The 141,438-nt window shown below is 37.9% G+C and overlaps 12 protein-coding genes, 1 long non-coding RNA gene, 2 other non-coding genes and 2 pseudogenes across 20 annotated transcripts; 7 read left to right on the top strand and 10 right to left on the bottom strand.

The window, feature by feature from the left end:
- Positions 1–5,167: 5,167 nt before the first annotated feature.
- Positions 5,168–6,292, bottom strand: LOC137934329 (uncharacterized; annotated as a pseudogene).
- A 2,637-nt stretch (positions 6,293–8,929) lies between these two features.
- On the top strand, positions 8,930–10,637 carry LOC137967170 (glycine cleavage system H protein, mitochondrial-like). The gene is made up of 4 exons (XM_068813641.1): positions 8,930–9,337; positions 9,791–9,879; positions 10,023–10,193; positions 10,323–10,637. The coding sequence occupies exons 1-4, from the start codon at positions 9,229–9,231 to the stop codon at positions 10,449–10,451; spliced, it is 498 nt and encodes a 165-aa protein (XP_068669742.1). The 5' UTR covers positions 8,930–9,228; the 3' UTR covers positions 10,452–10,637.
- Positions 10,638–10,807: 170 nt separating this feature from the next.
- Positions 10,808–14,464, bottom strand: LOC137967171 (ent-kaurenoic acid oxidase 1-like). Its single transcript, XM_068813642.1, has 8 exons — positions 14,065–14,464; positions 12,532–13,009; positions 12,158–12,421; positions 11,963–12,052; positions 11,796–11,874; positions 11,597–11,703; positions 11,391–11,512; positions 10,808–11,303 (listed from the first exon to the last, which is right to left on the bottom strand). Exons 1-8 carry the CDS (start codon positions 14,295–14,297, stop codon positions 11,183–11,185), a joined length of 1,494 nt encoding a protein of 497 aa, XP_068669743.1. The 5' UTR covers positions 14,298–14,464; the 3' UTR covers positions 10,808–11,182.
- A 10,219-nt stretch (positions 14,465–24,683) lies between these two features.
- On the bottom strand, positions 24,684–37,255 carry LOC137967173 (serine/threonine-protein kinase BSK2-like). The gene is made up of 11 exons (XM_068813644.1): positions 37,098–37,255; positions 36,606–37,008; positions 36,310–36,533; positions 36,000–36,135; positions 34,420–34,553; positions 33,046–33,151; positions 30,128–30,213; positions 29,356–29,544; positions 26,030–26,188; positions 25,671–25,784; positions 24,684–25,375 (listed from the first exon to the last, which is right to left on the bottom strand). Exons 2-11 carry the CDS (start codon positions 36,682–36,684, stop codon positions 25,124–25,126), a joined length of 1,479 nt encoding a protein of 492 aa, XP_068669745.1. The 5' UTR covers positions 36,685–37,008; positions 37,098–37,255; the 3' UTR covers positions 24,684–25,123.
- Positions 37,256–50,147: 12,892 nt separating this feature from the next.
- LOC137934327 (protein NRT1/ PTR FAMILY 7.3-like) lies at positions 50,148–53,198 on the top strand. Its single transcript, XM_068778608.1, has 4 exons — positions 50,148–50,295; positions 51,146–51,363; positions 51,608–52,173; positions 52,257–53,198. The coding sequence occupies exons 1-4, from the start codon at positions 50,148–50,150 to the stop codon at positions 53,116–53,118; spliced, it is 1,794 nt and encodes a 597-aa protein (XP_068634709.1). The 3' UTR covers positions 53,119–53,198.
- A 16,570-nt stretch (positions 53,199–69,768) lies between these two features.
- On the top strand, positions 69,769–72,919 carry LOC137933912 (protein NRT1/ PTR FAMILY 7.3-like). The gene is made up of 5 exons (XM_068778020.1): positions 69,769–69,887; positions 70,030–70,159; positions 70,696–70,913; positions 71,248–71,810; positions 71,904–72,919. Exons 1-5 carry the CDS (start codon positions 69,855–69,857, stop codon positions 72,769–72,771), a joined length of 1,812 nt encoding a protein of 603 aa, XP_068634121.1. The 5' UTR covers positions 69,769–69,854; the 3' UTR covers positions 72,772–72,919.
- Positions 72,920–73,132: 213 nt separating this feature from the next.
- On the bottom strand, positions 73,133–81,440 carry LOC137933913 (pyruvate kinase isozyme G, chloroplastic-like). Its single transcript, XM_068778021.1, has 12 exons — positions 81,066–81,440; positions 79,844–80,125; positions 79,592–79,757; positions 79,367–79,501; positions 79,140–79,250; positions 78,939–79,027; positions 76,564–76,626; positions 74,751–74,926; positions 74,296–74,398; positions 73,966–74,123; positions 73,499–73,607; positions 73,133–73,417 (listed from the first exon to the last, which is right to left on the bottom strand). Exons 1-12 carry the CDS (start codon positions 81,300–81,302, stop codon positions 73,304–73,306), a joined length of 1,743 nt encoding a protein of 580 aa, XP_068634122.1. The 5' UTR covers positions 81,303–81,440; the 3' UTR covers positions 73,133–73,303.
- Positions 81,441–82,861: 1,421 nt separating this feature from the next.
- On the top strand, positions 82,862–83,830 carry LOC137934323 (uncharacterized). The gene has a single exon (XM_068778604.1). It carries the CDS (start codon positions 82,862–82,864, stop codon positions 83,828–83,830), a length of 969 nt encoding a protein of 322 aa, XP_068634705.1.
- A 2,933-nt stretch (positions 83,831–86,763) lies between these two features.
- On the top strand, positions 86,764–89,953 carry LOC137934717 (uncharacterized). Its single transcript, XM_068779218.1, has 6 exons — positions 86,764–87,037; positions 87,153–87,224; positions 88,160–88,276; positions 88,755–88,789; positions 89,528–89,628; positions 89,729–89,953. The coding sequence occupies exons 1-6, from the start codon at positions 86,934–86,936 to the stop codon at positions 89,810–89,812; spliced, it is 513 nt and encodes a 170-aa protein (XP_068635319.1). The 5' UTR covers positions 86,764–86,933; the 3' UTR covers positions 89,813–89,953.
- Positions 89,954–90,255: 302 nt separating this feature from the next.
- Positions 90,256–94,220, top strand: LOC137934322 (S-norcoclaurine synthase 1-like; annotated as a pseudogene).
- Positions 94,221–94,805: 585 nt separating this feature from the next.
- Positions 94,806–94,886, bottom strand: LOC137935584 (small nucleolar RNA snoR14). The gene has a single exon (XR_011109285.1). It is a non-coding gene; the product is annotated as a small nucleolar RNA snoR14 (small nucleolar RNA).
- A 137-nt stretch (positions 94,887–95,023) lies between these two features.
- On the bottom strand, positions 95,024–95,114 carry LOC137935581 (small nucleolar RNA U61). The gene has a single exon (XR_011109282.1). It is a non-coding gene; the product is annotated as a small nucleolar RNA U61 (small nucleolar RNA).
- A 1,458-nt stretch (positions 95,115–96,572) lies between these two features.
- On the bottom strand, positions 96,573–96,904 carry LOC137935193 (uncharacterized). The gene is made up of 3 exons (XR_011109243.1): positions 96,848–96,904; positions 96,703–96,753; positions 96,573–96,603 (listed from the first exon to the last, which is right to left on the bottom strand). It is a non-coding gene; the product is annotated as an uncharacterized lncRNA (long non-coding RNA).
- A 1,301-nt stretch (positions 96,905–98,205) lies between these two features.
- LOC137934608 (DNA mismatch repair protein MSH4) lies at positions 98,206–112,937 on the bottom strand. The gene is made up of 24 exons (XM_068779048.1): positions 112,807–112,937; positions 111,284–111,487; positions 111,172–111,207; positions 110,986–111,098; positions 110,557–110,602; positions 107,299–107,345; positions 107,055–107,162; positions 106,723–106,798; positions 105,774–105,846; positions 105,517–105,662; positions 103,966–104,051; positions 103,037–103,176; positions 102,829–102,968; positions 102,713–102,763; positions 102,404–102,467; positions 101,448–101,591; positions 101,295–101,362; positions 101,099–101,157; positions 100,748–100,904; positions 100,565–100,617; positions 100,365–100,463; positions 99,154–99,268; positions 98,955–99,077; positions 98,206–98,696 (listed from the first exon to the last, which is right to left on the bottom strand). Exons 1-24 carry the CDS (start codon positions 112,867–112,869, stop codon positions 98,526–98,528), a joined length of 2,382 nt encoding a protein of 793 aa, XP_068635149.1. The 5' UTR covers positions 112,870–112,937; the 3' UTR covers positions 98,206–98,525.
- Positions 112,938–113,245: 308 nt separating this feature from the next.
- LOC137934010 (protein arginine N-methyltransferase 7) lies at positions 113,246–120,321 on the top strand. The gene is made up of 14 exons (XM_068778183.1): positions 113,246–113,628; positions 113,736–113,970; positions 114,127–114,252; positions 114,896–115,060; positions 115,150–115,268; positions 115,338–115,441; positions 116,156–116,418; positions 116,533–116,769; positions 118,345–118,418; positions 118,596–118,689; positions 118,793–118,942; positions 119,041–119,115; positions 119,467–119,563; positions 120,164–120,321. Exons 1-14 carry the CDS (start codon positions 113,297–113,299, stop codon positions 120,319–120,321), a joined length of 2,229 nt encoding a protein of 742 aa, XP_068634284.1. The 5' UTR covers positions 113,246–113,296.
- Positions 120,322–120,598: 277 nt separating this feature from the next.
- On the bottom strand, positions 120,599–125,900 carry LOC137934011 (type I inositol polyphosphate 5-phosphatase 2-like). Of its 6 annotated transcripts, none has more exons than XM_068778186.1 (11): positions 125,331–125,900; positions 125,128–125,233; positions 124,940–125,014; positions 124,266–124,356; positions 124,055–124,159; positions 123,114–123,939; positions 122,841–123,025; positions 122,569–122,677; positions 122,292–122,440; positions 121,918–122,150; positions 120,599–120,768 (listed from the first exon to the last, which is right to left on the bottom strand). In XM_068778186.1, exons 1-10 carry the CDS (start codon positions 125,358–125,360, stop codon positions 121,937–121,939), a joined length of 1,890 nt encoding a protein of 629 aa, XP_068634287.1. In that variant the 5' UTR covers positions 125,361–125,900; the 3' UTR covers positions 120,599–120,768; positions 121,918–121,936. The 6 variants fall into 6 exon arrangements, with proteins under 6 accessions (XP_068634287.1, XP_068634286.1, XP_068634285.1 ...); XM_068778185.1 differs by lacking the exon at positions 120,599–120,768 and adding an exon at positions 121,034–121,441; XM_068778184.1 differs by lacking the exon at positions 120,599–120,768 and having other exon boundaries at positions 121,458–122,150.
- A 1,902-nt stretch (positions 125,901–127,802) lies between these two features.
- On the bottom strand, positions 127,803–136,829 carry LOC137935000 (tobamovirus multiplication protein 2A-like). Its single transcript, XM_068779615.1, has 7 exons — positions 136,709–136,829; positions 136,067–136,412; positions 130,208–130,307; positions 129,685–129,765; positions 129,461–129,565; positions 128,230–128,439; positions 127,803–128,135 (listed from the first exon to the last, which is right to left on the bottom strand). The coding sequence occupies exons 2-7, from the start codon at positions 136,300–136,302 to the stop codon at positions 128,028–128,030; spliced, it is 840 nt and encodes a 279-aa protein (XP_068635716.1). The 5' UTR covers positions 136,303–136,412; positions 136,709–136,829; the 3' UTR covers positions 127,803–128,027.
- Between the last annotated feature and the right edge of the window lie 4,609 nt (positions 136,830–141,438).

The following is a 141,438-nucleotide window of genomic DNA, read 5'->3' as shown; positions in this document are numbered from 1 at the left end:
TCACACAATGTTGTCATTGCCGTCGTCGTGGCCGGAATTGCAGTTGCCATCGCCGCAGATAGGGTTCAAAACTTACCGAACTCAAGGGCGCCAAACCTGAGGTTTCATGGCGCCGAAATCCCGATTTCGGGAGGCATTTCATCTGCATCGAGGTACTTTTCCATTTAGAATTTTTCTATTGTACACCACGCAAACAGCAGACAGACAGATTGTTTTTGAGGTAATTCTAGTTTCATTCTCAATTAGAATTTCTTATAGTTTGGTTCTGCGGTGTTTTGGTGATTTGGTTTAAAATTTATTGATTGGGTGTTGGTGAATCTGAATGGATATGTCGGGTAAATATGATATTGAGAAGTATGATGGGAAGACGAGTTTTGCATTGTGGCAAGTGCGAATGACCGCTATTTTGTCGAGTCAAGGTGTCAAGGAGACCATTTTTGGTTGAGATAAGTTGTTTGATGCGATGACGGATAAGAAGTGGAGAGAAATGGATGACAAGGCGCTCTCCATTATCCAATTGTGTTTAAGCATTTCGACATTGCAAGAGGTCCTATCGGAGAAAACCGCTAAGGGTTTTTGGAAAAAATTCACTAATCGGTTGCGGTTGAAGTTGCACCTCTACACCCTTCGTATGGTTGAGGGTACATCAATTTCTGATCATATTTCGGAGTTTGCATATATTTTGAATGATTTAGATAAAATTAATGTTAAGGTAGAGGATGAGGATCAAACTCTTTTGCTATTGTGCTCATTACCCGCATCTTATAAAGCCTTTAGAGACATGTTGATTTATAGTAGAGATAAAATTTCTCTTGAGGATGTCAAGAACAATTTACAAGCCAAGTTGCACATTGACAGTGAAATAACCATTGTTGAGAAAGGGAGCCAAGGTGTTGGTTTGGTTCTGGATCGGGATAGGCCAAGGGACCAAAACTCGAAGGATACAAGGACCCGTTCAACGTCTAAACACAAAGATATGACGTGTTATTATTGTAAGAAGAAGGGACACATTAAGGCTGATTGTTTCAAGCTTAAAAACAAACAAAAGGCGGATACCAAAGGTACTTCTTCAGAGGAGGCCAATGTGACCGAGTGTGACACGATTGATACTCTTTGTGTAGTAGATATCCATGTTGATGACAAACATTGTTGGGTTATGGATACGGGTGCTTCACAACACATAACTCCTAATAGAGATTGGTTTGAGACTTATGAGACTATGGATGGTAAGGTGCTAATGGGGAATAACAATGTGTGTAAGGTTGTCGGAATTGGTTCGGTGACAATTAGGTTCCATGATGGAAAGGTCCGAAGATTGACGGGTGTGAGGCATAGACCCGATTTGTCGAAGAATTTGATTATTTTGGGGTCTCTTGAGGAAAATGGGTATAAATTCCAAAGTAAAGGTGGAGTTCTTAGAGTTTCTAAAGATGCTCTCACAATCATGAAGACAAAGAGGATTGGAACTCTTTATTTCCTACAATGTTCCACGGTCACGGGCTCGGCCGCCAGTGCACGTTCGGGTACTATCTCGGATGTGGATGCTACAAGGTTGTGGCATATGAGATTGGGGGCATATGAGCGAGAGAGGAATGACCATTTTGAGCAAGAAAGACTTGTTGTGTGGCCAATGCACGGGAAATTTGGAGTTTTGTGAGCATTTTGTTTTTGGCAAGCATAAGAGGTTGAGCTTTCAACCTCTCCATGGCTATTCATTCGACCAAGGGAACATTGGACTACATTCATTCGGATCTTTGGGAATTTTCTCGTGAGTCATCTAAAGGTAATGGTTCTCGTTACATGTTTACTTTAATTTATGATTTTTCAAGGAAGGTTTGGGTCCATTTTTTGAATAAGAAAAGTGAAGTGTTCCACACATTCAAAGAATAGAAATCACTTTTGGAAAACCAATCGGGAAAGAAAGTAAAGAGGTTGAGAACCGATAACGGTTTAGAGTTTTGCAACCGTGAGTTTGATAATTTTTGTAAGGCCGAAGGGATTGTTCGGCACAAGACGGTAGTCAACACTCCACAACAAAATGGTATTGCAAAGAAGATGAATAGAATGCTACTTGAGAGAGCTCGGAGTATGCTTTCTAATGCGGGTTTGGGTAAGGAGTTTTGGGCGGAAATTGTCAACACGGCATGCTATTTGGTGAATCGATCTCCTACCACTTCAATTGAGTGCAAAATGCTCGAGGAGGTGTGGTCGGGTAAGCCAACCGATTATTCCAATTTGAGGGTGTTTGGTTGTCCCGCATATGCTCATGTGAATGATGGAAAGTTGGAGCCTAGATCAAATAAATGTGTTTTTCTTAGGTATCCCAAAAATGTGAAGGGGTATAGATTGTGGTGTCCCGAATCATCCAAGTTTCTCATCTTGAGAGATGTCATTTTTAACGAGTTGGCATTGTTGAAAGCAAAAGATGTTGCACCTGAGCCGACTATTAAGAAAAATGAGATGGTTACAAAGAAGGTGACAATGCGATGTCACATGATGATGCCAATTTGGAGGAAGGCCAAGAAGATGCACAATCATATACATTGGCAAGGGACCCTAGAAGATAAATTCGGCCACCAACTAGGTATGGATACTCCGACTTTGTTTATTGTTTGACAATTACTGAAGATGTGGAGTATAGGAGCTATCTTCCTACAAGGAAGCCATTTCTTCTAAGGATGCGATCGATTGAGTTGCCACGATGAATGAAGAGTTACAATCCTTGCAACAAAATGAGACTTAGTCTCTTGTGAAGCTTCCTAGTGGTAAGATGGTTGTAGGTTGCAAGTGGGTATACAAGAGGAAGATTGATGGCTCAAATCCCAACGGATTTTTTATACAAGACAATAGTTGTTGCTAAAGGCTATACCCTCAATGATATGTTCTCTCCTGTGGTAAGGCATACCTCCATTCGAGTTTTGCTTTTCTTGGTGGCAATGAAGGATTTGGATTTGGAGCAAATGGATGTGAAAACTGCTTTCTTGCATAGTGATTTGGAGGAGCAAATTTACATGAGTCAACCGGAGGGTTTTGAGGTGGTGGGAAAGGAGGACCGTGTGTGTCTTTTGAAGAAGTCCATTTATGACCTTAGGCAATCATCACGACAATGGTACAAGAAGTTTGACTAATTCATGGTGAGTATTGATTTTTACTGTTCCAATTATGATATTTGTGTCTATTTCAAGAAGTTGGATGGTGATGAGTTCATCTACTTGTTGCTCTATGTGGATGACATGTTGATTTCATCCTCAAACTTAAAAGAAGTTAGGAGATTGAAAGAGCAATTGAGTTCGGCATTTGAGATGAAAGACTTGGGGGCTGCCCAAAGGATTCTCGGGATGGAGATCACAAGGGATCGGTCCAATAGAAAATTGTTCTTTTTACAAAAGAGTTTTGCCAAAAAAGTGTTATGCCGGTTTGACTTGGAGAAAGCTAAGGTTGTTTCAACTCCTCTTGCGGCGCATTTCAAGCTTTCGGCCACTTTAAACCCAAAATCTGATGATGATAAGAAATAGATGGAGAAGGTTCCATATTCGAGTGCGATCGGGAGTCTCATGTACTTGATGGTATGTACTCGACCCGACATTGCTCAAGCTGTTAGTGTGGTAAGTAGATATCTCTCTTGTCCCGGGAAAGAGCATTAGGCAGCGGTGAAGTGGATTTTCCGCTATTTGAGAGGTACCATTGATGGTCGTTTGGAGTTTGAAAATGGTAACAAGGCACTAATGGGTTTTGTGGATGCGGATATTGCGGGTGATTTAGACAAGAGGCGTTCCTTAACGGGGTATGTTTTCACCCTTGGAGATTGTGCAATTAGTTGGAAGTTTACACTTCAAGCCATCGTTGCACTTTCAAGTACCGAAGCCGAATACATGGCAATTACAGAGGCTATCAAGGAGGCTATTTGGCTCAAGGCGTTTTTTGGCGAGATGTCTTATATCGAGAGTCTTATTACAGTGCATTGTGACAACCAAAGTGTCATTCATTTGACAAAGGACCGCATGTATCATGAGAAGACGAAGCACATTGACATTCGGTATCATTTTGTTCGAGATGTGATCCCGGATGGCAAGGTTGTCGTGAAGAAGATTGGTACTGAGTCGAATCCAGCCGATATGCTCACAAAGCCTCTTCCACTTGCAAAATTCAAGTTTTGCTCAAGTTTGGTGTTACTTTGTTTCTAGCATGTTGCTAGTGTATCTTTATGTTTACCTTTGTTTAGGTTATATTTGTTTTATGCTTTTGCTTTATGTTTTAGTTTGCTTTAGATGCAATTTGGCTCAAGGTGGAGATTGTTATGTTTGATTCAAATTGTTGTGTGGGCATAGTGGGCCATGTATCTGTTTATATATTATGTGTAACCCTAGACTCTAAATGTGAGTGAATAATCAGAAAATTTGAAATCTCGTCCCTCTCGTCTCTCTGTTCTCTCTTCCGTCTTCTTCTCAACCTAGAAAAACCCTAACACATACAATCCATATTTAGTTTTAAATGTTGTTTTTCATTCATCTCCTTCTTTCATTCCTATTTGATGATATCTGCTCTTAAGACCGATTTTAGAAAACACACAAGAACCATGCAGCTCATCTAACATATCATCTAAACGAGGAATAGGATGGCGTTACTTTATTGTTATGTTGTTGATGGCTCTACAATCAACACACATCCTCCATGTTCCATCTTTCTTAGGCACTAGAATCACCGGTACTGCACAAAAACTCATGCTTTCTCTCACGTGCCCTTTCTCCATCAATTCTTCAATTTGCCTTTAAAGCTCTTTCATCTCCTCCGGATTGCTCCTATATGTTGGTCGATTTGGAATGGATGCATTGGGAACGAAATCAATTTGATGTTCAATCCCTCGGAGAGATGGTAACCTATGTGGTACCACCTTGGGAAATAATTCCTCAAAATCTTGCAAGAGAGAAACAACAACACTAGGCAACACATTGTCAAGTTGGTTAGTGTTTAAAAGAGTCTCCTTTTACATGAGTACAATCATCGATTGCTTAACCTCACTCATTTTTATATAGAAATTTCTTTCTTTTCTCTCTATTTTTCCCTCTTTGACTGTGTCTCTTTCTTTTCCCTCACTCTCACTATGCACAACTTCTCTTTTTTTTGTACTCTCATTCTTTTGCTCACTCAAATTCTTTTGATCACTCAATTATTGCAACCTCACTTGATCCTCATAGATTTGTTTTGGTGTCAACAGAACTAGAGTGATTGTCCACTGATTGTGCGTGAATGAGTACTTGTTGGTGAAGTCATCATGTTGCACACGTTGGTCAAATTGCCATAGAATTCCTAAGAGTAGATGTCCAGCTTGCATTGGTACCACATCACATAATACCTCATCCTCATATTTACCAATTCTAAATGGTGCCACAACCTACTTTATAACCCTTACTTCACCACTATCATTCAACCATTGCAACTTGTATGGACGAGAGTGCTTAAGTGTCGTAAGCCCTAACTTTTCAACCATGGAAGTAGTAGCAACATTAGTGCAACGACCGCCATCGATAATAACACTACATACCTTGTCTTTCACATGACAATGAGTGTGAAAGATGTTCTCCCTTTGTACTTCTTCTTTCTCTTCTTGAGCTTGCAAGTTTAAGGCTTGTCGTGTGACTAATGCAAGCATCTCGCCATGATCTTCCCCGAACTCCTCATCTCCGATGGGGGCATCCTCCAATGGTGGCATGTCATCTAGATCATCCTCGTCTTCTAAATCAATCTCACCATTTTCCCGAATCACCATAACTCGCTTGTTTGGACATTGACTAGCAATGTGTCATCTCCCTTGACATTTAAAACATTTTATCTCACTAGAACGAGTCGAAAGAGGAATTGATTTACCTTGAGACGCTGTAGTAGTGGTGGCTGTTTTGGGCTCTGGTTTGGCCTTAAAGGTAGATGGATTTTCTTCTTTCTTTTGGTAGTTCGATCTCCACGGTGCTGTACTTGAATTCTGTGGAGCTGGTCTTGGCCATATACCACCCCTCTTGAGTTGCCGCTCAACCTTGATAGGCATATGCACCAAATCTTCTAATTCCACATAATGGTGTATCTCAATTGTATTAGCAATCTCCCGATTTAACCCATTCAAAAATCTGGCTATTGTCGCCTCCCGATCCTCCTCCACATTATCTCTAATCATTGCCATCTCCATTTCTTGATAATATTTATCAACACTTCGGTTACCTTGATAGAGACCTTGCAGCTTGAGGTATAGATCCCGGTAGTAATGACTGGGTACAAACCGTCGTCTCATCACCCTTTTCATCTCATCCCAATTTTTAATAGGACGTTCTCCATTCTGTCTCCTATTGATGCATAACTGGTCCCACCACACAATAGCATAATCGGTAAATTCAATGGTAACGAGTTTTACCTTTTTTAAATCGGAGTAATTGTGACAATCAAAAACCAATTCCATCTTTTTTTCCCACTCGAAGTAGGCTTTAGGATAACTTTTTCCTTGAAAAGTAGGAATTTTCAGCTTGATACTTCCCAAGTTGTTGTCTAGCCGGTTCCTAGCTTCTCTATCCCGGCCATATCTCGTATGGCTACCCACTGATATCCTATTAGACTCCTCTAAATTCTCACCTTCAAATTCGCCCATATCCTCATCTTCCCTTCGATGCAACCTATTCCTCCGTGAGGTGTTTGGAACAATTAGATACTGCACTCTTTGTGTCCCCTCTTCTACCCTATCCAACATTCCATGTATTTCTTCCAACTCTGCCTTCATAATCCGTCTCATCTCCCCCAATAATGCTTGCATTTGTAGATTCGGAACAACGGGCAATGACCTCTCTTCGTTTGTATTTTTCTCTTGGTTATACGCCATGATTTTGAACTCTACAAACAAGGTTAGACACACAGAAAAAAAAAAAAAGCAAAGAAAAAGGAACCTCACCACACTCCCTCACCAATCCACTCGTATTCTTCTTTGAGTTCTTTTGAAACTAATCAAACAATAATAAGAAGGATTCCCGCAGCAAATCAAAACGAAAACAAACCAAACAAATTCAAAGCAAAAATGAACCAACCGAATCAAATTTGTACCCGGATTGTGATGATTTTTGACACTCAAGCGTGGAATTTTGGCAAAAGAGGTTCTAGAACATTAGAAACAAGATTAGAACAAAAAATTTTAAGAGCAGTTTTGGTACTTTTTTTTTCCCTTCCTTTCTTTTCTTTTCTTTTCTTTTTGGATATGTCACCGTAATGAGTATCAAGGAACAAGACAAAGGATATTAAATGAGTATCAAGGAACAAGACAAAGGAAAATTTGGAAACCCTTTTTTTGAAACACTAGAACCCTAAATTCACATTTCTAGGGTTCGTAAACAAAGTGGACTCAAACCTAATACCAAGAAAATGATAGAAATCAAGAACGATGAGAATAGGATAGAAATCAAGAACGACGAAGACAACAATCAGGCCAATTTTTTTTTTTTTTTATGGCCGAAATACCTAACCAAAATAAACAAACGACTTTGACAAGAATAAAAAATAAATAAACAGGAATAACAAAACAAAAAGGATAGACAAACCTGATAAACCAAAGCTCTGATACCAACTGATACGAACCACGTCAACCCGTGACGAAACCCAATACCAAATCTGGTAATCGTCCCCAAGACCTTTCAAGTTTGAAGGAAAATTGATTCGTTTCTTGGCAAAGCAAGAACCTTGGTATGGTGAAGATGCCACAAACGGGGATGGAAATCCATTTGATAAGTCGTATGAACGCCACAGGAAAAAAATACTCTGATAAGTTCGAAAAGTTCATTCAAGAACTCAAGAAGAATAACTCTCAATTATGAATTAAATCAAAAGGTTATTAAATCCGTGTACAAGTCCTCTATTTATAATGGAGGACGTGGTAGAATCTACGGAATAAGTCCCTTCCCCTAATTACATTCAATTAAAGAAAAACTTAAGTAACTTAGCTAAAGTAGAAACCTAATTTAATTCCAACGTGATCTCTAGGATAAGTTGCCAATTCGTAGAGATTCTTGTAGATTCCGTGAGATTTTCTGATATCTTCTAACCACATGCCCTTATAGGACAAATGACTAACTCGTGGATATCCTTATGGGTCCCATGAGATCTTCTAACCACATACCCTTCCTCAATGCATGTGTATGGTTGTTGGGCTCTCTTCCATATAAAAAACCAGCCTTTGTTCCTCCTCCATAATGACCACACGTTAGGACTCTCCGGATTAAGTTAGCATTTCTTTGAATCTTTTAGCTTGTGCCCTCGCTACTAGACTAACATGAACTTGAATGAACTTGAATTAGGAATTAGTTCACAAGTATTCAATTCAGTCTCAATGTCCTCATCAGAAAGAGTAGATTTCACATTATTGAAGAGAATTGCCCCGTATAGAAAAAATCAATAAGAGAAACCCGAAAAATTGAAAAGTTACAAATTGAACAGATCAAATCGAGTTGAAGAACAAAGACGTTAAAAGGACAGAGAAAGAAGGATGCGTTCCTTTGATATGAGAAGCAAAGCGAGGATGAGAAGAACCAATGATTCTGACGAAAATATCGAATCGAACTCAGCCAGGGCTTCTTCTTGTTCTCCTCTTCGTGACGCCTGAGAGCGCCTTCCTCCGCAATCTCGCCTTCGCAGTACACAGTTCACCGTAGGGGAGACCAGATACTTTCAGTCGGAGAGGTGCCGATTGAATATGTATGTATGAACAATCATATCTTGTTCTTGAAAGCGTATAAATTTCTTAAAAAATTATCGTCATTTTGTTTAAGAAAAAACATCTTGGGCTTAGAAAAAAAACTGGTGTCATAAATGGCTCTCTCTATCATCTTGTTTTCGAAGTGATCCCAAGAGATATTTCAATTGCATTTCCAAAATGAGTATTTAAGAAAACAAGTTTCCAGTTAAAACTGAGAAGATTACAAGAAGGTTATCACCTTGATGATTATTCTCCTTTTCTCTCTACTTTCTTCACATGTGCTGCTCTCACCGGATAGGAACTCAGACTGTCTGGGTCCTCCTCCTGCAAAATTTGATTGATTGAGAATGGGTTAGGATGAGGCTCTCAATATCCACCAACCACCCTGACCTTCCTCTCCAACCATCCACCACCAATCGGCAAAATATAGTCTCCTTTCTCTCTTTTCCCATTCGACTTTCCAGTTTCCACATTGAAAGGAAGAGGCGCCGGAAAAAAAGGAGAAGATAATGGCACTGAGAATGTGGGCGTCTTCAACCGCCAATGCTCTAAGAATTGCGTCTGCTTCCAGAACGCCACTTTCTCCGGCCTTTTCTCTCTCTAAATGCTTCTCCACTGGTACTAAGGCTCTTACTTTCTTCCGCCGTTTCAATTTTATTTTCTTTTTAGGTTTTGCTTTTCTCTAATGCCGTTGTCCCCTCCTTCTGCATTCGCCTTGAATTTTTATTTTTTTTTCACTTTCTTCTCCATCTTATCGAATCTTCTACTGAATGGGTTTCTTCATTTTTTTTATTTTTTTTTCTGTTTCTCACCGTCTTCAATCCCCCCCCCCCCCCCCCCCCCCCCCCTCCCCTTTCTATGGATTTTCCCCTATTCCCATTGGCGTCCTCAGAACAAGAACTTTTCCCTCCTTTCTTTCTTTGCTTTCTTTTTTCCCTCCCCATCTTTCATATATCAATTTCTGGGAAGATTTCGTGTAGATTCGACGATAAGTGGATGAATATAAATGTTGTGGAAACTGCCGAGTGCACTGAAAAGAGACCATTTCCTTTTTTTTTTTTTTTTGTGTAGTTCTGGATGGACTGAAATATGCACGTTCCCACGAATGGGTGAAGCATGAGGGTTCAGTTGCTACAATTGGCATTACTGATCATGCTCAGGTAGACTCTTCACCTTGAATGAATGACACCCCTGTTCCCAACGAAGCGAGGATTGAACTACTTGGAAGAATCTCATCTTCTTATTTCTTTTTTCCCCATCTTCTTCAACTTATAGCATCAAGTGTTTGTTGAACTGGTGACAGAGTCATCTCGGGGAAGTGGTGTTTGTGGAGCTACCGGAAACCGGTGGCTCTGTTTCCCAAGCGACCAGTTTTGGAGCTGTGGAGAGTGTGAAGGCCACCAGTGATGTTAATTCCCCTGTTTCTGGTGAGATTATTGAGGTCAACACCAAGCTGAGCGATTCTCCTGGCTTGGTAATTCCACTTACCTGGTTTCCTCTCTATTTGCTCAAATTGTACCCTGGTTTCGCTCCCTCTCTGTCTTGCATTTGATTCATTATTTTGTATGGATTGATGATATTTCCCCGGAATTAACATGTGCAGATCAACTCAAGCCCATACGATGAGGGATGGATGATCAAGGTGAAGCCTAGCAGCTCATCAGAATTGGATTCTTTGATGGATTCACAGGAATATGCTAAGTTCGCTGAGGAAGAAGATGGTGCTCATTAGACAGAAAATGGTTGTGATTACTGTCTTTCTAACAGTGTTTAGAGTATCACCCCGGACAGAAAAAATCACCCAAATGATCCTCTCAAATATTATTTAGCAGGCTCTTGTTACTTGTTGGAAAAATAGAAGCTCCAGTTTCCAAATCCCTGTTCTTCTTCCTGTTATATTCTTTATTTTCTCTTATCACTCCCTTTCTTTGCGTAACAGTACCTTAAATTATAATCCCTATCATGCATGCAGTGATCATATGCCCATTTTTTCTTTTGGTTATAGTTTCCCTTTTGCTGGAGTCACAATTAGGTTAGTCCATCACACAAGAACAAAACCAGTTGAAAAGAGCCCATTTTTTAGTATAAAGCAGCTGCTTCCCCAGTCTCCATTGATGATAAATACTAGGAGATAAACCACCCAAACTACCATTTAAGTTTCAAAATACTGTCCTCCACATCTACATCAATATAGCAAGGAATGCTTCCTCAAAACTTTAAGAGGACAGCAGTCAAGAGTTCACAGCAAGGAGCACTGCTACAAATCAAAAACTATATTCTTCATGAGGAAAGTGAAATCTGATTGAGGAATTTGGGTTGGCCTTCTGAAGCTTGGTGGTGCTGATATCTCTTTGACCATTTAATTTTGATGAGAAGCATTAGAGGAAAGAAGAACAAGCCGGAGGTTCCATAGACAAAAAGGATCATTTTTATTCTTGAGGACCTGTAGATGCTACAGCACATTTATTCTGCTTTATTTGCTGCAGGAAGAACTGGAAGCTTTATAACCATGGCTTTGCAGTTGTCTTTGGGTCTTGGATGGGGCAAGTACCTGACTCGGCAATTTGGATTAGCCCTCTTAAGCCTGTGGGTGAACAAAGTTTGACATCAAATGCTAGTTTTTTGTATGGAGAAGAATAGACAGAACAGAAATTCAAGGCAGATAATTTACTCGTAACCCAGCAGAAAATAATGGAGGAAAATAGAGATCTCGAGCTTAGCAAGATCATTCCCAGGACACAGCCTACTTCCTGCTCCAAAAGGAATGAAAGCTCCTGCTTTTGGCGTAAGTCCCTGTTTGCTATCAGAGAGTGAATTCTATGGCAGAAATTCAAGAAATGAGTGCAAAGAAGAAGACATAAAATGGAGAAAACTCACATCCCATCTGGAAGGATTGAACTCCTTTGGATCAGGATAAACTTCTGGGTCCAGATGCACATTTCTGAACCAGACCTGCACTTTCCACCCCTTGGGGATGATATAACCTGAATTGAGAGGCACAACTTGCAGTTTGAGATATCAAAGTTTGCTTCTCAAACTGCGCACTTCAAACAAAATTAGCTAAAGGGTGACTTACCATTGATAGTTACATCTTCTGTCGCTTCTCGGAAAACCACTGATGAAATATTAACCACACGCAGAGTCTCATCAATTACCTGCAAATAAGATGCAAGATGGATTGCGATGAGGATAGCATTTAAACAGCTTCTATCTGTAAGCAATTACGGTTTATGTGAAGAACACCTTTGAAATAAACTCCATTTGTCTAGTCTCCTTGAGTGACAGGCCCTTCTGTGTAGCTGGTCTGTTTCTCAGTATCTCCTCCTGCTCTGCCTAAATTAAGAGGCAATTCGGATAATTGTAAGCAACAGAAAGTAAATCAGAATCCTCAGAATTATCCCGAGAAGCATAGAATATTCAGTCGACCCGTAGAACTACCTTGGCTTTTTGCAGAAATTCTGGATGTTTTTGCAGAAACACGGTAGCCCACATGGTAATATGGGCGGAAGATTCATGCCCAGCGTTCAGATACATGACTAGAATATCGATGATCTCCTCGTCGGTCAATCTTCTGCCTTGTTCATCTTCAACCTCGATGAGTTCATCCATCATGTCTTTCTTCTTTGAAGTTGTACCTGCTCCCTTCTTCTTCCTTCTGTCATTAAGGACGGATTGAAGAATCACCACCAGTCTTTTCCGAGCCTGCAAACAATACCCAGATCAATTTCTAGGTTAATAAACTGATACTAATTCTTCCGCTAACAGCAAGTTTAGTTTAAACAAGTATCTGGGTGTTGTTGCAAGACACGCACCTTCAGGGCTCTGTAATAAGCAAATCCGGGGATGTTAATGGCCATGGCTCTGACTCCATGGTTGAGAAGAGTGTACTCTTTCTCTAAAGCCTCCATTACTGGGTCTCCTCCAGAGCTTAGAAAGATGTACGTGATTATACGGAAAGTAAGCCTTCTAATCTCTGTCAAGAACTCGATTTCGCCTATCTGAGCCCATTTCTCCAAGGCAGAAACTACTGAAGCTTCGATGAAACCGATGTAGTTGGACAAGGCTTCGTGACCATTCACCGGAGCGGCGGTAAGTCGGCGGATCCGCTTGTGTTCATCGTAAGATAGTCCGACGAAGGATTTCCTCCCAATCAGTTCCCATGTCGCCTTGGGCCAGCCGGGAATGAAGTTGTGCTCGTCCATCAATACTTGCCGGCATGTTTCTGGCACTGTCACCAAGATCGTTGGGCTGCCGAACATAAACGTCTTGTATATCCCAATCCGCTCGAACCTGCAAAACAAGGAGAACAGAAAAAAGCCTAATCGATTTTCGGTTTACAGTTTCTGGACTCCAAAATCCTCGCCACAGCAAGGAACTGAACTGGGTTTTCCCATTTTTTGTACAAAAATAGCGCAACAAGGGACAACTATAACTGTAAGCACTATGAGTAGACAGGAAAAAGCCCAAAGAGGTGAGACAGAGAACACTGTTCCAATATTATAACACCATAAGAAGAACCAAAGGGCATCTTAGTCATCTGAAAGCCTTAAAAAACTAAAAATCAACAGCGAAATGACCAACCTTATCGAACTCTACAACAGCTACAAGAAATGAATCAGAAACTGAAATGGGTCCCATGAAATTTGGTTCCTTTACGGTAACAACTGCAAGGAGTGGGGACTCATCTGGCCATTATTCAGGGTTAATCGCTCAATGGATGAGTCTAAAACTTGATTGAACGACGGGATCTCTTCAATGGTTTTTCAGTTGGATTTGGAAGTTTATAAAGCAAATTTAAAAATTCTGTCCTCGTAGTGCTTTTTGGCCATGAAGCTACAAAACCCAGAAAAAAATCTCTTTTCTTAAAAATCGAGCAGTTGGCATAAAAAACACACGTAAATCCAGATGGGGAAGAAGAAGGTGAGACCCACATTCGTCGACAAGAGTGAGCAAACTGTTTATCCTATTTCACTAATGGCGGACTGAGGAGAAGGAAGACGACTACTATTGTTTCACACAGCGTATTGAAGACTCGAGTTGTAGTAAAAAAGGGCCGTGTGGTTATAAATCTAAAGAATCGACGGAGACCCATCTGGTGTAAGCCATTAGAAGTGACAAGAACCGCCTGAGGAAAGTCGTTTTGTGATTTGATTCTCTGAGCCAAACAGAGAGAAACATGCATACAGATTCCCTTTTTTGGCAAGCTTTGAAAGGAATAAACTAGCCAAAAGTACCAAACCGACTGACAGGAAAAAGAAAAAAGAAAAAAGAAAAAAGCACGGATGCTCTTTACAAGGAAGAGAGAATGAAAATGGAAGGAGCATAGATGGGGCAACTGTACCTACCTCTTGACAAAGCTTCCAATGAAGGAATCAGGATTTCCGGTCTTAAACGCTCTGAGGAAGGCGAACATGTTTCCGATGAAAGGCCAGCCCATATCGCCTGGTGGCAATTGCAACCGCTTTTCCCCCAAACCACGTTCGTAACGCCATCCGTTTATTCTCTTGAGCACTAGGATTAGTGCTCCCACGCCACCGGCGAAGATGGATAAAACGACCGCAAAACTGCTCAAATCCATCCGGGCACGGCTTCTGCTTCGGTTTTCAGTTTCTCTCTTTTCCTCTCTGTAAATCTACTTGGGGGAGTAAAGGACGCAACGAAGCGAGCAGTGATTCTCTATAAAACAAGAACTGTGTTGGACACTTCGCATTGCTCGGCCAAGACGGGCGCCGGCCTACTTCTCTTCCTCTTCCTCTTGTCGTTTTTTGCAGAGAACACAAGCGTTGGAATAAGAATTCCTAGTGGCTGCTTATATAATTATATCAGGGTGGGGCTGAGCCTCTGGGCTCATAAATATTCAGGTTCATCCACCTCAACATGTTCTGTCTTTCTTAGAATATGTTTCCTTTTCTGGCTTCAGTTTCCATGTTTCCCCAGTTAAGAACGTTTTTAAGATAAAACCTTCTCTTTTCGAACGTCAGGTCAAAGGGTCCTTTTTTATATTTGAAATACCAACATTAGCCGCTACTTTCTTCTTGTAGACAAACCATTAACGGAAGAAATCAATCTCATGGGAGATCATTGAATGAATACAACCCCTCCTGAGTCTGCAAGCAGCTAGTTTACCTTTTCGGTGAGACCGATGAGTTGTTCCTTTGCTATCAAATTAAAACAAACCTTGAATTGATGAATCGGAAAAGGCAAATTCATAAATGTATCCAAGGTCTTAATCGAATTTTCTCTGCACTGCAACTCAACGACAGCCATGAAAAAAAATTCACGCATTGAAGTGCACCTGACTGCCTCCATTTCCGCGCTATGCTTGATTCTGGGTTTTCTTAATCCCCGCAGGGTGATTCAGAAACAGGAACAGAATGAAGTGGCTGCAACAGTGACTCAAATAGGTGGGTCTCTGTTAGTTGCAGGGGAAGGTGTTCTCCCACCGACCTCCAAAAGTAGGATGATCATCTATCGGGAATGGGATTGTATAACCTAATAATTTTGCGAAGAAATCATGGAAACGTAGACAAAAATGGAAGATGCACGTGTTCTGTGGAATGTGGGTAGGCATCCAAAGAACGAGATGTGTGATTTTACATGGAGGCTTTCGACTGTTTTAGCTTTTGCTGCTACTAGACAAAAATACCCACCCCCCTGTGACATTTCCTCGGCTTACAGGAAAGCAACTGCTAGGGGTCCCCGTGGTTGGGGATGGAGCCCGTCGCTTTCAAATCTTTCGAGTTTTCTTCGCAGATGAAGATGCAAACAAACGTTATGATCAGTGAGATCTGCTTTACAGAAAAAAAAGATAATGTGCGGGAGGAGCTAGTCTGCGACTCGACTGCCACTCCATGCACTGAAATGTCGTAATGGAGATTTGACAGCCAGATGGAGAGCCCCCCATCAACTCAACTAGCTAACGACTCTGTGAATTTGCAGCTCGAGTGATGGATAATGGGCGTCAAAAACTGGGAAGTGGTGTGGCGGTGGCATATCGTCATATCCATTCAGTGTCGTCTTCATTGCTTTGTTCCGTGTGAAGATAAACGGCCTACAGGAACCTTCTTCAGACCAGGCATGGCATAGAGCGCATTACAGAAAGAGAACTGGGGCTCCTGCCTCATGGCTGGCTGTGTTAGTTACTTTTCGGAAAAAAAGAAACAAAAAAGTAAGCTGAGTGGTTCAGTGGAGGTTACTTTTTCTGAGATGTGCTAAAATGGAGGTGTTTCTACCATTGAAATGGTATGCACCAGTGGGGTGAATGATGTTAACATTTAGGAGTGGTAATCTCGTTAAACTGGGAATTCGACCCAACCTGGCTTGAAACTTACAAGTCTAGATATGCAACTTGCAAGCTTTAATATTGAACGGATAGGTGTGTGCATTGGGTTGAGTTTTACTGGGAACCTGATCCTAACTCGACCCAAAAAACCCAGAGTTCGTGTTTGTAATTTCACTCCTTGGGTCAGGGAAGGGGTGGGGAAAAAATCTGTCAGGTTTTGGGTCGGGGACGGGTTTTTCCCAAATCCGACCGATATATGAGACAAAAATATAAAACAAGGTTGAAACGGTTGAATTTTATGGGGATGGGAAGGGACAGGTCATGTTTAAGTAGGGTTTACGGGGACGGGTCGGGTTTGGGTTTGATAAATCGGGTATTTTTGGATTCGAGTTTTGGGGTCGGGGATCGGGGATCAGGAATCAGGTTCGGGTTCAAGTTTTGGTAAACCCGACCGATGCCTACCCCCTATGAACTTAGCATGAGGTTGGTAATAGGGAAATGCAATAGGATGAAGTCAGATTTTCAACACCATTTTAGGTTTTCATGAAGAAACATTTCTAGGTTGGATTCACCAGGTGAGTTTAGGTTTTTGAATATTGATAGTAGAATAACTTATGATATGTTAATGGTCATAATAGACAGAGTAGAAGTTATGCTATTTCATAGTATGGTTTTTACTGGTTGAATTTAGTGATTACAGGTTCTATAAGCAAAATTAAGACCCCCAAGAAAGACTGGCTCAGCCTGATTTAATCACTAAGAAACTTAGATCCACCATTTGTTCACTTCTGACTGAAGTGCAAAGCATTTTTGGAACCAGAAAATTTTGGGTGGAAATTTTCCGATTAGGCCAAGAGTAGACATGGAAGGATTTCTCTCATCCGACAAAGAGAAAGACGTAGCACATGATTGCAGGCGTGAGATAACAGTCACATAGAGGATCATTGCCTGGGGTGGACTGTGAGTAGTATGGCCAGGAAGTATGCAAAAAGTCTTCTTTTAGATAATGGGAACTGGAAAGAAAAGGACCTGCAAAACTTGTTTCTGTACCCACAAGTCCAACCACATAGTTGTTTGAGATGAGAAAGAACATGGGAACTGTTTCTGGAAATGAAGACAGACAAGTAAGTGGGGAAGATAATGGGAGGTGCTGAGGGCCATTGACAAGACAAAGCGAAGAAAGCAAGATAAACTGCAACATCACTGAGATGATTCCCAGAAAATAGAATTTGTGAGCTTTTTCCTATTTCTTAAGTAGAAATTTACATGCATTCACATCACAGTTCTATTCAACGCACCATCAGGGAACGAACGACTCGAGTACTTGATCAAGATTATATCCAGTACACAGACCTTATATCGTTTACATGCAAACCTGTTTATATCCACAGTAGCTTTAGGCAAAGCCTTTTGTTTCTCTCACATATCAGAACTAAGTTGTTTTGCTGATGGTCATTCTAGCCATCGACAGTAGCCGGTGACTCTGGAGTTGTGTATGAAATGGAGATGAGCTTTGACCGATGTTCTTCTTCTCCTGGGGTGTGTGTTATGTCTGCTGTTACGCTTGCATTAGCGCAGCTATTAAGGTGTGGTTTTGATGGAACCTTGTCTGGAATGGTCTGAGAAATTGCAATAAGTGATTCACGAGTTTGCTCTGGCGAAACCTCTGAACAGGGCAATGAATCCATAAGACTGAAATGATCTACACCTGCAGAGGTCCAAAGAATCTTTTGAGAATTGAGACAGGGGGCAGAGGATTCAATGGGGTCTTTCGCTCTCCCGGTGGTGCTGTTTCTCTTTCCTACTTGGGTCCCTTGGAAGTGGCCAATTCTGACTTTGCCAGGCTCTCAGCCTTACTTCAGGGTCAGCTGGTCATGGAGGGTGATTCTTTGGGAACTATCAACTGGTGAAGCAAGAACAAGCCTCTTCCTTGGTGATTGCGGCATATATTTGACACACTTCTTGAATTTGCTGGATCGTTTGGATCAACTGGACCTACAATCATCTAGATGCCAATGCTTGCTTTCCTGAACTGAAACCATCAGCCACCAACAACAACCAGGAGCTTTTTCCAGCACAAAATCGAAGAAACCACCATATCCACATCAGGCCAACATCTAACAACTATAAATAGCATAAAAACCGGGAGCTAATAATCATCAGTACCTTTATCAATCCAACATCTGACAACCATGTCGGATATACAGAGAAGATAAGTACATTTAGATCAGATATGCCTTTGAATGACCAAACGAGATAGTTATTAAGCATACATCACCATCCAACTCCCAGCCAAATAAAGCAACTTCCCCAAAGCTAGAGGACATTGAAACAACAGTGGGTTTCTCCTCCCTTATTCGAATTCAACAGAGCAAAATCTTAAAAAAAAAAAAATCCGATCAGTCAGATACTCTACACCTATTTGATCAAGTAAATTATTTGGGTTTCTCCTCCTTTATTCGAATCCAACATAGGAAAATCTTAAAAAAAAAAATTAAAATCCGATCACTTAGATACTCTACACCTAAAACTATTTGATCCAAGTAATTACATGCTTTTGGAACTCCTGTAAATACATAATCCATCTAGAGTATTTTAAAGAAGTATATGATAAAAAATAGTTGGTCATAAAAGCTTAAACATGAACTTCTAAAACATAAATGAAATTCGTTAAATTGAAACAGAAACGTACCTCTTGTCATGGCGATTAATTTTCGGCAATGATCGGAACATCTCGTCTATTTCAGAGGCTCGTTGATGGCAACGTCTAGGCACCTCTGCTAGAACAAAGCCATTAACTTAAACTTCTCCTTTCCATTAAAATATGAGAGGTTGTAACTATCCAACAGTTACAACCGACGACCACCATCCAGGGAAACCACTCGATGATGGGTCACATAAGGAAATTGTCTAACATTCTCCCACTTGACCCATTCGCATACTTAATATGTATTATTGAATAATGATACATCTTCAAGAATGTTTTTCATAGATATAATAACCTTATACCCAAACAAAAAAGATTAAATTACATGAATCGTGGTAGTAAGTCTTTTAAAGCAAGTGTTACCTTCAACGTATTACAATGCAACTGTCTGGATTAAATGAGAACCTTATGTGACACATTTATTTATGAATGAACTTCCAAATGCTTATTCAGGATCATTTTACATTGTCATTCTCTAAACTTTATGTATACAACCAAATAAGAGAAGACAAAATGAACTTAATGAAGTTTTTCAATAGACAAATTGCTATACAAACATAAAGGGAATCTTAATTACATAAATTACTTAATAGAATTGAGTCCCATATGTTCAACATGTCCCTTATAACCAACGGGTAGTAGACCTTTTGTCAACAGATCAACAATCATTAAGCTGGTGTTGATGTGTTCCACAACCACTTTGTTTGACATGTTTTCGAATAACTAAAAACTTTATATCAATATACTTACTACGACTTTCGTTCTTATTGTTTTTGGCCAAAAATACTCATGCGGAATTATGGCAATAAATCCTTAATGGCTTAGAAATTGTGTCAATAATTTCAAACCCTGAAATAGAACTTCTCAACTATATAGCTTGTGATGATGCTTCAAAACATGTTACAAACTCTGCTTCTATGGTAGAAGTAACAATCAAAGATTGTTTTACACTTCTCCAAGAAATGACCCCTCCAACTAATAAGAAGATGTATCCTGATGTCGACTTTCTCGAATCAAGGCATCTAACAAAATCAGAGTCTGAATATCAAATCACTTCCAGATGATCAAATCAACTATATATAAGCTTGTAGTCTTTAGTCCCCTGAAGGTATCACATGACATTCTTCCACTGGTTCAAACTAGGGTTACTTTGATATCTGCCCAACATTTCCACTACATATGCTAGATGAGATCTTGTGCAAATCTGAGCATACATTAAACTCCCAACTACGGAAGCATATGAAATATTTTTCATTTGTTCCCTCTCTAAATCTTTTCATGGACCTCCAAACTTAATTTGTTACCTTTGACAATAGGTGCAACACCAGATCAGCAATTATTCATACAAAATCTCTCTAGAATTTTGTTGATATAGGTTTCTTGAGACAATCCTAATGTCCATAGGGATTTGTCTTTATCAATCTTTATGCCTATGATTTAAGAAGTTTAACCTCATTGAGGAAAACCGTTTTCACATCCATTTGATGTAACTCCATATCAAATGAGCTATTATTGCCATGATTATCCAAAATGAATCCTTCTTTGAAACACGAGAGAATGTATCGTAATAATCAATTATTTCTTGTTGAGTAAATCCTTTGGTTACAAGGCTTGCCTTATATCTTTTAATATTACCTAAAGAGTTTCTTATGGTTTTAAAAACCCCCTTACGCCCAATGGTCTTCCCCCCTTTAGGCAATTCTACAAGATCCCAGACTTGGTTTTTATTCATTGAATCCAACTTTACTTCATGGCATCATTCCATAATGTGGGTTTATGTCCACTCATAGCCTGTGAAAACGTATTAGGATCATTTTCAACACCAATGTCCATGTCAGACTTTTCAAGGTACATTTCATACTTTGAAAAAATTACAAGTTTCCTAACTCTTGAAGATATTCTTAATGGTACTTCAACATTTTCCGGTTGAGAATGTTGAGTAATTGGATCTATAGGAATATCCTCATGATGAGATGGTTCTTCAACCATTGGTTGTTTTTGAGTAATCGAATCCTGATGATTATCCTAAATGACAATAAAACTATGTGAAGTTGTAGGATCAGGTTGAGAACTCTTATGTTCCTCAAAAACTAAGTTTCCAGGTTGGCTACTCCCACTAATCTCATCATTCTCAAGGAACCTTGCATTCTTAGATTCGACAATTTTTGTCAAACGAGATGGATAATAAAATCTCTATCCCTTAGACTTTTCTACATAGCCAATGAAATGTCTACTGACTGTTCTAGAGTTTAACTTTGTCTCATGTGGATTGTAAATCCAAACTTCAGCTAGACAACCCCAAACATGTACACACCTTAAACTAGGATTCCAACCCTCCATAACTCAAACGGCGTTTTATGAACCGTCTTGGTTGGAACCCTATTGAGTACATAGGCTACGGTTTTGAGAGTTTCACTTCACAAAGACAATGAAAAATCGGAGTTACTAATCATACTCCTCACCATGTCCATTAATGTTTGGTTTCTTCTTTCAGCCACACCATTTTGAGATGGTGGGCCTGGTATTGTGTATTGTGGCACAACACCTTGTTCCTCAAGAAACCTATCAAAAGGACTAGGCAATTGTCCCCTTTCAGTGTACCTACCATAATATTCACTACCTCTATCTGACCTCACGATTTTGATTTGTTTACCTAAATATTTTTCTACTTCTGCTTTATAGACATTAAAAACATATATTACTTTACTTCTATCATAAAGCACAAAGAGATACATATATCGTGTATGGTCATCAATAAAAGTAATGAAATATTTTTGACCATTGAAATATGCATCATAAGTACCTGAAATATCTGTGTTTATTATTTCTAAAACATTAGAAGTCCTCCTAACACTTTCTTGTATTTGTTGGTTTATTTTCCTTTAATGCAATCCACACGTAATAAAATCAGTAAAATCAAAAGCCTCAAGGGCTCCATCATTAAGCAATCTTTTAATTCTATCAATGGAGATATAACCTAATATCCTATGCCACAACATGGAGGATTTCTTCTTTCAATATGAGATTACCTTTCTTTTCAAGCCAATGCTTGAATTTGGGACAAGTTTTCTTTATACGTCCTTTCTTCTTGCAAGAGAAGCATTTGACATCACCCTTATATTCTTTATTAAGAGGTGTTTTTCCCTTCCCTTTCTTAAAAGGTTTCTGGCCCTGAGTCATCAAATACGCATTTTCGATCCTCTCCTGATTCAACCTCCCTACCTCATGTATACACATGGTCAAAAGTTCAATTGACCATTTCCCTTTATGTGTGTTATAAGATATTTTGAAAGGTGCGTATTCAAACAGAAGCACGTTAAGGATGAAGTGGACCAAAAATGACTCAAACATCTCAATCTCCTTCGATTTCAATTTTGTGGCCATATCATTTGCATGATATGCTCACGCACACCCTTGGTGTCAATAAATTTCATGGAACACATTTAGGTTATCAGGGTGCTTGTTAATACCTTGTCAGAAGTCTCAGATTGTTCCTGAATAACTTGAAGATATTCATTTCTTTTGGCACATTTAGGATTGGATCCACGGATACTCTTTCCAATATGAGACTTAGTCAATTGGATTACTCCCAAAGTTCAAATGATGTTTTCTCAATTTGGATACTAGATTCCATGGGATTTGGTGATTCATCCACTCGAAGTGACAAGTCAAGATCCGTGCACCCGAATAACAGGAGAATTTTCTCCTTCCACTCAATATAATTCTCTCCATTCAAATGAGAGATAGAAGGATTAAGGCTAGACAAAGTTTGAAGAACTACATAATAAACAACAAGTTTACTAAACATGCATTGAAGCCAAATTTTTGAATTTTTAGCCGTGTAAATAATTCAAACAAATAAATCAACGTGTCAATATAATCTTTCATGTGGGTTTAGATTATAACACATAAGCGATTTATGTCCTTTTATGATGGAACCCAAAAATTTGTTTGTAAAGGAATTCTCTAGGCTTGTGGGCAACTAGATTTAAAAAAAAAAAATTCTTTCCCATCCTGATTAATCGCTTAAATATAATATTTAATTATATCTCCATGATTAATCATAATTTTTTATGTCATTAACTTTATGTGACTAAACTTAATATCACTAAATATTTTCATAATTAAGAATGTTGTGGCAATTACTCAATTATTCAACTGTATACAAAAAATATTACATAAAAATAATTGACTAAAATTAATGTCAATTATCAATTCCTTATATTTAGGTTAACCAAAAATATGTGTAAAAATTAAGTATGCCTAAATAAAAAAATCCACAATTGAAAAATTGATAAAATATGCATAGTATACAACTATATGTGCATCCATAATTGTTTAATTCATATGAATTATCGTTGTATACACATTATAATGGATGCACATTATAATGTATAATATGTATACAACGATAATTCATAAAAGTAAGATGGCCCAATGGTCTCTGCCGCCACCCTGAAAATTAGGTGCGCAGGTTTGAATCCCGTTAGCGTATATTTTATGTTTGTGAAGCGAGTCGGGCTGACTCAACCCGTTCTAGTCAACTCCTTGACTCATTAATTAAATGAAATTGAACCTTATGTTTCTTTTTTTTTTTTTTGCAATTTGGAACCTTTGGCCACATGCGGAGGGGCGTTCAATGGCGGCCACCGGACGTGACAAATTCACGACCTCGACGTCATCGGCACAGAGGCCCAAGAATGTGACAAATTCACGACCTCGACGTCATCGCCACAGAGGCCCGAGAATGAGACAAATTCATGACCTCGACGTCATCGGCGCATTCCGACGCACGATGCCGGAAGAGTCTTCCTAATGTTGGTGGGCTTCACAGCGCCGACTCGCGTAGACACCGAAAAGCGTCACGCAAAGAGCGTCGCTCAAAATTATTTTAATCCTAACAGAAATGAAGCCAGATCGAAGAGGAACCTGGCTGTGATACCAAATAAAAGCCTAAACATTAACTTCTAAAACATAAATGAAATTTATTAAACTGAAACGGAAATATATATATCCTCTCAGACGATCAGATGAGAGATTGTAACTGGCCAGCAAGTACAACCAACGACCACCGTCCAGGGAAACCACCCGATGATGGGTCTGCTAAGGAAACTGTCTAACAGGTCAAAAGTTGAAACAATGGCAATCTGGTGACGGGTTAAGATAACAAGAACTAGGAGATGAAAATCGAAATTGCATACTGTAAAATCAGAAACAAAAAACACGTGCACGGATTCGTCGACTGACCTGCAAGAAACGAGTGGCTTGGTTTGTCCTAGATTTCTTTCTCAGCCTCTTTGGAATCTCCATACCCTTTTTATCTCTCGAACTCACGTTTCTTACTTGAATCTTAGGTACGTTTTGACAGACCTACCCACCACTTCGTCAAATGGCAGCACAAAATCCAAAAGTTGAAGAAGAGAGATAACAAATCTAGCGAATCGCGGGTCAAAACGGACCGGGTGGCGAGTCTGCTAACTTTAACTTGCTTTAACTCAAGGTAAATACCCAACTGTGCAGATTGATAAATACCAGTTTAGGAATCATGTTAGCCTGAACGGTATGAGAGCTGTGTTAAACTCGGGAGGCTGAAGGGGATACAGAAGAAGACGAGAGGACGGCTATGCTTCAAGTTACAAGCACTTCTCAACCCATACGAGTCATGTCAAAATGGGGAGCATCCGGTAACCATTCAACAATTAAAACCGACGCTCAAAGAAGACGAATGGAGGGTAACCATCAACTATCAACAATAACTGAAGCATTAGTGATTCAACAATTAAACCGAAAGATTAACAAAACATTAAGCAAATGCTGTTTTTGATTATCCAGTTCTATATGGGAAACGGAGCAATTGATTTTTAAGTGTCTATTTCTGTGAGAGCATTATATCTCACCTTCCCAACTCAATTCCTTCATTTGTGTGGGGTGACATTTTCTGGCCATATACAATCAATTTCATTTTGACCATAAGGTGACTGTGAATCAATAATAAAAATACATAAATCATCAACATCGTCACCATCATCATCTTCAAATAGCCACGAGAATTAACAACTTCTATGAATTACAGACATAAGATTTTGATAATTAACCGGTTACAAGTATACACTATTGGCCTTCAGTGGGAATATTTTCCCAAAAAGACACCTGTAGAAATGACCGGGCTATCAAAGAATGTGAATTTTGTTCAAATAGTAAGGTTTTGATATAGAACTTGATTTTCGTCCTGAATATACAAATCCTCTGAGAGTGTGTTTGCTACTTTTGAGGTTGACCTCCGACTTGCCCATTCAAAGCAGAACAGGCATAGGCCCAAAATGACTCCCAGCCACTACTTATTTTGCCTCTTTTGAAAATTTTATACATTTCCCCCAGAACACAACAGGCTCCACTGACCAGCTAATAACCGGAATCAAGTTCGCCAGTTGTTTTGCTTCTTAGCTTCGAAGGCAGCTCCATCGTTCAACATATCCTGGGCATCGGATTCCATTCCGAGTTTGGATAGTGCGAGAGCCTGTAAATAGAAGGCAGTAGGCCACTCGGGCATGCAAACCTGTGCTTGCATTGCATCCCGTAGTGCAAGCTCCGGTTGGCCATTCATCAAGTAGGAGAGAGCTCTTCTCCCGAATACCGTCCCTGAAGGTACTGACATCATCATCACTAACTGCATTCAGCAAGATTATAATAGGGTTAGTGCAGAAAAGGGGAAATAGAAACTGAAGATGACTCGTAATGTATTCACTTCCTCTACCATTTTCCACTTATAAAATAGTTGCATTTTCAGCAACTTCCCTGAAAGAAGTCAATTCTCAGGTTTTTCACTTCACGCTATCAAGAGAAAAAAACTGGTCAAACTATGACCCCCTTTTCAAATAAAAGATGGGATCACTGGCTCATTATGACTGGAAACAGCTTTCTGATCAATGGATTCGAGGATCATTCTGGGCACAGGAACATACTTTTGAATAGTAGTCAATGGCACTCTTGAAATCTTTGTCCCTGAATGCAATATCACCATACTTCTTTGTGTTTAACATATCTTGGACCTGTTGTGTCCATTCTTGAAATGATAGCTTCGTATCCATGCCAATGCAGAGAAAAGTACACAAGTCAGATTTTTGAGAGCTGACAATAAAACTATAAGATTAAAGAAATCAAATTTGTCCCTGCATAAAATAAAGAAACAGAAAGCCTCACCCCCAAAAAAAACTTTTGGAGCAAGCCGCAGTTTTTATTCATTGTGTTCTTATTATTTTACTTTCTCTGTTCATTAAACTAAGAGACAAATATGATACTGAAAAGATTAACCTCAAGTTACCTCATTCTCAGCACCCTCCTCATCCTTGTAACCTGTTTTAAGCAAGATGTCATGTACAGCTGTCAAATCCATCCTTGCACAAGCCTTTCCAAGTGGTGATAACATGGTTGGTACCACCACTGTTGTTTTAGGTATGCCCATTAAAACGTGTGATGCCACCTATATAACCAATGAGTAAATACCAACAAGAGCTGAGTTACAAATGTTAGTAGAAAACAAATATAGACCCAATAAGTTATATGCATATTTCCTAATATTACTATTACTATTGTTGAATTTTTGGAAAAGAGAAATACCTTATTAACTTGATGTAATTTGAATACAATAAGCATCTATTTATAATTAAAAAAATAAGTAAAATTCAATTTCAATTAAATTACCATTGTCCCAATTATACTCATAGTTAATCACTAAAAGATAAGTTCTATAATAATTAAATAACTGAACATGAATACAAGACTAACATAACTAAAACACCTTTAACTCAGATTTTTTTGTGAAACCTCCTCCTATGAAATTCTTGTAAGATTCTACCATATTAATTCTGGCTCTGTGAGACTTCTTGCTATGAGAGTCATGTAAGACTCTTTCATATTTACTCTTCAACACTCCTCAAGCTAGAATTTATAACTTCAGCTTGCAATGAAAATGATTTTTTGATTTTCAATCTTGGTCTACAATCTTCATTAGCTAAAAAATTTCTTATATGTAAAATCTTCATATTTTGTTTTCCCTCTTTATTGAATATTTTGGTCACTTAAAAATTACTACAACATGTGGAACAAAATACTTTTTTTCTTGTACTTCTTCTACTTCTCCCCTTCAAGCTAGGGATAAAAGGATATAGAGACCCAGCTTGGAAAAAAACACAATGTGGGAGAAGAAAATCATTCTTAACCATACGATAAAATTCCATACACTAGTCAAAACGGTCATAGTCTGAAACACATTCCACTCAATTTTAAAGGCGGAAAAACTACCCAACTTAAGAGCTTAACAAAGAGACTACTCACTTTGTAAGGGTAGCTCAAACACAAATCACCTATAGGGTGAAGAATAAAACACTTGAGTCAATTTACATGTTGGACACACTCCTATACTTTTTAGGTAGTGGGTCTAGGCATTGCTCTAAAGTGACGAAAACACAAAAAGATAAACTGAAGAAATACTAGAGAAAAACAAGTTTAACCGAAAGGAGACGACTATGAGACACTCACACTTCCAAACAAATCTATAATATGACCTTTTAAAAAGAAAAAAACTAGGGGAGACTAACGGTATAACTTAATAAATTTAACAAAGTATAACTTTTTTGGGGGGTGACCACAATTTTCGGATTTGAAGATGTGTAAGATACACAACCAAGTATCACATCATGGAGTGATTAATTCTGACCAAAACTCTCTTATTAGAAGAGAAATTTCACTAAAAAACTAGGATTCTAAGAGAAAAAGAAATTCAATTCATGCCAATGCATGGAAAGATAGTAGGAGAGAAGATAGAAAAAAGAAGAGATTTTTGACAAAACTGACCTTCAGTACTTGTAATATCTATATCTCCCATAATATACATTAGAATCACAAACCATTTGTTACTTAAGAAACTAAACTGAAAGACCTTTGATTTGATACTTAATTTGACATAAAAAACTTCGTTCTTGAATCTATTATGACCTCTTAATTTTCTTCATTCTGTAGCTTGACACTTACTGACTCCAATGTAGATATCTCTTTACATATAGACTAGATTGACATGAAATTTTCTCCTTCCAAAACTAGACTTCAATACCTTTCATTCAAGTATAAAACTTCTTCATAAAATATATTTCTCTTGAGAGAAAAAATCTGATAGATTTCGAACACTGTAATTTGGCCGGATTAAATACTCTTTCTTTTTTGGCCAACACAACCATTGAGTATTCCAATATTGATGTCTCCCTCTAAAAAACTCAGATTTAGAATTGGTGTGATAAGTAAAAACAAACTTATAGATCTTTCTTTCGATTTATAATTCTCCATATAAAGTCTCGTTCTTGATCACACAAAATGCCTCGAAAATTAAAGATTTCTGCTGCTACTCGAACCTCTCTTGCAATTTGACCGTTGCTGCTTTAAATATCGATTTCTCTCTGTATAAAACTCTAATTGCCAAATTTATTTTTGCGTTGGAAAGTAGACTCGAAGATCTTTCCATAAATATATAATTTGCAATATGAAAAGTTCAATATGGAGGTGTGAACGCCAAGAAAACAACGAATAATGGGACAGGAAAGAAAAAAAAAAGATAGAATACAAACCTAAACTACTAGAGATAATAAATCAGAAAAGAATCACATGATCTCTATGGGTTGACCGACTCAACTCACAGAACCTGCTCTGATCCCGTGTTGAATTTTTGGAAAAGAGAAATACTTTATTAATTTGCTATAATTTGAATACAATGAGTATCTATTCATAATAGAGGAAACAAGTAGAATCCAATTACAATTAAACTATCCTTGTTCCAATTACACCCAAAGTTAAAACTAAAAGATAAATCCTAGAACAATTAAACAATTGAACATAAATAAAATACTAACATAACAAAAACACATTTAACTGAGACTCTTCTGTGAGACCTCCTCTTGTGAGATTCCTATAAGACTCCACCATATTAATTTTGGTTCTATTAGACTTCTTGCTATGAGAGTTGTGTAAGACTCTTCCATATTTGTTCTTCAACAGCTACTATCACTACAAATAGCACTGCTATTGCTACTCTTATCACAGGAACTATTAAGAACAATTTTGGCATTGATGATAAAGATAATGTTCTATTATCAACAGCAATAGTAGCAGTGCATCAAATATTCTTATAGTTACCATTATTACTATTAGGCCTTTTACAGATAAGAGTTCAAATTTGAATGGACTCAAAAGAGAAGACATCATACTGTATTTCACAACAGGACAAATGCTAAATAACTCCCTTAATCATGAAGAGGTAAATCAGTAAATAAGTACCCAAAATTGTAACTTGAAAAAAAAAATAATAGACATATATAGAGGAGAAAAGGAGTATGAAGCTAAGCCCGTCTAAGTCAAGTGTACCAAAATCAATTGTTAGCAACCTTTGGTTAGAACCCTTAATTAGCTAGAAAAATCTTAAGTATTAGTCCTCCCTTGGAAGTTATTGAAGCTAGAAGCCCACATTTCAAATACACCCTTCAGATAGAATACTGTGACTAAACATGATATATGGTGGAATAATATATTGTTTGTTATGCAAAATCAACATCAGCAGTACGCTTATCACTTCTCTACCAATCGTAGTCAGAAAAGTGCTACCTCTTTCTGTTCTTGAAGAGGTGCCACTGCAGTCAAAAGGAATTTGGTACTGGGGCGATCTCTTGCCTCTGACTGAAGGCATCTAGAAGCAAGTTCAACCAACTTTGTTGCATCTTCATTGGCATACTGTCCTTCCAAGGATGAATCCATCAACATCAATACGTTTTTCCCCCTGATTATGTCTAGTGCCTGCAACATAACAGTGATAAACCCATAAGATAAATAACATAAAATTAGCTAATTGACTAGGAGGGACCAATTAAGTTTTATTAGTTATGAAGGTTCCCTCTAATTTATTTTTTAAGAACCTCTTATGACTTTTCTTGAATATTTTTCTTATGACTTGTGTATCACCAAATAAAACAAAAATAAGTAAATATACTTGTAAACAAAATATAATATTAAGCTACCCTCAAGAGACAAGTAACCAGATGGATACAATGCTATTTAGATTAAGTTATGCTTGCTTTTGTATAAATAGAGCTGGCCCACCAGCTGGTTTTTCTATGCATGCAAAATGACTTAGTTGCAACTTGAGCAAAGCTTTCTAAATACCATTTTGTTGTACCAAAGTTCATGTGAACTTCTGCTGTATGCTTCATACACAATTGTAGTTCATATCATTATCTGGAACTTTCTGTTAGCAAACAATGGGGATGACAAGAAGAGAGTAGCTGATTGATCCCAGGATATTTGCAGTTATGATTTTGTAGTCACAGAAACGTCCATAAAGTGAACCTCAAATAATTTATGAGATGAAAATGCACCATACATGGCTTGGGGGAATGTGTTTGCCACTCAGAAGATCAAGAAGAACAGTTCCATAGCTGTAGATTACACTTTCTGGGATAACCCTACCTGCCAAAATTCAATGCACCAAATAAAATTTCAGTAATTGGTTATCTGTACATCTATGATACACCCCACTTCTTCGGAAGAACTAAACTGAATAACCATCAGATATCAGTAATTCACTATCAAAGAAAGGGGTTGGCCGAAGAGTTTAGGCAACCAATGCAGAGGATAAGGCTAGGTTCAGAAAGCAGGAGAATGAAACCATTTGTAATCACCACACCTGGGGCTGTCAAGGGGTTGAAACTCTATCCATTAGCAAAATCCCAATTCATAAATGAATATTGGTTAAGAGTTAACAGATTGGTTGTAACACAAGTCGCATTTGGACTCTATCCAATAACATAACAAGTATCGAAACCAACTCAAGAAATCATTGAGCATCTTCTCCATTCAAATAAGAAATCAAATGTCAAAGGCTCTCAATGGATTCGGTTCAGTCAAGATCAAACCAATCCTAACCACTAAGACTCCATAGTAAATCAGTAAGCAACCCACTTTTAACTTGTTTGTTGCAGTCTTATCCATGCCTCTATTTTACAACAAGACAAATACGCTCAGTTTAGTATTTCCAAAATTTTAAATATAACAATGACAAAAATATAATTTTGAAACTTTAATGGTGATTATCATACTCAATTTCAAATAAAAAAAACGGTGATTATCATACTTATAAATAGAATAGAAAAAAAATGACCTTCTTGCATACAAGTGATTAGGAAAAAAAAAGTGACCTTACTTTATACAAGTGATTCAACATGATTTCAAAAAAAAATTTAATATATTGTTTAAAAATGCTACTTGAAATGACTACAGTACCATTTTAACATTTTTTTTAATTCCATTAAACAGTAACATATACCTTGTAAAATTATTTTTCAAATTTACCATACAAAATTATTAAAATACCCATCCTAATCTACTTTTTGCATTTTTTTAAATGTACTTCATGTCAGAGTCTCTTACATAGGACGTTAACACTTCATGCATGTATTTCTTTTAAATGACCAAAACACCATTTTCAGCATATTCACTTATACAAGTTAGATCAAAGACTAAAATACCCTTATGTCCTATTACATATTAGGAACAATAAAAAAATATGTCTGAATTATTATTGTTATTCTTCCATGAAAAATAACAAAAACACCCCTTTAGTTGATTATTCGATGTCTGTCCTATTAAATGAAGAAATACCCCACTTAGAAATAAGTTAAAATAGCATCAATGTTTTACTTGATACATAAAAAACAAAATGACAAAAAGGTATTTTGACCATTTTATATAATACATAAAAAAGAATGTTGAGTAGAGCATTTTTTTCACCAATTTAGAATGGACATTTTCTTCATTATACAAGAAATGAACGAAATTAATAGTTTCATTTTCATTATTCCATTAGTAAAAATGAATATATTACAGGGTACATTAGTCACTTTGCACTGAAAATGCTAATGAAGCTTATTAAATAAAAAAAGTTAAACAGTACTTTTATAATATTTACATTCAAATGGATTAAAAATTAAGTTAACTAATAGGCTTTAATGAGTGTCAATAAAAGCCCATCAGTTAACGGTTTACTTATTAGTAACCAATAGGCCAATGTGTGCTTAATGGAAATCCAATGGGTTCTGGGTTCTTGGATGGTTTGTTTTAGGTTGGGTTTACCATCCACAGCCCTAACCATCTCACAGTAGTTGCCTTTAAATAGGACTGTCAATGAGTTGAGTTTACTCAAACCCATGCCACCCAGACCAAATTATTAAGAAACCCAATGAATATCCTAAAAAACCCTATAAGTTTGTTGGAATGGATACCAATTAAACTTATTAGGTTCTATGATATTCATGATGAAGCCGTTAAAAGATTTACTTGAACCTATGTGAGACAAGCCTTTTTTTAAAGGTCCACAAGCTTTATTTTATAACAATTTAAACTTAATAATATTTCCTACTATATCATAAAATAATAAAAATATAATTCAATCTACATAAACCACATTAATTGATGTAAAAAATAAAAATATCCTGGCTCCTTGCATACATGTCAAAAAGAATGATAAAAAATACACTTTCTACTCCATTTTTTCTTACATACAATTTGGAATAATGAAAACAACCACCCCCCATTGCTTCTTGCATACCTGTTACATTAAATGATGATTATGCCCTTTTCTAATATTTACTTTTTTTGCATACTATATGAAATAATGCTAACACCTCTATGACTATTTTTTTCATGTATTTCAAGTAAAAGATAAAAATACCCTTTTATATATTATGTTCACATAACAGATAAAATAATCAAAGGAGCCTTTGACATAAATCTTTATACATATCATTGAAAATGATAAAAACAGCCTTTTCACCTACTTTTTTATACCTCATTTCAAATATTAAAATATAACCTATTTCAAAAAAATATTAAAATATAACCTACTTTTAGATTTCTGGTATAAAATAACAAAACTCCTTTGGACCTACTTTTCCTTGTGCAACTCGCCAAGATTCACGACTTGCACAATTCAACTCAAAATTTTAAGGCAAGCAATTTAGTTCAAGGGTTTGATTTGGTCAGATTCCTGTCTTGTGCAAGCATCAGTCAAACACAGGGTTGATTCTAACAGTTTGAGTCTGAAACCCATCAATTTTTGGGCTTGTAGAAGTAACTATTGTACGAGAAGAGTTGTTCAACTTGTCTGAAATTTGAGAATGATATACATTTAACAAAGTAAGAAATAAAGTTGTAGCAAAGAACAACATATCAAGAACAATTTATGAAGGCTTTACAGCAAACTTAAGCACAGGAATGCCAAGAGGACAAAACTAACATCTTTACCTGTACGTAGAAATTCTGGAGGGGTGTATGCTAAATTGGTACTATAACTTTTCCCATCTCTGCTATTTTTCATAAGACCAAAGCTCGACAGTCGAGGATCACCATCCTGTCATACAAGTTAGATATTTTGGAGCCATCTTGGATAAAAAAAAAGGACTAATATATAAGAAGATGTGATCAATACCTAGGTCCAAGAATGTATTACAGTTTTGGAGGCATGTTCAAAGCAAAAAAATTGAATACAACCTCGTGCCTTGAGAAAAGTGTGAGGTACCTGCCTCGAGAGAGCTTATAGAAGGGCCTAAGCTTAGAAAAGAGCGAGAGAAGTAGGGAGAGAGGGAGAAAGGAGGCAGGTACAATTAAATGTCAAATGATAGAGCCTAACAAGAAGCCAGCCTTTCAGGACAGATAGCACAATTAATTGCCAAACAATTTTTTAAAATTTACTAGGATCAAACTCATCTGATCTTTCTGCAACCTAACTTCGTTAATTGCTATCAAAGTGCATGAGCTCCAGCACTTTAAATAGACATACAGATGCCACTACTAACAGATATGGCTGTAAACGATCTGAAGATACCTTTTTCACATTCTTGTTCAAAACAAAATTAAACAAATCTTTCTATATGTCAGATTATTGAAGCACTCTCAACTTCTCTTCAGCTATAAACTTCAGCAAGTTGCTTCAGCTGCCTCTGTTTGTGATGTCTTTAAGCAAGAAGTGGCAAGAAGAAAGAGTCAAAGAAGTTAACAACAGATGCAGGGTACATAAATTTATGCTGAATTTGAAGAGAACAACTCCAAATGAAGCAAATGTAAATCTTTACACATTCAATCCCAAGCTTCTTTAAATGAAGCGTTTTCTTATCCATTATCAAAGTGCCCCACTCAGGTCCAATGGACGCTTCTTTTCCATAAGCTGATCTGCATTTGAAAGTCATTGGAGGTGTAGGCCAATGAACAATCTCCACATGTTTAATTTGCTTGCATTGTAGGACATATGAACAGACCAAAATAATCTTGTTATAGCTGACTTGCTACAGATTTCAGTGAAACACAAAGTCTAGAGAATCAAGGCTTTAATCAGAGTCTAAAAGTTCATTCTAAAACATTATACAGGTTTCCACAAGCTATACTTTTACTCTTTAATTATATCAAATTAGAAATCATACTTCACACACATCTCAAAATACATTTTAAGATTAATGAATGGCTAATGCGACAGCCCAAGTACCATGGCACAATTCTGTAGCAAAAATGTGTCATTGAGTAATATAAAGTCAAGGTATTCTGCATATGGACTATAATATTCATACAAAGAGAGCTTAAAATGCATATATATATATATAGAGAGAGAACATATAAGAGGTATACCTCATCGAAAAGAACTCTATATGCATTCAAATCATGATAGATCTTCCGGTTTTCAGAATTGCAATAATCAAGTGCTTGTGCAATATAAAGTGCAACTCTCACGCGCATTTCCCATGGTAGTGGTTGTTTGTCCCCTGTAATGAAGCATAGAACCTACTCAATAACTGTACTATAGCATAGAAAAGAATCTATTATTAATGAAGCTGCAAAAGAAAGCATAACCAAAGTATAATTGAGACATCTAGCAAAGCTCCAGAAAAAGCCATACAGAAGAGTAACACTGGCATAGCAAATAGCAAAACAAGACTGAAGTGTCTTCCAAGTTGAGATGCAAGTAGGAATCATTTCAATGAAGTGTATGAAATGAGCCAGGTTTTCCAAATTCACCTGGCAGCATCTCTTTCCAGTAATTATGCCACATGAAATAAGTACAGACTGGAGAAATTTTGCATAAGATCTCCAGAGCAAAGAAACCACAAAGTAGAAGTTTTTAAAAGAAAAGCTACTAGTTCCATCCAAGCTTCAGTTAAAGCTCTCCATTTAAACAAAAACTAGCTGAAAGCCAGCAACAGCTCCATGGGCCACAATGCAATTGCATAAAGTAATGCCAGGGTGAAATGTGCAAACATACCATTTTTGTAATGATAGTATACTCAAAAAGATAGAGTCCAGCCAATATGAGATCTAGCGCTTATACCATCAAGGAGCAGACAATACTGTTTTTAGTTAAAATAATACATAGACTTGCTGCAGAAAGTTTTGCTAACTTTCTCATGTTTATGAAAATGAAGACATTTTTTTCATGGAGATGAAGACCAAACCAATTTTCTCATGTTTATAGAAATTACAATAAGAAAAGATCAGCAACATATTGGTGATTGGAAGCTAAACATGTCAGAGTGGATAAACAGAGTAAAACCATGCTTATCCGTACTACTGGCAAAATATAACACATAGGCCCATGAGTATCAGATTTCAAAGAAGCTGATAACACAGTGAAGCATGACAATACCATAGTTTTCTTTGAAGTGGGGTTGGTAGTGAGGTTTTCTAAAAATCTGAAGCCAAAATGAACTGAAATTAGGTATACCAAGGTTCAGAAAATATTGTTGCTTTGCCAGGGGACTAAATAGTCACGAAAATCAAAAGAGAACTTTTAACATCTAGACAAGAAAACCTTCTTCTGGTGTACCATAATATAACTTCTAGCATCTAAGCAAAAAGGTTGACAAGTGATGACACCATGAAGTAGGAAAAGTTTCCAGCATGCACTTAAGCATCTGACAGCTCAATGAAGCATTCCTATTTGGAATAACAACATGAGGTAGGGAATGAAGACTGAAGTTAGATCTGATACAGCAAAATGTGGTTAAAATCCTGATTGAGTTTATTCATGAAAACACCCCACACTTTTCCTCCTTAAACGGCTTTCCCGCATTTCCTCTGCCGGTGATTCAAAGTGCCACGCACATAAAACAAGTAAACTATTTTGTTTAAAGAAAAAAGATGCAAAGCAGTTCATTAATATATAATTGTTAGTTCTAGAAACAGAAGAATAAGACAGAAAAAGAAGATCATACAGTGGAAGAGATGCTTCGAAAGAGTATCATTAGACATATACTCTGCAACCAATAGTCGCTCATCTCCCTCGGCACAGCAGCCGACTAGATTCACCAATCTCTTATGCCTAACATTTCCAACACCAGCAGCCTCCGCCTATTTTAGATAAAAATAACAGAAAGTGTTAATCAGACTTTAGAACTCTGAAACCCAAGCAAAAAGCAAGGATATCCAAAGAAAAAGATAAAACAAAACACGGCACCCTCGCCGCAAAGTGCAACAAAAGACATGCAAAAAAACAAAAAGAGAAAGTAAACACCCCTCCTTTACCACAAACTGCTGCGCATCCGGCCACGACTGTTTCGAGAAGCGCTTTACAGCAACTAAACGATTGCTCTCCAACTTCCCTCTGTAAACCACATTTGGCGCCTTCTCGCCGCTCTCCGAAACAATACAGTCGCTACTGAAGCCATTCGTAGCCGTCCGGAGCTCCAAAAGACTGTACTCTTTAAATTGAGGTACTTGGCTATCTTGCTCCCCCGGATCTCCATTAGCTGAAAAGAACAAAAACGAGAACTAAATACTCAAAAAACATGCATGACAGAAAAAGAAAGAGAATAAAATACCTAGATCCGGTTTCTCTGCTTGCATCGACTCCTCGTCGGGTGACTGAACATTAGTGGTCTTCGACTGCAAACAGCCCATACCGGATGCCAAAACCCTAACGCATTCCGGAAATCCGAGTCAGAAGCTCCGTCTACTGACACTTATTGAGCAAGACCTTCATCTTTCCACTCCGACACAAAACAAAAAAAATCCTAAGCTTTGCAGAGAGAGAGAGAGAGACAGAGAGAGAGAGATGACGACGAGGACGATTGGTGTCTGCTGATGATGATGCGGAGACCGAAGACGAGCTCAGCTGAGAAGTCACACGATAAGTCGATGATGAGCACGTGAGCAAGGCCTCAGGCCCCTGTCAGCAAGCCTTTCTCTGGCAGCGATTCGTTTCGAGAACTGTTCTGATATTTTCTGCACACAAACAGCGTTACTTAAAAAACAAAATTACAAAAACAAAAACAAAAAACGAGAGATAAACCAGAAGAAGCAGAAGCAGCCACCTCAAATCAAAACCCTAGCCAGCTCCTCACTACCACTCCACACTTCATCGTTACAGAGACGAATTGGAAATTCAGGTGAATCGGAGTGGAAACTGGAAAGTTTTTTCTCAGACAGCCGACCGGAAAATGAGAAGGATAAAAAGACGGTTAGCTTTTCAGTTTTCTAACTTTCCCATTCTATAAGATTTTTTAATTCCGAGTGGCATCATCATTATTAATGAAAGTAAACATAATTAATTAGGATGGTGGTGGATAAGGAGATTTGGTTGACGTTATAAAAAGCAGGGAACACGAGTGGAAGAAGAAGGAGAAGGAGGTTAAATATTAATGAATTAATTAGAGTATGTGGGGCCTATTTGAGCTGGATATGTGACGTGGGACCGGACCATAAATGTCACTGATTGACGTAAAGCTAGGGCATGGGATGGGTACACATGGAATTTAACTATGGGCTAGGGCGTGTTTCTGTGAGTCATTAATGAGAATTCACTGGAGAATGGGGTTATAGGCCACGGACCCATGCTTTTAAGAGGTTGATCAGATGTAATCGTCTTAAAGTTCTGGGCCCACGTGTACGATTTTAGCGTCCAATCGGCTAACAAAATCCCAATCATGAGGAGACGTTGCCCCATCATTATCAACATCGGTGACTTGTTAGGTTTATTACATCTTTTGAGGGGAAGGCTTCCTCTTGCCACCAAAGAAGGCAAGGGGAGGAGCCCTTCCCTCCCTCCTCCCTTATATTTTTAATTAATTTAAATAATCATATTATTATTAAAATTTATTATATTTAAAGATAATGAGAGAATAATAAATTATTTATAATATTTTAAAGTAGTATAAGAGTAGTATTTGTGACAATTTTATTACCTCTTACTGACATGAAGACAATATTTATCCGCTAAATTTGAAATTCAATGTAATATTTGGAATTATATCAATTATTTAGAGGGGACACTCTATGGGGTGAGCCGGTTCACAAATAGTTCAAATTCGGCTCAGCCCTTTGTTCTTTGTTCGGTTCGCGAGGTCACGACCCGGCTCGGTAATTTAAAAGCTTTAGGGCCTTCGGTGTTTGGGGTTGTAAACTCTCCTCTTCGGTTTTCACTCTTCAGCTTCAGAAAAATCGGGATAATCGCCGCTCTCACTTTTCAGCCTCTCCTCCTCTCCCATCCACTCTACACGACTCCTTATCCCGCCTTCTCTAACAAATCAGGAGAGTCTAAAAACTCTCGGACTCTGCCTCGATGGATGCCCTATTTCAACATTGCCATCATCATCTTCTTCACCGTCGAACGTCAAGATTTGCCAGTAGTGCCCTATTTCAATAGCCACTTCAATCAACCGGTTTTCACCGAGATTTGTTGTTCCCGACAAACCAAAGAAGAAAATGGACCTCCATTCACAAGTAATGCGGTTGAGTGTGAGAAGATACTAGTGAGAGCGCCGCCATCCCGTGTTCTGGAATGCTAGTTATGTTTGAGTTCCCGAAAATCTGAATCAAGCCACTTGAGTCTAAAAGCTCTGATATACTTTCGGCGATCCGTGCTAGACTTCGTTGATCTTTTTTGCGTCGAGGAAACAGGGTGCGGAGAAAGACGACGAGGCAAATAGGTAAATGATCGTGTGAGAGCTATACTGGTATGCAACCTACACATGCGAGAGCATTGAGTAATAAATTACACAATCAGAATTAAATTGAAAACCTGAATAGAAAAGGGAAATTCCTCGTCAAGGTTCGAATTTCTTATTTTCTGTTTATTTTGATCTACTTATCAATCTATCATTTTGTGAAAGATTTGGTTTCTATTTATTTTCTTCTACTTATTAATCTAGGGTTTGATTTTGAGAGTAATTGTTCAGTTTTGCACGAGCGCTGCTTCTTGCCCCTACTGTCGACTATTGTCTTGAATGAGCGCCCAACCCTGTCACGTGTTGATGGGCGCTTGTGAGTATAAAACACAGTTTCATGACTCGCTGAACTGACCTGAATTTAAGGATTGGGCGGATGGGATTAGCAAGCTAGGGAAACTTGCCCCTTGAAATCGTACTAGTACCCTCTTCAAAAAGTCCCCAAGTCACCTCTTTGCTCCTAATTGAATTGAAAACCATTGAAAACTGTAAAAAAGTCCTAAATCTGTTGGTTTGTATTTGAAAAATGAAGAGTTTTTATAGAGTTGAATGTTGAAGGTTGCCTTGTGAAATTTTATGTAAAGGTCATGTCTAATTTTAAGTAAAATTTATGCATAATTGTATATCTAGTTTATTTGATATGTATTTTATCCAAAGTTTTAAATGTAGGGAGTTTGAAAATTCTTGGGTTCGAACTTGATTACAATTTTAGGCTTGAGGTTGGGCTTGACTCGAGTTGGAGTTCGAGTTCGAAATATTTAAATCAAACCGAACTCAAACATATGCAGATTCGAGGTCGCCTTAACTCAATGCCACCCCTAACCTCTACCAACCAAGAAAGGTCTATTTGCCCTCATCTGTGCCATGCAAATGTTCACACCCCCTTGCCACTTGTAGAAGAGAAAAAATCTTACCAAAATTGAGTTCTATTTTTTAATATAGTACATTTGATGTCATGTGATATCTTGATTGGGTCAAGTGGCAATTAGACCTAGTTAACCTAGGTTTAACCAAATTTAGTCACTTGGGCCATGACCCCATTGAGTTTTATAACTTTGATTGAAACATTGGTATAAATCCTTTTATTTTTTTTAAATGGATTATATAATTAAGTTAAAAAAGAGAGGAAACAACATAATTTCACATATGAGAAGGATGGGGGGGATGGGTTTACCATATCATTGATCGTGAGGAGGGAGAGAGTCATTTTTTTGGCGTTCTGATTCAAGTATAACATAGAGTTTGAATTATTGTATTTCTGCTTATTCTTTACACTAAAACACAAATTAACTGTGGAATGAGTCTATGTAGAATCTAATGACACTAGAACCAACTTAATTGGCTCCATCATAAGCTATATGATAGTGTCCTAGCTTAAATGAAAAATTAAGCTTATGTAGCAAAGTAACACTTTATTAAATAAAATTTGCTTGTTCATTATAGTACATAATTAGTTAATCACATTGTTAAATTTTCAAATAATAACATGGTGCAAAATGATATATATAGTTGATCAAGGTCTCAAGATCCTTCCTTGAACCCTAAGTTTGAAGATAACAAACAAAGAGAATTAACTTGAGTATGTAAGTTTAATTCTTGCATAACTAAAAAGAAGATTTCCCTCAAAAGAGACATATGAAGTCCACATAACAAGCCTATTGAAGCACTTGAATTTTGTACAAAGAATGACAAGTCTCCCAAGAGAAAAAGTAACAAGAGTTGACTACATCCAAGGTAGTGATCATATGTGTCTAGTCGAACTTGGAGAATGCCAAATCCAATCAACTACATGTTGAAGAAATTTTAAATCTACAACCTATCGAATTTCGATCCAAAAAGTATAGGTCTCCAAAATTTACAAGTGACCTACTATTTTGATTATCAATAAAAATCAAATATTTTACATATTTTTCATAGTTGTTTAGTATCATTTTAATTGGTCTAAGTAAGTGGTAAAATGTTTCTTTTTGGGTATAACGACTAGTTTTTTTAACGTGAGAGAAACTTTTTCTTTTTAAACTAGTTTCATCCTAAGGGGGGGTTAGTCAACTTGATGCAGGAGATGAATTTCAACCGCATTACTCAGTTCATATCTTGACTCGCTAGTGGAGCACTAGTGCCTGATTCTTGTTGATGAATTAGATGAATCAAAAAATCATCTCCACAATTTAATTTTAGGAATCCAGATTTCGTAGTATATTATGAGTCATCCAGATGAAGAGGGTGGGACATGTTCAACCCTTGTCGAATTTTTCTTCCAGTCTCTCTCTCGCACTCTTCCCTCTCTCGGTCTCCTTCTTATCTCGTTTCTTTTTCCTCCGAATTTTTTATTCTCCCTCTCCTCGCCATCACACCTAATCCTTTACCCCACGCATCACCTTGTCTGTTGCCCATCCCATCGCCGTCGACTCTCAAAGCCTCGCCCTCGCCTCGTCGTACCCCAACTAGAGAAGCTACTTTGAACACTCTCTCGTTGTCGTCACCCCCTACCGCCTGCCACCTGCCGCCGTCAAATCAGCCGACCACCACTCTCGCTAGCGCCACACAGAATCCCCCCGGATACCTAAGTTGACGGGAAAATTATTTTCCCCCCTCGACGCCCTGTCCTACACAACGTGCGAACTCACACATGCGATTTTTTTTATATAAAAAAAAAACTTACAAATCTTATTCTTAGTCGTTGTTTTTCCTTTGGACGATGCAATTTTGTTCGCCCCAATCGCCTTTAGTACCACTTTTCCTCTGGACGATGTAATACGTAAAAATATAGTGTGTTAAAGTTAGCATTTGATTATTTTTTCTGTTAATTTCTTTATTTTTTTTATAATTAATCATGTGCACAGTTAATTGGTTCATGTAATTATTATATTAAATTACTTATTCGTGTAGTAATCATATTTGTTTTACATAATTTGGTATTTAAGTAATATATTTTAATTAAGTATACTATTACAAGTTACCCATTCACTTGTTTTTTATATTTTTCTCATTTTGGGGCATTAACACCGGAAATTATTTTCACACATGAACTTACTAACACCAAATTTGAAGTTGAATTTCATGTAGATAAATGAAATGAATTTAAAGCAGGAGATGAAGATGAAGTTCAAATTTTAAGTTTGTTGACTCCCCTATAATGAGAGCTTCATTGAATTGGTACAGAGGTTTTGGGTGTTCTCAAGCTCTTCTACTTGATTTCAAAATGTATTGTCTTTGATTTAATTTTCTCATTTCAATTAAAGTATTTAAGTGCCTTTGATTTTTATGTCGCGATAAAAATACTTAATTGAAAATATTGAACATATGTTTGGTTATTTTTAGATCAATTTCCATTCAACTTTACTTTTTTGGTTATTATTTGTGTGACTTCCTCTTGAACAATAATTTTAGCAACATCTTTTTAAGTCATAAAATTTTCAAACATATTAAGATTGAGCTGTAATTACTTTGGTAAAATTATTTAGAATTGAGTGTATTCACTTGTGTTTGTATTTATTATAAAATCAACCTAATTAGAGGTATTATTGTGCTATACATATGAAACAAGTAATTCTATTAGTTATTTTAAGTGGATCGAAAATTATAAAATCCCTACATGGATCTAGGTGAATATACCTAGTTACTGATTATAAATCCCAAGTGGGTATGTGTTGTAATTCAGATTTCACAAGTTTTTGTACTCTAGATTATAAAATGGGTTGAAAAATGTCTAAACCAGTTTGGTGAAGTCTATGATGGTGACTAGCCCATTGAAGCCTATGATGGTGACTTAGAGGACTTCAAATGGAAATGGGCTGCCAGTTACTGGGCTAAGTTCTCAATGAGATATCAATCGTATCTCATTTTCAGGGGTATCAATCAATCAATGTGAATGCCTCCCCCCCTCCCAACACTCCCATCACCACAAAAGATTGAAGTTCATAAGCAAATTTGAAAAATATGAACCATTCAATTTGTTGTTTCCAAAATCAAATCCCATCAAAGTGACTCACTTGAAAATTATAATTCATCTACATGTCCCTGTCTTTGTTCACATGCTAGTGTAGAATCAATGCAAGGGAGGCTGTACATGAAACTTGACTCGGTGAAAATGAAAGAACCAGATCTCTTCTTTTCATGGCATCTTTTTTTTCAACATAGAAAGTGAAATCCATCAATTCAATAGACACAAAAAGATAAAAAAAACAAACATCACATGTAAAATATTAGGGAAAAAGAAAATGAACAATAGTATGTGATTGGACTCTTTTTAATGTGACTTTTGTTGTGTAAGGACAAAAAATTTCAAGTGCATTTGGTAGCTTTATGACTACCAAATCACCCAATTTTACTTGTTCTAATACTACTTACTTATCAGATAAATGTGCACATTTAGGATGGATAATATACGAATTTATCGATAATTTTATTTAGTAGAAAAATAGGACCCCATATGAAGGCTTTTTATTTTTATTTTTTTTATAGCAAGATAATCTCACAAACATGGTAATTCCTAAGAATCCACAGAAAAGAAAAAGAGAGAAAATTATTTTCTATTGTTTGGTAACAAATAATCATTGAAGTATGGAGGAATAATTCAATATTTATCTATCTAGTTGTAGTTATTTTTTATACATGGAGATATTTCCCCTCATCCTCATTACACAAAGAAGAAGGAAAAACACATAACAACTTCACAAACACAACCCCATCATGCTTATGTCTCCTGGCTTAAAAACCTTGAGAAAGGAACCTGACATGGGTTGCAATAAATTTAAGACCATAGTTGGTGAAGAAAGCCAGCATTGCATTAAAGAGTTGTTAGAATGCATCAAGTCTCCTATGTTGAAGATGGAGATAGACTAACTCACTCTTAAAGACACCCCCTAATGTGGCTTCAAGGAACCTGACTGATTGAATAGAAAGGATTTTCGTCCACCCAGTTGTTCACCGAGGACTAGTCCTCTTATCCTCACTGGGAAACGTCTGGAGTTTCTGAAACTTAATTGACTGTACAAGAATGTCCTAACCAGAATTTTCTTCTTCAATGTGACTCATGACAAGGGCAGTATTACCCATATCAATCAATTGATTCCAGAATGGTACTTTTTCCCTTTTTTCTTCCCAAAAATACAGATCTTTTCTTTTCAAAGTTCAAACACACCAAGTATGTATCAGATTTTCTACCCTTGGGATTTGCTGCCATGTGAAACTTGCATAACTTTAAAACTCAACCCTGTGAATGGTCCGGTTGTGAATGATGCAGACGTTTCTGGAGTAGTGACAAATGCACCCTCATTTCAAAGACGAACATTTTTTTCATTTTTTTCTTGTCAAAAAGGAAGTAATTATATGAAAAAGTAGCTTAGAAAATACCTCAAACAGTGCATATTCTTTCTTTTGAGAACCCAAAAAGGGATTTGAGATATTCTCTTGACAATATCATAAAACTTCAACCTTGTGCTATACCAAATTGTGTGGTAAATAGCATGAAGGAATCGGCTACAGTCCAAAAAATTTGAACCACACAAGTTATATTGCAGCTTATTCCGGGTTGGATATCTCTAGATGAATGCCCATACCATCAAAGCACCTGTTTCTTGACCACCATTAAAAGCTCCTGAGATGTGGAAAAAGAAACTTGGAAGAAATCAGCTGATTAGTTGCCTTGTTAAGAACATGTGCTATAATTTTCTTCTACGGCTCTCCTTTGAAAAATGGAGCTACACAATTAGTGAAAGATGCTAGAATGATTTCCAGACTTTTGCTCATCTCCATGTATGAATCTGTTGACAAGAGACAGCGAGAAGCGATATAGATGCCAAACATTAGTTCATCAACGAATTATGCAATATTCCTGAATCCTATTCCAATCCAATTATGATCAACATCTACCTATCAAGTGACAAATAAATGAGGTCTCAGTTGATCCTGATAACCCAAAAAGAGAGTGAAGTGAACAGGGCCATAGTCATGTCTTGTTTTACTACTGAATCATTTTTGTAAATTCCCTGGAGTTGCAAAACAATTTTGTCAAAAGATGCTAGACAAGAAGTTCAAATTCGACGCTTTGAACCTGAAGAACTGTCGAGTGGGTCGGTAGCTTTTGCAAATGGTCACTTGAATATCCATATATTTTTTGAAATTATTATCTGCCCTTGAAAAGCATGTTTGCTTTTAAGAGTTGTCGCCAAATCTAGTGGATGTGTGTGATCCCACTCCACAAGAAAAGATGTATTATTACCTCAAACTTAAAAAGAATCCAATACTTCAATTATTGAGAAAACATGGTACAACTTGACTTGAGAAAAATGAAGCTTCTTCACGGCAGTGGAGCATCTGATGTTACCTACAACAGCACATTCTTTCTTTTGCCAAGAAGGAAACAGTGTCTCCATTTGCATGGTCTGATCCTTGAAATGCATTTCATGCTCTCACTTTATGATAGGTCAAGTATTCTTCTAGAAAATTGGCCCCTCAAACAGAGGGTATCATGAAAATTAAACTTACTTTTATAAGTAGAATAAACTCTATCTTTCCTCATTCAGCATATGTAGCTTTTCCTTTCGTTAAGGAATTTCCCTCAAGAATCATAGCTGAAGGTACCCTTCAACTAAATGCATAGGCATCTGAATTATTTTTTTTTTTTTTTCAAAAGTTTCAATCTTTGCAGTTTATACCTACCTTTTTGAAAGCAATTTGGTATATGTAACTCAGAAGTAATGAAATTTGGGATGCTACTACCACTAGTGCCACAGTGCTGCCCCTGACCCAGCTAAGCAAAGCATGGTATCCATTTCACTGCAGAACTATTTTCTTAAGAAGGACCCATCAGAATTCGAAGTGATTTAACAAAAAACAAGATAAGAAGTGACTATAGAAAGAGCAAGTGAGGGTACTGTTTGGGCCACTTAACAACAAGATATCATCCTCTTTATGGCAAAGGTTGCTTGAAGATTTTCCTGCTCATGTTTATTTTTCAAAATGGTCTTGTTTCGATTGCTCTTATGACCTCTTCAGTGGTAGCAATCTTCAGCCAACAATGACAGGATAGAGGATATATAACTGTAAGTGATTAGACATCTCAATAAAAAAATGTGTAGTTCATAACATTTCTTAGGTATCATTTGTACTATAATAGTCTCCACCAACCAATGAAATACAACTCATAAGCCTTCTCTTTTAGTAGCTTATATGTTAGTCGTGTTAGCTTAAGAATATAGCAGAATGGAAGAGGAAGTTTCACCTACTTGGGGAAATGACATAAAAATGGGAAAAAAAAGAAAGAAAGAAAACGATAAAACAAATACAGTACTACTTGCAAGGTTGGTTCATGCCAAGGGCCTAGGCATCCCAAAGTTAACAAGCTCACTGTTATCCTTTCAACAAGAGTGTTTGTATCTTAGATAAGTTTCCAGAGCACAATCACTAGTGTGTGACATCTAAATAAAGACTGCCATCAAAGATCGAACAAGTGTTTATAGAATTAGAGAAGTCAATCTATCCTTTTTGAGTGAGTGGATTTGAAGAAGCTGATCAAAAGACAAGCAAGAAATTATAAGAATGATACTGATAAGAAATTCAGGTCTATATGTCAAACTCTAGAACAAACTTAGACACTGTGCTTCATAAAAAATACACCCAGTAAAGTATGATGTCCCCTCTTCATTTTTCAATGAAATCTAAAGAAGATCTGATGATCTAATGACACCAAGCACGCGCATTGATTCCCTTAATTCCACTAACCATTTCCATGTTTCAATGAACAGAAGACAGATGGAAGAAAAATAAACTCTGTAAAACTAAATACAAGAAGAAAAAAAACCAAGCCACTAAATTTGGTGTCCACTTGTAATTAGGTATCCTTAGCTGAGTTCCTGTATCCTATGTCGTGTGGGTTCAGATTTACAACTTTGTTTAAGAACTCCATGAAGTCGTGATCAGGTGTTCATCACCATCATGATTTTTTTTTTTTTTTTTTTTAATATTAGCACACCAGCTGCAAGACGACAGCACCCACCAAATATTATTTAACCAAAAGCCAGATTGCAGTAGTGTCAGATTTCCTTTGGCTGACATCAGTCTCTTGCAGACACCCTCGACAGGGCCTTGTCATCTTACAACGTTGGCTTTTAAGAATACAAGTTTTACAGAGGCTTTTTGACAAACACATGTGACAACAAACAAAAAATAAACAGATTCAGAGTTCTTACCTGCGGACACAGTGTAATTGCAACAACTTTTGCATTATGACTGTTGTAAGGGATAAAAAGCTTTGATAAAACCTTTGAAATTTGCACGGGTTGACTGATCAATAAGTTTTCGCTGTTTCTGTTCTCTTTCTTCCCTTCAAATCGAGTGGCATCTTGAATAAAAAAAGATCGCGTTAATTATGGTTCAAAGCCTCCCGGAACGGCAGCCAATCAGCCCTGGTTGGCGTGCTGGTGTAGCTGCTAGGATTAAAGTGATGACCCACACGGCCACAACAGATAATGACATATACCTTCTGTCAATCTCGATCGATCTTGGACAACTCAAGAAAATTGACACACTGATATCAACGTTCCCTGAAACAAGTGGAATCTGACGCACTTGAAGTGGCCATGACTTCGATTAAAAAAAAGAGAGGGAGACCCGTTCTGGGTGGAAAATTGGCTTTGTTGATCAGCCTACAGTCAAATTAGAATTGAGATCTTCACTCCCACTTATTAACTTATTAGATGATGCACTCTTCCGATTGTCAGGAATTAAGAGGCTGCTGCTGCGGCTGATAAGTCGTGTAGGATCAGAATACGAGCTCTTGCTTCTCAGAACCGCCGCGGTGACAGCTACAGAGTACAGACCCGCCAAGGAGGCGAAAAAGTTGTGATTTTCAGTTTCACCAACCCTCCTTGGAAGCCTTGACTGCTGGACGTCTCACGAACTTATCTCATCTGTAAATCAGATGATAGCAGTGACAGATTTTAAGATTTAAAAGGAGAGTGACTACCCAGAAAAAGAAGAATACGCAAGCTGTCATCAACTCTTACTTATCTGTAATTTGACAAGATCAGAGAAAATGAAAAAGAAGGCAAAAAAAACACAGATTTTGAGTAATGGGCATTGTTTAGAGTTTCTGATGAAGGATATTTTCTTGCCTCCAAGGAAACACTCAACAGCTCCTCATGGCTGCCTTAATCTATGCCTGCATTTGCTCTTACTCAATAAGAGTCGTGTCTAAAGTTCAAAAACTGCAGATTCAAAAATATCTTTTTTTCTAAGAGTCGGCTTAGCCCACAAATCCTGGGCAGTTGTTTATCTGTGTTTAATGAGAAAAATTCTTGCTAATAAAAGCAAATTGGCTTTAACAACTTGTCCTAAATGTAAGAATATTTTAAGAAAATTTGAAGACCAGAAGACTTCCTTGCCGTAATGATCCACTCTAACCCCAGGCTTAATCCCCAGCAGAGATTTTCAGTCCAAATTGCGATTTTAGCAGTCCATTTTTCTCTACAATCACACACTTCTTTCATAAAATCAACTGGAAAATGTTTGGATGTCTGGAACATGTCCAATCAGTACCTCAGCCGACATTCAAAAATGGCGTTTTTCTTACTTCAACCAGCTTAACAGGCCTCATTTGGACATAAGTTTTTTATCCAAGCTATTGATTTTCAAATCGATGATTAAATAGTTTATATTATATAAACTGACAATACAAAAACAACCATGTAAGAACAGTGATAAGTTCAGTACAGTTCCAGCAAGACAGAAACTGATAAATTCCCTCTGTTCGACTTTACTGTCAGGGAATCGTGTGTCAAAATAATCAGAATAGGCAAAAGGAAAAAGATGCAGAAGCAGGGCATAATCACCATTAGAGCACTGGCCAACAGAGATATATGGCATCTTCAGCTAATCCCATCGAAAAAGACTAAAAGAAGACAAGATTTACCACGGACAAGTTCCTCCCTTTAACTGTGTCCTAATATTCCATCTCTTGGTGCCATTTCTCATCAAATACTGTTGAGCGATGATCTTTACTAACAGCTTTCCGATTCAAATAGGACAGATACGATTTAGAATCTGAAGAAGTAAAGGACAAGATAGTCGATCCTATCGGATGAGTCATAAATCAAACAGGAAAAGAGAAAACAGAGGAAGGTCCCATCTGAGCCATCCTTAGCTATCCCAGAATCCCTCTTTCGTTTTGGGAACTTTCTATTTTCTCTTGCATTATAGTTGGTAAGGATATTCAAATCTCTCCTCAGCAGCCTGGAGAAAAGAAATATTAACAATATTCATAATAGAATCAAAGAAATCCTTTTCTTATTGTGTATTAGGTATGTAAGGAATCTGGCACTGTTCGTTTTCTAGACTAAAAAATGAGCTTTCAGTGGTGGGTTGTTGCCTGTGGACTAGTGAGTTCATCTAACCATCCCAAACAGCTCAATAATCCCAACATACTGTATTTGATCTGTGAAACCCAGATATTAACACTGAAGTTCCAGTGCATTTCCAAAACCCAGAATGGGTTTAAGAGAAGAAAAAGAATGAAATGAAAAAGTTTTATCCAAGTGAAGAAGATGAACTGCTCTCCACCTGGAATACACTCCCAAATTCCAAACTGGTGGAATCATATTTATTCTTGGGAGAGAAAGAAAACGACCATTACAAGTATGTTGGTCAGACGGGACGAAATTTTAAGAAGTTGCTTTCTCATTTTTTTGGCTACTCGTCTTAGAACTCGGAAGATCCAGACGCACCAAAGGCTTTCATGCTTTAAAAAACAGACATGTAGCTATCAGTGCCAAAGGGGAACCAACTAGGACAATTTGGATTTGTGAAAGAGACTCTTTTCACTTCGAGTTATGTATAGAACAGAAAAAGCCGTCTTCCTCCTCAACATCATGCTGTAAACCAGTTTGGGATAGCTTGGACTTTCTGGTCCCTTCCTGGACCTTTTATCTCCAAATCTGCACCGTCCGCTCAACTTCTTCCTGCCTATACATATGGCCCCCATGCGCCTCTTCTTCCTCCCAACCTTATTCAGCACCGTCTCTCTCTCTCTCTCCCACTTGGCTGCTCTCTCGTATCAGCCACGGTTATTCTCAAAGTTCTCAAGCAGCCTTCATTTGTTATTGTATCCTCTGCTTTGCAGCAGAGTAGGCTCTGGTTGAAGCATCAATGGCAGCTGCTAATGAATTCAAGGGGGTAAGGGTTGTGCTCTGTTCTTTTGCCGTTTGTTCATGTTATGCTATGAAATGGAAGCTTGTGACTCCCGGTCCCCAGGGATTATATATTCAGGAGCCTCAATATCATAATCTGGGATCAGGATGGAACCCTTTGAGATCATATAATACAGCTTACTGTTGAGTATTGTTAACTTGTTTTTAAATAAACCAGTCTATGATGATTATTTGTTACTTATTCCACGTTGTTGTGTTGTAGAGCCTCGAGATGGAGGTGAAGACGAATGAATTGAGAAGCATGAGAAGCAAGGCAATCAAAGACGACGAGTACACCCAGGATGGCACCGTTGATCGACATGGACGCCCGGCTCTCAAATCGAAAACTGGGGGATGGGAATCTGGAATTCTTTTACTTGGTACTTCACTTGTTTACATCCATTCTCATATTTTTCTCCATTTCCCTGCTCTCTCCGGCCTGCTTGCTTACCGAAATTGTCCCCAAAGACCATCACCTCAGACAGCAACATTTCGTAGTATCAGAAGAAAAACCCATGAAAAGCAATAAAAAACCAGATCAAATTTAGACCCACACGAAGCAACCAAAGAAATCCACTTTAGGGACATTTAACTGGAAAAAAAAAAAGGATCACAGATGCAGTCTAGCATGAAGTTCGGTAGACCATCCCATCCCATCCCATGCCATGCAAGATGATGGACGGGCCATGTGATTGACGAGTGGAATCGCTCGGCTGGAAATCTGCTCTTGCATCTGTAGCTCACATGTCTCTGTATCCTCCCGTACACCTCATATGTCACAGTCTCCGTTATACCATGGTGTTTACGTCTGTATCTCTTCTTCCTGATGGAAGAGACGGAGTCGAAATATTTTTTTACCTGATCGGTTCTTCCCGTCGAGGAGAAAAAAAGTAGACACTGCCACCTTTTTCCAGAGATGGATCCCGATGGAGACAGCAGTACGAGCGGAACGTGAGTACTGTGCGAGGGTCCGTGAAGAAGACGATTCCTGGTTTGAGCCTCATGAAAAAAAACAAAAAAGAGATAAAAAAGGAAATTTTGACACGTAAATTTTAATCTCTTATGTGGTGTGATATCATTGGAAAGCCACGTCACCCTCCATGCGTAGGATACCACGTGTGGAGTATATTTTGTGGCTCCCACACACACGTGTGCGCGATGAACTTTTCTTTTTTTTTAATTTTTTTAATTTTGAAAAAAAAATATTAATTTTGAAATAAATTAATGCAGTGAATCAAGGGTTGGCGACATTGGCGTTTTTCGGGGTAGGAGTGAACCTTGTATTGTTCTTGACAAGGGTCCTAAGCCAAGACAATGCCGAGGCAGCCAACAACGTCAGTAAATGGACTGGAACCGTCTATATCTTCTCCCTCGTCGGTGCCTTCCTTAGTGACTCTTACTGGGGCCGATACAAGACTTGTGCCATCTTTCAAGCCATTTTCGTTCTTGTAAGTAATTTTTTTATTTTTTATTATTCTCATAAGTTATTATAATCCATTTTTGTGACTCTACAAGTGGATAATTTAGGTGAAAACCCTCCCATATATGAGTACTTGTTCTGATACCATGTGAAGTTGAGTCTAATGTCTATCCCAAAATGACTAATCAACTTATGAAACCTTTTTCTAACTAATAAATTCAAAATCTTTATACTCGCTAATTTATATAGAACTATTCATGAACAATTTCCAGGGGCTGGTATTTCTTTCTCTATCTTTCTACCTCTTCTTGGGCAAACCCTCCGGATGTGGGAACCGGTTGATTCGATGTGGGAACCACTCAAGTCTAGAGATTGGAATCTTCTATCTATCCATCTACTTGATCGCTCTTGGGAACGGTGGATATCAGCCGTCGATCACCACCTTTGGTGCCGACCAATTCGACGAGGAGGACCCACGGGAAAGCCGGTCCAAAGTGGCCTTCTTCAGCTTCTTCTACTTGGCGCTCAACCTGGGCTCCCTCTTTTCCAACACCATCTTGGACTATTTCGAGGATGGAGGTCGGTGGGCTTTGGGCTTCTGGGCCTCCGCTGTATCTGCCTTATTGGCTCTCATCCTCTTTCTCTGCGGGACACCCAGGTATCGCCACTTCAAGCCCAGCGGCAACCCTCTCCCGCGGGTCGGCCAAGTCGTCGTCTCCGCTGCACGGAAATGGAGGGTGGAGGTGCCATCAAATGGCAGAAATTTATTTGAGGTGGATAGTAATGAATGCAACGATGTCACCCGGGGACGAAAGATGCTCCACACCAAAGGATTCAAGTGCGATTCTCTTTTTCTTAAGTTTCTTACTTAAAATCTTTTAAGAACAAATGGAAATGGTTTCATCCTCTTTTGATTTTCAGGTTTCTGGATAGAGCTGCGGTGGTTACATCGAAGGACTGTATAGAGAAAGACGGGCCTCAGAAAAAATGGCGCCTCTGCACTGTAACACAAGTCGAAGAGTTGAAATGTGTTCTGAGACTCCTTCCCATCTGGCTTTGCACCATAATCTACTCCGTCGTGTTTGCTCAGATGGCCTCTCTCTTCGTCGAACAAGGAGCTGTCATGAAAACAACCATTTCCAACTTCAGAATCCCGCCTGCTAGCATGTCTTCCTTCGATATCCTCAGCGTTGCAACCTTCATTCTATTCTACCGGAGGCTTCTCAACCCTATCATCTCTAGACTAAGGAAAACAGGACTCACAGAATTGGAGAGGATGGGAGTTGGACTCCTCATAGCGATAATGGCAATGATCGCTGCTGGAGTAGTAGAGTTTTATCGGCTAAGGTATGTTAACAGTGATTGTGCAAGCTGTGAGAGCTCTAGCTCCCTTAGCATTTTATGGCAGATTCCTCAGTATGTGTTGATTGGAGCTTCTGAGGTGTTCATGTACGTGGGTCAGTTGGAGTTCTTCAATGACCAAGCACCAGATGGATTGAAGAGTTTTGGGAGTGCTCTGTGTATGACTTCCATTTCTTTGGGCAATTATGTGAGTAGTTTGCTTGTGGCAGTAGTCATGGACATCACCACAAAGGATGACAGAGCTGGATGGATCCCAAGAAACCTCAACAAGGGCCATATGGATAGATTTTACTTTCTCCTAGCTGCCTTAACTACAGTGGACTTCATCATCTACCTTGCTTGCGCCAAGTGGTATCAACGCATCAAGTTACAGGGGAAATGTGAAGCCAGTGATGATGAAGAAGGAAGTTTTGAAGTCTAGAGATTGAAAAATACTTGATCAATGCATCATTAACTGGACTTTCTCCATTTTCTGCCTGGGTATGAAGACATGAGATTTGCAGACTCCATGATTCTCATCCCAGTTTCAGTCTAAATCTCAAACTTAACCAATAGTGTTCAGGTACAAAGAGTTTTCTTCCTACCACCAATGGAAATAAATATTGGGCAGGAATAATAACAACCCATTTAATCTGGGGTCTTGGAAACTTCTTTCCCCCCCTTGTTGGTCCCTATTAGTCACTTGTTTCGATCAAAGGAAATTCATGTTCCAAATTCAGTTACTCTTATTTGTTATCTCTCCATTCACTACTTCAGTTTCCTTGCATATATCGGACATGTAATCTTCTCCATTTTTACCTGTACTTTAGAGGAGGCTTTCAACTGTGTTATTCCTTGAATCTATGTGATTACGTTTTGTCAATTATTATCAAAGTTAAGGTTTATGTTTAGAGACAGATTCAAGACTTCCTTCTTACAAATCATATAGATGTTGATCTTTTCATTCTTGCATTGGAAATATAGCGACAAATCTTCTATTTACCAATGTTGGATATAAACCCTTGATCACCACCTTCAGTGTTGATCAAATTGACGAGGAGCATCCATAGGAAAGCCATTCCAAAGTGTCTTTGTTACGGTCCCGGATCTGACACGTGGATTCTTTGGGAGGATCTGGGGTATGCCACGGGTTACGGGTCTTCTAAGCATTACCATAGGGGTAGTAGGAAGACATGGGGAAGACGAAAACGAAGATCAAGCCAAAGGGAAGCTTGAAAACCCTAGAGCACGTTGAGGAGAACTCTTAGCCTCTCTACGCTAGATTTAACCTAATTCTTAATACTTCAATGCTTCCATTTCTCATTAGTTTTACCCCTTAAATAGGGTTCACCCGGTTAGGGTTTACAATAAAATATTCTAAAAATACCGCTATAAATAAAATATTCCAAAAATACCCCTATGACCTAAAACTGAAATAAAATAAAGTAAATTAAAGAAAACACTAAAATAATAATGTTATTGCGTGCATAACAGTCTTTTATCAGCTTACTCTACTCGGTCCTTAACCTCGACTCCCTCTTCTCCAACACCCTCTTGGACTATTTCCAGAATGGCGGTAATTTGGCCCTGGGCTTTAGGTCTTGGTTGGTTAGCTTTCTTGGCCTACTCTAGACGTCAGTTCCCACGGATCATGTTAGTACTCTGTTGGTTAGTCAACAAACTTCAAATTTGAACTTCAACTTCAAATTCAACTTTAAATTCATTTCAATCATCTAGATGAACTTCAACTTCAAATTTGGTGTTAGTGTAGATGAGTTCATGTGCACTGGAAAACAGTTTCCAGTGTTAGTGCCCCAAAACAAAAAAATATATATAAAAAAAAAAGAATGAGTAATTTACAATAATATACTTAAATAAAACATAATAGCTAAACCCCAAATTTGGTAAAACAAACATGATTACTACATGAATAAGTAATTTAATGTATAATTTAAATATATTAATATACTAACTAATTAAATTAGATATAATTTTATTTAATGATTAAAATTTATTTTAAATTAATACAGTAATTACGTGGGTCAATTAACTATGCACATGATTAATTATAAAAAATAAAGTTAAAAATAATATAAATGAATATAATAAATTAAGTTATTAATTTATTAATAACATATGATATACTTTAACATAAAAAGGAATGATTAAACAAAAAAATTTGATCAAATGCTAACTTTAACACACTATATATTTTTATGTATTATTAATTTATAATATTTTTTTGTTAAATTTAAAACCATTGGTTTTATTAATTAAAAAAATGGGTTAATTTTTTTTGAAATCGAGTTGACCCGGATTAACTCGGCTGAACTTGGGCGAGTCTAGTCCAAGACTCGGGCAAATTAGTGGTTTAATTTTTTCTAACTTAGGAAAAATTAAATCGGCGTCTTCTTCCTCACGGCACTGTGACAAAGGCGACCCTGGGGGGGCACTGTGAGGGCTGCGATAGAGGCGGTGCTGGAGGCTCTACGAAGGAGGCTCTGTGAGGATTGTGACAAAGACGATGTTCGGTGTTGAGAGGCCGAAAGGCACAACGGTGTACTGTGACGGAGACACTAGAACAGACCGAGAGGGAGGTCGAGAGGGAGAAGAGAGTGGGAGAGAAAGAAAAAAAAAATTTGGCCTCCTGCGACGAGTCCCGCTAGCTTCATCCGGATGATTCATAATATACTACGGAATCCAAAATCCGAAATCCCCTCCCCCCAACGGTAGTTAATTATGATGGTGTAAGTGTAAAAAAGGGTGTAAGAAGGTGAAAGGTTCTTAAACTTTAAGTCGAAGGGTAATAGTCCAAAAACCAAGAGTTAAATTGGTGCCAAAAGTTAGAATAAAGTAGGTGTTGAGTTAGTTTAGTAGTTTCTATTTTAGAAGCAAAGTTGACATCACTATTAGTTTAGTAGTTGGTATCTAAGTTATTCTAGGATTACTTATTTTTCCTTTTCATATTCAAACTCTATGTATTCCTTTATTTAAAACAATGCAAAGCAGATTGGAAATGCTTGGACAATCCAATTCTCCTCACCAAAGATATTCTCCTAAATTCTCTTCTCTCTCTGACAATACATGAGTAAAAAGGGCATATTTGTAATTTATTTTATAGTTCAAGGATAGATTAAGGAGGGAGGGCATCACCTTAGAGGACACCAATTTGGCCTTTCCAAGACTACAAATTGATTAGGAGTAGGAAACTCTTAAAAAGTACAAGTTACTACCAAACTACTTCCTCCATGTGGGAAGTTTCCTAATCTAAACATCTTCTAAATATAGGGAAGCCAAGTTAAGAGTTTCTTACAGGACTTTTTAATCTTGGAATAACATGTGCTATCCTCCTTTCCTTCTAGTCCACCCCTTCAAAAATTAAAACAAATACCAAACTACTTCCTCCGTGTGGGAAGTTTCCTAACGTAGAGAAGCGTAGTTGAGAGTTTCTTACTCCTAAACACTTTTTAATCTTGGAATAGCATGCTTTCTCCTCCTTTCCTTCTTGTCCACCCTTCAACAATTTAAACAAATACCAAACTACTTCCTCCATGTGGGAAGTTTCCTAATGTAGAGAAGCCAAGTAGGGAGTTTCTTACTTCTAAACACTTTTTAATCTTGGAATAACATGCATTCTCCTCCTTTCCTTCTAGTCGACCATTCAACAATTAAAACAAATTATAGATATACCGTTTGTTGTCACACTCTTGTTGGCCTAGGTGGCTTCTCAAGAGGTGTGTGTGTGTGGGGGGGGGGGGGGGGGGGGGGGGGGGGGGGGGGGTTGGGGAGGGGGGGTTAATTGTGATATTTCAAATTAAAATTTAGTGTGCCATATTAAAATTAAAGCAAGTATGATATAAAAGCATGCACATAGCATCTTAAAAAAGTACAAGTTGCTACCAAACTACTTACCTCCATGTGGAATAGCATCTTCTAAATGTAGAGAAGCCAAGTTAGGAGTTTCTTACTCCTAAACACTTTGTAATCTTGGAATAGCATGTGCTTTCCTCCATTCCTTCTAGTCCACCCCTTCAACAATTGAAACAAATACCAAACTACTTCCTCCGTGTGGGAAGTTTCCTAACGTAGAGAAGCCAAGTTGAGAGTTTCTTACTCCTAAACACTTTTTAATCTTGGAATAACATGCTTTCTCCTCCTTTCCTTTTTGTCCACCCTTCAAAAATTTAAACAAATACCAAACTACTTCCTCCATGTGGGAAGTTTCCTAATGTAGAGAAGCCAAGTAGGGCATTTCTTACTTCTAAACATTTTTTAATCTTGGAATAACATGCATTCTCCTCCTTTCCTTCTTGTCTACCATTCAACAATTAAAACAAAATATAGATATACCCTTTGTTGTCACACCCTTGTTGGCCTAGGTGGCTTCTCAAGAGGTGTGTGTGTGTGTGTGTGTGTGTGTGCATAGGGGGGGGGGGGGGGGGGGGGGGGGGGGGGTGTTAATTGTGATATTTCAAATTAAAATTTAGTGTGTCATGTTAAAATTAAAGTAAGTATGATGTAAAAGCATGCACACAACACAAATTGAACACAAAGATGTTTTGTTATCGATGTTCCCCAATTGGTATTCACCACCTAAAAACCCTTGCTTGGGAAATTCCACCTATTGGCTTTATTAACTAGAATTTACATAAAAGAGATTTTGAGTCTCTTTAAAGCCATGCATATGCTCGAATACATGACTTTACAAATCTTTTCAGAGATTAATTGGCTAGATTCTAGCTCTAGCAAGCTCTTTTATCTAGAATTCAAGGCCCTAAATCAACCTATAAAGTCAGGAAGTGAAAATAAAAAGAAGGAAAAGCTTACACTCTTTGATTTGATGGAGAGACAACCTTCTCCTTTGAGATATTCAAACCTCTAACCCTTGATGCACAATTGAGAATGATTTTGGAGCTTGAACTATGATGATGCAAGGAGAATACTTTGTGAGGTGAAATTTTGTAAATATCTGACTTTTTCTCTCAAAAGTGGGTTTGAAATAAATTTCAAGTGGGAATTACTTTGAATGTAGTAGATTTACAAATAAATGTTTAATGAATGCTCTAAGGAACGTTTGGTAGGGCATTTATATCCTCCTCAAGTCAAACTAGTCGTTATGTAGCTGTTAAGCTGACAACTTAATGAATAATCAATGAAAAAGTATAATCGATTAATCGTGTGTAATGACTATATTTTTATGAGTCCTTACGCTTATTGATTGATCAGTTGATCGATTAATGCAATGTCAAGCCTTTAGAAAACTTAAGTTGATGGGTCGATTGATCGACCATGCATTGAAGTTTTGGCTGTGTAAAACAGAGTATGATTGATCAATACTATGTATGATCGATCATGCTTTATGTGCTATTTTGGCATAGTTCTGTTTGAACGATCAAATAAACAGGTATGATCAATCATGCCTTATTATTTTTCAATATCTGGGCATGTATGATCAATCGATCCAATGGGAATGATCGATCATACTTTATATCTCATTCTGGCATATTTCTGTTTGATCAGTTTGCACAAGGTATAATCATGCCATAACCAATTTTTTAAATAAGGTTTCTATGCGTGATTAAAATGATCTTACATATTCTAATAAGTTAAAATATGGATATGCATCGAAAAAACATGATTTTAATTAAATATGTCCTAAGATTCAAAAACTCATTGGTACCTCAAATTTGAGGTTTTGGTGTTGTTGTCTTACATGATTATAGTTTTTGAGACTTTTCTATACAACTTAAACTCTAATCTTCAAGTCTTCATTCCTTCACGTATGAGTGTTTCTTCAAAATGACTTGACACATGATTCGAGCTTGAGGTCTTGAAGTGCATCTGTCGATTTTTTTGCAAAGACCTTGATTTGTGTGTCTCTTGAAAGGAAAACATAAAAAATGCTAAATTTAAAATTGTTACCTCTATTAAGTTTTGTTATCATCAAAATATAGAGGAAAGTCAACTCTAGATCAACAACTCTTTCTCTCTACACATTTCCTTATATAATATTCCCTCTTTTGACATGTTTCCCATATCTTTTCTCCATTGTTACTCATAAACACTTTCTAATCTTGGAAAAGCATGCATCCTCCTCCTTTAGTTCTAATCCGCCCTTCGACATTTAAAACAAATTATAGGTATACCCCTTTGCAATCACACACTCTCTCAACATGCTTCCTTATATAATTTCCCCTCTCTTGACACGTTTGCCATATTTTTTCTCCACAACTACTACTCTTCTCTAGAAGTGCCTCTCTTTTTCCTCTCTATTCTCCTCTTCTCCCTCCCTCGTTTCAAACTCCATGTGAATCCAGATTATAATAGCTAACTCCCCACAAGAGTTTCATTTTATAATATGTGACTTGAATCAAAAGTATGAGAATCTAGTCTCACGCAAATTAAGTTTCAATTCAATTTGATTTTCCTACATGCAGAAATCACCATAGGAAGTAAGAAAGGTCCAAGTTATACAATGTTGGAAGACAGGGCCCATGCCTACTCGACCAAGGAAGGCCCACATATCAAAGTGTATTAGACGATGAGCCAAAACCCATAAGAACAAGGAAGACCCATGCATCCAAGAGAGATTGAAGATGAGTTCAAGGCCCACAGATCAAGGAGAAGGCTCATAGGCCCACATACATTGATGGAAGAATGGTAAATAAAAGGTCATCTCATAGAGATGACATTGATATAATTAAGCTAAAGTTCCAGGTTTAAACCCCTAAACTCTAAACCCTAAGTTTATGGGTATTATTGTAATATTTTAGATTCATAAATCTATAAATAGAGCTTCAGGGGGAGTGTAAGGAATAATCAATTCCATAACCCTTCTTCCTCCGGTTTTCTCCCAATGGGTTTCTCTCCCTTTTTCTCCATGAGCTAAATTCTGGAGTCTTGAAAATCAACATACAAAGAAGATGTTCTCTAGGCAAGGTAATATTGAAAATCAGAACTTTATATTCAATATCTATTTCTAAAGATTTTTTTTTCATTCTGGTACTTCTTGGCCTGGTACTCCATTTGCAAATCTGATCTTTCATTTGAGAGATAATGGAGCCCAAAGAAGCAAAGGTTTAGGTATGATAAGAAGCTACCAATGCTAGAAGAAGTTATACCACTCTATCCAACATGGATGTCCTCTCAGAACCATCATACAACATTATAACTACAACACACTTGGGACTTGAGGCCGAGCTCATTCAAGCTATGATCTGCTTTCAATAGTCACTAATTTTTTTCCAGTTACTCACAAACTAAACTTCTTTCGCTAGATTCTTCATTGGCTTCTCAATCCATAGAGGCTACTCAACCAATGTTTAAGACCTTACCATTATATCAGTCAATAGAGCCAATACTAAATGGCAAGTCCTCTCTTTCTCTCTCTCAACTTGAAAAATAAGGGTGTTTGTGCCTATTGGAAACCATATGAAAAAATGCATAGTGAAAATTTTTCCTTTGACCAGAATTTTCTAGTCCTGACATTTTTGGGACAAGAAAAAATTTCAATTTGATTTCTTCATGATTCCCCATGCCTTTAAGAAATTTAAAAAGGATAGAAAAATGGTTTCCTATTACTCTAATTGGAAGCTAAGGGGAAAATAACTAAGACGTACTAAATCGGTTCTGGATCACTTACCAAGATAGAAAAAAGAGTTCCCTATTACTCCAATTGAAAACTAAGGAAAAAATAAACCAAGACGTACTAAATTAGTTCTTAATCACTTACCTCTTACTTTAACCGTTTTTTTAATATTTATGTAAGAATTATTTTATATAGTGTAAACACAAACACTATAACTTGTTTTCTCGTTATTTCTAATAGTGCTACAAACGCACAAAAATTTGTCAAAAAGAACTTTTCTAATTGATTTTTTTTTCAACAAGAAAGTTAGTCAAAGAAAAAAAGATTTTCTTGTTATTTGGTTTTTTCTTTAACAACAGCAAAAGTCCTAATGAAAATGGTTTCACTACATGCTTTGATTATTATGTTTTTGAATAGGACCAAGGTGATTACTATGAAGAACTCTATAGGGGAAACTTGCCTAAAAAAAATGGCACCTTGGTAATGTGACACAAGTCTAAAGTGTTAGAAATGTATTGATTCTTCTAACTGGCTTCGTATCATAATCTACTTCATTGTGTTCACCATTTCTGACTTTTCAATCCCACCTGCTAGCATGCCTTCCTTTGAGATCCTTAGATGCAGCTTTCATTCTCTTCTACTAGAGGCTTCTCAATCCTATTATGTCCAGGCTAAGAAAAAAAGACTCATAGAGCTGAAGCAGATGGGATTTGGACTTGTCATTGCTGTTGTGTGGGTTCTCTCCTATATGGAGGATGGTCCATGTGGGTCCATTAAGCTCACATGGAAAGAGGGTTTAGGCCCAACAGTTTTTAGGTTTACTAAAACCTAAGTGATGTTGACATTATAGATAGAAGAGAACGTGTGAGAGAAGGCAGAGAAGAAGAAAAAAAAGAAAAGGGGTTGTCAAAGCAAAACAATTCGTACAGTTTCTGTCAAATGCTCTGATCGGTGTCTTCTGTGGTCCGATCAAGCTGAAAATTTATAGATTCACAACTGAGGGCTCTACAATATGAACGGTGAAGATCAAATTTAGATCAGTATTTCTTGTGTTTATTACCGTGAAAAATAACAGGACTTCTTAGGTAAAATATCTTCTATCACATTGTTTGGTTGTCAAGAAAGTGTTTTTTTCTTGAGATTATTGTTGATTGTATGCCTCGAGTGTTATCTAAAGAGAATATTTGTGTACACATCAGTGTTGATAGTGGAAGTTTTAACTGTTAGTGTGCCAGTGCCCACCTCTCACAAGTTACTGTTAATGTAATGTATTCTCTGGCCCCCAATTATGAGGAGCGCCAATATCGATAGTGAGTAAATTAGTTAGCGGTTCCGACTTAGATGCTGATAAGGTCAAATTGTGACTGCAATGATTATTTGTGAAGAAACTGTAAAATGAATAAGGAAGACGGGGGTCCAAGGGGGTTGGCCCCTGGCAGCGGGGTCCCTTGTCACAATTGCATCACCCAAGTTAGAACTGGGGAAGCTTCATGAAGGTCAACTGGATTGCATGCAGTAGCCATTGTGTGAAGCAACCATAGCATGCAACAGCCATTGAGTGTTGTAATGCTTATAAATAGAGGAGTTCTTCAGCAGCATGAATCATCCAGAATCAGACCTCTTCCTTGTTACTCTGTTTCGTTTTAGTTTTTTCTCTTGTATTTCTGTTCAGTCCAGAAACCATTGAAGCTCTTCTAAGAGCTTGTGATGGGACGAAACCTTCTTGTATTTGTGATAGATCAGTGTTGGCTTTCTTCTTGATTGTTGTTTAGATGTTTCTGGGTTGAGCATACTCTGTTTTACATTAACTGGACTAGGTCCCGTGTTTTTTTCCCTTTGTTTTGAAGGGTTTTCCACAGAATTTTTTTGGCTCTTTGTGTGTGTGTAGTTTTTCTCTATAAAATTACTTTTCAACAGATTCACACAAAGTGGGAGAGTATTATTTCTCCCAACAAAGTGGTATCAAAGCGGGGTTATAGCCGTTCAATACTTTGTGCTGAATAATGGAAGCTAATTTGAGTAGAATGGTTCTAATTATCATACTTGGAAAGGAAAAATGGAAGACCTTTTATTTGTGAAGCAATTTCATCTATCGGTGTTTGCTAATGAGAAGCCTGAAAATAAATCTGATGAAGAGTGGACCTTGCAACATAGACAAGTTTGTGGGTACATCAGACAATGGGTAGATGATAATGTTTTGAACCATATTAGTGGGGAGACACATGCACGTACACTCTGGAATAAACTTGAACAGTTATATGCTCGAAAGATTGTAAACAATAAAATGTATTTGATCAAACAATTGATGTCTTTGAGATACCAAGATGGAACTCCGTTGACAGATCACTTGAACATATTCCAAGGAATAATTAATCAGTTGGCTGGAATGTGTATCAAGTTCGACGATGAGGTACAGGGTTTGTGTTTGCTTGGTACATTATCGGACTCTTGGGAGAGATTCAGAATGTCATTATCTAACTCAGCCCTAGATGGTGTAATCAATATGAATCTAGCTAAAAGAAGTGTTTTGAATGAAGTGATGAGAAGAAAATCATAGGGTTTCTCTTCACAGTTAGAGGTCTTGTTTACAGAGAAGAGGGGGAGGAGTAAAAGCAGAGGTCCGAAGAACATAGATAAAGCCAGAAGCAAGTCAAACAAGTTTGCTAATATTGAGTGTTATCATTGTGGCATGAAAGGGCATATCAAGAAATATTGTAGAAAATTGAAGAGAGAATACAAGGAGAAAGGGAATGAGAAGAAGGATGTTGATGAAAAGAAGGATGATCAAGTTGCCACCACTACTACTGGAGACTTCTTCATTGTTTGTGATGAAAATGATGTTGTAAACATTGTTTCTCATGAAACTAGTTGGGTGATTGATAGTGGTGCCTCAATTCATGCTACATCCAGAAAGGATTTCTTCACAAACTATGTACCTAGTGATTTTGGCACAGTAAAGATGGACAATGGTAGCTTGGCTAAAATTACTGGCATTGGAGATGTGTGTGTGGAAACTAATAACGGCACGGTGCTTGTTCTTAGAGATGTGAAGCACATTCCTCGAGTAAACTTAACGATGAAGGGTATTGTAACACCTTTTATACTGGGCAATAGAAGCTTTCAAGGGGTGCTATGGTTATAACTCGAGGCAAGAAGGTTTCAAATTTGTACATGCTACAGACAAGAATCTCCAGTAACATTATTAATGTTATGGAGAATGAGCTCATTGTACAATTGTGGCATAAAAGACTTGCCCACATCAGTGATAAGGTTTGGCAATATTAGCTAAAAATAATTTTCTGTCTGGAATGAAGAGTACATCTTTGAAAAAGTGTACTCGCTGTTTTGCAGGGAAGCAAAATAGAGTCTCCTTCAAAAGTTATCCTCCTTCAAGAAAGTCAGGTATATTTGATCTAATTCATTCAGATGTTTGTGGTCCTATGAAGACAAGAACACTTAGCGGTTCTTTGTATTTTGTGACCTTCATAGATGATAATTTAAGGAAGTCTTGGATTTTTACCTTGAAAAGAAATGATCAAGTATTGGAAATGTTTAAACAGCTTTAGGCCTTAGTTGAGAGGCAGACTGGAAAGAAGCTGAAGTGAATCTGAACTAATAACAGGGAGAAGTATTCAGGCCCATTTGATGATTATTGCAGACAGCAAGGTATTCAGCATCAAAAGACACCTCCGAAGACTCCTCAGTTGAATGGCTTAGCTGAAAGGATGAATAGAACACTGATTGAGAGAGTGAGATGTTTGCTTTCACAAGCACAATTACCTGGATCTTTTTGGGGTGAAGCTTTGAATACAGTTGTACATGTTCTTAATATGATACCATGTGTTCCACTTTAGTTTGATGTGCCAGACATAGTTTGGACTAGTATGAATGTTATCTATGATTATTTACGTGTCTTTGGTTGTAAAGTATTTGTGCATATTCTAAAGGATGAGAGGTCTAAGGTCGATGTGAAGACCCGACAATGTATCTTTCTAGGTTATGGCCTGGATGAGTTTGAATACAGATTATATGATCCAGTTGAAAAGAAACTAGTGAGAAGCTGCGACATTGTGTTTATTGAAGATCAAACAATTCAAGATATTGAGAAGACAGATAAAGTAGTGATATAGTTCAATGATGGTTCAATTGATTTGGAGTCGGTGCCATTGACCGATTTGCCAGCGCAGGTTGAATATGCTACTCAAGATGATCAACAGAGTCCAAGTGATGCAAAGGCTCCCTTATAGAATGAGACCCTTGATCAGTTGCCAGAATTAGAGATGCTTTCAAATGTTCCACTCAGGAGTTTTATCAGAGACCGATATCCTTCCACTCGGTATTCTACAGACGAGTATGTGTTAATGACTAATGGGGGAGAACCCTAGTGTTATGTAGAAGCCATGGAAGATGAACATAAGGCATAATGGGTTAATGCCATGCAAGATGAGATACAATCATTGCATGACAATCACACTTTTGAACTGGTAGAGTTGCCCAAAGGCAAAAGAACTTTGAAGAACAAGTCGGTTTATAAATTGAAGCAAGATGAATCCACTTCCTGACCACGATACAAAGCTAGATTGGTTGTTAAGGGATTTAGTCAACGAAAAGGTAATGAATTTAAATTGAACAACTAGCCAATTGTGAAGATGTCCTTCATCTGTGTGGTTCTTGGTTTAGCAACTAGCCTAGACTTAGAAATTGAACAAATGGATGTGAAAACCGCCTTCCTACATGGTGGTTTAGAGGAAGAGATTTATGTGGAGCAACCAGAGGATTTCAGGGTGAAAGGAAAAGAAGATTGTGTGCGTCGTTTAAAAAAAAAAATTATATGGTCTAAAGCAGGCACTCAGACAATGGTATAAAATTTTTGAGTCAATTATGGAAGAGCCAGGCTACAAAGACTACCTCTGACCATTGTGTATTTGTATAGAAATTTTGTGATATTGACTTCATAATATTACTGCTTTATGTTGATGATATGTTGATTATTGGTTGAAATTCTTCAAGAATTGAAAATTTGAAGCAGTTAAAACAATCCTTCACTATGAGGGGCCAGCAAGGCAAATTCTTGGTATCTAAATTTATCGAGATAGAAAAAAGAAGAAGTTACGTGTGTCACAGGAGCCATATATTGAAAAAGTACTCAGCAGATTCAATATGAATAAAGCTAAGATAGTTAGCTCTCCTCAGACTACTTGTTTTAAGTTGAGCACGAAGCAAAGTCCTTCTACAAATCGACAGAAGGAAGATCTGGCAAGAGTCTCATATGCCTCAATAGTGGGTAGCCTAATGTATGCAATGGTATGCCCGAGGCCAGATATAGCTCATGCAGTTGGAGTAGTCAGTCACTTCCTCTCAAATCCAGGAAAAGAGCATTGGAATGTTGTTCAGTGGATTTTGAGATACCTCAGAGGTACTTCCAAGGTATGTTTGTACTTTGGAAATGGTAAACCTATACTTGAAGGGTTTACAGATGCAGATAGGGCTGGTGAAATTGATTCCAGAAAGTCCACTTTAGGATTTTTGATTACTTATTCAAGGGGAGCAGTGTCCTGGCAATCCAAACTACAGAAATGTGTTGCTTTGTCTACCACAGAAGTTGAATATATTGCCATAACTGAAGCAACCAAAGAGTTGATATGATGAAGAAGTTCTTAGAAGAATTGGGTCAAAAATAAGAGAAGTATACTCTCTATTGTGACAGTCAGAGCGCCATCCATCTCAGTAAGAACACAACCTTTCATTCAAGATCTAAGCATATTGATGTGAGGTATCACAGGATTCGTAATGCATTGGATATGAAGTTGTTACAGGTTGAAAAAATTCATACTGATGAGAATGGGTCAGATATGATGACAAAACCATTACCTATGCAAAAACTTGAAGTATACAGAGCAAAAGCAGGTATGGTGGAGATGGTGAATCCCTCCACATAGTCGGGAAGGGGGAGATTTGTTGTGTGGGTTCCCTCCTATATGGATGATGGCCCATGTGGGTCCATTAAGCTCACATGGATAGAGGGTTTAGCCCATATGGAGAGAGGGTTTAGGCCCAACTGTTTTTAGGTTTACTAAAACCTAAATGATGTTGACATTATAAATAGAAGAGAACGTGTGAGAGAAGGCAGAGAAGAAGAAAAAAAAAGAAAAGGGACTGTTAAAGCAAAACAGTTTGTACAGTTTCCGTCAAATGCTCGTTGTCATCTGTGGTCCAATTAAGCTGAAACTTTGCAGACACGTTCACGACTGAGGGCTCTACAATCTAAATGATGGAGAACAGATTTAGAGTAGTATTTCTTGTGTTTATTTTCGTGAACAGTAACATGTCTTCTTAGGTAAAATCTCTTCTATCACATTGTTTGGTTGCCAAGAAAGTTTTTTTCTTGAGATTATTGTTGATTGTATGCCTCTAGTGTTATCTAGAGAGAATATTTGTGTACACATCAGTATTGATAGTGGAAGTTTTAACTGGACTAGGTCCGGTGGTTTTTTCCCTTTGTTTTGAAGGGTTTTTCACATAAATTTTTTTGGCTCTTTGTGTGTGTGTGTAGTTTTTCTCTATTAAATTACTTCTCAACAGATTCACACAAAATGGGAGAGTATAATTTCTCCCAACAATTACAACAATGGCAATTGTTGTACCTGGAGATGTTGAAATCTATAGTTGAGGCTCGTTAACAATGATTGTGCAAGCTATGAGAGTCCTAGCTCTTTGAGTATTTTGTGGCAAATTCATCTATATGTGGGTACTCATATATGTTGGCTTGTTCAAGTTCATAAATGGGCAAGCACCAAATGGATTAAAGAGTCTGGGGAGTCTATTATGCAAGATTTCCATTTCCTTGGGCAAGTATTTTTGTTGCATCCTTGTGATAGTGGTCATGGAGATCACTGTAAAGGATGACAGTGTTTGTTAACGTTTTATTTCCTTGTACATAATAGATTATAATATGTGTAATTCTGTAATCATGGTCGTTATCACGGTCCTAACTTTAGGATCTTACTATGTATAGATGATTATGATCATGTACAATGGCTATTTATGCCCGACGATGAGAAAAACAAAATATGAATTCAATACCTTATTTTTTACTGTGTTGACCTAGGTTGATTCAATCCCATATTTTTATGATAATAAAACTTGAGCTAAGTAAGCTAATAGTTTTTAATTCAAGGTATTTCAGGTGTATTTCTATCAAATGACTCAATTACAAGGTCAATCTATATCAACACTCCAACAAAAGTCTCGAGCTAAATGAAGAATCAAATCACATTGAAGTACCTTGCAGAAGAATGAACAACTAAAAACCTAGAGTCTAAACAAAATAGAAAAAATCTCAAGAACTCCAGCTTTTTAATGAGAATAGCCATCACGATTCTCATTCTTAGGTATAAGTACATTTTGGACAAGACATGAAAAAATATTTTTCAAAACCATGTTATTTAAACTTAGTCAAATGTTTTGAACCTTTTATTCATTTATTCGACTCCTATATCATACTTAAGAGTTTAATGGTATATGTGGCAAAATAACATGATTTATCGATATGTTGCAAAATAACATGATTGATCATTCACATAATTGAGTAAAAATGTGAGACACCACTTGGACCACTAAGTAGTATTATGTCAATTCACTCCCCTCTTGAGGCACCATCTGGGCCAATAGACTTGACCCAATTCTTTCCAAGAAACTTCAACAAGGGTCATATAGGTGACCGTATTAGCTACCTTAACTAAGTTGACATCACCATCCACAAATGACAAGTATTTACTCAGACGGTAAATAAACAGCTCTTTTTGTAGGAGAATATCAATTTTTTCACCATCAATACCAGTCTTCTTCTTGGGCAATCTTATCGTTTTTTCACTAAAAGCAGACTCCTCGACGAAGCATACAGTGACGCCAGTTTTAAATGGTCTTTCCTGAGGTCCCGTCCTTTGAGCAGAGAACCCCTCAAGGGCTTCTGTAGAAACCAGACGGTAAATATTAGTTCTACTAAAATGGTAATTGTCAACTTGGGTTATTGTTAGTAATCTTTAAATTATCTCTAATAAGATGACGCAAGGCTCAAACACGTTTGACGACAGGGAGGAAGGGATTAATTTGAAACCCAAGAATGTTTAGAACTTGGATTGTTTTTCATGTTTTTGACAAAAAATGAAGAGGACGGAAAGGGGCAGTTACCTGTCGATCCCTCCCTCTTTGGGGAAGATAGGGGGACCCCTGCCCCTGCCAGCAGAGAAGAAAGGAAGCCAAGGGAGCCATAATAACCCATCTCACCTTTGGAGTCTAAACTTTTCCTCATAATAACCCATCTCACCTTTGGAGAGAAACTATGAATTCAAACTTGGAAGTATTCGACAAATGACATTAATGCAGAGAATGAGATGCAGAGCCCACCATGTTGAGTGACCAAACCCTCCTTTACCAACCCCAAAATGGGGGTAAAGAATGGGATAAAGAGTCTGGAGGCATCGTGATAAGGCAGAGTGGACTCTAATGGAGAAAGAGTCATAAATTTTGACTCTTTGCCCCGTTTATGAACTGAGACAAAAACTGCTAGTGAGGAGAGTTGGGTTGCCGTTACGAAGTCAGATATTGAAATCTCATTCAGAAATGTGGTTATACTTGCTATGGATCCTTCCCAGCAACATATCTCAAAGGGAAGAAAGACACTCGTCAGCATTCCTTAACTGGAAGATCCCTTCAAATTTCAACTTGAGCTTCTTTTAGGCTTGCGAGCTGGATATCATTTTCACCCGGGCCTCATTTTTTAGGATGATTGAAACAACCCCACCACAGTGATCGAACTGAGATGTTGAAAATATGCTGTTTGTAACAGTTTCGGAATCTGCTCCTCTCAGCTGGACTTCTGTGGTCATCTCACTCGTCAGAATGAGGGAGTATGAACCAAATGAACAGGATTCAACATTGGGAGAGCTCTTAACAAAATGATGACGGACGAGTTAAAAAATAAGGAGAAGTAAGTTGCCGACTTGACCTGGGTCCCGTCATTAAAGAAGATCAGTGGAATCACCTGGAAAGTCCTCTGTTGCGGGCGTCACCAACCAGATCAATACTGATTAACAGTCAAATTTCAGGATCTCAGGCAAATGAGAAAAAGTCAGTTTCTGCTAATTGAGTGAGTTGGTTGAAGAAGAAACAACAAGTTATGCTTCGCAAAGTCCTCTCGGCTGGCCATGAACGTAAACCCGGTTGAAGAAATGCGTCAAACCATCCAAATGCTTTCGGAGTAATGAACATAATGTCATTAGCTGAAAAAAGGAGCGACTGTCATCAAACCAAAGTAGAAGACTCCATGGAGCTTATTTATACTGAAAATGATGGACAGAACCAAATGCCAAATAACTTAAATTTTGGTTTTCGGCCAAACATCCATGGAGGGTCCACCAATCAGTCCACCATTTTAAACTATATATTCGCTTCACTTGATCTTCTTCCTCCCTAACCTCCCTTGTCATTGCCTCTATCACCATCTCCACATACTTCATAATCTCGTTTCTGTGGGACTGGGTTCTGTTCTTCCATGCTACATAAATTTCCTTACTTCTGAAAGACACCAGATGTCGAGGGTATCACTGGCAGATGAGGAGGCGGTAAGCGTGACTTCCCTTCGTAAAACTGAGAAACTAAGGGATTACAAAGGCGAAAACTTTTTTCTGTTTTCGTTGTGCTAACTTGTTTTCTTCTTTCCCAAGCACTGTGATTTGCTATTCATTGAGGATCCTTTTGAAGCAGGAGCATGGAATTTCAATGGAGAGAGAGGGAGGAGATGAAATATACACACTGGATGGGTCTACAGATCGTCATGGGCGACCTTCCATCAAAAGAAAAAGTGGGGGTTGGGGTGTTGGGTTTCTGATACTAGGTAGGGTCCTACAAACAATCTAAGGCTATGTTGCAGAAATTTAAACAAAAAAAAAAAAAAAACTTAAAAGCTTCTGAAACAGTAGACTATCACCTTCCTTTAAATAGAATTATTCTTATAGGGTGAATGGGCTCCACCCAAAACACAAATCAGTGGTCACAGGCTTTATAGAACTATTCCTTTATGTACTCTCTCTAGTCACAGGCTTCATCCTTTTCTTTCTTACTATATTTTCTGAATTTATAAGTCGTTCATCACATGAAGTATGAACTGTTTTTAGCGTTACAACCTTTGACGCTGTTCTTGATTCTTGATCCAGCTTTGGTTTCTCTATATTTACCAACCTTTTAGACGTTCTTGCTGCTTTAAAAAGTTAAAAAGTGGATTTTATTCTGATTATGATGTATACTAGTTCCAGCTATTCAACGTTTATCTGATTCAGATCTTGATCCGTATAGGAACTGACACAGGTATTTTCTTCCCTATCTTGTCACTCTCATTTTCCAGTCTTATTGTCTTTATATCCTGCAATGCAGTGAACCAAGGGCTAGCCACCCTGGCATTTTTTGGTGTTGGGGTGAATCTGGTGCTTTTCATGACAAAAGTTCTGGAGCAAGACAATGCAGAGGCAGCAAACAATGTAAGCAAATGGACAGGGACTACCTATGTCTTCTCACTCGCTGGTGCATTTGTCAGCGACTCCTACTGGGGAAGATACAAGACCTGCATCATTTTTCAAGTCATCTTCGTCCTCGTAAGAAAGAGAATTACTTAACCTACCTTTATGCAGTTCTCTCTTTTCATGTCTTGGGTAATAAGAAGGATAATTCAAGGGATATGATTTTTGCACAATACAAGTGTAGGAAGGGATGTCTACATGGCTGTGTACCTAGGGTCACAATATCTTGGTACTAGGTATCTGCAAACCTGATATCTCTCTTAGCATCTATGCAGAACTAAATTGATCTGCATTAGCCTATATTCACCATCTGATTCTTAAAAATCTAATATCCTTCAGCACGAAGGTGAAACTTAATATCAGCTTATTTGGCCAGTGTTCTAAACCAAGTGTACCTCTCCTGTGACAGGGTTTGGTGCTGTTATCTCTATCATCTTTCCTATTTCTACTCAGACCCTGCATTCCTGGCGAGGGCAACCCAAGGTGTCAGCCACCAACTCCCATAGAGATTGGTGTTTTTTACCTCTGCATTTATCAAATTGCAATAGGAAATGGAGGTTACCAACCATCCATAACCACATTCGGGGCAGACCAGTTTGATGAGGAAGATCCAAAGGAAGGACTTTCAAAAGTTGCCTTCTTCAGCTATTTTTATTTGGCCATGAACCTTGGGTCTCTCTTCTCTAATACTGCTCTTGTCTACATAGAAGATGAAGGGAAGTGGGTCCTAGGATTTTGGGTCTCTGCAGGAGCTGCTTTTGCTGCACTGGCCTTGTTCCTTGGTGGCATTCCCAGGTATCGACACTTCAAGCCAGGTGGCAACCCTCTAATCAGAATTTCCCAGGTAATAACCGCTGCAACAAAGAAATGGAGAATCAAGGTACCACCACAGGAGGAGGATCTTTACGAAGTTGATGAAAAAGGAGACTCAACCAATGGAGGTCGGAAGATCCTCCACACCCAGCAATTCAGGTAACAAAGCTAACATAGAGTAAAGAGTAAAAAGACATCTAATGACCTCTAAACAAGTCGCTAAACAATGCTCCCGTATCTGTCATTGCTAAGGTACTTGGACAAAGCAGCAGTAATAACAACAGTAGATTTCAGCCAAGAAGGCCAACTGCTACCACCAAACCCCTGGCGCCTATGCACCATAACACAAGTAGAAGAGGTTAAATGCATACTGCGACTCATCCCAATATGGCTTTGCACCATAATCTACTCTGTCGTCTACACACAAATGGCATCTGTATTTGTTGAACAAGGCTCCACCATGAACTCTGCCATGTCTACATTTCATGTTCCTCCAGCAAGTATGTCTATCTTTGAAATACTAGGGGTAGCATCTTTTGTTCTGATCTGCAAAGCATTACCCATCCATGTCTTTTGCGGACCTTGTAGAAGAAATAAAAAAAGCAGTTCCATACAGCTTCGAAGTATGGGAATTGGGCTCATTGTCGCAGCAATTGCAATGATCTCAGCTGGAATTGTTGAATTTAAGAGACTGAAATTAGCAGACGGATGTACTAGCTGCAAGGATAGCAGCTCTCTAAGCATTCTGTGGCAAATCCCTCAGTATTTACTGGTTGGAGCATCCGAGGTGTTTATGTATGTAGGTCAGTTGGAGTTCTTCAATGGACAGGCCCCAGATGGATTAAAGAGTTTTGGAAGTGCTCTATGCATGACCTCAATGTCACTGGGGAACTACGTTAGCAGCCTGCTGATGAGTATAGTAATGGACATCACAACAAGGAACAACCAACCTGGTTGGATAGCTGAAAACCTCAACAAAGGTCACATGGACCGGTTCTACTTCCTGTTAGCAGCTCTGACAACAATTGACTTTGTCATATTTGTCTTATGTGCAAAGTGGTACAGGTCCATCTCACTGGAAGACAAAAGAAAGCTCATACAAGTAAACGACCACAATTGACAGTCAGTCAAGGCAACAGATTTTGGTTGGGCTTCCTGTAGCTTGAGTGTATCTCCCACCATACAAAAAGAGATTATGAATAATCACCCAAATCATCTTGGAGACTTTACAAACTTAAATAAAAGAAAAGGATCCAGGGTGCATTTAATTTCTCTACATTTTTTTAAGAAAATTATATTCTTCCATGTCAGTATGTCATTTATATAGACAAAATTCGAATGTTAAAGTCAGCAAAATGCTTTCTAAATTTTTTTTAAATAGAAAATGCTTTCTAACCTCTCTGTCAAATTTACCTGATACCACAAAAAAGTTTTGTTGCCATGGAAAATTTTAAAAATGATTCGAGACAAGTAATTCCCACTAGAGTAAACAGCATAGAAAACTTGACGCTTCTCATTTTTATCAAGCACATTTCACATGTCTGTCTTCTAAAATGAAATAATCAAAATTTAGAACAAATTCAAATATCTGTTACCAATAAAAAAAAAAAAAAGAATCTCAGAGGATATAATAAATCTGCTATGTACATATGTTACGCAAGGAGCTTTCGAACTTGGATATGATGTGTAGATTCTTGTCTCCAGATTGGTTGAGTCCCACTCTGGACAAGTGTAACATGCTCACCCTCCTTCAGCAGACCCTCACTCTGCAGAGAAATTTTTAATAGAGCAGTTAGACGAACATATGAAAATGGACAAAAAACACAAAGCCTGAGCATTGGCAATACCATTAAGAAATTAAGAGCACGTGAGAATGTTTCTTCCGCATCATCAGAAAAGTGCATGTGTATGGGCTGCACCCCTTGATAAAGTGCCAACCTTTGCTTAACCCTTTCTCTGTCAAATGCAACAAGACCAATTTGTTTCAAAAAAAAAAAGGACACTTCATCATCTACTTAGTTCAAAAGAGAGAGAGACAGACAGAGAGAAAGATAGATAGATAGATAGATAGATAGATAGATAGATAGATAGATAGATAGATAGATAGATAGATAGATAGATAGAGAGAGAGAGAGAGAGAGAGAGAGAGAGAGTATAGCATCATCTGTTATAGGTGACAGCCATAAGCCAGATTAACACTGGATCAAAGATAATATTTTCCTGTTGTTACCAATTGCAGTGCAAAATCATACGTTCTCAGAAATATCAAGAAAACCTGCAGTTTGTAATGTGTTTCAATGGCATGCAAACTTACTCGTTTGTAAAGGCAAAAATGGTAGAAGATGGACGATAGTGGCTTAAAATAATTGCCATAGATGCAGTTCTTGTGAAGACTATAATGGCTGTCCCAAGGGTGTTTGCCATTGTTGTTGCATGGTATGCAAACATTGCGCCCATATGACTCTGATAGAACTGCCAACAAGAAAAATGCAATTACAAGAGAAGATAGTGACTTAATATAGAAGTGGTCTAATTGAATGTTAATTAGCTGGTTCCAAGGTTCTGCAATCAAGAGAAAAAACACTACATTTCATCAATTACTAATAAAAGAAGTATCATCTTTCCCTTCTGGATCTGTCAGTACCTGGAAAGTATTGGTGGGACTTGGAGGTATGATGCTGTTCTGAAGAGTAAACTCAGTCCTCAGTGCTACACTATGCATGACTCTGACTGCTTTGAGTGGGTACCTAAGTAAGCATAACAGCATTATGCTATCAGATAACAAACAAAGCAGGAATAAAAAGAAAAGAGATTTCCAGAACTAGCCTTACAGGATACAGGAGTTAATATTATAGAACTAATTTCATAAACATAAAGCAGAATGTTTTGGTGGAGCCCCCTTGTAAACATTTAACAAATTAGTGACTTTAATAGGCCACATAGTATAAATGGAAGAAGTATAAATTAGAATACAGACAGAGAAAACGAAAACAAGAACCAGTGCCATGACGAACAACAAAGTTTCAAGGTTTGCACAGCCAATGATGATTACATAATGAGTAGTTGGGATCCCTATAAGACAATACAGAGGGCACTTACTTCCCATGGGCAGTTTCACCTGAAAGCATGATCGCATCAGCCCCTTCCCGTACAGCAATTGCAATATCAGAGACTTCTGCTCTTGTTGGAGTCGGATGGTTTATCATGCTCTCTAACATATTTGTTGCCACTATGACTGGTTTTGCCATGCTACGGCACCTCCGAATGATCTCTTCCTGTTTGATTAGATACTCAGAGGTCAAGCTCAATTTCACAAATAAATATCTCAACTGAAGAAATCCTTTCAGAGGTTGGCATGAAGTATAACCATTCACAAGTATAGGTAATGTATCCAACATTTGAACAACCATGGATCACCCGTTTTTCTTCTTGGCCAAAAAACATGGATCACTATTTGTTTTTACAAGAAGGAACAGTTTAAGCTCAACAGGTGACAATAATATCCCATTTATGTGCACCCCAAAAATACTAATACAACATAAGAAAATTCAACAGGAAACAAGGCAGCTGCTAATTCTGCACCATTTGTTTATCTTCTTATAGGCTTCTCCTTCTTGTTTGTTATGACTAAATGGTACCCAACCTGATGTATGGGCGTGAGTTTAGACCAACCTAGTTGTGGATAGCTTTTAGCGTCTAACTTTCTGTGTGTCATTCTCCTCAAACTTTTGACATATTGGTTAAGCACCTAAACATGATATCAAAGTAGGTATCAAGACTCATCCTTGAATCCCTAAGGGACCCATGGAGAGCACAATAGGGTGCCAAAGTGATAGTCATCATAAAAAGGTGAAAAAGGCTACCTAGTTTAAAGTGAAAACTGTCATAGAGCTAATCACCATGGGTGTTGATAGGGAAATGTGGTGATTGTTATGATCTTATGGGGCCTATTGCGTTAAGCCAACATAGTACATGATGGATTTTAAGACATTGCTAACTATATTATGTTGGATCGAGCCCAGTTCCATCCCAAAATGATCAACTAGTTAGGAAGCCTATTGGTCAACCTTATAATCCAATGATGCTTCTCAACATTTATCAATGTGGGACTTTTCCCACTCAATATTCCCTCCTGTCTAGGCTTACACATAACATGTCTAAGACATGGATATAATCTCCACACCCATCATAGCACACAACACACAAACTCCCAACAAACCACAAACTAGGCCTCGGTCTATGTACACATCCTGTTTTGATATCACTTTTGGAATGAGCCCAGTATCGTCCCAAAATTACTAGCCACTTGAAATGTCTTTTGCATTTATCAATGTGGGACTTTTCTCATGCAACACACCATTAGCTACGAAGTTTTTGGGATATTGGCAAGGTACGTAATATGATTTATTAACACACACTTTCCTAGAATATAGAAATTTAAGCATTGTCCATGGAAATTGTCCCTAAGGTCCCAAGAATCTAAAAAAGAGCATCCAATACCTGTAGGTTTGTTATACTATCAAGCTGAAGCATATAAAAATTTTATCACATAGTTTCTTGCTTGCATAAAAATAAATAAATAAATAAAATTTTAGGTTAGAACCAACAACATCCATTTACAAAAGGTTATATAATTGTATAACCATGATCCTGGATGACCATTTTAAACGCTCACAGTCAAGGGGCATGTTTTACATGCAGGTGAAAGTAAAGAGAATATGCTCAAAAAAGTGGTAGAAGATGAACCGTGGCCTTAACATCTTTAAAGAACTATAATAGTTAAACATAGTATGTGAACAAATGAGCAATAAATCAAGATAAGAAATTAAAATTCTTTTATATTCTCAAGATAAAATGGTGAAAGCAATTAAAATTTCTTTAAAACTCAAGAGAAATTGGTAAATATACTTACTTGTAGTAAAGGAACTTCCTCAATTGGAAGCTCAGCCCCTAAATCTCCACGAGCCACCATAGCCTATCCACATTTTAATTCACTAAAAGTAAATAAATATTTTCAAAAATCATTATGTAAAAATTACTTTCAGACATCATATTCAGAAACTATGGACCCATCCACAACCAAGGAAATGATCAGGAAATAACAAGTTACACATAAAACCTGGGTCATGTGTGCATCTGAAAAACCTGAAAAAAGCTTTCTAACTATATTGCTTCAAAATGCATTCTCTGTGTCCCATACAACTTATAAAATAGCCAAATCTTCATGGTGTTTTCTTGGAATATAAAGAAAGGTAACTGATAGATTTTTCAGCCATGGCATCACAAATCAAGAGAAAATTAAATCAAGTTCTTCTTTATTTTTGTTTTTTGAAATGATGATAATTTCAGGGCAGAGAACTTAATATCATTGATACAAGAGTTTTCAGTACAGTAGACTACAAAAAAGCACTCTGTTATACAAGCCTTACATAGTTGGGACTTGGCTCTAATGATAATGATAATCAAAACACTTAATCTTCATGGTGTTTTCTTGGAATATAAAGAAAGGTAGCAGATAGATTTTTCAGTCATGGCATGATAAATCAAGAGAAAATTAAATCAAGTTCTTCTGCTGGGAAGATAACTTAATACCATTGATACAAGAGTTTTCAGTCCAGTAGACTACAGAAAAGCACTCTGTTATACAAGACTTGGCACTGATGATAATGACAATCAAAGCGCTTAATCTTCATGGTGTTTTCTTGGAATATAAAGAAAGGTAACTGATAGATTTTTCAGTCATGGCATGATAAATCAAGAGAAAATTAAATCAAGTTCTTCTTCTTGGTAGAGAACTTAATATCATTGATACGAAAGTTTTCAGTACACTAGACCACATAAAAGCATTCTATTACAAGCCTTACATAGTTGGGACTTGGCTCTGATGGTAATGATACTCAAAGCACTTAATCTTCGTTTTGTTTTCTTGGAATATAAAGAAAGGTAACAGAGACATGTTTCAGTCGTTACACCATAAATCAAGAGAAAATTACCTCAAGTTTTACTTGTGGTAGAGAATTTAATATCTTTGACACAAGAGTTTTAGTAAAACAGACCACATAAAAACTCCCTTGTAGACAAGCTTTACATAGTTAGCACTTAGCCCAGATGATTACAATAATCAAAGCACTTCAGTAATTACTTGAATTTTCTGCACAGACCAACCTAGGTTCCACAAACTCAATGCTCTTTGTATTGTAGCACACTATTAAAATATAAATCATGAAAAGGCTGTGAACACATTTAGGGCCATAACAATCTACAAATGCCATATCCCAGTCTCCCTCCAATCTCTTGCTGTAATGGAGACCCCTCCCTCATGTTAATATTTATTATTACTTGCCCTCGTGGTGTTTTCTTGGAATGTAAAGAAAGGTAACTGATAAATGTTTCAGTCATGGAACCATAAATCAAGAGAAAATTACCTCAAGTTCTTCTTCTGGGTAGAGAATTTAATATCGTTCATACAAGAGTTTTCAGTACAAGAGACTACATTAAAGCACTCTGTTATACAAGCCTTACATAGTTGGGACTAGGCTCTGATGATAAAGATAATCAAAGCACTTAATCTTCATGGTATTCTCTTGAATATAAAGAAAGACAACTGATACATGTTCAATCATGGCACCATAAATCAAGAGAAAATTACCTCAAGTTCTTCTTCTGGTAGAGAATTTAATAGCTTTGGCACGAGAGTTTTTAGTAAAACAGACCATATAAAAACTCCCTTATAGACAAGCTTTACATAGTTAGTACTAGGTCCAGATGATGAATAATCAAAACACATCAAACTACTTGAATTTTCGGGACAGACCAGCCTAGATTCCACAAACTAAATGTTCTTTGTATTGTAGCTCACAGTATTAAAATATAAATCATGAAAAGGCTGTGAATACATTTAGGGCCATAACAATCTACAAACATAACAGTTTTTTTTTTTTTGAAAAAAAATCTACAAACATAACAGTCTCCCTCCAATCTCTTCCTGTAACAGAGACCCCTCGCTTATGTTAATATTTATTATTATTTGCCTTCGGGCTTTGCAATAAAATCTTGTCTCTCCCCCACCCCAGAGACTGTTTAGGACCAAAACAATCTACAGACGTCTTTGATTTAGTAGTAGATTTAAACCCAAGTGAGACTTAATTCTCCAATTGCAAGAAAGATGCTGCTCTCAAAGCAAATGACGGTAACATAGACAATATCCAATAACTGTAACATGTCAATGCTCAGAGACTCAATTGAAAGCAAAACAGAATAAAAGCAATTTTATCACAAATAACTTACTCCATCAGATGCCGAAAGAATGGAATGCAGATTTGGTATGGAATCGGCACTTTCTATTTTGACAGTCACATGAATATCTGAACCACAACCTGCAAAACAAAAGATTGTTGCTTGATTCACCAGTAGTACATAGACAACATGATTACACAACTAGGGTGAGATATATTCAATACAAAACAACATATGGGATTGGAAATTTACTTTTGAGATAATTTTTTAACTCATGAACCACCTTGGCATCTTTAACGAAAGAAACAGCATAGAAGTCAACTTGGTTATCCACCCCAAACTTGATATCTTCCCAGTCCTTCTCTGTGGAGTGACCCCGAGAAGACATGACATCAAAAACATTTAAAGAAAATGATAAGAAAAATAGAAAGCCAACCCTTAGTTAACAAGCTAGTCGAATGGAAGTAAAGAAAAGACACCTGTTATAGAAGGCAGAGTTGCACTCTTGCCACGTACATTCAGATGGCGCCTTGATTTCAGTTCTCCCCCATCAATTACTTGGCAATTAACCAATTCTGCTGTTTTAGACTTCACTGCTAGTGACATCATTCCTCCTATACAGAGAACAAAACTTATTCACAAATTTATGTGCATTCCCTTAGGATCCATACAGATCTCAAGAAAGGCTATTAACTGAAACCTACCATCAACCAAAAGTATATCTCCAACCTCCACATCATTTACGAAGTCATCATAATTAACACTAACAGTGTTCTGTGTACTGACTCCTCTTTTGATAGTAAAGTTGAACTCCTGACCTTCCTTAAGCAATATGGGCTGAGGTACATCTCCACTTCTAACTTCAGGACCCTAGATAATCATGGTGATATTTAAATTTGGTTACCGATTGCTTAACCCATATAGAATTCAGTAATACTAATGTGCAACAAACTCACCTTGGTATCCAACATAATGGCAATGACATTATCCTTGGATTGGGCATTGTATTGTCTAACTAAATCAATGGTTTTTTTGTGGGATGCATGGTCCCCATGTGACATGTTTAGTCTGGCAACATTCATTCCTGCTTCTGCTAGTTTCCATATCATTTCATGTGAGCTTGAAGAAGGGCCAATCGTGCAAACAATCTTTGTTTTCCTTCTGGAGCAGAAAGATACCTGTGGCTCCCCCAGACTATACCCGCTTGATTGAAGCCCAGGATGAAATTTTGAGTTTTCCTGATCATGTAAGAAAGTTTCACTTGGAACAGATAACATAGAAAGAAAGAACCAGAATCGGAAAAAAATAGTAAATCAAAATGCAGTATATGATTGCAGTGACAAGCAAAAAGAAAGCAAAGATAAAAACAAGAACAAGGATAACACAGCGATGGGACCAGAAGATACAAATAGCAGTAACATATTATTTTTCTTAAAACAAATGACAGACAAAATAAAGACAATATTAAGCAATATGAGACGAATAACAACTACACTGCCATTTAATCCTGGCCTGACAGAGCATCTTCACTTTCAGCAGCTGATTGGCCTACTTACAGTAAATGTAAACCATCCCCTGATCCTGAATTGGATGGGCGTACAGCACAAATCACACGAAGAGGCATCAGCCAATTACACCTTCAAAATATATTTTTTTTTGAAAGTCATTTACAAGAGTAAAAAGAGGACACAGCCCGAAATTACATCAAGAGTACAAAGAGCCCAGTGCACAGGTAATAACAATAATTGTTGGTTTGTTTAGCTGCAATAAAAGAATGAAGACAAACAGCTTATCTCTGGGAATCGGACCGCAGCAACAACCCCAGATGGTCAAATCACTCAAACCATATGAAAAAGGCAGTGCAGGACAGACCAGAAAATTCACACGCATCACTTCAAACAATCAACGAACCCTGTTTCTTTCCGATTCACTATACTGCATTCGTTCTTTATATACTACATACCTGGTGGTTCTGTTCCACACGAATCTTTCAAAATGAGGAACTTAACAACTGAACAATTAAATAAATAATTAAGAGCAAAAACAAATAGCGTAGAAAAGCGGGACGAAAACAGTTATGTAGTTTCCGTCAGTTTTTTGCATCAATATCAACAGCATACTAGAACAACATAAAAAACAATTAAAAACAGCATTTCTATGAAAAAGGATGATAATTACGAGATCCAAAGGACCGCTGATGTTCGTCGCAGCGGCGGCAGCAGCAGCTTCACTGCGCCGTGACAAATTCATAGAAACAGTAAAAGCCTTACGATTCGATGTCCTCCAATCGCTAGTAAAAAATCCGGCCAGATTCCGCGAGAATGCGAGGCGGTCAGAGTTCCTTCCAGTTCCGCATTTCCACGGCGAGATTCGCATCGGCAAGGTGACATCTGTCGTCGCCGGGGCCACAGCCATGGAGACTTCCGTATCTGTCCTCTGCCTCCGACAGTTACCGCAGTCGGAAGGGGAATAAAACGTGAGAAAACCTAACGCGAGGGCAGAGAACTGAGGCGAATGGAAGAACAGAGCGACAGAGAGAAGCTGCACAGAGAATAATATAACAGGGACAGTGGGCGGAATTGTAAACCGAAGCAGCCACTTATTTCGCTCTGATTCGTCAGTCCAGTTCCACGCGCGCCAGCGTCGTCTCCTGCTGTTAAGGAAATGCACGTGAGAATGCTTACGTAAAAGCCCCCGTCATCTGAAGATATTACTGATTAGACATTCCATCTTTCTGCATTGAATTGGAGCTTCTAACTTCTGAGGCTGAAAAGGAGGATAGTGGTCCCGAACAAGGACATGATGGAGAATAAGTTAGAAGATTTCCCATTTTGGGGCACACGACGTCAGCCTCTTCAGCCGGTTTTTGACCATGGTTGTACGATTCATTATTCTCGTCTCTAAGATTTATACATTTATAAATTATGTGCATAATTGCTATTTTTTTTATTGAATGCATATAAATTAACATTTTATAGAATTGGAGAATGATAATTCACACAAAATATTGAAACAAATACAAATGAGGTATAAATATTTATTCAATAAAACATTGAGATAACTTATTAAAGAAAAGGAAGAATAAACTTGTACATGTAAGGTAGATGCACCTAAATTTTACTTTCATTACCAATGGACTAAATAACTTAAAACTTAACTTCCTTTTATCCTCAAACGAAAGATCGCGAGTCGGCTCATTAATTTAAAGAACGGTGTGGAATTTGAGACCAGGGAGCGGGAGCGCCGAGCGGAGCAGGAGCAAGAACGAGGGGGAAAAATTCTTCCTCCCCTCGTCACCGTCGAGCCCCTCCAGTCACTGTTGTGGCCGTCTCTGCCGCTGCCGACAGTTGCCTCACTGGCCACCTTTTTGCGTTTCTGTGCCCGCTGCTCGATTTCTTCCCCCTCATCTGCCTTCACCTTTGTTTCCGTCGCCTTCGCCTCCATCACAGCCGTTATCCCCAACAATCACCGGCGCCGTTGAAAGCTTTTCCCTCGACTAGTCCAGTTGGGGTGAACACCGATAATATTTGATTATCCCAAATTTTGTTAGCATCTTTGTTGTGTTCACTGTAGCTTGAAATTGATCATTTTAGTTTTTGTAACTTTTAGACAATCAATTAACCTCCTTGAATGCCATCTAGGCCAATGATGTGTCTCAATTAAGCATGAAATGTGTTTATGAGAAATTTTATGGTTTTTTAAAAGATATAATCAAATACTAATTTCCCAAATTTTTATTTTTTGCCCTAGGTCATGCCATTTCATTTAGTTTGTATTCTTTAGAGTGCAAGTGATGAGCTACCTTAATTGGAGGGGAGTAGCGAATGGTCCATTCCGTTAAATACCCAGGACCGGAGTAAAAATCATAATTAGTCCATTCGAGCGCAAGGCCAAAGTCAGGAGTGGCCAGAGGGTGGAAAGCCGGTGCCCGCCCCACCTCCATCTCCACCTCCACCAATTCTTCGGAGATAGAGATGAAGGCCTCGCTGAAGCTCCGAGAAGAGCGCCAAAACCCTCTCCTGAAAGCCAAGATTCCAGTCACCGTCCTCGGTCTGCCGTTCGTCTCCGGCGTCACCGCCGGAGACCCCTCTGACCTCTCTTTCCACATCCGTACTTCATCCGACGCAGGTCCTTCTCTTAACTTCTCCTACAAACCCAACGATCGCTTTAATCCTTTCGGGCTCACGCTGAAATCCGGAATTGGCGTCTTGGGCTCTCCTGATAGCTCGCCGTTGATCCTCTCCGCGCATTTCAGCCTGATCGGGAGAGCGAATCCGTCGTTCTCGATTCAAATCCGGCCCCAGTTCGGGAATTTCTCCCTCAAAAGGACTGCGCTTTCTTCGCCTCTCCGCAGCCCTAGCCCTAGTCCTGTTTCTGATGCCTTTAAAGAGAACGGCGGGAATCCGGCGTTTTTGACGGATTTTAAGTCCGCTAGCGGATTTTTCTCAGGGGTTTCGGTGAGTGCAAACACGGAGCTGCCGGTGACGAAGCGTGCGGCTGTGACCTTCCGGTGGGGGGTTAATTTTCCCGAGGATTTGGGAAAACATCTCCCCTTTCTGACATTCGAGAAGCTTAGTCTCGGACGAGTTGAAGATGCAAAGCCGAGGATTGCTAATAATTTACCTGTGAAGGAGGAGGGGGGCAATGTGGAGGTTCTAAAGGGGATGTATGTTTGGATGGGGAGAGAAGTGGACGCATTACGCAGGGAGAATCAGCTAATAAAAGAGAGTCTAGAGGATCTGAGATCAAGATTATCCATGAGAAACGAAAGGAACGTCGCGGTCCTGGCGAAGAAGCCGCCGGAGCATGGAGACTCCGGCGAGTTTGATAGATGGAGTAAGAAGAAAAATGGTAGTGGAGACGCAACACCCAGCCGGATCGGAACCACGGCATCTGATGTGGAGGCAGAGTTGAAAAAGGCCATAAAAGCCGCTTCCCCATGAAGGTCTAACATTTGGGCATCCATCTAATCTTCGGGCAAGCTATTTACTTTCTCTTTCGCTTTTCTTTTTCCAACAGGTCTTGTCGCACCACTCTGTAAATATTGCATTGCACTGTTTTTCAAAGGAAGAAGTTTTTTCTGCTTTTTGCCTCTTTCTGAGTGTGCTTAGTAGTTTAGGATTGAGAATCTTGTTCGTGGTAGTTTCATTGTTTTGTTAAAGGGGGAGGGGGGAAATTTTGATCTTCATCTCATTAATCTATATGATTTTCATATTCGAAATGGGTGGACAAGTCCTCATACAATTTCCAGTGTCAGTGAGAAAAACAGAAAAAAACTAAGAGAATTAGTAACTTGTAAAATATACTTAATTAAAATATAATATTTAAACATCAAATTAGGTAAAATAAACATTATTATTGCACGAATAATTAATTTAATATATAACTAAAATATATTAATGTACTAATTAATTTAATTATATATTATATTAGTTAAAGATTACTGTTTATTGTATATTAATACTGTAATTACGTGAGTCAATTAACTTTGCACATGATTAATCATAAAAAAAAATAATGTTGAAAATAACATAAACAAATATAATACATTTGGTGTTCTTTAACATAAAAAAGTCATGATTAAACAGGAAAAATCTATCCAATACTAACTTTAACACATTATATATTTTTACTTATTATTAATTTAAAATATTTTTCCATTAAATACAAAACCATTGATTTTATTAATTATAAAAATGAGTTAATTATACCAAGTGCTTGAGTTAATAATAATTTAATTACCACTATTAAATCACTAATACAATAAAGTAAATGGGGAAATCGAAATCGAAGAAAATCAAAATGGGAAAATTAAACGGAATCGGAAGGTATTTTGGGGGAAAGGAGAATAACGAGAGAGAAGTGAGTGGGAGGCTGAAAGGGAGAAGAGAGGGAGGCCAGAGACGAGAGGGAGCAGAGACGGAGGCCGGAGAGGAGAGTCTGAGAGAAGAGAGGGTGCAGAGACGGAGGCCGGAGAGGAGAGTTCGAGAGAAGAGAGGGATCAGAGACGTCAGGGGAGCAGGGAGACGAGAGAGGGGGTGCGGGAGAGAGGGAGGAAAAAATGAAAATGAGGACGCGGGAGAGAGGGGAAAAAAAATGTCGCGGGTTCGAACCCCGTGTGTCTTTTATCTGGATAAATGGCAAAAAGGGTTTGAAACCACTTGAATTTTTTTAAAACGTGGAGATGAAGGACCGCTTCATCCCCAGCATCCAGATGAAATGTCATCTGCGCTCCATTAACGACTTAAACTGATGAAGGGCGTAATGCGGTTGATCTTAATCTCAGACTTCAAGTTGACTTCAAATCCACTAATGAGTAGCTCAATGCTGAGTAGTTGCGAAGTATGCCACTGTCTTCTCTCTGTCAGCACCGACAAGTAGGCTCACCTAGACGCATTTCCTCCTTATTTTCCTCCATTATCAAGTTCCTCTACCTCCAAGTTGGTGAAAAACACCCGTACCAAAAGTTGGGTAAATGAGGAGGTTGCTCTCCAAAATGATGGTATATGGGCCAAATAGATCACCAAAAGAGGCTGAAGGAGATGTTGCTAAACCCAACGATTGGTGTAGAAGGTTTATCAGGCAAAGATGAGAGTTTTGTGAACATGACTACTATAAAACTTAATGGAGAAAATTACATTTTGTGGATAAATTTATTCTTTTAGAAACCACATACTTGGATAACATCAAAATGAAGAGTTGGAAATTGACGAGTTATGTCTTGACTATTGGTTAGTATGGAAACACATGCTAGCAACCAAGTTATTGTTTATGACTTTGCTCATAAGATATGGAGTACTCTCAAGAAATATTTTTCTCAAGAAAAAAATCCCTCTAGGATTTATGAACTTTATTCTAAATTTTATACTATGGAAAGAGGTGACAAACCACTTAAGAAGTTCGTGGGTGAACTAGAGGGTGTATGGCAACAAATTGTTAAGTTTCATCTAATTGATACTGATAGAGTTGCTCTAGAACAACTACAAGAAGAAGTTAAAGTCACTCAATTGTTGCATGTTATATGAAGCTGTATGAGCTTAGATATTGGCTAAGAATAAACAAGTCAACCTTTGAAGACGTTGTCGCTAGCCTTATGAGAGCAAAACCAGCAATTCATAGTGGTGGCAGTAAAATGGATAATTCAATTTTTGTTGTTAATAAAGCTCTGTATGGATCATTTGGTTGAGAAAGTAAATTTAGAGGTAGTGGTAGATATTCAAGAGGAAGTAGAAGAAGAGGTAGATCATATCGTGTGCCTTGTGCTCATTGTGGAAAAACAAATCACTTGTCTAATAAATGCTAGGAAAATTTTGTGAAACTTGCCTAGGTTGATCAAAGTCACTCAAGGTGTTAGCAACAAATTCTGAAGTGGTTACCATGAGTAAAGATAAAACTTCTATGCACAAATTTCTCTAGGGGTTAGACCCATGAGAAACACCATGAATTTCCACTAAATCCATGTTAAAAGACACCCACATGTGTAGAGGTGACGTGACCAGTAAATAATGAGAACTTCCATGGAGATGACATAAAATTATAATTATGCAAGCCGATATACGTCCTCTTATGTCTTTTTTCTCTTTTGAAGTATGTAACCCTAAAGGCATTATAGTCCTTATTAACACTTCCACACAACTATGGGTAGAGTATTCAAACCTCCTCCTCTTGGATCAAATTCGTCTTTACACCTTTCTTTTCCTCCTCTTTCTTTCCGTTAGTTTCTTCTATCCTCTCTCCTAAAAGCTAGAGTTTCCCTGTTCTCTCGTTCCCTTTAAATATCTTGTATTTATGTATTAACCCTATAAATCAATAATCTATGAGAGAGACTATAATGGATACTTAAATCACATAAACCACCTTTCAAAGATCAGCATAAGTAATTTCGTTTGGGCATTCTGTAAGAGGCCGAGGGCTATTCGCCCTTTTTATGCAAATATTTCTAAACAAAATAGTCTAGCAGTCTGATGTACCTCGTTGGAGTTGCACTGAATAGGAGATCGACGGGCTGAGTCGAGAACTGCACCGGCTTATCGAGAAAGAGAGGAAATGGCAGGAATCAGACAGAAAGCGGCGACGACGCTGCCTTTCCTTGTCAAATCCATCGGCAAAAGAGCCCCTCAAACCGTCAATCAACATCTTCCCTCTCTCAGGTCTTAATCGCCTTCGTCTTTTTTTTTTGTTCAGCCGCTTTTCCTTTCATAAATACACGTTTTCCTGAAAACGGCATCAAATTTCTATCTTCTAAACCAAAGGGTTTCATGTCAGGCGTGCGTTCTCTCTCTACGATCAGATTAATCTCATTAACAATGTGCCCGAGGATCAATTGCGTTTCCAAAGGTAACTTCTGCATTCTCTGTCTTTTTCATGATGTTTTTTTTTCTATTTAAATATTAAATCTACGAGTGAATGAATTCATCTTGAAATCACGGTGTTGAGTGGATGGAGAAAACTACAATTACAGTGTGGTTCGTTCTCTCTATTTGGAATTTATATCGCAGAAATAAACACTGCGGTCGTGATGTTTTAGGATGGAAACTTAGATAACACAAGGGAGGAGGTAGGGTAGCCATCTTTTTGTTGGAAATTGCTGCTAATTTAATTAGAGTCCAAAAATTTGGTGGTTTACATTATGCGAAATGGTAGGACGTGAGTTGTTCTAACTTTGCTACTATTACTGATTCTATTATGGTAAGAAGTTCAGACTAAAATTTACATTTTCTTATTAGCAATTTTTTTGCTTGATGGACAGATTCTTCATCTTGTATTAAAATTTTCTAGTGGGGTTGGTTTCCAGAAAAAATGTCCCGATGGAGATTGATATCAATTTTTCTCTCATTTCGAAATCTATTGACTCGCTTCCCATATTGTTGAATGAACTGATGCCAAGGAGTGGTTTTGCAATGTGATTGGTTAGTCATATTAGATAATACCACTGCCTTTTTCCTGTTTGATCACAAGATTGAGTTGGAATCAATATTGCAATTTCTTTAAAAGATAAAATTAGATTGTGGAGATTTGTTTGGAAATTGAATGGTGTTTTACAACTATTATACATTTTCTGCAAGCCCTGAACTGTAGGATCTTTGGAACTCTCTCTTTCTATGTATATTTACAGTTTGAGAATATCTCCTGTCTCTAACAAACTCCTCTTGGATGTCCTATGAAAAATATTTTGTAATCTATGTTAGTAACCTCCATACTATGCTTATTTTTTTTTCACTCACTTTTTCTCAGTTCTGATACATCTTTACTTGCTTTGTGCTTTTCTTTAGCTTCACAGATACAGGATTTACTGTAAGCGGTGTCAATTATGAAGGTAGCTTGCTTATTATTGACAAGTTACTCATGTCCTGGAGTCCCAAAATTTTTTCAGAAATTACTCCAGATAGGTAAATTGTTGCTTTATAACTTCTTTCTGTGATTTTTATCTATAACTGAAACCTGTTTCTTGCAGAACTTTTTTCTTCTGTATAAAATGCAAATTTATTCAGAACTGAAACCTGTTTTATGTAGAACTTTGTGACAAGCGTCTTGAGTATGTTCTTTTGCACTTTTAATTGGAAAAGGACTTGGGAGGTCAGTTAAATAAACTGGATTATCAAGCTTCTAAGTCCCCCAAGGAATGTGTAAGAAGGTTTGAAAGTTGGCTAGGGCTATAAAGAACTCTGAAAAACGGATGATTCAGTACTGTGATTGGAAACCCTTTCTGTCACTTGAATCATCTCGTACATCTCATGCTAAAGCATATGTGGAATAGAGTTCTAAAAAAATTGGTCATATTTTCTTTGTAACTGTTCAGTCATCCACTGACAGGTTAGTGGTAACATCTTATTTCTCTGACTGTTGGTTTTCTGAATGTTGCTGCAGTTTATCCATATTTAAACTTGTGCGACCAGTACCAGGTGAGAACTAACTTTCTAGGTGGCCAAGTATGATATCATATTTGAGTAAGAATATTCATCTTCTGAGATGCTTGGCTTCTAATTTAAGTTCCATTTCCAAATTGCTAATATGGCCTACATGTTTCATTTTTCTAAAATCAATAACATATGTCCTCTTAAAAAAATAGAAACAGAAACTACGGGGTTAAAGTGATAGCATGGTTTGGTTGGTTTTTGCAGTTCTTTTCTTGGGTTAAGAGTATACAGGAATTTTTCTTTTTTAAGGAAGAAATTGTCGAAACTTTATTTTGAATACTCTTCCTTTCTTCATCCATATATTTGCCTTAAGAACCATAGGTATTGTTCGAAATCCCTATACGCAATTGAAAGAAAAATAGTGGCATTGCATCTTACCAGAATAGTACACTTTATGTAGTGTATTAGTGACTCTCTAATACTAACTGCTCTTCTCTGGAGAAGTCGTATGTTGCTGTTGTTGCCTTCATCCTAATTGAACTCAAAACTTGGAGTCGAATGAGCCCTGATGGTTAAGGAGCAGTTGCAACTCCTTAAATAAAGTGACTCGAGGAAGAGATGAAATCCTAATCTCAGAGTGATTATTGAGATGATAATAAGATCATTTTCTTGGTTGGGCAGCAAATAGCATAATTCTATTTTTCACTGGTGTGCTTTTTTCCCCCTTTTTGGAGTGAATTCACACAAAATTTTGATGTCCTTTTTACAAGTCATTATTTGCAGAGATACTGATTCTTGGCTGTGGAAGACAAATTGAAATAGTGGATCCTGAGTTAAGACACTTCATTCGCTCTACCGGCATGAAATTGGAAGTACTTGACTCGGTATATCTTCTATAATGGCTCCTTTGCCACTCTTGTCCTTCACTGTCTGCTCCATTTCCATGCTGTGCTCATGTTTTCCTTTGTTTCTCTTATTTAACAGAGAAATGCAGCATCTACCTTCAATATATTGAATGAGGAAGGAAGGGTCGTTGCAGCTGCTGTCCTCCCATACGGTAGTTCTTAGCAAACATGCCTGGAAATATCTTTTCGGAATGCTGTAACAACTGATGCAAAGACGAGATTAAATCCATTCCATCCTTGCGTTTGAATCATACTGTTTTCCAGATAAGGATTATGGTTTATAATAATTTTTAAGTTGGTCCCATCCAATGTTTCTAATAATTTTTTTTTCTTTTCTCTTTCTTCTCTTCACTGTCTGTGTTCCAAACCCAGCTTTACAGAAGGCTCTTATTATTGATTAGACAGGGGCTCTGGATAACTCTTGTGAGTGTATCCTTAGCTATTTGTCTCATATCATATTTTTCTTTTCATCAAAACACTTGCCCTTTTTTTTTATTTGAACTTCCACAGCTAATCTTTCATTACATTTGACTCATAGTGATGTTTAATGTTAAAAAACAAATATGAAAGAGTCTTAGCTATATGTCAGATATCTGCCCTTAAGCCATGAATTCGAAGTGCTTTCCATCTATGACATCCGCCATATTAATTATTTCTTGTGAGACTATCCTGAAGGTTGAATGATCGATCATTTTTTAGGTTAGAGGTAAATAAAAACAACTGTCATGTAACCAAAGAGGGATTTGATGAAAACAATTAGAGTAAAAACAAATCAAACTCGTTTGCAACACGGAGCTTCGGGGGTTCTCTCCCCGTTGAGAACGTCCAGCAACTTGCTTCTGACAACTTGGATCGAGTTCCAGAGCGATACGTCCGGCCCGAACTGAAACATGATCTCGTCTCCGATAACAGGCAACAGGAAATTCCAGTTATTGACCTCAGTAGACTCCTGGACTCGCGATTCTCTCAGGAAGAGAAAAATAAGCTTCTTGCAGCTTGTTAAGACTGGGGATTCTTTCAGGTTCGTCGTTTTCATTTCTGGTTATCGGCATAAGATTATGTTTGAGCGACGATTTCGATGCCGATTTCTGCAGTTGGTTAATCATGGGGTAAGCAGCGAGCTCATAAGAGAAATGAAAAGCGTCGTAGAGGAATTCTTCAAGCTGCCATTAGAGGAAAAGAAGGTTTATTCTCAGCCGCCCGACAGTCTTGAAGGGTATGGACAGGCCTTTGTCGTGACCGAGGAGCAGGAGCTCGATTGGGGAGACATGCTCTTCCTTCTTCCGCAACCAATCCCACAGGGGTGGCATCGAGCCGAGCCGAGCCCGAACCTGCCTATGTTCGAGTCGAACTTGATTTAAATATTTCGAGCCTAGCTTCAAGCCGAGCTCGAGCCTCAACATGCATTTCAAACTTTTCAAAAAATATATGTCGAATAAAATGTATATAAAATTATGCATACATTTTATATAAAATTGGGCATGACCTCTACATAAAATTGGGCATAACTTATATATATAATATGTGTATAAGATTGGGCATAACCTCTACTTAAAATTGAGCATCATCTATATATATAATACTTGTATAAAATTTGGCATGACCTTTACTTAAAATTGGGCATAATCAATATACATAATACCTGCATAAACACTCCATAAAATTGTTTATACATTCCATAAACACTTCATGAAATTGTTTATACACTCTATAAAATAATCTAAACACTCCATACACTGCATAACATTATAAATAAACTCCATACAATAATCAAACACAACAAAATTAAATAAAATATCACTATCAATTTACAATCACCCAAATAAAAACTATAAATTCTTTAAATAAAATCATATTACTATTACATACTTACTAGAAAATTACAAGAAATATTTTAAATTTTTCTTAGGAAAATTAAATGGACTTCTTATTGCCTTTTATAAGGAAATAAATAAAAATTAATAATTAATCTAATATATTATTATACTTATCGATAAAATTTTAATCACATAAAATGTCAAACACAAAATTACTATGAAAATTGCGTCATGCTCAAAGTATTTTATCATCAACTGTCAAATACTTATTCAAAATTTTTCTATATGGTTTTCTAAACCATCTTGGCAAGAAAATCTTACTTGAAAAATTATAGGATTTTTTAAAAAGAATTTATAATTAGAAAAATATTTTGAAAAAATTCGAGGCACTAATGGTCCCTATATTTCTATTAAAAATATTTTTTCAACATTTATTGAAAAAACTAGTCTCTGGAAACGTATTTCTACTAAAATATTTTTTCAATTTATTTAAGAGCCATGAGGAAGGGACAGAGTTTTTTTTTTTTTCCTTGTTTATGATCTCGTACGTAGGGGTGGCTTTGAATAAATTATATATAAAATTATGCATACATTTTTAAAAAATATAATGATAGGGGAGGTTCAGGTTTGAATTTCAATAATTGATTAAAATGCACCAATATTAATATTTTTTACTCCAATTGTTGTCTAGCTTGTTTTGTAATTTTTGAATTTGGCCATAATTTATTATGGCCTCCTTAGTGGCCCTAGATAAAAATTTATATTCTAGGAAAAACTAAAAATATTTTTCCTATGATACATATTCCAAAAAAAACCCGTTAAATAAAATCTTATTACTATTAGTGACTTATTAGAAAATTATAGGAAATATTTTAAAATTTTCTTAGGAAAGTTATTGTCTCTTCTAGGGAAATAAATAAAAATTAATAATCAATCTAATATATTATTATACTTATCGATAAATTTTTAATTAAATAAAATATCAAACACAAAATTGCAATGAAAATTATTTCATGCTAAAAGTATTACAGCATCAACTGTTAAATACTTATTCAAAAATTTTCTATACAGTTTTCTACCCCATCTTGGTATAAAAAATCTTACTTTGAAAATTATATGATTTTTAATAAAAAATTTCAATTAGAAAAATGTTTAAAAAAACATGAGACACTAATAGTTTATAGAAAATTATTTCTATAAAATTTATTTTTAATTTTTTCCAGAGGAAAAAGTTTTTTTTTTATTTTATGATCTCGCACGTGCGAAATCGCACGTGCGAGATCATCTTCTCGCGAGGAAGGGGGAGATTATTTCTCCCCTGTTCTGGTTTTCCGCCGAGACGACCCCGAGGGAAGGGGCTTACGGCGCCGGGGAGGATTTATCGTCGGAGATGACGGCCACGACGGAGTCGGCGGTGACGGATACAGAGGCGACGGCGAGGAGAGGAAGAAATCGAACGGACTGACACAGAGGCGGCCGGTGAGCAGCTGCGACGGCGGTATAGACGCCGGAGAACAGCTACGACGGCGGCGGCAACAACTGATGGGAGGGGTCGGCGGTGACGGGGGGGGGGGAGGAAAAAATTTTCCCCCCCTCGCTCTCGCTCCCACTCCCGCTCCCCCGCTCGCGATCCCGTACCGATTCATGCCGATCCGACTCATTTCGAGCCGGCTCGCGAGCCAACGAACCGAACCTAGCTTCGGTCGAGCTCGGCTCGTTAAGGTAAACGAGCCGATTTCGGTGTTCGAGCTCGGCTCGAGTTCGAAAAATGACGAATCGAACCGAGCCGATACCGAGCCGAACCGAGCCGGCTCGAAGCCACCCCCTACCCACATAGAAACATGAAACTCTGGCCGACCAACCCCACTGAACAGAACGCTACCTTACCGTTGTTCGCAATCAATTAATCATTTTGATGTGATAAATTTCTTGAACTTCAATTCAAACCTTTTCTACCCTGATAATGATTGTGACAGAGAAACACTAGACAAATACTCGGAAGAAATTGAAAAGGGTGCAACTCTGTCTGCTGGGACTAATCGCCAGCAACCTGGGTTTTGATCCGAATAAGCTCACAGACATGTTCAAGGAAGAAATACAAGAGTGAGCATGAACTACTACCCTCCATGCCCAGAAGCTGAGAAGGTTCTTGGACTCTCTCCCCACTCCGATGCCACCGGCCTCACCCTCCTCCAAGCAAACCAGGTTCAGGGATTACAAATAAGGAATAGTGGTGAATGGGTCTCAGTCAGACCCCTCACAGGTGGATTTGTCGTCAACATCGGTGATATACTTGAGGTAACAAATAGTAGATCTTGATTATCTTCTTCTTCTCGAGGAATAATAGTTATTCCAACTGTGTGTATCTGCTTTTGCAGGTATTAAGCAATGGAAGATACAAAAGCATAGAGCATCGAGCTATTATAAACAGCGAGAAGGAACGCATCTCCATTGCCGGATTCCACAGTCCAAATATTGGGGCAACGATTGGCCCAATGGAGAGATGGTGACAGAGAAGGAGAAAAATGCACTGAGCCAAAGGATCAGCCATGAAGATTTTGTGAGACTAGTTGTAGCCAGTAAACTTGATGGGAAGAACCTCTTAGAGCTGATGAAGCTGGAGACTAGCTGACCAATTTTAATGGGATTCTGTCAATCCTCACCGATGGAACAGAATCAATTTATTAAGTCTATCCACATTAAAGCCTCATAGTTGATTAGATTTCCTTTCTCTACTAAACAGGCTCAGGCCTCTTCTCCCTTGTATCCAATGTCAAATTCTTTTCAAATCTAAGATGCAACCTTGATAACAGCTGCTGTGATTGCCAAACCAGTAACAACCGGCATGGGTCACCCTCAAATGAGATTTTGATAATTCCCCATCACGAACTAGGAACAGAACACCATGGACAGCTCTTATTTTTTTGTGATTACAGTCCCCAACACTGTAAATAGCACTTTTGAGATTGCATCCAGTGAGTTAAATGCAGGGAAAATAACATCATTTTGCCTTTAGCCTTGTGCATTACCAGTAAGGCGTGTTTACTTGAATAACTACGTTCAATTGCTAATGAGAAAAGTTCATTAGCATTGCCATTTTTTTCTTATTATTAACAATTTTACAAGCTTTCCGGAAGATTTGAAAAAGAGAATCTTTACATATCTGGTTTAAATTTGTCAAAAACTGAAATTGCTCACACAGTACACCTAGACGGTACAGGGGAAAACGGAGAAAATGGGGAAAAAAGTATAGATACAAGCCAGCCTACATGGTGTTTTTGAAAACAAATTTATCAAATCGAAACTTGAAAGCTCATCTCGCTGGAATGCTTATGGGGAGCAATCAGAACCTGTCGGGATTCAAGAGTAACATCATATAAATCAGTGGATTGACAGACATGAATTATATCATCACCTCGCTCCCCATCACTTGCAACATCATTTAAAAACCAAAAAAACAATAGCAAATAAAAAAGCCAAAGAGCAAAACGCCATTCAAACCAATACAATCAAGAGCGATTAAAGAAGGGATGCAAGAACAGAAAGGGAAAATAATGCCGCTCAGAACTTCTTAGAGGGTTGTGTTACCATCACGGAAAACTCCTGAGAGTCTTTCATCTGGTACACGAGAGATATTCCTCATAGCGATCAAAACAAAACGGACCAGAAAACAATCCTAAAGCTAGATAAAGCAAGGAGAGAAACACCACATCTTACCGCCGCTCAGAAGCTCAAGGAGTAATAGAGGGGAATCATAATGAGAATGGAGGGTAAGGGAGCAATATATAGACGTGACGAGAGGGAGGAAGCGGCCGAGTGAGAGAAACCCTAATTCTAGTGAATATCAGCGTTTTCCCGACCAGTGAGAACCAACCCGTTTGTAAAAGATCAAGCCCAACCGTCTGTAAATGTAGCCCATTTGTAAAAGGTAAAGCCTAGCCGTTTCTAAAAGGGCCGACCAGTATGTAAAAGGTAAAGCCCAGCCGTTTCTAAAAGGGGCGACATGTTTGTAAAAGGCCAAACCCAGCCGTTTCTAAAAGGGCCGACTCATTACTAAAAGGTTAAGCCCAGCAGTTTCTAAAAGGGCCAACCCGTTTGTAAAAGGGAAGCCCATCCGTATAATGGGCCAACTCGTTTGTAAAATGTAAAGCCTAGCCGTTTGTAAATGGGCCGACTCGTTTGTAAAAGGTCAGGCCCATCCGTCTGTAAATATAACCCATTTGTAAAAGTCAAGCCCAGCCGTTTCTAAAAGGGCCGAACAGTATGTAAAAGGTCCAGCCAAACGGGCTGGCCAGTTTGTAATAGGTGAAGCCCAACCGTCTGTAAATGGGCTGACCCGTTAGTAAAAGGTCAAGCCCAACCGTCTCTAAATGGGCTGGCTCGTTTGTAAAAGATCAAGCCCAACCGTCTGTAAATGTAGGCCATTTGTAAAAGGTAATGCCCAGCTGTTTCTAAAAGGGCCGAACAGTATGTAAAAGGTCAAGCCCAACCGTTTCTAAAAGGGCCGATCTGTTTGTCAAATGTCAAGCCCAGACGTTTCTAAAAGGGCCAACCCGTTTGTAAAAGGGAAGCCCATCCATATAATAGGCCAACTCTTTTGTAAAAGGTAAAGCCCAGCCGTTTCTAAATGGGCAGACTCGTTTGTAAAAGGTCAAACCCAGACGTTTGTAAATGGGCCGACTCGTTTGTAAAAGGTCAGGCCTAGCTATTTCTAAAATGGCAGCTCTAGCCCAGCCTTCTAAAAGGGCCGACCCGTTTGTAAAAGGTTTTCTAAAAGGGCCGACCCGTTGTTTTAGTCCATTAAGAAGAGATGCACTTCGTGGAGAGATGGTATTTCTTCAACTCTTTTGGTCCAAAAAATATCATCAAACTAGATAAATTTTTACAAAACCATGCAGACGCTTTTGACACTCTTCTTTCCCAACATGGCTTCTTCTTCCCTGCCTCTATCGCCATTGTTTATACACAACATGGCTTCTTCACTAGAATGCTTACTGCATCGATTTATTCTGTGGGGGACTGCCTCCCGTACTTTGAATCGGTTTTCATAAAATGAAAACCCATAATATCTCTGTATTCCCCTGTTCCGAGACAGCGAGAACAGTAGTCGAGGCCACTCCCTCCACAAATCCTGCACCTGAGAGAGAAGATGGAATGTCATAATTTTGGCTGGGAGATGGGAAAGCTAGGATACGATAAGCAGACGAGATCAGAATAGCAGGAAATGAGGCTTCACCATTTTGGCCATTCTCCTTTGGGGAGCATAATCTGTTCGACGCAGTTCGTCCTGCCTGTAAAAATTCACCGTCAGCATAGAGGATGAGGTGGATGAGGTGGATATTGTAGTCGATAGGGATAAGAACACACAGAAAGGGAGAAACCTTTTCCACAACAGTCGCGGCAATCTACTCTTCCACTTCCCCTGCAAACCACACAGGATGGCTGTGGTCTTCTCTTTTCTTCTTTCCGAACATTTGACTTCAATGCCACAGCTAAAACAGTCAGGATCGTCTAAGCACGAAAGCAGCAAACAGAATGACAGAAATCTAACCCAACAACACCGTTTGGGGACGTAAACTAGATGCCTCGATTCACGAAACTAGAGCCTAATACGACTGCTAATCGATCCAAGGCGTTAAAATCAGGGTTTCTAAGTAAAATCAATGCATCTCTGATGAGGGATTCCGCTAACAAACTTTAAACCAAGTGCAATTCAAGTAAGTTCGAAGAAAAAATCACCATGAAGGAGCTAAAGCATCGCTGCATTTGGAAACGCTTTTTATCTATAAATTACCCCTTTTTATCACTCAGCAAGCGGGTCTCTCGATATCCATAAGCATCAAAGAAGAAGGCCCTCCTAATTTATAATGTTCACAATCCAAGAACAGACAGCAGTAATGTCAATCTATAACAAAAACAGACGTAATAATAGTCTACCCCAACCCATCAGACACCTTAATTTAGTTTAGGGTTCGCAAATCAATCTCTGTGCAAGAAGTTTATTCAGAACCCACAATCCAGACACCTCTTCCACCCATCAGGTGTCAAAGTTGGGTTTAGGGGTCAGCACTTCCAGTAGTAAAAAAAAATGGGGTTGCAGGATGGTCAATGTAAAGTAGAGAAAAGATTGAACTAACCTCTGTTCTGACTATCCACGTCGATCTGGAAACAGCGAAACGCGCTGAAGGTTTAGAGGGCGGGGGGAAATTGTCCGGCGGAACTTGGTGGAATTTGCAGGCGGGGGAGGGCAGACTCGCGGCACCCATCAGCCCTCAGCTTCGGCGGGCAAATTGGCTCAAACTACGGCCTTTGGCAAGCCGATAACAAGTTCGTCGATGGCATTTTTGGATTCACAACCGGAGGTAGCCGGTAGGGTTTTGCTTCCACTCTGTTGGACAATTCTATTTGCGAGTGCACTAATCGTTTCTTCTCCGAATGTTAATTAGAATCATAAAACATAAAAGGTACACTTCTCCCTAAACTAGGCCCTTTTTGTTTGATAAACTGGTAAGATATAATAATCACTTCAAGTATACGAATCTGAGGTTAAGCTGCCGTCTTCCATGGCCTATTAAATAGGATAGGCAAAGCAATGGCACGGGTAATTAGGTAAATATTTCTAGGGAAGAAATACTCCACCTCAACTATATTACCGGTCCTTTCTCAAGTACAAGGTCAGCAAATTTACTCTTTTTCCTTATGAAACATGACTAACCATTTTATCTTACTCTATGCTCCACCAGTCAACACTTAATACAGTAAAGAATGAAATTCTCTTTTTTTTTTCTTTTCTTTTTTAGGCCCTGAGAGATAGAATTGCAGCATCCGCCTAGCTCTTTCCCTCTTTCTGCTCTAATCAACTTTTTTTTTCTTTTTTGTCAAGGAATGACCAAATTTTTGCCTCCATTTAACACAGGAAACTATGTTAACTAACTGCCATGAAAAAAAAAAAAAAAAAACTGTGAGTGACGTTGACTGCCCCAAATCGTCCACGTTATATGTACAGTTTTGGATGTAAATTCCTGCCGTTCTCCTATTCACTTGCAGGTGATGGCCCTCTTAGCCAACAAGATTACCCTCAATGTAGCTCTCTTTGAGATTTTGTAGTGCTCTCCGGATTCCATCCTCATCTTGGTTGGAGTATTTTAAGCATATCAGCCTCTGGGCTACACGGTAAGCCATGTGGATTGGATGATACTGAGAGCAGTTGATTTTCAACCTCTTCTCTTCCTACAAAACCACAGTAGAAAATTCAATAAATGTTAGCACCTAGAACCTCACAACAAAACTATAACCAGAGGTCCTGAGCATCTCAGTAATAAACTACTAGTAGAATCAGCTTATGTAAAATGCAGTAAATAACATTCAAAACAAGATTTCCAATTTTATCTGTTTCAGAGAATCTAGATTTATAATGTCAAGGACATCTTTGAATTTTTGTTGTGACAAGAAAGATCCAGTTTTAGCAGCGAGTTGATATGAGCTCACCGTTTCCATTATTCTGGCTGTGATGCTCTTTGCTGACTCTATTACTGAACTTGGAAGTCCCGCAACTCCAGCTAACAGGAGGCCATAGTGTGGCACATGTTGGAGGCCATCCTTCAAATGAAACTGATGGAAAATGATTAAAAATATCAGCTATGATGTGTAAGTCAAGAAATGATATCCTTTAAATTATAGAACCAACCTTGAAATTTAGACGGTTGTTTTTGACATCTACTTGAAAATGGAGAATCTTTACATTAGGGTATATGCTTGCTAATTCTGAGAGGTTCTCCATATGTGTTGCAAATATAGTATACCTGAGGACCATGAAATTCAACACTCAGGGTGCCATAAGAAAAGTTAGCTACCAAGGATTATGGTCAGTAGCTATGATGACTAATCATAGAACCAAGCTATGGTGTTAACAACATCAGAATGACAGAAAAATAAATCACAAAGTTGTTAAGGACCCGGGAGATGAGACATGCTTTTATTCTATCTTTTTATTGCATTTACCAGCTAATTTGTTAGAAGGCGCATATGTGGAACTAGATGCACCTAGAAAATTTGTTATCTTACGAGCTATGATGACTCATCCCGTTCATGGTGCAGCCTCCCATTGATCGCCAATTGTTGTAGTCAACACTGGGAGATGTCGAACGAACAGACAAACAGGTAAGTTGATCTTTCTACCTCTTTTTTTTTTCTTTTTATATTTCCCTCCTCAACCTCTAATCTTCCTTCCCGGATGCTGGAAACACTCAATTAACTGAGTCTCGTTGTAGAAGAGAGGATAGCAGGATGAATAGGTACATCTTAGGTCTTCTTCTGTTCTTCTTTGTTCAATTTTTTCAGTGAGAGAACACTTATCAATTATCACTGCTTGATTTCTTCTACTCTCTTCCTCCCACTGATGGTTACAGTCGTTACATAGCCGGCTGACAGAGGAATCAACCCAGCAGCATGAAGAAAGAAAAAGAGGAGTCGAACCTAAAACACAGAAAGTTTTGGAAGAAAAACAAAGGAGTTTACCCCTCAGTAGGAATCGACCCCATCAGGCAAGAAGAAAGAAAAAAAAGGAGTTAGTCCTTATCCTAAAGCAACAAACAGTAGGTTTGTCTCAGCTCAAGCTTGAACTTAATAAATGTTGCTCGAGCCCAAGCTCAAGCTTAGGTCCCTGAAGTCGAGCCAAGCTCGAACCTTCATAGGTTCAAGCTCGGCTCAGCTCGATGCCACCCCTACACAGCCATCATGTAGACTCTTATCCATTAATGCAAAGGTTACTCTTGTTATGGTGTAGTAGTGTTTCTAAGTATGAGACTTCATTGGATATGCTGGATAAAAGATGCAAGTTGCTTCATTGCTATCTATTTTCACTACGAGTTCAAAGATATCAGCATCCTGAAAAATTACGCTTTGAGTGCCAACAAGTGCTCGCAACAGCTCCATGCAATTGCAAACCCATCACGAGATGAAGTTGCTCGACCAAGTTCATCCATGACAATGAGGCTCCTGTGCTCAAAATAAAGTGTCTTTATGGTTCAGTATTTTGGAAAAGCATACTCTGCATAACCTCCTGAAAAGAAAGGAACACCGGATTGAGGATGTATTACCTAGGGGAAACATTCTGCATGAGGAAAGCTGTCTCCCTCATCTCTGTCATAAACTGCAAAGGTAGAAGCATATGTGTAGAGTAGTAATTATATCCAGCAAGTGAAAATGAGGTCCTGACAGAGTGAAAAATCAAATTTGCAATTAAATTTCCTTCGATAAAGAGTTTGCAGATTTATTCTTACAGTGCTAGAGTTGGACTCCAGACTGTCTCCCATTCCTATCCTTGTAAATATACGATCAACTACTCTTAGAGATGCAAAACAGGCTGGAATGTAGCAACCAATCTGAGCAAGGATGACAATAAGACATACTTGTTGAAGATAAGTACTTTTTCCACTCCTGACAGTATTCGAATAAAGTTGTTATGAGAAAAAGAAAACAGAATGCAAATAGCAATTAAAAGTCACACAAAGCATAATAACATGCAGAAAGTCATAGCCAGATATGACTTTTTTCACTTGTTGCAAAGAGACTTGCCCATTTCAAGTGCATGTTATGTCAAAATAAATGAGTATATGGGAAAAGATTCGTACATGTTTGGTCCCATGATGATTGCCATGTTGCAAGCCTCAGAAAGGAAGAGATTATTTGGCTGCAAGAGCCAAGTCACAGATAAATATCTGGAAGCAGTGATGATTGAACATTTTGGAACTGGAAGGCTGTATAAAAACAACTGGTTCAAACAGAATATCCAACGCATATTTTAGTGAACCAAGAAAAAAAACCTACAACAAAGTCACTGTGGATGTTTTCCAGAATTGGATGCCTTCCAGCATCAATCGCCATTGGTCCATTCTCTATACATCAATGTAGTAAACACCCAATTAATAGCCTATAAAATAAAGAATGAGTTATGGGAAATATTTAGATATTAGTAAGCACCCGTAAACTCTGGTCTTGTATATCCATCAACTGGCTTCAAGGATATTGTGTGTGCAAAAGAATTCACAATCATATCTAGAAGACATAAGACCTCCGCAAGCAGCGTTAGTGAAGAAACATCCTCTCGTATGGCATCAATTAGTCCTGTATTTTGAATTGGATAGAGGTAAAAAAAATTAAAGAAGTAGCAAAGGCTGGAGCAAAGCCACCAAAAATGAAACAGTAGTACATCATGAAACTAGCATTCCCAATTATGACTGCATAGAAACATTGAAAAGAACTGCTGTAACTATTTCTAGAATTTTCAATTTTCTGTAATATCCAGCTTAATTTACTCCATATAGCTCCATTCAAACAAGTCACAGTTTGAATTTTATAAAAATATTGTTAGAAAATATATCCAGGGGTATTTTGGACATTTTAGCATCCAGGGGGTATTTTGGTCATTTCACCACCTCCATGTTTTAATTTTTATATGTAATATTTTTCTATGTATTGAGTTATGTTAGTGGTTAAATTTTCATGTACATAGGATACATAGTTAGGGAGATATAAAGAGAATAGGCTTTATTAAGTGTATAGGGGCATTTTTGTAATTCTATCCTAAACCTATTATTTAAGAGAGCTGGGGGTTGTGCACAACCCCCAACGAGCCTTCTTTGAATCTTCTCCCTTTCTCTCTCTTTTATTTCTCTCTTTCTTTCTCTTCCTATCAATTTTCTCCTCTTCCACCACCAAAATCCTTACTTTGATCAAATATCAATTATAATATTGTGCTTGAAAGTGTCGACTCTCAAAGCTTAAGTTATGCTTATAGTTAAGGTCTTTATTTGATAGTTGTCAGTATGATCAGATGAAGCATCTATGTAATTCAAGGGAGTAAATGTACAGGTAAACACTAAGTTTAGGCCAAGACAAATACAGTGCTCAGGGGAGGTAAGAGATTCCTAATCTACCTTCCAAGCAAAGTTCGGTTCTCACATAGCACTCTGCAGCCGCAGACTTATTCCTAACATTCAACTGTTAAATTTACAAGAAACGAATCAAGAGAAGAAAAAGGTGATGCAAATGACACAAGATAAATGATGTCATAAGTCACAAATATTAAGCTAAAAGACACATAACTACTTCTTCAAAAAACCAGGTCATGGTTTCTTATTCTAAGTGGTTAAAATAGACAGTAACACATGTACAAAATCAAAAACCAAGAACATCAGGAACTGAATCCATAAACTAAAAATACCAAGAAAATTTAAGAAACTCACAGAAGCAAGTTCAAGAGTTGAGCAGCGAATGTTCTTCCCTTGTTTTACAACCTGAATATTTCACCTTTAAGTAAGTTCTAGCTGGAGTGACAAAAAAAAAAAAAGAAACTTTGTACCTGAATGAATTTATCAGGAAGCTTTCCTTTAACATCCTTCTCTGGGATGCTGAAACAGAAACCCTGTCTGCTGTTAAAGGGCATTTTCAAATTTTGAAGCTTGAATTCTTCACGGTACTTGCTTGCAAGATTATAAATTGCTGCAACAAAAAGGCTGGTCAGAGTTCAAAAATTATAATTTCTCTATCACAATGAAGATTTAGAGCACCTTCACTAGTATCACAAAAGGTTCTTCGTGCAACATCCAGCATTCCATCCACTCCAGCCTTGATAGCAAAGCACTGTTGAGTACGTGCAACAAAAGGAACCCTTGCATGAAGCACATCATCCTCAACCACCTCTTCTAATCTAAAAGAAAATAAAGCTCCTGAATTTTTGTTCCATGGAAATGACTAAAGATCATAATATTAAGTTTGGTGTCCTAAATTTCACACGTGATATTGAATCTGGATGAAATTTTGCTTTCACATGTTCATGCAAAGTATGGAGTCTCAGCTAAACAGTATGAGTTTTAACTTGCTATTTCCGATAACAGTGTCACAGTTAAATGTAAAAAAGAACTAATTTCAAGTGTGAGGTTCTAAATTTTAGTCAACCTATTGAATTTGGATGAATATTTTGCTTTTCATGTACTCATGACAAGTCATGTTTCAAACACAGGCAGAAACATTAACATCAACAAGGAAGTCATCTTACTAGACTTGGTACTTCATGTTAGTTGTTTCAAATTTCTAAAATTATGAAAGGCACAAGAAACTGAAGAGCAATTTCTCAGAAAAGAACGAGTGCTCAAAGACATGCAGAAACAAACCCAAGTGAAGGTGAAATCTTGAATAAAATATGTTAATCACATGGTCATCCATTTGAAACTTTCAATTTTTTCTATTTGAAGATTCAGTCATCCATCTATGGACTTAACTAGTAAGCTCTTCACAAAGGAAATTTCAGCAAAGCCATGGCTAGAACATAGGCCACCATACATCATTGTCCAGAATTTAACGAAGCTGGCGCATGTCACTGCTTAAAATACTGATTAACAAACCTTTATAGCAGCATAGAATGAAACCAATTTTCCAGAAACTATTCAGCCAAATATAAATTATATAGATAAATTAAACCAGAAAGATAAAATGGTACCTTTTCCTTATGATTGTATATTTTTCATTTTCACAGATTGACTGGTAAATATTGCAGAGAAGTAAACTTCTTGCATTCTTAAGCACCTGAAATTAATCGAAGATATTCACCGTTAAGATTAAAGAAAGTCTTTAGAAGTCATACTAGCAATGATAATGTAAAATTCCAGATTTTGGTGAAGGAAGAGGAGAAAATTGAGAGAAAAATAGAAAGGAGAAGAAGAAATTTCTGAAGAGCCTGAAAGACTTCGTTGGGAACTTTGCACAAATTCTCAGACTTATTAAATAGGTGTTTTGAGTTACAAATTACAAAAATGCCCCTATACACTTAATAAACCTTAATCTCCTTATATGTCCCTAACTACACATCCTATGAACATGAAAATTTAACCACTGATATAATTTAACATGCAGAACAAGATTACATAAAGAAAATAAACCACTAAAGTAGTAACATGACCAAAATACCCTGGATGTATTTCTAACACCCCCTCAAGTTGGAGCCTATATATCCAGGAGTCCCAGCTTGTTGCATAATGATATAGATTCTTTCTTGCCACGACATTGGTGAAGACATCTCCCAACTAATATCCAGATTGAACAAACAAAGTCAATACCTCCTTTTTCATCACAGCATCTCGAATGAAGTGGCAATCCATTTCTATATGTTTAGTCCTCTCATGGAAAACTGGATTACTTGCAACAAAAATCGCAAGCATCAAAGAAAACCTCTATCTTCATATGATTGTTAGGTCTAAAGAAAAGACCTTTTCCTGGTGCTCCTTTCAAATACCTCAAAATTCTTTGTGTAGCTTCTAAGTGTACTTCTGAGGACGTTCCATAAATCGGCTCACTACACTTACTACAAAAGAAATGTTAGTTCTAGTAACTGTTGCATAAATTAACTTTCCCACTAACCTCAAATACTGTTTTCTGTCATTTAATTCATCATTCTACTCCTCATGGAGATCATGTCCCACTTCCATTGGGGTATCAGTTGGCTTGATTCCCAACAAACCATACCCTTGAAACATATCTGTGATCATGTCCCTCATTCTGCTTAACAAACCCTGTAGTTTTTCTCCTTCCAGCAGGTCGTCTTCTTAAAAAATGGCAAGAATCTATAGTAGAATGCTTCCAACAATGATCTACTGCTCTAATACCATGAAAAATTTTAAATTTGGGTGAAGGAAGAGGAGAAAATTGAGAGAATAAGGAAAGGAAAAGAAAAAATTTCTGAAGAGCCTGAAAGGCTTCATTGGGAACTGTGGACGAATTCCCAGACTTCTTAAATAGGTGTTTTGAGTTAAAATTACAAAAATGCCCTTATACACTTCATAAACCTTAATCTCCTTATATCTCCCTAACTACATATCCTATGTACATGAAAATTTAACCACTAATATAATTTAACATGTAGAACAATATTACATAAATAAAAATAACCACTGAAGTGGTAAAATGACCAAAATACTCCTAGAGAGTAAAATGACCAAAATACCCCTGTATGTATTTTCTAGCAGATAAACTAAGAGAAAGTTCATCCTTATACCTTTAAAAGTAAGGGAAGGGCTTCCAGCACTGTTTTGAGAAGGATAATGCTCGCAATCAGGACTTGGCTTTTCTTAGCATCTGGAGGCCCCAAAACTTCATTTGTAACCTTTTTCTTCTTGAAGCAAAAGTGACAGAGTACCCGGTCTGTATGATATGCAAGATTAGTTATTTTCTCAAAGATTACATTCAGAAGATAACCATTAGATCTATAAAGCATGTTAACTGACACAAGACATAAAACAGTATCATGCTCACCTGTTTCTTTGGGAAACTTGCGAAGAACCTGTGAAAGCCCAAAGAACATCTCCTCATTGCTCATCAACTCATCCTGAACGGAGTTGCCAAAAGGTATAAAGTAAATTATATGCAATCAAGAAGTAAAAACTCATTTATTTGGAAAGCATACTCCAGTAAAAGTTATAAAAAGATGCAATTGTCAGAAGTTATCTGATTAAGTAGCTAACACAATATATTGCCTATTTCCCTTCTAGGACTTAAATGTACAACATAACATGAATGAGAAAAACAGGATACACTTCAAAAAATATAAATATCCGGAAAAACAAGATAGACAGAGCAAATATAAAGATCCAGATTTTATATTTAAGTCATTTCCAACAATCAAGTCCCTTCAATGTCTTATTGTTAGAGACCTCTCTTTTAAAGTTCCCTTCTTCTTGCCTTTTGGCTTTATAAAATTGTGCATTTTACCCCAAAAATAAAATAAAGTCAATCACATAGGAGCTCAAAAAACGTGGAACCCAATTGTTAGCTTCAAATATGTTAAAAGTTTAAACATGCATGGTTCTAGCCCTTCACCAGTGGGTTCAAAGATAATATATATTCAACAGGCACTGAGCCAGAGATATATTTCCAAGCTATGTAAGAACTAGCACTGAGCCACTGAACTTGAATCAGTAAACATTTGTGGACTCTAAAAATACAACTAAAGCAGAAAGCTGCAATCTATGAATCAATATAAATTTGTGGAATCTACAGATACAAATAAAGCAGAAAACTGTAACAGTTCAACTTTGTGTTTAAAAATTTGGACTCAGGTCAGCCTTGTTAATGGCTTAGAATATTCAAAACCCATGTATTAGCTGACTAACTGTGACACATCTACAAGCATCTTCGTGGAACAGGACTGAAATTATACAGCTGCCGACAAGTGGATTTAAAAAGAAAAAGGATAAGCACTAACCAAGCAGTCTAAGCGGGCATTAATAGTCTCAATATCCTTCAGAGGCTGCAATAAGTTAGCCCGAAGAAGTCTAGTCCTGGGCAAAGCATTCATATAGAGAAACCAACATGAGAAGAACAAGTGCTTTACAATAGACTTGACTGTAGTAGAAATACAAAGGCGCATATAACACTTTAGAAATTTCAAAAATCCAAATAAAGATCCCTATAAGGATATCTAAATGAGAAGATAATATCAAAGAATTTGACACCAATGTTCAAATTCCGACAATAATGAAGAATAAAAATCAACAGAAATATTGCAATAACTGGCTATTGAGATCCTCAGCATACCCCCCTACAGTTTTTGTCGTCTTTAACATTTGCAATAAACTTCTCTTTTTATTGGTAGAGCCCCAGCAAGCAGAACATAGTGGCTCAATTATCTCCAGGTTTTGAACGCTGAAGTGCAAATTCTAAGTGTAAGATTAGTCGTAAATAATAGAAAAAAAGATAAAAAATAAATCCACATAAAAAAGCTCAATGAATCACCAGGTTGGTAGGCCTTAATGAGTAAAGTGTGATTGCTCAGGAATACCTTGTAGCATCAATGTTCATATGGTCAAAAGAGCCATTGAAAGTTACCTGGCAGGTATTATAACAAATTAATTTGGGAGTGAATGTTAATAAGCAATAGTCCAAGAACAGGTAATAGTCTGCAAAGGAACATGCTACAATGAACATAGCACAGACAGCACAGAAACTGAAAGCTTCAAAACTCTAGCTCTAGCTCTAAAACTGCATCTCTCTCAAAAACAATATCATGGAGAGCCTACAAATACAATCAAGTTAGCAATTATGAAAGTGAAATAAAATCCCAGAAGAAACATCTAAGAACCAATTTGGTGGGGACACCAATATGCCCATCGGGCCCCAGTGGACCCAGCAATTATGGTTCAAATTATTTTATAATTCCTTTTATTTTTAGTTTATCTTTCCTGATTTTACTGGATTCGATCAGATAGTGATCTTATCTATTTTGAATTTTAAATTTCAATTTTAGTCATTTATAGGTTGTAACATGTTGAAAGTAGCTTTGAAGATGAATTAATAAAATCTTCATGTTTTGGTCTCGCCCTTTCTCCCTCCCTCTTCTTCTTCTTCTTCCCCTTCCTCTTCTTTCTTCTCTATTCTTTTTCTAAATCATTCTTCTCAATTCTCCTATTCTCATCCCAAATTCTCCTTTCTTCCTCTCTATTTTCTTCCTTTCTCTTTCTAATTCCTCCAATTAACCGACATTCGGATATGACAATTAAAATTCGTGCCTCATCCCCCATCACAATTACAAGAATAATTTAAAACAAAAAGGGGACCTTCAACAATATGCTCAATCATATTATAAACTATTACCAATTATACTTGTTAATAATACTCCAACATGAATCAAAGTAGATAGACCCTATTATTACTTGGACCTTCAACCAACTTTAACATAGTATCAAAGAGGCTACGTGTACATGGACATCCATCCATAATTATCCAAATGTACAAGTCACAAAGATGGCCCACACAAGCGGGAGTGTCGAGAATAGTCCCACTTGGATCCAATATTAGAAAGAGGCCTCCCAATGTCAGCTAGTCATTTTAGGATTGACATTGACCTATGTTAAGGAATAGTCCCACATGGATTAATGAGTACAAAGATCTTGAGTTTATTAGTTGGGAAAAAGGCTTCCTATGTTGACTAGTCATTTTGGGATGAGCCTTGGACCCAACTTCACATGGTATCAAAGCAGGTACTCATATGTGGGTCTCCACCTAAATTATCCATTTGAAGAGCTACAAAAGAGGGCCTACACCTAAATTATCCACTTGTAGAGCCACAAAAAAAGAAGGTCTACACCTAAATTATCCACTTTAGAGCCACAAAAGAGGGCCTACACCAAAATTATCCACTTGTAAAACCACAAAAGAGGGCCTACATGTGAGGGGGGGTGTTAAGGAATAGTCCTACATGGATTAGTAAGTACAAAGATCTTGAGTTTATTAGTTTGGAAATAGACTTCCTAAGTAGGCTAGTCATTTTGGGATGGGCCTTGGACCCAACATAACAAACTTTAATAAAACTACTTAACATTCCGTGACATTCAACCAATATATTTTTTTTCATTATATGAGCATTAGAGTGGGTTAAAGTCCTACATCTATGTTTATTACAGCTAAAGAAGTTGGTAGGTTTATAAATTCGGTAACATGCCTCTTAAGATTGCTGGTCATTTTGGGATGCAATTAAGCCCAACTTAACAAGGCATCAGAACTAGGTCCAGGCCCAATCTGTGATCCGTGTGTGGCACCCATATCCCAAGTCTGTCTATCTTATCCATTACATGCCCAGTCTATGTAATCCAAGTCCCAGACACATATGACTGTCTATTCTAATGGGTCTAGTTGTGAGAATGGTGGTCAAGTGGAAGTCCCACGTCAAGTATAACTTGGGATCTTGTAGGGCTTATAAGTACAGTAATAGACCTCCTAAGGTGGCTAGTAATCATATAATGGAAGCAGACCCGAATAGACAAAACAAATTGTTGATAGACAACAAGAACTAGGATTACTAGACATAATTTTCACAATTTAATATCCACTAAACTCTCCCTTTATAAGGGAAAAAGATGATAGGAGCAGTAGTAACTGCAGAACTAGATGGGAAAGAAAAATATATAAAGGGCAATGTTAAAATTTGAGTTTGGACAAAGTTATAAATCAGAAGATATAACTCAGAGGATTAAATAAAGATTTATTGGCTTCTCAATTTTCTCGGCTGTTTATTTTGGTGCGAGATAAGAATCTTACAGTAGCTAACTCACTGTCATGTCAAGGAGTTCAAAGTTGGCATTAAAAGTTCAGAGGGCATCTTCGAGATGTTGAAGTGCCTGAATTGGGGCACTTATTACAGTTAATGGATTCTGCGTTTCTGAAAGGTTTTGAAGCTGAAATTCCTATATGGAGTTTGGAGTATTCGGGCAGATTTACAGCAACTTCATTATAATTTTTTGGCTGCTGCTTCTCACTTTAGTGATCGGTCATTGATTCCTCATTTTTGGACATTATTTGGTCCTCCAAAAGTTCTTCTTTTCATTTGGGTTGCAGCTCATGGGAGAATTTTGACATGATGAAAAGGCCAAGTGGGGGACATATAATAGTTTGTGCAAGTTCTGTGGTGACCAGGTGGAATCAGCTAATCATATCCTTCTTCATTGCTCTTTTAGCCAGCCGGTTTGAGGATACTTTTTCAGAAAAATTGGGGTTTCCACTTGTTTCCCCACAGCAGAGGAGTTTGTTTCTCAATATTCTTCTGGGCTTTTCTGTAAAGAAGGCAAAACATTCTGGCATATTTCTGTTGCTGCAGTATTGTGGAGCCTTTGGGAGGAGAGAAATTCAAGGACATTCAATGATGTGCGACAATCTGAAGGGGGTGTCATTGAGTGTGTTGTTCACTCCATTCTCTCATCCCTCATTCCTTATACAGTCATCTCTTGGTGTTCTGGGGATTCCACAGCTACTTGGAAGTCTTCAGACTTTCTATGATGAGAAAATGCAGTTGAGTGAAGGCTTATCTGCTTTTCGGCATCATGTCTTAAGATCAGTAAACGATGTTGTTGATGGTTTAGCTAAATCAAGTGTAACGAGGACTAGTTTATTTCTTGGATAATCCTTCTCCAATGGGGCTTGAGGGATTTCCCCTCCCCCTCGTTTGTAGTTTTCTTGTTATTTAATGAAGCAACATATTCAAAAATAAATAAATAAAGACTTCTTAGAAATAAAAGCCACATGATTTATACAAAGAAAATCATACCGACAAAGAGTGGTTTGTTATGATGACCCCTTTCTCTGTTTCTGTCCTACAAATGAACAATCAAAAGCTGTAGTTAATCGATTCTAGATTTAATCATCAACACTTATAGAGATGTTGCAAGAAAGAAAATCTTAGGCGTGGAGCTCAAACAGTTCTTTATAAAATTAGAGGCCTCCAAAAATGAAAAACAGAAGGAAAAGTGTCCATCAAGATTATTAGTATAGTTGTACCAAAAGAAAAATATGAATTGGATTCCAACATGACTATAAATAAATACTTCCTGCAGGAAATGTGTGACAATGTGCATATTTTACTCATCATGCCCTAAGAATGCTTTGCTGTTACACTTAAGAAAAGCAATAAAATTTTACAAAGACATAATTGTCCAATCAATTGCAAAATTTATAAAAAAATTTCATAGACAGGTACCATTTTATAGTGGCAGCAGCAGCAGCCAAGCAGAGATAATATTGCTTGTAATAGGTGTCCAAGCCAAGAGCAGATGGCTCCCTGACAGCAAGATTTTTAACCAGCATAGCACCCTATATATGAATAGAAGAACAGAGTAAGACAGCGGCTTTTTCTATTCCGGAAAAGAGAGGGTTCTGCTAGAACCTTGGTATCGTCAAAGCAGCCGCGCGCCATTGTAACCTGCACAATTTCTCCATGCTTAAAAATACAGGAGATCACATTTGAGATAAACAAGGACATAGTTAAGAATCAAAACCTTCTTTGATGATGTGTAATATCTATCTACAAGATCCGATACTCCTATAGCACCATCTGGTGCTGACTTGTTTGGTGCAACAATGATGACTATGGGATCATAAAAATGCAGCAATGTTTTGGTATTCTGATATGAACTGCTTGTTTCAATGTATTGAGAGAGTTCCAGCGTGGCTGACCTCAAACAGAAAGCTGCAACCCCAACCTGCATGGAGTTACAATTAACATCTATAATGTGGTCTTTGGATCACCCAGACCGTTTCAACAATTTAAGACTTGCATAAGATGGTTGTAGACAAAAAGAACAGAACAAACAATGTAGGAAAAGTTACATAAATTTCCCCAACTGAAATGAAGGTAAAGTCCACCAACCAATGAAAATGGCAAAAGAAACACAAAACAGAAATACCAAATATCAAATTAATGTAAAAATATTTACTCAATAAGGCTTACAATTTGCAAGCTATGCCATTTTGATCTCTTAAATAGTGATGATAAAAATTCGCATTCAAGAATCAGAAAATTTCTCAACCCCAAAGAAAAGAGTTATTATACGGAGTAAGAGATAGTGGACTACTAAAAGCAAAATCAAGACCATCCTATGTTTGAAAGGTGGAAACTCGTAATAAAAAAATTGGCAGTGGAAAGGATGAAGACTGACAAATGTTTCTCATCTTCTCATGCTTAGAGCACATGCGTACTGCAGATGGAAACTGCACTTTCAAATTTTGAAACTGTCAAACGACTCAGAAGGTTAAAGTTGACACTCCAAATACCATTTAAGAATTATATAAACCAAAAAAAATATACACAATACATTTAGTTTTTAATCTTTTTTCAAGCTGTTACTGTTACGAAGTTGAATACTAAAATATGAAGAGCAGGAGAGGTTGCATTCAGTCTAACAAGAAGGACATCAATGAGCTACTACTGGAGATGAATCGCTATGTTTGCTTTTTCAGGTTCTTATATGTTCATGTACGTTTAAGTGTTGGAGTTTAAAAGTATATCATCAGGTCCATTTTTCGATAGCTTCGTAAAGTTAACAGATGAACAGCCATACCGATGCTTCCTATCTGCAAGAAAAAGGATAACGGTGGCTAGTGGTAGAAGAGATGAGCTCATATTCAGCGAGGAAAAACTTCCTAATAATTCATAGCAGATCCGGCAAACAACTAACACAAAATAAGTACAGTATACGAAAATGAAAACTCGAATTAAATTTTCGGATCCGACAGCAGCTCCTCTTATGTAACAGCAGAACAGTGGAACTCTGACTATAAAATTTGGTACGAATTTGAAGGAGGATCACCATTATCCAGCTTCGATGGGATCGAAAGACTAATACCTCACAAGACACTAATCTAAATCAAACATCAGACCAATGAGATAGAAAATAACAACTAAAGCTCATTAAATTCGAGTAGTATATCGAAATCAAACTAGCTAGAAATTTCAGATATTTGAAAAGCGCCACAACTTAGAATTGTAGAAGATATAAGGAAGGAAATGACGAGAGAGTACCTCCTTTGCTCGATTCTGGATCAATCCAATTACGAAACTCGACTTGTCTCCTTCCTCGTCCATTTTTCTGACAGTCGAGAGAAAGAAAGATCACGGCACCAAATTCATTTGCAATGCGGCGCGCAAAGTAGGAGCATGTTATAATTTTTAAATGAAAACAATTAGAAGCGTACTGAATTACTATTTTAGCCTTACGGCGTGTTGCGGCCTCTAAGTTACCTTTCATGCTCCTGCGAGTCCTGCCGTTGGGAACGTGCCGAACGGCGGGGAGAAGCCTTCTTTTAGCCCGGACATATGAATTATACAGTGTGGACCCCGTTGAACCGGGCAAGGTGGCTCTCGAGTCTCGACCCAAAGCCAAAGGGAAATGGCCGTGAACTCTTGTACATTTAAACCTCCGAAACGAAACTGTTTGGATCAAAAACAGGGGACAGGCGACGGCGGCAGTTTCTTTTCGGAAGCGCGCGAACGCGATGCTGTGCTTCCGTTCATGGCTTGCTCGGTGCTCTTCCAAGTTATATACCGTTTTAGCCCGCAACCCTGTTCCCCTTTGATGCTCACTCGCAGCGCTCGTCGAAATTTCTGCACAACCATGGCGTTCTCAGTTCCCAGTTGCATGTTCCAGCTAAAAACCGACCCATTGACCGGAAACTCCGAATGGGTCGTCGTCCAAGACTGCCCCGGCAGAAACCCGCCCCCACCCAAGTCATTACTTTCCTCGACCTCATATCTCGACATGCTTAATGACTCCCGCAGGAATAAAGTGTTTCATGAAGCTATTAATAAGACAATTACAAAACCCTGCCATGTGCTCGATATTGGGTACTTACAGACTGAGACCCCTGTTCTTCTTTTTTTTTCTTTTTTCTTTTTTTCACCTGCTTGTTCTTGAATATTGTTGTGAAAGGAATTGCTTGTCTGTGATTTAGAGCAGGAACGGGCTTGCTATCGATGATGGCGGCGAGAGCAATGGAATCAAATACTTCTTTGAAGTGTTCTAGCTCTGGAGGGATGGTATCTGCGTGCGAGTCTTATCTTCCCATGGTTAAATTGATGCGAAAAGTTCTGCGGCTAAATGGTATGGAGAAGAAAGTTCGTTTGTTTCACAAGCGATCTGATGAACTCAGAGTTGGCGTGGACCTCCCTTCCCGTGCTGATGTACTTGTAAGAAGTGCAACATGAAACTGAGTTGGTTTTAGTTCTATGTAGTGGCTGGCTTCTGAACAATGCTGGCATGTTGGAAAATTTCGACATGCCAATAACTTTTGTTCTCAGTCTTCTAGCAACGAAATGTCATGAAAACCTTGTTGTTGCGCGCAGGTTAGTGAGATACTAGACTCTGAGTTGTTAGGTGAAGGGTTAATACCTACTCTGCAGCATGCTCATGATGAGCTACTGTCTGAAAATCCACTTGTAATTCCCTGCCGGGCAACTATTTATGGCCAGGTCTGCTGCCTTTACTTCATCTTACTATCATTTATTGGGAATTCGCCGCCGCCGGCCTTCTTTTCTTTTTTCTTATATGATTTTCTATCATTATCTATTGATATTTTCTTGTCTTTTGTATGTTTTCTTTCTATTACGTGATCTGAATATTCTGTTTAGTTACGGCTGGCACAAAACTATTACTGTTGGTATTTTGGTCTGTCATGAACTTGTGGTGTATCTTAGTACAGTCTTCTCCAGGATGCTAATTTCTGGGGATGGAGTTTCTTCAATCCAGACTGATGAGAGAGGGTTGTCCTGTGTTCCATTTTAGTGCTTGCTAAAGTAGTTTTGACTAGATTATGGAAGTTAATGTAGTCTTGTTGGCTTCATGAGAATGCTTTTATCCTGTTGATACACGACACGAAGTTTGTCCACTGTACCCTGCCTAACTTTTTGAAAGGCATCTTAAAATCATCATCTTTGGTAAGAGACTCCTGTTTAACTTGAAAAAATGTGCTCAGGAGAGCAGAATCAGTGACACTTTTGGCCCTTGGTCCACCAAGAATGAAACATATGCACTAGTCTGCAATAACCACTCATATGCTCCCCATACAAAAGCTTTGCCGTTGTACTGATTCTTGCCCTTTTTTATGTGCCTCAGTTGGTTCAAAGCAGTTACTTACAGAGTCTTCATGATTTACACGGTTGTGAAGCCCATGCATCCGATGGCATTCAGCTCACACCTTCAAGTTTGGAGACTGTTATTAGTGTTAAAAGACAGCAATATGCCATGCATTGTGACTCAATATCAGATGATCTAAGATTGGTATGAACATGAAACATCCTCATAAGGGTAATTTTTCCATGACAGACTATCATGTGAACTGATTTCCACCAAATGGAGTATTTTTCCAGCTTTCAGAACCATTCAAAGTTTTTGAGTTTGACTTTTCAAAACGGCCAGAGAGTCAAGGAGAAACTGAGTTTCAGATAAAGACAATTGTTGATGGGACTGTAAATGCTGTGATCTCATGGTAGTGGACATAATCTTCTTTTTAATATTGATTTCCAATGAAATAGCATGTAATGTTTTACTGATACAGGTGGGTACTTCAGCTTGATCATGAAGGGAAGTTATTCTATTCAACAGCTCCACGATGGATAAATGCACATTCAAGTGGTCTAGATGTGCAAACAGATTCTTCTGGTGAGAAGAGGCTTTTAGAGTTATATTTAGACTGGTTTTGAGTATGAAATTGTTAGTTGCAGTTTTCATACACAAATATGTGAAAAATAATGACACAGATACTTGATACATTCAATTGCTGAGTAGCAAATATATGCTTCACATAGTATGGTTGCGTTGGCTTTTTCCCTTACTGGGTATCACCTTGTTAGTGAGAAACCAAGCTATTCTGCAGGCTTGTTAGAGTTTACACTGTATTGAGGATGTCAATCTTGGTGGACTAGTATGGAACTTTACAAGTTGGATAACTGGTCTTTCCGATTAAGTATCTACTTGTATCATATTAGTTGTTTGAACTTTAAGAGAATTTGAAGTCCCTTTGAATGGATCTTTCAATTGATTGGTTTGGCTTATCTATAGTGGTTCAGTGAACTGGTGTCACATATGTTCTTAAAAGCCAATAAATGCTGTAACTATGTGTGGATCTCATAATTTGAGATTTATTATTTTTAGAACTCCATGCAGGCTTAACAACTGGCAGTGGACTCAAGATGGACTCTTACTAACTTTCAAGTAAAAATGAAGGGAATCAGTTCGTTGATTATCCTTGAATAATTAGTTGCTTCTCTTGTGCTGACTGATTGCTGCTACACTTGCTGAAAATTTGAAATTTTAGTAATCATTTTGATACCAGTTTTTGTTGAATGACAAAAACACATCTTTGTTCTCTTCCAGGTGATTCCAATTGGTGTGACCACTGGAAACAATGTGTTTGGTTCATCCCTCGCGGAGGAATGCCTGTCTTTAAGGATGAGCATGTTTTTCTTCAAGCTGTTCATAGTGATACTGACATATCATATAAGCTCAGAAATGCTAAACTCAGCAGAGAGTTAGTGCATGAGCTTCCTGAAGGAAGTCTTATACTACCTCCAGAGAGGACTGCAATTTATGGAAACAAAGAATGGAGAAGCATGATGCTAACAGCGGCTAGAAATGCTGTGGGATCTTGCTTCATACTTGTTTCATTTTGAGTATATTGAGATTCAAACTTAGATTGCTATGGAGATGCTTGTGCAATGCATCAACTTTTAACTAACATTAATTTATTGCAGTTGAAGGGGAAGTCTTCTCCATTGTGCATTGTCGCAGATGATAGCTTGTTCTGGACAATTCTTGTTGCAAGCCTCTCAAGAACTTCAAATGTGATCTCATTCTTGCCAGGTCTTCGGGAGCAGGGTTCCTTATATTTGCAAGCTGTTGCTTATGCAAATGGTTACAGTATGGACCAAATAAAAGTTCTTGGAAGAGGGACAAAAGTGTTGACCTTGGATGAAACTAATCAGAGAAAAGTATGTTTTTCTTTTTTTCCTTTTCTTCTGTCCACAATCTGATGGATGATTTGAAAATTAGCTTTTAATTAATTTTGCCTTATTTGTCTTCATATGAAAGTGATTGCAGTTATGGTTCTTGTGTTGATCTTATTGTCTACATGCATCATTTATGAATTAAAACTCATTGGATCTTGGGATGGAACCTTTGACCTTTTGTTTATCTCTTCAGTAATGGCCATGACATGTGTTTTACAAAATTCTAATTTGGAACACTTATTCTGGCATACTTGTCAAATGAGCTGAGTTGATGACATCATGTTAGATGTGGAATCAGTTTACTTCAATTATTAGGCACGACCTTGATGGGACTCCCAGCATGATCACAGCAGTTGTCAATTCCAGATTCATCTTTCCAGGCAACAAAAAGCCTCTACACCATATCATCCATCAGATGGCTGAGCTGGATTGATGACATAGCACCTGACCTTAGTTGGATGACTCAGCAGTGAGCTGGATAAGCTATGTGCCAGTCTGTGACAACCAGAGGAAGATTGATCAATGGGTTGGCGAGATATTGCCATCTTGCTGCTAGAATTGCTACATGTCCTGAATGAGCGGAGAATGCCCATGCAGTTCTTGTATTGCTTCTGGATACCGAATTGCACTGGACTCAACCCAAATTGAATGTGATACCATGATTTGATTTTGCTCTGAACTGTATTATTCAATGTGTTTCTCAAGTTTGGGAAAAAATTGTAAGAGCAAACCTCAAGATCTTAACTGCTCTCACTATTGCATCATGTGAAATAGTATTTGGAATATGTAAGACCGGACAGTCTACGATCACAAAATATGTCTCTCATAGAGTACTTATCAACTCTGGCTGTCAGCAAAAGATTTTTTATTTTTTTTTGGGATAGAATTAGAGTTTTGGTTTTTAATTTCTACTTTCTCACTTACTGTCCCCCCAAGGTCAAAATGACTCTTGTATCTGCTGAGTTTTATGATTTGCTTCAAGGTTTGGGGCTATATCACTCACACCTCATCTCCATTAGAGGTTGAAGGTTACTCTATGGCTGTCATAGCTTGGGCCTCCTTGGAAGCACTAGATTTTATTATATTTTTTTATATGAGATTTGTGAGCTAGCAAAAATGTTGTTTGTAGCAGGCCTCATGTAAACAGATCCACCAATGGCATTGCCAATTGTCTAGCCAAAGAGGCAGTCTATCATCAATTGCTTGTTTTTTCGATCATCCACCTTTGGCTTCGTAATTTGCTTGCTGATCTTTTGGTTTTTTAATGAAAGCATCATTTTCAAACAAAACAATGGTTCTATATTAACAAAAATAAAAGTAAACAATTGCATAAATAAAAATTCTATTAATTTATTTTTCTTCATGCAAATTTTTCCTCTTTAGAATTTAATTTTTAGCGGTTTTCTAGTTTGGACATCCGCCTACATAGTCCTGGTCAATGTAAGCAATTTTAAGGCTCATCATATGTGACGAGGTCAATTACATGACATTTGGTGTGTTGTTTAAGAAATCATTTCCATATATTCAAAAATAGAACTTTCCAATTTTTTTTTTCAGGTTGACTTGTTAGTTGGAGAACCTTTCTACTCTGGAAATGATGGAATGCTTCCATGGGTTAACCTACGGTTTTGGTAAGCAAATAATTCTGCTTAATATTTGGTTCTACTAACCAGAATGTTGGTAGAAACATATGCCTTAGAAATATCAAAAGATTGATTTGTGCTTGATCTATGATGCTTAAACCCTTCAAATGTAAATGTAAATGCATTTTAGATAGATTCTTTGCTGAACCTTGCTTTGTGATGAAGGAAAGAGAGGACTATACTTGACTCGATACTATCTGACGAGGTAGTCATCATGCCTTGTAAGGGAATTCTCAAAGCCTGTGCCATGTCTCTTCCTGTATGTTCCCTTTTGCTTTAAGTAGTTCTTAATTCTATATGTCCATGCGAGTATAAGCCTTGTCTTTTCCCTTAAAATAATTGTAGCAAACTTTCTTATACAGGATCTTTGGAGAAGTCGCCGCTGCCTAAAACAGATAGAAGGTTTTGACCATTCTACTGTAAATGAGACATTAGGGGCCTGTGGTGATTGCCTTGATATAAATGAGGCTTCTTGCTTCCCTTATTTTTGCTGGCAGTGTGGTGAGACAGAGGTAGCTAACCAATGTTCAATATATTTGAGGAATTAAAGACTGAAAGTCTATTAACGTTGTGACTGTGGTACATGGATGACACTCTAATCTTCATTCAGGAGCTCAGTGAGGTGGTTAGAGTCATGGAGTTCAATCTATCCAATCCCATCAGTTCATGTTCAGGGAAAACCAAGGTACACTAGCATGCTAAGAATTGGTCACTTGTCAGTCCAAAAACTGAATTCAGTTCCATGTTTGACAAATATTTGGGGGTTCCAAATTTCATGCAGGTTTTTTCAAGGTGAATAGAACTTTAATGAATCTAATTCTTTAAAAAATGACAAAACACTTCCTCCAAATTTTGGTTGCTCTCCTAATACATGGTGTTTTTCAGCTTAGTTCATGAAATTGTGATTTTCAGTTTCAATTTACATGTCACTCAAACAAGAAAATTTTTCTAGTTGCATCCTCTGTATTTCATGCTTTGGCTTTATAATGTGGCATGAGATTGATTCTCCATATTTATTGCATTTTGTGAACTACAGGTCCGGTTCACTAAGACTGGTGTATGCCATGGTTTTGCTCTGTGGATTGATTGGGTCATGGATGCAGACAGCTCAATTGTTTTATCAACTGGACCAGGCAAGGATCTGTCATGAAACAAGACCCTAATTTCATTGTAAAAAATGTTGAAATTTTTGGAAAAGAAAATAATTCTTTGATTGATGATTACTTGAGTACAATAATCTTCTATTTATAATAGAGGAAACAAGTAGAATCAAATTACAATTAGACTATCCATGTCCCGATCATGCCCAAAGTCTAATTCTTAAAGATAAGTCCTAGCATAGTTAAACAACTATAATATAAATAAAAAATTAAAATAACTAAAACTCTTCTAAACTGAATCGCTACTATGAGACTTCCTTTCATGAGACTCCTGTAAGATTCTGTTATATTAATTATTACTCTGTGAGACTTTTTTTTTTGTGAGATTCATGTCAGACTTTTTCATTCTTGCTCTTTAACAAAAAAAATCACTGCAAGTGCCAAATTATTGCTATTAAATTAATCCCATTCCAATTAGGCCTCATAAATTCCCCTAAAGATGGTGAGATGAATCGTTTGTGCAGCATTGTTTCTGGAATTTATCCAAAATGGAACTAATTGTTGTGGAAATTGAATTTGATCATACAACTGACAACATTCTCTTCTAATCAATGGGGATCTTATCACTTGCAGACCAAAGATATTGGAAGCAGGGTGTGAAGCTTTTAAACTCACCTGTGCCAGTCAGTGCCCACAGATCATCTGAAGTGGGTGAGAGTTGCTCCACCGAGATAGAGGTAATCTTCGACGCATCAACAGGTGAACTCACTGTAAAGTCTGCCTTCACATGAGTAGCCAATTTTGTACTGGTAAATTCTCTTCTAACATAGAAGGCTATATTTATCACTCATCTGATAGCCGAGTTGTGAAATGCAAGTATGTGCCAGGTTCCATAGTAATTTAAGAGAAATTTTTCCCTCAGACCGTGTATTAAGTCCCTGTTAATCTTCTAATTTTCTTAGTAAGTTAATTGTTTGTAACAGGATATAGCTCTCTCTGATTTGAGTCATGTAATACAATGTCAATTTTCTCTTGCATTACTATCCTCTTACAAACTATTCGGATTTTAAAAAAGGGAGAAATTTTGAAAGCAGAAAGCAAGCTGTTTGAACACTGGGAAGAACTGTGCATCCGTAGCTGCTGTCACCTGCAGATCAGAGCTATTTGACTTTGGCCTTCTGGGCTGGGGTGAATTGCCCAGTAGGGCGGAGCTGAAGGTAGGATGCCTGGGTTTTCTTCTGTTACATTGACGCATAAAAGCCATTAATAGCAGAACATATACTAGAGCGCTTCGATTGAAATGGGCATTTGGGTGCAGGGATTGAAATTAATAAAGATTCTTTATTGTCCTCTCTTCATGCTAAAACTGGTCTAATGAAAATTTGACGAGACTGGTCTCCTTGATCTTGGGACTCAACTGAGGTTCTTAAAAATGTGATTTGAGTTGAAGTGGACTAACACAAAACAGAAAGGGACGAGTTGACCTGGCCTAACTTCCATGTATTCAATTTAGATCTGTTATGGTGCTCATATGAACATCATAAACAACAATATCACAAGCACCTTCTGGTTTCTTTATCAAACTAGGCTAGGGAGACAGTAACATATATTTGCAGGATATCATCTCTTTCTTTAAAATCTTCTTCACAGTTCCTCCTAATTTCACCCTCTTCTTTGACAAAGTGGATTGATCTTTCCCATCTTCACTTTCCAAAAAGCGATACTGGCTTCAATTTCTTCCCTTTCGAGTCCCATACAAGCATGTCTTTCAAGTCCAATAATTATCAAATTCTCATTTTCTTTTATTTTCCATGGGGTTCCAAACAGACCCTAAAAGAACATATCTAACTTGCCGAAAAAAATTGAAAGTATGTAGTTACACTTTCTTCATTTGTAGTTGGCACAACAAGCCTAGCCAAGGAAAAAGCACAATTAGCTGTGTTAGCAGGAAACGAAGTATCACATATACAACTTCTCTCTTTCCTTTGGTTACATTCATCCAACAAACGAGTATAAATAAAGATCTAATGACATTAAAAATGGACAAAACTGAGGTTGATAATGATCATTAGTTTTCTGAACTCATTTCCTTCTTCTACTTTTTTTTTTTTTTTTTTTGGTTCTTTATTTTCTTCTCTTGTAAATAGTGATTCTACACCAACAAAAGCTAAACATGCTTAATTCACACAGTTCACTCTTCACTAAACAACAGCAACCAACTTCACCAAAATGTGTAGGTGTCTGAAAAGTTCACAGGATTTGAAATATGGATTTTGGGCAATAGCAGAGACTGCAGTTCCTATCTGTAGTGTCTAACTTTATAAAAGATGGAAGGAACCACATTAAACTGGCTCATCAAGATATATAATCAGGGCATTTTTTATTACCTGCATGAAGCTTTCTGTTTCAAAAATGGCAATCCTCTTCATCATCAAGAAGACCTTCATGGAGATCACAAGTCTGGTTGAAATTTAGAGCTCTTCGAAGCTTCCGAGGATCCAAGACCTCAACTTCAACAACAAAAATGGATCTAACTGGCCTGTGGTCTGAAAGCTTAAGTTCAGCCCTCTCATAAGAGAGTTGTTTGATGCCTTTCCCTAACCACAGGATGCGGTCACACCTGATAAGTTGCACAATAGGCTGGCTGAATTATAACAGCGATCAGGTTATCGAAAAAATTGAAAATGTAACCAAACAATGTGACTAAGACTGCTTCTTCAAGTTTGTGTCCAATCATTCGCATCTCACAAATAGAGCTCACCATGCTGGAGACCTCTTCTTCTCCCCGTCCTTTGGATTTTCTCCAACATATCTATCAGAGTCAATTTCATACTTGTAAGTAGGTGGGAATTCAATCGTCCCCTCTTTCCACCCATCAAATGCATGCCCACATCTCAGCTCTTTGCATAGCTGCGACACCCCTCATGAAAAAGCCAAATGATTATTTATTTGTACAAAGATAGTGAAACCTATTTTTTCTTTTTTCTCTCATTCTATTTTTTTTGTACTAAAAGCCATAAGTACCCATAAATATATACCTGATCAGAGTTGCAAAGTTCAGGCCATTGTTTCCTTGCAACAAACTTCCGGACATCAGCATCGACCATGTTGAGACGATAATTTAGATCACCAAACCAGAAGATCTGACTGCTCTCTTGTAACAATCAGATTATAAAATTCATGTCAGAACATATAAATACATTTAGATTCATTTGAAAAGGACAGTAAATGATATCCTAAGCATAAACCATGAAGAACTTGAGTATTAACAGTGAAACTGAAAACATCCATGTTTAAGAGATAAGCTTACTCATGAGCAGGAATGGTTTGTGGTTGATTAGAATCAAAAACTGATGCAAACCGTGTTCTTCTCAAGATTTCATACACATCTGAGTTACGCCTTTGTTTATCCCCCTCCTTTGAACCAGATGTCAGATGGGAGCAAACAAAGCATAGTCGCGATTGGAAAAGAGACATGCTGACAGAAACAGAACCCTGCATTACTAAATAAATGATTATATCAGGTACATCAGTGCTTAATGTATTCTCAAAACTCATCAGATTAGAAAGAGGGTTGCTTGACCTTGTTTCCCATGTAACCCATTAGTCCAACTCCAACAGGAGAAACCTTCACATTGTTTATATGCCTCCTCAACCTTTTTCGAACCCACACAGACACATAGATCCCAACCATCTGCTTGCTGACAATTCGCACATATTTAGTGCTGGATTTCACATAATCTGTTTCAGCTTCACATTGCTCTTCTACTTTCTCGGAATATGCTTCCTCCTCCTCCTCAGAGAACTGATCCGAAGCATCAGAAAGTGAATCAACCATTTCAGACTCTTTTTGCTGCTCTGCCCAGATCAACTCAAGGTTACCTGAGCTTCGATACAGTCGGTTCAATCTGCCATTGGGTGCTAAACCTTGACAAGCCAAAATAAAAGGTTTATCAAATAAATCAAATCCGATTCTTCCTGAACTGCTGAAAACCCTCCTTAACTTTGCACTGGATGACAGAACTTGCAGGGGTGTGTCTAGCGGATGCTCTGGCCAGTCTAATCTACTGTTACTGTCCATGCCATAGATTCTCCTGAACTGAAATTTTTTACCCAGATTTACTACCTTCCCCAAATCTGCTCCTTTTAAGGCATATGGATCAGCCTGCCCAGCAGGCTTACCAGTTAGCATCTCAACTTCAGGTGCACCAATTTGATCAGCTAGTACATCAGCAGCAGATGATGTCCTTAATACCGGAGATGGAGGGGCACTATAGCTTTTGTAATTTGTTTTGGGTTGTGGTGATTTGTTAAGTGTTCTACGGATGATTTCTTCCCATTTGGGTATTGGCTTCTTATCCTCTGCCCCTAGTACATTCCCAGCATTTAATGGGACTACCTCTTGAAAGCTACAAAAATAAACAACAAACTATGATGCTTCCATATTGTTTTGATAGACTATTCAAAGAAACAACGTTATTTTGATTACTGAAAAATTGAAAAAAAATAGTAATGAAAACCTACCCAAGAATATATAGATCTGCTGGTTCTTTTGTAGAAAGCCACTCGTCAATTTCAAGATTTTCAAAAGGAATTTTTCCCGCAACATTCCATGTGCCGATGGTTACCCTGAGACAAGTATCTACACAGTTTTTATTCTTTCAAACACAGAATTCCAAATAAATTTGGTTCTTGAAAAATATAGGTAGTTTAGGAGAAAGGGTAATGATCTAACCTCACATCTTTTTTATTTATGTACTGAACACGTAACGTTTCTGACTTCCCCCTTTTGTGTTTGTGCAGATAGCTGTTTGATGTTGCTCCTGCTAATATTAAACAAATGAGATCTTAGACAGGGTGAGACATTATATAGTGTTTCCTTAACAAATCATGCACACAGTTTAGATGAAAGTTCAGACAAAAGAATATATGCAAATCATTTGAAGCCATCAAAGGGCATATAAATTACAGCTCTTGAAGGCGAAGCAATAATAAAGTTTCGTTTGAAACCATCAGTTCTCACCAACAAGTCCTGAGCTCAAACTCTTATTCACTGGATTAGTATATGCCTTGAGGTTTCAGACAGAATCAGTCAAATTATTATGGTAATGTGAAAGTATCACTGTTTGCTGGAACAAATTATCCAAATACTGTTTTAACTTTTAATGACTTCATACTGCAATCCTCAGATTTGTATCATATAAAAATGTATTCCTTCATTCTAAACTATCCTTTGCTAGGTTCACCTTCTTTAGGTCTGCAAGCATCAGATTCTGCAACACTCCTTACTTGCACTCTTATTTTTCTACAACCACTCCTTTGAAAACTAAAAATATAAGAAGCTGCAAATTTCATGTGCACTTGGCAAGACAATACCACCCAAAAAAAAAAAAAAAAGTTCATGAATACCTGAATCCTGAATTGGGTACACAGATTGGCTCCCCTGCTTACTGCCAACCTGATTCCAGCCGACTCCTCTTACATCTTTAAGAAATTTCACAGAAAAGAAATTTAAGAGATAAGATTCATCATGAATGAATCCGTGTATGCTTTGCAAGTGCATATCACCAAAGATAAAAGAAGAAATGTCACCATACCATCATCCTCACTCTCTGTCTCAGTGTCGAATTCATCTTCGCTAAAATCATGCACTTTAGGCTTAACGTTTAGCCATTTCTTTATTACCAAGGAAGGCCAAAAAAGCTGCATAAACATCATTATCTCAAATTAAGCTAAGTGGCAATCCCGGTGAAATTAAGAGGTAATGAGAAAAATAAGTACTGAAAGGAACTGGATGTACCTCAGAATGCATCCCCCTCCTGGTTCGCATGATAGCTTAACAAATATTCTGAAACTGATAGCTTAACAAATATTCTGAAACTGAGAGAAACTCATATGATCATGATGAGGCATGCAGTCACAATGTCAAGAATAGGAGTAATGTCTTGTCACCGCCATTTATGCAGTCAAAGATCATCTCTATTTTCCCAAGTCATGTTTTTCAACTACAAAGATGATGCTTGAGAGCGAGGTCGTTGAACATGAAAGAGAGGACACAAGCTGTTCAAGGCAGAAAGATTCGATGTTGAACAGAGCAGAAAGGAGAGCATAAGTATACGCACAAGTTGAGCAGAAATCTAACTTCCAACTGCATCCAACTGGGCCGTCCATCCATGACAGGAGTTGAAAAATAGAAGCACAGTAGATATAGAAAAATTCAACAAAAGTCGGAGACTATTTATAAAATCAAAAAGTCTTTTTCAGTGATGGGAGCCAAACTCATGGATGCTGAAGCCAATGGCCGTCAGTAACAAGTTTCATCAGACAAAGACAAGACCAAGGAAGACAATTAAAAAACCCAATATATACAATTTATAGTACTAATTTATATAGAAGCTGAGAAAACAAACGCCCAGGCTCCAGATGATCATAATTTCACGAACGGCCAACCACAGCCAAGAATTTTTTCCCTTACAATACCCAAAGTGGACTTGTGTCCTCTTTCTCTCAAATTCTACTCCAATGCAGTAAAACCAGATGGGGCTCATATATAACAGCCTTTCAGAAGAGACCAGACACCACTCACCTGACTAAACATAATCGAACGACAAGACAAAGTCAGAACAGTAACGAACAATAATTGAATAGTGCCCAGCATGTTCCAGAAAACATAACTGCTCCGAATAAATAAAACTGCAATTACAATTTTAATCTCGGATGTGCCAAGATCTCTGTGACCCACCCACACAAACAGCCAGGAAACCGGAATATCTTCACAACAGCTGGCGAGAGAGACCGAAAGGGAAGTGAAGATGCATTTTCTTGAAAATACATCATAGATAGGAGATAAGTACAGCTCAATGCGTGGGATTGAGAAAGGGTAAAACAATAAACCATGAAATAGTTCACAAAAAGACATACAGCAAAGCCGAAGATTGAAGCCCTGGGCAAGGCGTCGTGGTCTCTCCGCACTGGCTCGGGCAATGAATTCCGACCGTAAATGCTAAATTCTATCTGTTTCAACCATGAACCCACGACTTCTCCAACAGCCATAAAAAATATAAAAGGCAGAAAGAAGTGCAATTCCGCAGCCGGCAGCTTTCGAGCTAAGAGAATAAGCTATATTCTGCAAGTCGTACTGACAACCGCAATTTTACGTTATCTGAACTCTCAAGTGGTAATATACTTAAAAACCGCACCAACGTAGGCGGTGGGAAGCTGGTGCTTTCCGTGAGCTTTACCTTTAGGGGAAAGACGAAGCAGAGACGTTGATGACAGAACGCAGAGAGAAGATTCCACCAATGGAGGAGACGAAAGTGGGGGAGAAGCTAGCTTAAATTACTGGACAACTGGAGTTTTCATTTTCCAATATCCATTCATTGTTCAACAATTCAACTCCAATTTCTGTGAAAACCAAAAAAGAAACATCTGGACCATTACTCGCTCGCAGACTTCGCTGCATGCAAATTGCTGGAGCAAGAACGACGCGACCCATACGACGCGTCAGACATCAAACGTCAAATCATTGGAACGACTGTTGTTCCGTTGCCATTAACGACTGTCGGTGTGACTTAAAAATCGATAGCTTCTTATTTTATATTTATTTATTATTTATATATTGATGATGGAATTAATTTGAGTTTTTTTTAAAATTTTACTATTTATAAATACAATAAAGTAAATATTTATAAATAAAAATAATAATAAATAAAAATTAAGGGTAATCAGACTTACCAGCCTCTTAATCACCAATTAAAAAGTCATAAAACGACTAAGTGAGTTTAAGGAGGTTGATTAAGTTTAAGTAAATTGGCTCCCCATGCAAATCTGAACAAGATAGTGAAAAAATAATATTAATTTTTTTTTCTTTTGTGGGCCATGGATGGTGACAAGGGGTAACACTTTTTTCTTAATCTAATGAAGTCTAGTAAAATAATGCACCGGATCAATCATGTGGTCCATGGGTTGAAACCCACGAGGAATGATAATAGCTTTTCGGAAATCACGTCTAAGTTCATATTATGCATATGGATGGATTTTTGGTTTTTTCTTCGGTGAAGTCTATTCACAATTAGGTAGGTGCATGACTTTTCTTTTACAATTTGGTCCAATAAATCGGTACTCGCTTTCTTTTCGGTCCATACTAAGAGAGAGACTTCTCTCTCATTTTCTTTTCTGTCCATGATTCTCTGCTGCCGTGTTCAAAACCTGTTCTTTTCTTTTCTAGGAGTCCAGATTGTTATTGTTACCTGAATAAATCACAGGTCAGTAGTTGAGTTAAACGATATTCAATGACATTAAATTGCAGCAGCACCCACTTACTTAAAAAGAGTATTTTTATGAGAGCGAACAAGCCCCACAGATTGATGACTCCAAGAGATGATCTGTTCTACAGAGTCAAGTGGAAGATAAAAAAAAACTATTACATCTGCACACAAAAAGACACAAAATTTCCCTTTTGTTTCCCTTTCTTAAGAAATACACCCATGAGATCACTTCACATAATGGCACAGACGCTCCTTTCCTCTGCAGGTGGTGCTGTTGCTGGCTGGTACCTGTTCGGCTCTGACGGATTGTAAGTGAACTCTGTGGTATCAAGCCCATACTGCACATAAGAGCCAATGACACAAGAATTATTAGCTGCAATGACCCAGATCTTTGGAATTTAACATGAAAATGTCATCTTAGCAGGATTTTACCTTTTCCCTCATGCGAGTACTCCAAGCATCGTTTCTGCTTGGCCGGTTTTCAAGAGTTCCAGTTACAGGGGTCCCAGTTGCAGCCACGCCCTGCCTGTTAACTAGTGGCTGACGGATTGCCGACCTCTGGACAATGTACTCATCATCACTGTCATATTCTGGTGGTCTGTTTGCAGCCCTTACAACAAGAGCCAATATGAATGCCAGTACCTACAACTCATGGAAGTCATTCATAATAATGACAACTCCAATACAAACTAAAAAGGTGTCTCTGTGCATGTGTGCAATTGATGATTAGATGCCTTGAAACTCATTCCTAACAGTGCATTTTGAGTAGTGAAATGCCTAAGTTACTGTTGAAACGAATCAAATGATAGTTCTCAATAAAAACATCATGCAGAATTTGAGTGCTGAGGTATCCCAACTAGGCACACTGACGTTCCCATAATAGTTAGAAGTGTCAGCTTAACAGCAAGAACGAATTAATGGACACCAGCAATCAATGTACCTTTGGAAGATGGGCTTTTTCTCTCTCCTTTTTTTTTTTTTTTTTTTTTTCAGGTAGGGAGGGTGGGGGCTGAGAAGGAGGGGAATGCAATAGTTGGTCCTAGTGTTAGGTATTTAGTGAGTGTTTAAAGGCATGAACTCAGGTCGAAGTTGTTCCAAAAGAGAGACAATATGGACTAGTAATACTCCTGTATTCTTCCAGTCAGCCAATTAATCGCAGCAAGGATCAGTAGGCATGATTAATATCCAAATTCTTTTCTTTCTTGATATTTTTCATTCGTTTGGTTGGGGCTGTGTTACACATAAAATTGGCTCGTGAACAATCGCCAGCTACTAATGAAGGAAAATAGGTCCAGCAAATCAAGGAATTTTTTCCACCAGACAGGCTATTCTACTTTAATTCACTCATCAATGGACGAGGAAGAGTTTCTTTTCTGTTATTCCTTTTCTTTACCCTGGGAGGTACAGGAAAGGCCAAGGTAGCTTCGCAGAGTAGTTGGAATAATAAGTCACAATCATTTGATTTGCACAATGAGAAGTAATCATATGAAATAAATTACTAGTGATAGACAAGTCAATATTAGAACGAATTAAAAAAGAAAAAAGAGTGGCCAGTCATGCAAAAGAGCAGGAATACCAAAGCAGCTGATTTATTTTATTGCATTGCCCTTAAGTCACAAGACAAGCAAATTAGAACAAGGAGGTCGTTATGAGTCAAGCTTACCTGTAAAACAACAGCTCCAAGAGCAACCCATCGTGCAATATTCCAGTTCTTCTCCAAGAAATCATAAATCATGTCAAAGTTACCAGTTTTGTCACGAGGTATTACCTGCATGAGTCATTTATATTAGTATCCAAGCTATTAACAAAAAGTCAACTAAAAAAAAAAAAAAACTATTAAGACAAAGATAGGCAAACTAAGACATTACAGATTTGATCAATAAGTACCTCTTTCCAGCTATGGTCAAAGAAGATGAAAGCTGCGCACCCCAGCTCAACTAAGATCAACAAGATCACCAACACAGAGTACTGGTCGAAGTTAAGGAGAAGTTGATGAATGACCAGCTAATTAATTCATATACTCAGCATACATATGAACAGCTTTTAATGTCAATGGATGTGAAACATTACTAAATACAGCTATATGAAATCAATTTTCTCCAGTGTGCCTGACACGTGCACGTAGATCAGTCAAATACTGAGATAAGCTACCAACAAGATCATGTATGATGGGGTTCACAACCTTTAAAGAAAAGGAAAATAGAGACATATTAACTATTCCCTACAAATGTAGTTAAAATTTCCACGCGCAAAAAGCACTTTGCAGTTACAATTTAAATATTGTTTCTTAAACAGGAACTAACACTCAAATGCAGCAAGTTCAGAGAATAAACTCATTCAGAATTTCTAGGGCCTTATACAGTCATTCAGTGAAGTCTGTATTTCATTACAGAAATAATTTTAAGGATACACAGGACAGGCAGCACCCATTCCTGGTTGCTGCTCCAATGCAACCAAAACAAGATACGACGAAAAGGATGACTCCAACTGCAATGAATAAGTAAATAAACCTGCATAGACCACAAATGGGTAGGGTAACAGAGTGAGAAAAGATAATGGGTGATTCAAAGTATCAACAGAAACGACCTCGGTAGCAAACTTTGGCTTTGGAAATCCTAAGAGGAGTTAATATAACTTCCAAAAATAATTTCTTTATGAGAAAACATAACTTTCAAAAAAATGTCCCAGGAAAAAAAAATTATTTCAAGTTTTATCAATCATGAGAGGAAGACTATGAATAGAAAATATAAATTTTCCAAAACCCAAAATTGAAAAGCATTGGAAAAGAATTAACGGAAAAGATACAAAGGACTGCATTTATGCGTGTAGATGGTACTCTCAAGTCTTTATGGGTGCAAAACATAGAGAATGGTACTTGAAGAACCACATAAAACACCAGTGAGAGTTCCAGATCGGAAATGCGCATCAAATTACAACAGCTTGTTAAACAATCTAATCAGGGTAGAGATGTCCAGTCAGTACTAAACTGTAGATTGATGTAGAGTTAGTATAAAATCCAAATCAGCACCAAGCAAACTATCACCGTACATCCATGTATCATCATCCTCATCCTAGATTATTTGTTATATGAAATCTCATTTAGTATTTTGTTCTATTACTTGCTATTTTCCACAGCTTCCACCCAAGTCATTTTTTGGCTCACATCATCTACTTCTTTCCAGTTCATCGGCCACCATCAACTGGACACTTCTTACAATCGAACTAACTACCATTTGCCTATAGAACCTGATTAGATCTCAAAAGACCATCTATGACTTGTCCAGCAATGATATTCACTGCGTAGTGCTGATATGTTCATCTTAGTTTTTGGCACAACCAATTTGATACATGACAAATAGATAACTCCTGGTTCAGTTTTCGGATAGAGGACATATGAAGGAGGCAAAATTGGTTTTGAGGCAATTTTCAGAGGTCAAAAACAGCCAGGAAAAATCATAAATCTAATACCCATGCCAGCGGCTATATGCTGTGAAAGTAGGCATTGCTTTCAATAAGAAAAACAAGTTTTAGGTCTGTTCGATTCCTCAATGCTCAAGGCAATGGATCGATTTAATGTGGTAAATAAATCCTCACACAGGAATTTGTTGGTTGGGAATCTCTGAGATGAATTTACTAGAGAATGACAAGAAAAGGAATTTTCAGGAGATCAATCAATTTCTGCTGATTGATTTATACAGTGATTTTTTTCTATTAATAAAAAATAGTCTCACCATTTATAAGACCATGAAATCTCTTAAGAAAATGGGTGTGTGACTACACATCAGGGAGTTGAAATGAAGTTAGGAAGAGATGATTATTATCTCTTGGAAAAGCCAAGAAATCTCAAAGACACCCTCAAAGCCAAAAAGGATCACCGGTCATCTTGAAAAATTCAGATAAAGGACCGACTGCGGGGTTTGTAATCTTTGGCTTTAGCAGCAACCAAAATGATGGCATGTTCGTAATCTGGGATGAAGATGCTCTTGAGAGGGTCAGATTTCTACAGCAAAATTCAAGTGTCTGATAAAAAATCTGGTGCTCAATGCTGTTCTGTTGGAATTTGGGCCAACCAAATACAGGCCAAGAGCAGGTTTCCCCGATGAGCTTACGGATATGATCCAACATTGGAATCAACCTTTGGTACTTGCTGGAGATTTAAATGCCATTCATTTTGTGGATGAGAAATCCTCCCCAGCCTTCTTCCATGAGGAATTTTTGTGACTTTGTAGGCACTTATGATTTGAGAAGATCCCCACATCAGGAAAATCCTACACCTGATGTGAAAACTCATTGAATGGATGGGCTTCGCCCACAAGTTTGGATGAATGGCTGCATCCCATCCACCTCTTATTCTATTCCCATTAATGGCTCAGTTTTCAAATACCTTCAAGGAACCCATGGTCTTCGTCAAGGTGACCCCCTAGCCTGTCGTCTCTCAACATCAATGGTGAGGGTGGGTCTCTCTTCACTCTTCTATTGGCTAAGATAGCAGAATGGCGCTTCCTTATCTCCCAAAACCCAGAACTTGATATGTCTCCCCTTCAACTTGCAAATGATACCATTTAGAGGTAGGCACAGGATGAGTTAAATGGGAAGTCCGACCCAAACCGATTTTGGTGGGAATGGAGTTTCTCCCTTACCCCGCGGCCCATGGATAGGGTGAGAGGAAAAACTCATGCAGATATGGAACAAGGACGAATTTTCCATCCCTACCCAAAACCCGACCTACAAGGTCTACTTATATGGTGTATTTTTATAATGATATATAAGTTTAACAAGAAAAAAAGGGATTTATTTTTTTCTTTTGTGGTTACAAGTCAATTTAATTGATACACATGGACTGTACAATAAGTTCCTGTAGGTTTTCTCTAGCCTCCCATTCCTCTCTTAATATACTCTATCGCTATGCAAAAAAAAAAAAAAAAAAAAATAGGTTTTGTATATTTTCATAATTTTAAATTTTCATCTCTACCCTGTGAACCTCACCTGAAACCCATCCCTGCGAAAACTTGACATAGGGTGTGGATTTCCAAACCCAAGACGGGTTTTTGCAGGTACAAGTTTCAAGTCAAGTTCACAAAGTGGGGATGTTTAAAAACCTGACTCATGACCACCCCTAATACCATTTGCTTCTATGGGGGAACCACAGACTAAATCCTAAAGCCCTTCTTAGCCTCTTTAAGCTTATCTTAGGATAGATGGTGAACTAGTCCAAATCCACCTTTTTCTGGCTTTAACTTTGTGCTCTTTGCTATCATCTCGATGGCTGAAACCCTTGGATGCATTTATTTTATTCCATCTACTTACCTTGGCCTTCTCCTTTTCTCTAGATGTTTTGATACAACCCTTTTGTCCACTATTCTTGAGAAATTTGGAAGATGCCTTTCCTCTTGGACAAGGAGGCTAACTTCCCAGACGGGGCGGTTCACCATGAATTCTTCCTTAACTGGCGTGGGTTCCTACCTTATGTCTTCCCTCGCTTTTCTTGCTAGCATAGCCAATAAAACACCCTCAAGAGGAGATTTCTTGGAGGGGAACAATGGATGGTTTTGTGCATCATTTGTTAAAGTGCAATGAGGTTAATAGACCTAAAAGTCCTGGAGGGCTGGGAATCAGAAATTTGTGTAGTAAGAATGGTGCTCTTCTTCTCAAAATGACATTAGATATTTTGGGTTAACAAAGGGTCTATTTGAAGACACTTAGTAGGGGCCTATGCTCCAAGTAAATAAGGGATGTCGAAAGCGAGAGGACATCTATAAACAAAGCCTTACTCACCCTAAGAGACCTTTGATTAACTTGCTTCCCAAATTCAGATTGGGGGTCAACTTTTATACTGAAAAAAGCTCTTCTATTCAATTTTAGTGTAATTGATGGGCTGGTAACAGTTCCTCTTACATCTCTACCCCAGAGTGTTTGGCGTTGCTTACAATCCCTCCACTTGTGTTGTTGGGGCTCTTCCTAACAATTCTAATAATGGTGGCTAGAATCTCAATCTCAAAAGAAATCAAAATGAAGCTGAAGCCATTGATCTACACCCTCTTCTCCTCTCTTGAAGGCCTTTATTTGAGAAATCATGCCAAAGATAAGATGATTTGTGTATAGCTCACCATCAGACTTTTTTACGGTTTCCTGATGCTACAGGAAGCTCATGGGGCTGGATTATCTTCCAAAACACGATGCCTCTATAGCCTGGGATTTGTCTGGCCCCCACTCAAGGTCCTTCACTTAATTTGGATTGCATTACATAGAAAAATTCTTTGTTTCCACACACTTATTTGGTGTTGTTCAGTTATTTGTGACACGGTGTCGCGCCGCTATATCAGGCTAGGATGCAATCCTAAAGCTTCAGTGTGTGGCCTAGCTTACTTTTGGTGAAAATTATGCTTGTAAGCCTTCGTTTTAAGGGGAAATCAAGCCAAAAGGGAGAGAAATGAGCCCTGGCAAAAGTGTGGTATTCTTTGCATGGATTTTTCAGATGAATACACCAAGTTTACAATGTCTATTTATAGGCAAATCAAGGATAAGCCACCCTTATCCCCTATAATACATGAGCCAATGAGAATTCGCCATATAAGCAAGGCAAATCCCATATTATTCAAATTCAAATGGGTCAAACTCTATGTGCCTTTATTTGTCTCAAACTACCCTATTCCAAAGCCATTTGGGTAGGAAAACTCAAATTTCGAATTTGAGTCAAACAGCCACACAGCCAACAGCTGGATAGGAGAAACTCAAATTTCGAATTTGAGTCAAACAGCCACACAGCCAACCAGGTGCTGGCCGCGCGCCCTGCTAGTCACTTGGGAATGTAGGTCTGGGCTGCAGCAGCAGTCTGCGCGCTCCCATGCACCCCAGCTGCTGCAGCCTTGGCCGTTTCGTGCCAGGTTCGTCTTTTTGAGCCCTGTGAGGGTGCTGTTGATGCCAGATGGTATTCTTGAGGGTTGGGGCTGCTGTACCAGTTTGTGAAGCCCTTTCTGAGGACAACCTCAGTACGCCCATATTTGGCCCAGCCGTGCACGTATCCATCCGTGCCACTTCCGACCGCATATCACATGGGGTGTAAGTTTTGTGGCAATACAGGTGAGACTATTGATCATCTTCTACTCCAATGCAAATTCACATGGGCTATTTAGTGTTACTACTTTTTTTTTTTTTTTTTTTTGAGAGAGAGAGAGTTGTCGCTACTAAGACAAATTTGGGCTTTCTCCTAGCACTCATCCACACACATTTAAGGATTTTATTTCTCAAAGTATGGCTGTCCTATGTCCCTTTGATTGGTAAGAACCTCTAGAAGGCTTGTTTAGCTCACATATCTTGGAGCCTTTCGCTAAAAACATCAGAGACCTTAATAGGAAGGCTACCTATTTCAATGCCATGACTGAAAAGTTTTTTCATACTATCTCTTGGGTCCTCCTCCAAGTTTAACTTCAGCTCAATTGCAATGGTTCTTCTCTTTGCAATCCAGGTTTAGCAGGTTTTTGAGCTTGTTTTAAAGTCCATGATGGTGTTGTTCCTGCCTCTTATGCAGGCCCCTTGGGTCATTCAGATTGGACATCAGGTGTGGTACATGCTTTGTTGCACGCCCTCCAAACTTTCAGCGCCCTCCAAACTTTCAGCGGTCATTATGAACTCTCTTGAGGTGGCAGCAGGCCCTCCTTCGCAGCAGTGACATATTTTGCATGAAATTCAAGACTTGTCTCATTATTTTGGATTCATATTCCTAGATTAGAAAATTCTATAGCTGACATTTTAACTAAAGAGGAGGTGCACCTTCAATCTCTCAGTGTAGGAGGTTCCCCCTCCTACGCTTTTTGTTTGCCTTAGCCACAATAAAACTTCACTACTAAAAAAAAAGAAAAAAAATACTCCTGTTTGTGTGAAATTGTTCACACGGATAGAATGAAGTGGCAGCAGAGAAATGTTTCCTCTCACAATGGGAAACCAACATTTTACATGCACCTTTCACGTGGTCAAGAAAGTCACCACTATTCTGCATAAGCTAAAATTATATATAAGAATTGTCTATAAGCTAGGCATTTTGTTTTCTTTTGAAGCAGCATATTTAAGTGATTGAAAACTAAAAAAGTCAGTGCATAAAGAAAAGGCAACGCCACAATTAACACCCTAAAGAGCAACTCTAACGTTTCCCTCAACTGTCTCACAATTGTTTAAGCAAATTATATAGTTTTGTTGCAATTGTAACATAAACATGGAAGTGAGTTTCAAGTTTCAACAAAGTGTGAAATACGACAAGAAAACAGTAGCATACCAAGCTCTAGGAAGCTTGTCAAGAATGTTGGTCGAGAGAGGCACGACAAGCATCGCGGACCGTCCCAGGCTCACCAATTCAGACTGGTCCGAGGGCGAGAAAGTAACGCTATGAGAAGAAACCCTTTTCCACTCAACCACCAAGTAAATGCCGTATCCCACCATAGCCAATCCTGTGATCATTAATATAAAATTGAAAAGCTTCAAGAGGCACTCCAAGCAGCCTCTGCAAGCCATTTCCGCAGAATCAGTGATAGCTACAGCAACAAATCTTCACTTTATTTCATGTCCTGGTACAGATACTCCCCCTTATAAACAAATATCTACAAGACCCTCAATCCCCAAACCTGCAAAAAGAGACGAATTCAGCCAACAGTTGATCGTTTCATAACACCAGTGAACTCATCTAAAAACAATGGCTCATTCAGAAATTCAAAAGGACTCCATTTCCCACACATTTTCCAATATAAATACAAAACTAGAACGGGTAAATCTCATGTAAATGCATTACTCCGCCAAGATCCACCATCTCACACATCATCTCACGGGAAAAAACAAAACCAAAAATTCCAAAATCCACTATTCCACATGACAACCCAATCCTGAAACTAAAATTCATCAAATCAGAACGCCAATAACTTACGTCGAAATTCCCCACGTTTCAGCTTCTGATCTGAAATCGGCTAATCTCGAAAAGAAGAAGAAAGGGAAAAAAGGAGCTTCGTTCTTCCTCTCCTGTCCTCCCCCAGGTTCAAGAAAAATGGCTCATCTCTTTCCACGTGGAACAAGCAGATGAGAATTCAGTAAATCGAACGGCCGAGATTAACCAGATTACGTTTAGGACGGTGCGAAAAAATTAGAATAATAAGTCTTCGATCAGGACGGCTCCACTTCCCTGTCTATTACTCTCTTAATTAATTATTAACCTATTAACGTCCTCTAGTGAAGGTTATTAACCCCCTCCTCGCAGTTGAGAACGAAACCACACAATGACTATGAAGTTGGATGTGAATTTGCTAGACCCAGTTAATGCACCAGCAGGGTAAGTGAACATGAAAGTGATTATACTCTCGTTTAGCCAAAACCGTTAGTGCGTGCACCCGGAGGAAAGTGAAAGTAAATGAACTAATTCAATCATTTTCACTCATTTATGTGTAAAATGAGTGAAAGTAAATTCCAACTCAAATCCTAGTTTATTCACTTTCACTTATTCACTCGACGCTCTCTACATCCCGCTTCTCCATCCTTGACACTCGACACCTCTCGTTCTTTGTCGGATGTCGAAACCTCATCTTGGCACTCTTTGCTTCCCTTATCTTGTTTCTTGTTTTTTACCATCTGGCTTACTCAACTCCTCTATGTTTTTCTCCCTCTCACCTTATGTGAAAGAACAATGGGACCCTTATGTATTTTTTTATTATTAATAATTATTATATACTAGATTAATCCACAACCCTTAATAAATAAAAGATACTTAAAAATGTTTAGAAAAAGTTCTTTGTTGCAAGGAGATAAGAATTAAGACATTAAACATGTCACTAAGCTCAAAAATCCATCCATTATCTGTTAACGATTTTTGTATGAAAGTGTTTTTATTTTTTGTTTGTTATAATTAATTAAACTAATAATTTTATTTTACTTTGTAATGATATTATTAATTTATACGACACTAAACTCTATCTTTTGTTATTAATAAAATATTATATTTATTTATCTATTATATTTATTACTGTTAATATTATATTAAATTACTAATTTAAGAGTGATAATTAAGATATTGTTAAACTAAGAATTTGATCAAGTATCTAGACATTATAAAAGTAAACATTTTTGTTAGAGTATTCTATATTTTATTAATAATTTAATTTTATATTATTGTATTAATTTAGACTACAATATAATCTCTCTTAATTTTTTAATAAAATACCTTACTTAATTAATTATTAAGTTAATATTATATTAAATTACTAATTTAAGAGTGATAATTAAAATATTCTTAAACTAAGAATTTGATAAAGTATCTAAACATTAATAAAAGTAAATATTTTTGTTTCAGTATTCTATATATTTATAATTAAATAAATTAATAATATAATTTAACTCAAAATTATTGTATTAATTTAGACCAAACTACAATCTATCTTAATTTATTAATAAAATACCTAAATTAATTATTTATTATATTAATACAATTTAATATTATATTATATTACTAATTATAAAAGTAACCATGTTTTTTTAGGTTTATATTAGTTTAAGTATATTATAAAAAGTAATTCATTCTCATGTTTCTAATACATTTTCTATTTTGGACACTAATACAAGAAAATATTTTCCGAGCTGTCTAGTTGGTGAGTCAAACTCCTGAACTCTTCCCGTTCAGAAAAAGTTATAACATTTTTAAATTATAACTGGAAGTATTGTCCCTGGACAGGCATTCTGCTCTAATTCTTGTCTACTGACTACTGCTATTAGCAAGCTGGGGTGTTCTGTGTTTGTATTGGGATCATTAGAGATTTCGTTTTTTTTTCCTTTCACTGAATTGAATTATACTTGAATTTTTCAGCAGTAAGAACAGATCTAGAGCTTGGCTGTGAGCACCTACTAAAACCTCAAACCCAATATTCTGTTGTAGAAGCTCTTCAAACCCTCCAGCTTGTGTGATCAAGCCATCTTGCGTCACTAGTTACTGCCTTGTGTTAAGAAAAGCCTACAATACAAGGGGGAAAGATCTCCCTTCAACTAGAGGTTGGCCGGAGGCTCCAGCTTTCTTAGATTTGCAAATACCAACGAGCCAAAAAAATCAACAAGGTGCTGCCTTCATGATTCTTGATGGAATCACCAACTTAGGCTGGGTCCAGGTTGCCTTAGGAGCTCCGTCAAAGATCAGTTTTTAAGTGATCTGCCCTGGGAGGGAGGGGGGGGATGGGCACTCTATTCAACAATGAGGCTAGGGAAGGGGGCCTAGAACTATTCCACCAGCTCTCAATGCCTCCTACGTTGGAGCTTCTGATGGTGGGGAGGCCTTTTTGGATGGTAACCCAGGAGTATTGTGTCGAATGTCCTATCAATGACCTCACCCATTGAGAAGGACTCGTCGACAAAAGTGAGACTGTTTCTTTCTTTCCATAGGCAAGGGACAGTAGCCAAGGATTTACTTTCAATTCTGCAAATTACTTTCAGATTTTTTTTTTGAAAATATATATATATATATATATATATAAACAAGAAAATACAAAAATTACAAAGAGGGGAGCATCTTCCTAACACCCAGTGATTGTAGGATAGCTCCATGTTTAGCAAACGCATCGGTTACCGAATTTTTGGATCTCGGAATGTGAGACCAAATACAAGATAAAAATGAACAAATATCAATTATCTCCCAAAAAATGTCCCAATGGTGCCACGGGAGAGGGGATGTACGCTCGTACCATCCAATGACCACCTTCAAGTCCCCTTTAATATAGAGGGGGCCTGTACACTTGTCTTTGAAAGCACGAAGCCCATTTAGGAGACCGTGAAGCTCTGCAGACGTAGAGTCAGTGATTTGTAAAGGGCCGACATATGAGTAAAGTTGGTTGCCTAGGTGATCTAAGATAACCCCGCCAAATCCAAAGAGCCCGGGATTACCAAGAGAAGAACCATCAAAGTTCAACTTAAGGTAACCAGGATCAGGAGGGATCCATTCTTGGATAGTTCGGACATTTATCCACAAGTGCATCCTAGCCAAATTAAACTAGTTCTCACGGATAGGGGTCCCCACAAATGAGGAGAAAGACTTCTTCATCAGGAGCTAAGAAGAAATATGTCCTACCACTCGATCCGCCACCTGGTCCGTTGATTCGATTTTACCTTCAAACCTTCTACGATTGCGTTCATTCCATAAACCACACGGTATGAAACTAGCACAAGCCGAGAGCATCACCTTTTTGAGACCAAGAAAAGACATACCAAGTAGCAACTTACTGAATGAGAGCAAATTGGTCGCCATACAAAATTGAATCTCCAACATGCTAAGTATGGATGTCCACACGTTCCATGAGAAGATGCATTGAAGCAGAATGTGACTTGTGGACTCAACTTCTATATTGCAGAGAGGACATAAGGGGTCTACTGAGGAGTGAAAACTTCTTCCAAGCACGTTTTTTGAGAGAATCTTGTCGTGACAAGCACTCCACATAAAGAATTTAATCTTAGAAGGAGCACATAGACGCCAAACAAAAAAAATCTCATGATCCAGATGAGGAGCATTTCATCCATTGATGAAACTGAATGCAGATAATACTGAGAAAATGTTTTTTTCTCTGGCCACCAAACGAGCTTATTTGCCACCAAAGGATGAATTTTTACCGTAGTTACAAAGTCCATCAGTCGACTGGCCTCTAACGCCTCGGTGTCCTAAAGACCTCTTCTAGGATGAAGGTTCATACCACCCCCCTCAAAAGCATCTGCTATTGATATATTCATACGGGTGGATAGGAGAACTAAGCTTCTGATAGCATTCTGTAGCGGCTCCTATCCCATCCATAGATTGTCCCAAAATTTGAGGGACCTACCCCCCCAAGCTTGGCGATAACCATTCCCTTCCAAAGATTTGAGGAATGAGTATTGATTTTTCATAACCATTTAAGGAATAGAACATGATTCATATATTTGGATTTTCAAATCCCTAGGCCACCCAATTTTTTTGGCAAACAGACTTCATCCCATTTTATCAGGTGATATTTAAAAGTATCGCTCAATCTTCTCCATAAGAATCTTCTTTTGAGTTTATCTATTGTCTTACATATGGATGCAGGACATGGCATAAAAGATAGTGAATAATTTGGAATACCTGCAATGCAAGACTTGAGAAGGGTGAGCCTCCCCGCCTTACTAAATAACCGCCCTTTCTAGGTTGCCAATCGGGATTCAATCATCTCAACCACTGGATTCCAAAGACTTTTACAGATGCGGCTGTTGAATAATGGCAAGCCAAGATATGTGATCGGTAATTGGCTTGTTGTACAGCCAAATATACTAGCCATCTCTGTAAGAAGCTCAGGGCTAACATTAAACCCCATTAAAGAGGTCTTTCCCCAATTAACTTTCTGGCCCGATACTAACACAAAAAGACCCAAAATCGCTTTGATCTTGCTGGCACCCTCAATGTTACCGATCCAAAATATGATAGAGAGAAATTCACCAATCATGTTGAAAAGAAGAGGGGAGAGTGAATCACCTTGTCTAATATCTTTGGACCCTTTGAAATACCCACAGATTGTGCCATTTAGGAGGAGAGAATATGAGGCCGAGCCCACACAACTCCTAATCCAAAATCTCCATCTTTCTCCAAAACCCATTTTTTCCATGATCTCGTCGAGGAGGATCCAA

Source organism: Aristolochia californica, unplaced genomic scaffold (genome assembly GCF_029961685.1).
Source record: "Aristolochia californica isolate CCGP_79_NKW_82.1479 unplaced genomic scaffold, dmAriCali1.0.hap1 SCAF_6, whole genome shotgun sequence".
NCBI classification, from domain to species: Eukaryota; Viridiplantae; Streptophyta; class Magnoliopsida; order Piperales; family Aristolochiaceae; genus Aristolochia; species Aristolochia californica.
Note: the sequence above shows the minus strand (reverse complement) of the source record. Positions and strands in the feature narration are given on the sequence as shown.

Coding starts and splice junctions, on each gene's coding strand:
- LOC137967170 (XM_068813641.1), top strand. CDS start 9,229: ATGGCACTGAGAATGTGGGCGTCTTCAACCGCCAATGCTCTAAGAATT. Junction 9,338..9,790: donor CTCTAAATGCTTCTCCACTG/GTACTAAGGCTC, acceptor TTTTTTGTGTAG/TTCTGGATGGACTGAAATAT. Junction 10,194..10,322: donor TGAGCGATTCTCCTGGCTTG/GTAATTCCACTT, acceptor TAACATGTGCAG/ATCAACTCAAGCCCATACGA.
- LOC137967171 (XM_068813642.1), bottom strand. CDS start 14,297: ATGGATTTGAGCAGTTTTGCGGTCGTTTTATCCATCTTCGCCGGTGGC. Junction 11,704..11,795: donor AGAAGATGTAACTATCAATG/GTAAGTCACCCT, acceptor CTCTCAATTCAG/GTTATATCATCCCCAAGGGG. Junction 11,304..11,390: donor TATTTTCTGCTGGGTTACGA/GTAAATTATCTG, acceptor GTTCACCCACAG/GCTTAAGAGGGCTAATCCAA.
- LOC137967173 (XM_068813644.1), bottom strand. CDS start 36,684: ATGGGCTGTTTGCAGTCGAAGACCACTAATGTTCAGTCACCCGACGAG. Junction 34,554..35,999: donor TTCGAAGCATCTCTTCCACT/GTATGATCTTCT, acceptor GCTTCATTACAG/GGGACAAACAACCACTACCA. Junction 30,214..33,045: donor TCCAGAATTTCTACGTACAG/GTAAAGATGTTA, acceptor GAATTTTGGCAG/GTAGGGTTATCCCAGAAAGT.
- LOC137934327 (XM_068778608.1), top strand. CDS start 50,148: ATGGAGGTGAAGACGAATGAATTGAGAAGCATGAGAAGCAAGGCAATC. Junction 50,296..51,145: donor ATCTGGAATTCTTTTACTTG/GTACTTCACTTG, acceptor AAATTAATGCAG/TGAATCAAGGGTTGGCGACA. Junction 52,174..52,256: donor CTCCACACCAAAGGATTCAA/GTGCGATTCTCT, acceptor TTTGATTTTCAG/GTTTCTGGATAGAGCTGCGG.
- LOC137933912 (XM_068778020.1), top strand. CDS start 69,855: ATGTCGAGGGTATCACTGGCAGATGAGGAGGCG. Junction 70,160..70,695: donor TGTTGGGTTTCTGATACTAG/GTAGGGTCCTAC, acceptor CCTGCAATGCAG/TGAACCAAGGGCTAGCCACC. Junction 70,914..71,247: donor TTCAAGTCATCTTCGTCCTC/GTAAGAAAGAGA, acceptor CTCCTGTGACAG/GGTTTGGTGCTGTTATCTCT.
- LOC137933913 (XM_068778021.1), bottom strand. CDS start 81,302: ATGGCTGTGGCCCCGGCGACGACAGATGTCACCTTGCCGATGCGAATC. Junction 79,502..79,591: donor AGATATACTTTTGGTTGATG/GTAGGTTTCAGT, acceptor TTCTCTGTATAG/GAGGAATGATGTCACTAGCA. Junction 74,927..76,563: donor AGGAAGTTCCTTTACTACAA/GTAAGTATATTT, acceptor CTAATCAAACAG/GAAGAGATCATTCGGAGGTG.
- LOC137934323 (XM_068778604.1), top strand. CDS start 82,862: ATGAAGGCCTCGCTGAAGCTCCGAGAAGAGCGCCAAAACCCTCTCCTG.
- LOC137934717 (XM_068779218.1), top strand. CDS start 86,934: ATGGCAGGAATCAGACAGAAAGCGGCGACGACGCTGCCTTTCCTTGTC. Junction 87,038..87,152: donor CAACATCTTCCCTCTCTCAG/GTCTTAATCGCC, acceptor GTTTCATGTCAG/GCGTGCGTTCTCTCTCTACG. Junction 87,225..88,159: donor GATCAATTGCGTTTCCAAAG/GTAACTTCTGCA, acceptor GCTTTTCTTTAG/CTTCACAGATACAGGATTTA.
- LOC137934608 (XM_068779048.1), bottom strand. CDS start 112,869: ATGGACGAGGAAGGAGACAAGTCGAGTTTCGTAATTGGATTGATCCAG. Junction 111,488..112,806: donor TCCAGAATCGAGCAAAGGAG/GTACTCTCTCGT, acceptor AACTCCATGCAG/GTTGGGGTTGCAGCTTTCTG. Junction 99,078..99,153: donor ACAACCGTCTAAATTTCAAG/GTTGGTTCTATA, acceptor ATTTTCCATCAG/TTTCATTTGAAGGATGGCCT.
- LOC137934010 (XM_068778183.1), top strand. CDS start 113,297: ATGGCTTGCTCGGTGCTCTTCCAAGTTATATACCGTTTTAGCCCGCAA. Junction 113,971..114,126: donor CTTCCCGTGCTGATGTACTT/GTAAGAAGTGCA, acceptor TGTTGCGCGCAG/GTTAGTGAGATACTAGACTC. Junction 115,061..115,149: donor TATCAGATGATCTAAGATTG/GTATGAACATGA, acceptor GTATTTTTCCAG/CTTTCAGAACCATTCAAAGT.
- LOC137934011 (XM_068778186.1), bottom strand. CDS start 125,360: ATGCGAACCAGGAGGGGGATGCATTCTGAG. Junction 122,678..122,840: donor CAAACCATTCCTGCTCATGA/GTAAGCTTATCT, acceptor ACAAGAGAGCAG/TCAGATCTTCTGGTTTGGTG. Junction 122,441..122,568: donor AACTTTGCAACTCTGATCAG/GTATATATTTAT, acceptor GGGGTGTCGCAG/CTATGCAAAGAGCTGAGATG.
- LOC137935000 (XM_068779615.1), bottom strand. CDS start 136,302: ATGGCTTGCAGAGGCTGCTTGGAGTGCCTCTTGAAGCTTTTCAATTTT. Junction 130,308..136,066: donor GACAAGCTTCCTAGAGCTTG/GTATGCTACTGT, acceptor TGGTCTATGCAG/GTTTATTTACTTATTCATTG. Junction 128,440..129,460: donor TTGGAGCTGTTGTTTTACAG/GTAAGCTTGACT, acceptor CATGAGTTGTAG/GTACTGGCATTCATATTGGC.